The sequence below is a fragment of the Oncorhynchus nerka genome, linkage group LG4 (assembly GCF_034236695.1).
Source record: "Oncorhynchus nerka isolate Pitt River linkage group LG4, Oner_Uvic_2.0, whole genome shotgun sequence".
Taxonomy (NCBI): Eukaryota; Metazoa; Chordata; class Actinopteri; order Salmoniformes; family Salmonidae; genus Oncorhynchus; species Oncorhynchus nerka.
The window spans coordinates 27,583,075-27,727,253 of record NC_088399.1 but is presented as its reverse complement, the minus strand read 5'-3'; the positions used below and the strand labels follow the sequence as shown (position 1 = coordinate 27,727,253).

Below are 144,179 nucleotides of genomic sequence, written 5' to 3'. Positions count from 1 at the left end.
TCTATTTCTTACTTTACTACTAGGAACAGGGCATCATTGAAAGGAGTGATTTCTGGGGTAGTGTGAAGGTGGAGCAATTGAAGTTGAAGATTCCTGGTGTTTGTGATGGCCGCCGTTTGGTGCGATGCTGACCCTGTTGTGAGCATGGTGAAACAGAGCAGGAGGGCATGGGATAGAGGATTGTGTAGTTTCGGTGGATTAAGTTGTGTGTGCGTCAACTGTAGGGGTACACATGTTGCTGGGGATCGGAAGTGTCTGGTGCGAGAGGCAGGTTGAGGTGGCTAAAGTCAGAGTAGTGCAGAAGATGCCGTATGCTGAGGCAGTGAAGAAAGTAGAGGAGGATGGGTCAAGGACGAGGGATTCTGAGAGGATCCCTATGGAAATTAGATCTGTGCCAGCACAAAGGGATAGGCCAATGAGTGATACAGTATATGCTTCAGTAAGGTTGGCTTCTAAGCGTTCATAGCAATTGTTATCACCTGTAATGCAGAAATGGAACGTGAGTCACAGAAAATATATGTTGTGGTGGCAGCTGCAGAGAAGCACTTGGGGGTATGAAATTTGACTTCAGAAGAGTTACAGCATGTGTCGAGTGGTGGTGTCCGGTCCTCTTGGGTAGGATCAGAAAGGGTTAATAATGAAATAAGGTGATGTGTTTTAATTCGTTTTTTAAAACTAGGCAAGTCAGTTAAGAACACGTTTTTATTTACAATGACGGCCTACACCGGACAAACCCGGACGATGTGGGGCCAATTGTGCGTCACCCTATGGCACTCCCAATCACAGCCAGTTGTGATACAGCCTGGATTTGAACCTGTCTGTAGTGACACCTCAAGCACAGTGCCTTGGACTACTGCACCACTCAGGAACCCCATGAGTGTAGGGATAGTGTAGGGATAGTTGGAAGGGTCATAAAAATATTAAAATATGTATACTTTTTTAAAATTGAAAATTATGTTTTTGGTTCCCATTTCCCATTTTGTATCATAAAGTGTAATGGATCTGTATTATAGTACAGTTGGGGGCGGTAATGCAACATATTGGATGCCAACCGCTGTTAAACCTCACCGAAGAAGTGCATGTCAGAGCAGAAACTATACTAAGTCCAAGGAACTGTTCGAAGAACGCCGAGATAGAATTGTGATGAGGCATGTATCTGGGGAAGGATATTAAATCATGCTAGTGTTGAATGTTTCCAAGAACACAGTGGTCTCCATCATTGGGAAATTTTAAAAATATATGAAACTACCCAGACTCTGCCTAGAACTACCCGTCCGATCAAACTGAGCAATCGGGCAAGAAGGACCTTAGTCAGGGAGATGACCAAGAACCCAATGACCACTCTGACAGAACTACAGAGTTCCTTGCCTGAGATGGGAGAACCTGTCAGAAGGACAACAGTCTCTACAGCACTTCACCAATCTGGGTTTTATCAGTGCCCAGAAGGAAGCCACTCCTGAGAAAAAGGCATATGACAGCATGCCTGGAGTTTGCAAATAGGCATGTGAAAGACTGAGCATAAGGCAAAAGATTGTGGTCTGATTAGACAAAAATCTAACTATTTGGCAGGAACGCAAAGTGTTATGTCTGGAGAAAACCAGGCACAGCTCATCATCCGTCTAGCACCATCCCTACGATAAGCATGGGGGTGGCAGCATCAAGCTATGGGGATGCTTTTCAGCGGCAGGGACTGGAAATCTGGTGAGGATAGAGAGAACAATGAATGGAGCTAAATACAGGCAAATCGTTGATGAAAACCATCTTCAGATTGTAGATTCCAGACTGGGGCAAAGATTTACGTTCCAACAGGATAATGACCCCAAACATACAGCAAAAGCAATGCTGGAATGGCTTCAGAACAAGAATATGAAAGTCCTTGAGTGGCCCAGACTTTAATCCTATTGAAAATCTGTAGAAAGACTTGAAGATTGCTGTTCACCGCAGACCCTCATCTAACTTAACAGACCTTGAGAAAATCTGCAAGGAAGCTGCCAAAGGTGCTTCCACAAAATATTGACTAAGGGGTGTGAATACTTATGTAAATTTGAAATTTGCAAAATGTTCTGAAAACATGTTTTCACTTTGTCATTATTGGGTATTGGGGTATTGTGTGTAGCTGGATGAAAGAAAAAAAATTGACTCAATTTTCAGTTTAGGCTGTAACAACAAAAGTGGAATAAGTCAAGGTTATGAATACTTTCTGAAGGCACTGTATGTCAGGATCAAAAAAATATGAAAGGAGCAAAGTCCAGGTAAAAAGTTAGAGGAAAACCCACCTCAGTCTTCTGAAACCCTAACCCTGGGATAGTTATTTTTTTCAGCAGGACAATTACACAAATGTTAATGCAAAAAACACACCGGATTGGTGTTTGCAAACTCGATCTACTCAGGGTTTTCTAAAGATAACCAGCTTCAGTTTCACATTGCAGTTTAGGCTTCATCCATACTACGAAGGTGGATATTGCTCGTCTGCCTGCTGCCAACTCAGCAGGCTTCTAACTACACGTGCATGATGTCCCACATGGCTAGCACTAGTCGAATGCCAAACTTTTCAATGAGACAATGCTGAAACAGTCTATGAGCGAGTCAGTGCCACGTTTGAATTTGTGCAGAAATAAAAATGAAAAAAGTTATTTTACAAATTCAGCAGGCTATGGTGTGAAATATGATTTTAGAAGTGCAATCTATATTTTCCAACTGGGCACAGCTTTCAGTTCAACATCTAGTTTTGATTTAGGCTAAATTTGATCGTCGTCAACTAACGTGAATTCAACATGAAATCAACCCAAAAAAGTCTGTCATTGGAATTAGATTAATAGTTAGGTGAAAAAAAGACTCAAGGTATCTTTGTGCAAACAAAAAGTGGTTAAATGTGTCCAAAAAACAAAAATATATTTTCTAAGCATTCTTATGCAGTACCTCCTAGATATAGGACAGACACTTCAAAATCTCCAAGTCGGAAACTCTGGCATCTTTCTAGAGCACTGACTTTCCGACCTGAAGTAATAGTTTGACCCTGTTATAAGTGTTAATTGCTGTTTAGCTATGATTAGTAGTGTTCGCAGTAGACTGACAATGAAAAGTACTGGTATTAAAAATAAGTTATTGCAAAAAAAGTGTGGTTTAATTATTTTATTTAAAAAGACCTTAAGGCATCTTGATCAAAAAAAGTTTCAAAGTCTTTAGCAACTGACAAAAGAGAGCAGACCATATTACATCAATATAATATAACTAAGTATATAACAGTATATTCACACATTGAAAAACCTGAGAATGGCTTTAAGAGACCATATAGAACTAAATTGATCAGGTTGATTTCAACTGTTACGCAAATCTTAATTGAATTATCAGTTTTAAAAAGGTGACCTTGAATATATTCCATTTAGGTCAAAAAAGTAAACAGAACATGAATCAAATGCATAATGATTTACAAAGTATAACAGTTTCGAAGTCTTTAGCAACTGACAAAAAATTACAGGAGAGGGTACAACGCATTAGTACATAAAGAGACCACAAGTATATTCACATATTTACAATTGGCAAACCTTTCATAAGTACAAGTATCAACACCTGACAATGAGGTTAAGAGAAAGTAGAAAGTGAACATCTTATCTAAAAGAGGAAGCTGTAAAAACGTCTAATGTATCAGAGTGAAATAAGTCTCACAACATCACAGTTTGAGGTTGTCATTTTGTCCCATCCCAACATTAGCAACAGACAACAGAGAGGATAAACTGCACTAAGTACCATTCATTATACGAAACAAGAGTTAACACAAGCCTTTGAACACTAATAACTTAATGCAGTCATAAAAATATATTATTTCTGCACATTCAATTTACCCATTTAAAAAAATGTTTTCACAAAACCCACACATTTCTACAGCCATTGTCTCGGGAAGTATGTGCGAGAACTTCATTTTTAACAGCTTTGTAGTATACTGTGGATTGGCTGATCCCTAGCACATCCATCCAATCACAGTGGAGATCCTTGGGAAGACACTTCAGTGAAGATGCTCAGTATACGGCAACCACAAACCTAATTACAAAGGTTACGTTCTTATATCTACACAAGCATACCACTTAGAATAAATGCTCAATACATTGCTTAATTCTAAGTGATATGCTAGTGTTACTAGAGCAGAGCCAAAGAAATAAGTAGAATCTGACTCAAACCACAAGTGTTACATCTGGCATCAACTCTGAACCGGAAGAAGTATCCTGGCTGACGTCAGGTGACAGGAAGTTCAGGCCCTGCGATCGTAGTCAGCGACCATCCTCTTGATGTGGGACAGTTTGGCCTTCAGGTATTTACACCTGCGCTTCTTCAACTGGTAATCTGCTGACTGTAGACCAGGAAGAATGGGCCAATGAAGGTACATTGTCTTCTGTAGCTGGTCAGTTTTGTTTTATGACTATAATAAGTGTGGTAAGTACAAGTGTATAGAAATCTGGTTCTAAATCAGTTCACAAGGGACATGATAACCACATGTACTTTCTCAAACTTCATGACAATGTGGGAATGGGGTGTAGTACTCAGAGGAGACACAAGAGGGAGTACATAAGGAAGTAGATCAAACAAAGAGGCGTTGCTTAAATGTTGTGGATACCTACCTTCTTTATGTCCTTTAGCCTGTTGTACTTTTCCATAGCATCCTGTAGGGGAAAGAAAGATTATTGAAAATGCAAACAAATATACTTCTCAAACAACTATCCCTCTCATGACCCCTTTCTTCCACACCCTAAAGTTAGCATGTGATTGGGAAACAATGCAACATATCATGGACATGTTCTCAATGTTATAAATTGGGACCAGAATTTTTACTGGCCACATGACCTGACCAGGAAAACCTTTAACTAGCTAGCTAGGGTCCTCTAAAGTGCACGTTTGAGATTGACTACATTCAGACTGCACAGAATCACTGATCAACAAATCACCTTGCTTCCCAAATAACTAGTCATCATGTGATCAAGATTAGCCCATTCCTCACCAAAATGATTCCATTTAACTCACCAGGAATTGGGGGCTTCCCTCCTGCAGCTCATCCAGCTCTCTGTCCACCTCTGACAGGCTCTTGTTGATGATGTCCAGCTCTCCCTGCAGGTCCTTGTACTCCTGGTGATCCCGGTCAAACTCACGCTTGTAGTCCACACGTTCCTGCTCATTGGCAATGGTGGGGAACTCACTGAGGAGAGAGAGAAAGGGGGAGAGAGGGTGTGTCAGAATACACCTGAACATTTTATTGTGGAAACCTAGACGGCAATATGTTTTCAGACTTTGTGGCACAGAACAGCAACTTCAATCTTGTAGTATTAATAGTAACTGTCAACTAAAATACATACAACCATTATCACTACAACTGTAATTCTGTCTCTCTCTGTACCTGTCGAAGTCATTGTCGTCGTCCAGCTCGTCCCCAGAGGAAGCGTAGTCTGTATCCTGTCCATCAGTACGGCGAGGACGACCGGCCCGTCTCTTCTTGGGCTTCCCTGCTGCTGAGCTGGCCATCTCTGAGCCACTGCTGTAGGGGGCGCTACTGTGCACAGGGAAGTCACATACTACTGGAGGACTGGAGACAGACAAGGAAAGATGAGAGTCTTGATTTAGTATTTTACGAAATGGAGTTGCCCCAATACAAACTGATCAAATTACTCAATTTAGTATTATTAACCATTGACGAACCAAAATGACCCGGATCAGTTAATGCGGGAGCTTCACCTCCCCTAAGCAGTGATCAATGCTGAGGTCTACCTGCTAATACTTCAAAGTTAGTGTTGGATTACTGTTGTAGGCCATTACAGCTACTGCCACAAGCAAAAGTTTAAAAAATATAAATAAATAAAAAGTGCCGAACTTGCACTGCCCATTTTTACTTTGCTGACCGGGTGGGGAAAATGTACACTAATGTTGTGTAATGGTGAATTAAAAATAAAAGCAAAACATTTCTGCTTCAAAAAAGCATGACAAGGTGCATTAGTGTATTTCAGTCACCAGTCATACTGGTGGTTGAGTTGCGTAAAGGTTACAAACTTAAGGTGTTGTTTTGCTAGACTTTCTGGGGTGAGATAAGCTGTGAGTTGACCTACAGTACCATCCATGACTGATGATTGCACTACAGGAAACATGAACATTTGGTTCTGACAGAAAGATTTCCTCATGCCAAATAATGATAATAAAAGGTTGATTCTGACATGAGACCATTCTCTCCAGCTATTTGTGTGATCACACACACACACCACATGTCTTGCATTCCAGAGACCAGGGGTGGTATTTCTTTCTAAGTTCCTACATCTAAGATAATCATCCCAGAGACAGACACACGGTCACTATTGTTCCTTAAAAACTACTGTTTGACATCGAGGTTGTGCGATAAACACTTTTTTACAAATCTAGTACAACCACTCTGGACTTTTATTTGGGACTAGCTAATGTACATAACTGATCATGGGATGATAGCCCATTTTTGCAAGGGGTCTGGTGACATCTTTTTTTGAAGAATTTTATTCAAAAACAATTCCAATCTTGGTGAAATGCCAAGCAAGCTTATGTCCGACTTTCAATATGATGCACAAGACAACAGTTACTCCTCTCCAACAATGGAAATACAGACTGTGTGATGATGTCATCGTCAGATGGAGGGGAAAGAAGGAATGTCACACTTCCTTCACTATAGCCCTCACCTACCATTCTCACTGTCCTTTCATAGCAGTGTCTTACAGTAAATGGACTTAAATGGACGGAAGATGTCGCCCATTTCAACATTCTCCGTCTTCTGCACAGAAAATCACATATGCCCACACAACCCCGCATAAACACGCCCAGTCATCTCAGTACTGCAGCAAGCCCAAACATGCGGTCGTCCCCTCCCAGCAGTGTAGAATAACACCATAAGATTCGGATCAACCTCAAACCTGCCATTACCGTGGAAGCACTACACAGGTCTGCACATATGTGGAAAACAGAACAATCTTCTCAAATCAAAGTTTGTCAAGTGCACCGAATACAACCTTATAGTGAAATGCTAACTTACAGGCTTTAACCAATAGTGCAAAAAAGGTGAACAATAGGTAAGTAAAGAAATAAAACAACAGTAAAAAGACAGGCTATATACAGTAGCAAGGCTATAAAAGTATCGAGGCTATATACAGACACCGGTTAGTCAGGTTGATTGAGGTAGTATGTACATGTAGATATGGTTAAAGTTACTATGCATATATGATGAACAGAGAGTAGCAGTAGCGTAAAAGAGGGGTTGGCGGGTGGTGGGTGGAGGGATAATGCAGATAGCTCGATTAGCCAATGTGAGGGAGCACTGGTTGATCAGCCCAATTGAGGTAGTATGTACATGAATGTATAGTTAAAGTGACTATGCATATATGATAAACCGAGAGTAGCAGCAGCGTAAAAAGAGGGGTTGGGGGAGGCACACAATGTAAATAGTCCGGGTAGCCATTTGATTACCTGTTCAGGAGTCTTAAAGCTTGGGGGTAAAAACTGTTGAGAAGCCTTTTTGTCCTAGACTTGGCACTCCGGTACCGCTTGCCATGCGGTAGTAGAGAACAGTCTATGACTGGGGTCTTTGACAATTTTTAGGGCCTTCCTCTGACACCGCCTGGTGTAGAGGTCCTGGATGGCAGGCAGCTTAGCCCAAGTGATGTACTGGGTCGTACTCACTACCCTCTGTAGTGCCTTGCGGTCGGAGGCCGAGCAATTGCCGTACCAGGCAGTGATGCAACCAGTCAGGATGCTCTCGATGTTGCAGCTGTTGAACCTTTTGAGGATCTCAGGACCCATACCAAATCTTTTTAGTTTTCTGAGGGGGAATAGGCTTTGTCCTGCCCTCTTCACGACTGTCTTGCTGTGTTTGGACCATTCTAGTTTGTTGTTGATGGGTTTGGACCATTCTGGTTTGTTTTTGATGTGGACACCAAGGAACTCTACCTGCTACACTACAGCCCCGTCGATGAGAATGGGGTGTGCTCGGTCCTCCTTTTCTTATAGTCCACAATCATCTCCTTAGTCTCGGTTACGTTGAGAGATAGGCTGTTAATTCTGGCACCACCCGGCCAGGTCTCTGACCTGTCTCGTCGTTGATCAGGCCTACCACTGTTGGGTCGTCTGCAAACTTAATAGCCCACCACCATCTTGTTTCATGACCTAATGTTCCATGCACCCATGTAGATAACTACCAAAGGGAAGGAAAGCTAAAATCTCTTTGTTTAATTCCCAGTATAACATTATGAGATAAGACAATATAAGGTAATTGTTCTTTGATCAATTCCACAGATCTAATCTCGTCTGTACTAAAGTGGGCTGTAGTTGTAGTGTAAGCCTGTTTGTAACTGTACTGTATTGTCTGTACTCACGCTGGGCTGTCATTGTAGGGAGGTTTGTCGTAGTTGGTGCTGGTGTCATCCAGGTGACTCCTGGATCCTCCAAACTTCTCTGGGTAGTCGGTCAGCACCACACCTTCATCAGGAAAACCTGACACATTGTTCACCTGCAGAAGGGATACAACATATACTTCAGTGACCTAACTCACAACAGGCGAGAGAGCCACAGCAGCTGAGAGAGCCACAGCAGCTGAGAGAGCCACAGCAGCTGAGAGAGCCACAGCAGCTGAGAGAGCCACAGCAGCTGAGAGAGCCACAGCAGCTGAGAGAGCCACAGCAGCTGAGAGATCCACAGCAGCTGAGAGAGCCACAGCAGCTGAGAGAGCCACAACAGACAAGATAATCATACTATTTGTACTGTGGCAACGGAACCGCCTTGAGATACAAATTGAAAAAGTGTCATCTGAACAGGTAGGCCTATCTGTTCGCTGCCTGCACCCGCACGCCTGACCAGCATCACCACCCTGGATGGTTCCAACCTTGAATATGTGGACATCTATAAGTACCTAGGTGTCTGGCTAGACTGTAAACTCTCCTTCCAGACTCATATCAAACATCTCCAATCGAAAATCAAATCAAGAGTCGGCTTTCTATTCCGCAACAAAGCCTCCTTCACTCACGCCGCCAAACTTACCCTAGTAAAACTGACTATCCTACCGATCCTCGACTTCGGCGATGTCATCTACAAAATTCCTTCCAACACTCTACTCAGCAAACTGGATGCAGTTTATCACAGTGCCATCCGTTTTGTCACTAAAGCACCTTATACTACCCACCACTGCGACTTGTATGCTCTAGTCGGCTGGCCCTCGCTACATATTCGTCTCCAGGTCATCTACAAGTCCATGCTAGGTAAAGCTCCGCCTTATCTCAGTTCACTGGCAACACCCATCCGTAGCACGCGCTCCAGCAGGTGTATCTCACTGATCATCCCTAAAGCCAACACCTCATTTGGCCGCCTTTCGTTCCAGTTCTCTGCTGCCTGTGACTGGAACGAATTGCAAAAATCGCTGAAGTTGGAGACTTTTATCTCCCTCACCAACTTCAAACATCTGCTATCTGAGAAGCTAACCGATCGCTGCAGCTGTACATAGTCTATCGGCAAATAGCCCACCCATTTTTACCTACCTCATCCCCATACTGTTTTTATTTATTTACTTTTCTGCTCTTTTGCACACCAATATCTCTACCTGTACATGACCATCTGATAATTTATCACTCCAGTGTTAATCTGCAAAATTGTAATTATTCGCCTACCTCATGCCTTTTGCACACAATGTATATAGACTCCCCTTTTTTTCCTACTGTGTTATTGACTTGTTAATTGTTTACTCCATGTGTAACTCTGTGTTGTTTGCTCACACTGCTATGCTTTATCTTGGCCAGGTCACAGTTGCAAATGAGAACTTGTTCTCAACTAGCCTACCTGGTTAAATAAAGGTGAAATATATATATTTTTTTTTAAATATGTGTGGAGGGAAATTGAAATGCAGATGTACAGTAATAGAAGTATACTTCTTCTGGGGAGTGAAATGCCACATCATGCTTAGAGTGAATCCTCATCAGAACAATGACATACTGCATTTGATGACGTTGTACCAACTTGATAGTAAGACACATTTACACTGAAAAACATATGCAGAAATACTTCACAGAGCAAAGCCAGCCACTATAGTAATGCTTGGAGCGTCGGTGTTGGGACTTTGTTCAGATCTGAAATTGCTATTTGCATAAGGCTAGCAATTTGGTAGTACCTCTGACAGGCTAAGTGGAATGTTCACAGTATGGTTTACACCTATCCACTCCTCTCAGACCTCCACAAGTGCATAAGGGGTAGGTACTAAGTAGGTGTCATTTGTAGACAGACAGAATTTTCCCATCAGAGTAATCAGTAGACCAGGGAAGACACACTCATCCATGCAATAACACAACCTTTCTGAAATTGCTGAGGCATTCACGAGCCACACAGCACTTCTCCGCCTCTTCAGTTTCTCAGGGTCATGTTGCTGTTCTGTAATGTTGTGCATGTGTCTACTTTGCTTGTATTGGTCAGCATGGGTTTAAATACTAGTTAGACCAGCTCTTCCTCTTTCACATTTTCCTCTAGTGCAAAACTCAAATACCAGTTGTGAGTTTGGTGAAAAAAGCTGCAGTGTGTAAATATTTTTGGGGACCATACTGAAACTTACCTTGACTATGAGCCACTTACTATCTTGACTGAACTCCCACTTCATTATCATTTAGGTATGTGGAAAGCTGGTGTTCTAAGAACAGTTTCAGAAACCATGATTCATCGTTGACTCCTCTTTTTACTTTTGAGCACTGACCATGTTTTTCCTTAACTGCTTTACTGTCCTCATTCAACAGAGAACCTCTTGAAATAATATACCTCCCAACTGCCATTTTTGTTTTTGAAGGTCTTATTCCACACACCATTTTACTGACTGGAAGTGAAACCACCATACACAAACCACACCCAGAAACTGAGTGTGAGAGCTCTCTCCTCAAATCTCCAATGCTGCTGACTCTGGGAGAACAGGTCTTACTACTTTACCTATCAGACTACTGCTGTAGAACAAAACAGTCAACAGGCAGACATATTGGCCTGACTAATCCTTCTCAATGCATGAGAACACAGTACCTGGTTTCACTGAAACCACCAGAGGTCAACAACAACTCTGACCGCAGCAGTTTGTTCAGAGACGGAAAACCCTGAAGGGTTAAGGTGAACGAAGTGCTACAATTCTGTGTAGGCTGTCATTCTTAACAACTGGAACAGTCTTAAAAAAAAATGTCCCCTCCTTTCTTCCTTCTTTCATACAGCCTTCAGGAAGTGAAAGAAACTATAGGGTCAGACAAACTCTGCAGATATCATTTCCTAACTCTAACTATACATGTTTAGAGGAAGTATTACCTTTGAATAGAATCTGAGAGCATTTTAATAGTGTAAAATGTCTTCAATAATTTCTGTCCTATCCTTCATGATCACTTATCTGTTAGCGCCTAACAGGTGATATCAATATGAAACCGTATCGTCTCATTTATTACAAGTGTGTTTCCTTTGATCATGGTTTCCACATTTCCTCTCCTTGCTTCCCTCTGGGGTTTTGTGTGGAATGCAAGTGAAAGACAGGAGAGGACACAAGGAATTAAAAAAATATATTCGACATTCATCCCCCCCATGTGTACCCATCCACTCCCTAACTCACCCATGCCTCCACGTCCTGGGGCGGGGCCTCCTCGTCGATGACCTTCACCTTCCTCCACAGGACGTTGGACTTGCCATAATTCCTGATTTTCTGGCGCGTCTTTAAGGCAAACACCATCATGATGATCAGAGCCGCCATCACCAGGAAGCCAAACACTATCGCTATGGCCTGGATCAGGATGGGGAAGTTGGGTGAGACACACAGACCCAGACACCAGCACAGAGATGAGAGGAAGGATGCGGCGAAAGGAGGCATACATACATCCCCTCTCTCACAAACACAAACAAAGTACACTCACCTCCTGAGGCTCCACCACACAGTAATGGTAGAGATACTGGTTGACCAACATTCCTGAAGCCTGGGGTCCCTGGTACTGGGCACACAGGCCTGCCAGCTGGCTCCCATAGATCGACCCTGTAGATTGAGCCATGGGATTCACCGCCACCAGGTACACTATAGTCGCTATGAGCATCAGCAGGGCCAGGATAGCACAGATGATCACCACAGCTAGGTAGAACCTTCTAGACTCCGACAGGCCATGCCTCGACACCACAATGATGAAAATGACAAGGGCCGTGATGAAGCTGAATGCTGCCATGGCAATGATGAATCCTTTGCCAGTGCGAGGGTCATTGTAGTTCCCTCCGAGTCCACCGTAGCCATAGTTGTTACCGGCACCATAGGCACCACCACCAAAGCTACCGGAGTAACCACCGCCTCCGTACGAGCTGCCCCCATACGAGCTGCCCCCGTAACCACCGAAGCCAGACATGGCCCCCTGGCTGTCCCAGGCCAGCGTAGAGGCCACACAGGCGAATATGGCCACACAGAGGACAATGACGATGATGGCCATCAGCTTGATGATGCCCGGGGGAGACGTCCATTTGTAGAAGTGCTGGAACTCATCGTCGGGGTAGTAGGAGTATGCCGGCTGGGGTGGCTCATGACTGCAGAGGGAGACAGACAACCGATTAAACGTGGATTGTAACAGAGTGGGGGTGTCAAGTGTAGGAACATAAATTGTAGGATGAGCGAGTTAGCAAAGACAATTGTGTGTGAGACACATATAGAGGAGAGATATAAACTGCCTTGGGCCAACAACACAAGCTACAATCTCTATTGAGCAAACACCTCGTATAGTAGGAGTTATCGCACTACTATGGTTTTCGATAAACATAATACAAGATCAAACCTTTAGGTAAAAGTTCATGCCTTTTCCACCCAACAAGTATATCAAATATGTATAGGTCAGGAAGGTCATAAACCTTTTGACAAGGATATAGTAGGGGTAAAGTAAAAGTTAAGACTCACTATCCATCTGACTCATAGGGAGGCGGACTCCCGTTGTGCTTGGAAGACATTCCTGAATCCACAGGTGCCCGAAGGGTCTCTCTCTTTAAAACTGTTTGAGCTCTGTTGGAGAAAAAAACATTAGAATAAAGCAAAGAAACATACAGCTCACTGCCTCAGTGTCTACAGGAGAGTTACAAAACACAGTGAATAATGACAAGGCTTCCTCCCCAAGGGAAACAGTGAGAACAGGTGTGACAAAAAAAAAAACACCGGTCAACAAAGAGGTGTTTTCAGTGGGGTATTCAGCTTTAAATAATGAGGACAATTATCTGCGGTATTCTCTAATCCACATAAGCCATATGGCTTGTCAACCACGTTAAATTTATATCTGCAACATTTTGAACCTGAATAATGACACAGTAACTGACATGCATTACTGATTTCTTAAATGAGGGTTCCCCAACTGGCTGCCACATGACGAATTTGACCTGCGGGTGGATTAATTTGGCCCCCCCCAAGTTTTATTGTTGGACATAAGACTGTAAAAACAAATATAAGCAAGGTTTGAAATGATTATGTTTTAGGCAAACATGTTATAGATTCTTGAAGTCAATTTGCAATCGACAAACTATTTGTAATTATTTTCAGTTCCTCCCCGACCATCCGCTCCGGGGAGTGGGGGGAGTGTGGGGGGGGGGCTCGGACCTTGAATTAATCTAGTTGTTGATCCCGTTGTTAAATCATAGGCTACTCATAACCAATAAAATAATATCAGTAAAGCGTTTGAACTGGGCTGAACAAATGTTGATACAAAAAAAAAACTTTTGTTTCGTTTCCAACACGACATTTTAATTAAGATAACGTTGCGAAAAAAGATCATGTGATCTTACCACAAACACGATTTCACAATTAAACAAATGTTCCACAAAATAAAGCCGAACCACTCACCTGTTGGAAAATAGTCAGCGCGTCTGACACCAGTGCTTTCTGGTGAAATTCCGTCCGATTCTCAATAACAGGCCACACCTTGTTCAGGTGTTGCATCGTCAAAATATGACCCGCCCCTTCACCCCCCCACACACACACACACACACCCCACACCCACACACCCACCCCCACACACACACATTTCCCCGCCCCCGAATGTGAAGGGTGTCTGGTTTCCTCTCATCTCCATCAGGCAGGCTTGTACCACAATGAAGAGTTGTTACAACGAATAATGTATTGAAGCGAAACAAAGTCAACAGAAGTGAAACAAAACGAAAATAATCCAAGTCAAATGCACGTGCACTAATGTTTTATTTTCGTTGCTTGGTAGGCCTTACAAGAGGCTTCCTCTGGGAGTAGCCTAGGCTAGCCTTTTTCTTTTCCCTGTGTCTTCCATTCAGTTCGGTGGTAAGCAAGTGTCAGAAGCCAGAAACTACAAACATATTTATATACATCCCTGCGGTATACATATAATGGAAAACATCTAGTTTGTTACAAGTGTCATTGAATAGCTGCAAATGCAGTAGGCCTATTTCACAAGTTTGCATAAAGCAGACTGTAAATCGATGGATTTTCCATCAGCAAAAATACTTTACTGTAACATCAATGACAAAAGTAAACTGCCAAGTGTATGCAGACCCTGTAATTTGCAGATCCTGTGAGCTATCAAAAACAATTGCTTGTTTTTCAATTTCAGACATTTTACTGTATGTTAAGGAGAGTGGCAAACTGACAGCCCTGCTTGTAGGACCTACTACTAAATAATACAAAAACAGACATGCAATAGCAGAGGTGTAGTCTCAGAGACAGCAAGCACCAACTCATCATGGATGACTTTCGAAATAACCCCCCCCCCCCAAAAAAACCTTTCTAAATATCACATTTGGTCTAATACAGGAAAACAACATTTAAATGTAGTCACAAAATGATAGAAGACAAGACATAAATATAACAGTCATTTATTTACATTAACACACCAAGGCACATGCAAAGGTTATTCACTACTACAAACTGCTAGCCTAACACAAGAGGAGGAAATAAGTAGTGTTGTTTAATGAAATGGTAGAACATGGTACTAAAACTACACAGAAATTAGTGTGGTCATTAAATATATCAGAAGTGGTGTGTGATCTTTCCAAAAAGCATAATCATCACTCAGGAGGGACACCTGTATGTTACCTGATTCTCACAATATGATGATTTGGAAATTCACAAATCCTCCAGATGGTCAGTGTATAACACAGACAGTCTTGAGATACAGCAGTTGAAGAGTTCAGGTAGTAAACCATACCCAAAGTGAGCCATAGTATCACGGTTACCTCATAAGTTAACTTTGGACAGTGGTTGAACAGTGGTTGTAAAGTTTGCACAGTGATTGAGTAAAAACAAAATGGATTGCAACATGACCATCATCACTCTAGTGTTCCAATGAGTCAGTGAGCTAGGAGTCAAGGAATGGAGGGAGTAGAAAAAAGTGATTGATAAAAGCATGTAAAAATGTAATATGTAAACGCATGCAACAATTTCCATGATCCATTTGAAGGATTGTAGCCTAATCCTGTTCTCCCTTTGTGAAACACTTGAGCAGCTGGTGTTGCGTGAGTATGGTGAAATGGATTAGCAGGCCTTAGATACCACTGTATGTCCAGTTACAGTACCATACTGGTCTTTGTTTGCATATCAATGTCATTTTCAGTAAAAAAGTAAAGCATTGCTCCAGATGCCCCTTTGGTCAATTCTCCATCATGCGCACACACACACACACTCCAATTTCTTTTGGGGTTGAATTAAGAAAATGTTCCGGTTCAAAAAGTGCAGTCTCTGAAAGGGACACCATTTTAAACCCCCGTTCTAACCAGCCTGAACCGGTTTCATTCCTAATCAAATTTAAACTAAAAATGGCTCCCATCTGTTTGCACTGGTCCCCATATGTTTTCCATTATTTTAAACTGGTCCCTACTAGTTTTAACTGGTCTCCTAATGGTTCCCAGTGGTCTCCCCAGACAGATAGGCCATGCTGGTTTAGCCGTAGCCATCGTTCCACTCCATGACCTTGTCGTACTCGTGGATCTTCTGTTTAATGTGGGCCAGTTTGTTCTTCAGGTACTCACAGCGCTCCCTCTTCTCCTGGAACGTAGGATCCTAACAGCGAGAGAGAAGAGAAGTTTCACATTTCTTCAATTTTCAAACTAACCAAACCTATCAGTTATCCTGCAATGCTCTGGCAAATCGAAATCCAGTTTAAAGAGTTACTGGCATATGCATCATTGCATGGCAGAAACGTCTTATGGGCTAAGCATAATGCATAGGAATTAGCTCTGTGGCAAATGTCAAAAAGACAATGTAAGGCCAATAACATGCCACATGTAGAACTCAAGTGTGGATAATTGTGATATTAAACAGCATTGTGAGTTAGTAGAGTGTGCCAGGGAGAAGAAGCTTAGCATGGATAATTGTGATATTAAACATCATTGTGAGTTAGTAGAGTGTGCCAGGGAGAAGAAGCTTAGCATGGATAATTGTGATATTAAACATCATTGTGAGTTAGTAGAGTGTGCCAGGGAGAAGAAGCTTAGCATGGATAATTGTGATATTAAACATCATTGTGAGTTAGTAGAGTGTGCCAGGGAGAAGAAGCTTAGCATGGATAATTGTGATATTAAACAGCATTGTGAGTTAGTAGAGTGTGCCAGGGAGAAGAAGCTTAGCATGGATAATTGTGATATTAAACATCATTGTGAGTTAGTAGAGTGTGCCAGGGAGAAGAAGCTTAGCATGGATAATTGTGATATTAAACAGCATTGTGAGTTAGTAGAGTGTGCCAGGGAGAAGAAGTTTAGTACTACTTTTTTTATACAAGTTCAGCTTGTGTGTTTTCCCTGACCCCACTCCTTTTAAATAAAGAAGGATAGAGACCATCAGCACTGTGCTGAATATGAAGTGATGCTGTTTCCTCTACCTCTAGGTTTCGAGAAAACACAATGAGCCCATTCATGTGAGAAGGTTTGCAAGGAAATTCAATACTTCCTCATGCCGGAACAGAAGCACACACGTTATGTTCTTCTATCCTCGAGGGACCTAAAATACATTTCCTTAAATGTCAGAAGATTTTCCCTAACTCTAAACCAAACCTAACCCTAAACCAAACCTAACCCAACCCTAAACCAAACCTAACTCTAAACCAAACCTAACTCTAAACCAAACCTAACCCAAACCTAACTCTAAACCAAACCCAAATCTAAACCAAACCCAACTCTAAACCAAACCTAACCCTAAACCAAACCTAACCCTAAACCAAACCTAACCCTAATTGTAACCCGAACCCCTGAATTTAAAATAACCAATGTCCCCACAAAGGAGAATGTTCCTTGTTTTACTTGTGGGAACTTGGTGATTTTAAGGACCCACAAGGATAGAAGAACACACACACACACACTTCCCCTCTCTGCCCACTCATGCTCGATGAATCTTTCCCACAGTGGCAGTATAGATTAACAACCACTGGCACACAGGTGACTTACTACACCCTGTCTGCTAATGGTGCTTCATTTACAAGGATAGGCTAGGTCTTTTAATCTGAATATAGGGCCAATTGGAGTTGGCAACTGTTACAATATGGGCAGCTGAATGATTGAGAGAAAGGCAGGGGACAAACTCACATTTTTCTTCCTTTGGTACTCCTGAAGGATTTTGTTTACGCGGTCATACTCCTGGTGAAATAAAGATAATGCAAGATTGTAATAAGTTCAAAAATCAGGAAACTTCAGGAATCGAAAGTACAGTTTGATGGCTTTGAGAGGAAGTGGAGGGTGGAGGAGAAGTACAGGGGAGAGGAAATAGAGGGGGAGGATTCAAGGAAGTCTGAGGACGGGGGGGACGGGGGTGAGGCAGAGCACCACAATGAGAGCAGAACAAACAACTATTTAGTGTTGATATTCTCAATATGGCTTCCTCTCATTGTCTCCATCGGCACTGATCTGAAAACATGCTAGGTGAAAGCAATATGGCTGATGTTTATAATGCTATTTCCCGTCACCTATCCAGTTCTTTTAATATCAGTGTTAATTACAGCAGACAAAGAGAGAGGAAGACTCTTAGACCAAATAGATGCGATCAACAAGAAAAGAACAAAAATAATAAACAGGAAGTGAATGTGTGGTTGCGTAACAGCAGGACATGGCCAATCACCATCTGACTGTTGGGGTGCTGGGGTAGGGCACGCATCATGGCGTCCAGCTCATCAAACTTCCTGGTGGTGGCCTGCACGTCGGCGTGGAGCTCCTTGTACTCAGAGTACTGGTCATTGAACACAGCCCGGTACTGGTCCCGCTCATCGACCGTACGGATGGTTGGGTACTTACTGCAGGGGGGAAGAGAGTGGGCAGCGGAGGAACAGAGGATTCATTATTACAACACGAGAGGCAGAAAGCAAAGGGGGCTTCCTCCATGGCAGACAGTGTAACTTTACTTCCAACAACAGGTCTAGAAAGAACACAGGGTAGCCTACTTACTACAGTGAAACAGAGATCAGTCACACTTTACAGAAATTAAATGTATTACTGCAAGGTATTAATGTATTTACTTTACAAAATGTATATTTATTAAGGTATACAGTTATTGTTGTCAATGTAAATACACAGTTACTACACCCTTTACTAATTAAAACACAATTTTCCTGTCTTATTATTATTCAATGTAACCTAATATGTACATACCATGCAGAACTGGGTAATTACATTCTGAGTACTAAAATAGTTGCAAGGCATTAGGGCAACTCAATGTAAAGTGTTAAACTTAAACAGGCTTAATGATTATAAGAGGGATAAGAACAAACATGGTCATTGTTATGGGAGTGATAAAAACAACAAAGGATATTTACATCATGAAGGCCGAAAATTCAACATTGTGCTCACTACGAGTGGCGAAAATGTGTAGAATTAAAAACAACAAAGAAGCTATTTTTCTCCTGAACGCTTAGGATTTGCCCCCAAAATGTCCAGAGAAATAAAATTACAATTCCTGTCTAGACTGGTTAGGCAGAGCTTGAATTTGCATATGGCTCATGGTTTTTGTTTAGTGGGAAGTACAATCAGCCCACATGACATTCTACTTACAATCCCGCCAGAGGACTCAGTAAGCATTGCACATTCTACCTTTGTGTTAGATTGACTGTCCTTTTTTTACACCCGCTTAACATTACAGGGCAGATATTTGTCCTAATAATTTAACATCCTGAGCATAATTCCATGCACCAATGCAATCTCTGTGCATTCCCTGAAAGCTTTCAAATAAACTAAATTCAGATTTGAACATAGTGCTTGAATTCTATCAATAAAACCCCTGTATCAACTACTCTCCCACTGCCCTGTGTGTGAAGATGCCACTCACGCTATATAGTCAGGCATGATGACTGGTTTGGGGATGTGACCAGAAGGGATAGCTCCCTGTAGAACCTTCGGTGGCCCTGCCTTGGGTACCGCAGCCTGGATGGGAACCACAGTAGAACCCTGAATTGGCTCTGGAACCGGCATCTGGGAGAAAGAAGAACAAAGACAAAACCATAGAAATATAGACCATGGATGTAACTGGAGTATGTGTAACACTAAGGAGCTGATCAACACCATAGATTTCTTTGTTGGCATTAAGCCATAAATAAAAACATTAAGCTCAGCAGTAAATGCTTACCAAAGACCGCGCCGCAGGGAAATCTGTCGTATGCATCTGCGTAATAACAAAACAGAAGTTGTGTAAGTCTAAAATGACACTTCTGCAAAAAAAAGAGCTTATATTTATGTAATATAAGACTGCATATACACTGAGTGTACAAATCATTATGAACACATTCCTAATATTGAGTTGCACCCCCCCTTTTGCATTCCACAGAGATGCTGGGCCAGGTTGACTCCAATGCTTCCCACAGTTGTGTCCTTTGGGTGGTGGACTATTCTTGATGTACATGGGAAACTGTTGAGCGTGAAAAACCCAGCAGCGTTGCAGTTCTTGATACAACCAGTGCGCCTGGCAGCTACTACCATACTCTGTTCAAAGGCACTTAAATATTTTGTCTTGCCTATTCACCCTCTGAATGACACACATACACAATCCATGTCTCCATTGTCTCAAAGCTTAAAAATCCTTCTTTAACATGTCTCCTGCCCTTCATCTACACTGACTAAAGTCGATTTAGCAAGTCACATCAATAAGGGATCATAGCTTTCACCTGGATTCACCTAGTCAGTTTGTCGTGGAAAGATCAGGCATTCTTAATATTTTGCGCACTCAATCTATACAGCATACAGAAAGACAAGGTCACACTTGATTTGGAAAGTCTATCTGTAGATGCTGTACAGATTGTCAAATTATCTGTGTATAAGCAAGGTTACGGTTAGTTCTAGAATAAGGGTTAAGGTTAGTTCTAGAATAAGGGTTAAGGTTGGTAGATAGTTTAAATATTACTGAGTCTGTAGAGCATCTACAGATGGACTATCCAAATAAAATGTTACCAAAAACTATTGCTCCAATGTTTTCATAACTAGAACAGATTTTCTTCCTCACATGAGAACTGAATGAAAGCGATAGAACAAGTGGTACCTGAGCCGCCTAGCAATTAACATAGAACATAGCAAGCTACCATGGCAACCCCCATCCACTAATGAACAATGCTCTCTCAATGGACCATCACTCAGTGTGAACACGCACATGCACTCATTCACACCCCTCTCACCCTCTCATTAGTGTAGTGGTTCAAACAGCTTTATTTTCATTGCCAAGCTTGCGTCAACTGTTGGATTTTCTGAATCAGACACCAATGAATGCAAATAATACCTGCAACTTAGACATCCTCACAGAAATGTAACTTTCTTCTCAGTCCTAACTTTTAACCTCGTGCCTCAGGCACACACCCACAATCTCACCTCCAGGCCATACTTTTCCCGGTACATGCGTGCCTGCTCGTGCCGCCACAACTTCAGACACACAATGGCCCCGATCAGGTAGATCACCATGGTGACGAACAGAAAGATGATGGCGGCTGTCTGTCCGGCCTCGGTGCGGCAAAAAGCCCCGTTGATGCCATTGTTGAAGATGGGAAGGGAGCAGAGACCGCCCCGCGTGGTGTCCCTGACGTAGACTACAGCTAATAATGATAGTAGTATGGTCATTTAGTAAATACTTTTATCCAACGAGTCAACACAGTTACTGTATATTATTATAAAATGTATGGCCCCTGCTGGAGTCAACCACAACACTGGTGTTACAAGTATCATGCTATAACCAGCTAAGCAGTTGGAAGAACCACAAATAATAGTAACCATCATCATAGTTTACATTGACATAGCATTGCATTCTCTCTCTAAAGTGTGTAGTTCACTTCCCACCCACCTGCAGCCATGTAGAGCACGGCCATGGCCAGGTTTATAGTAAACTCTGTCAGGGGCCACCAGGAGGAATCCAGTAGGATGGTGCGGTAGTACATAGTCATCCCTATCACCAACAATATCACAGTCACGATCCAGGCCAGCCCCGCCACAACTAACACAAACGGAGTCTGAGGACCCGAGTAGTAGGACCCTCCGGTGCCTGCTCCGTACATCCCACCTCCGTAGCCTCCGTATGCACTTCCAGGCGAGGAGTAGCCAAACATGTTGAACCACTCGTTGTCCTTGTGCACGTACGCGCACACGCAGGCGAACACCGCTGCACCCAGCAGCAGCTCCACGCATCCCAGAATCCTCAGCAGGCCCGCCCAGGACTTCATGTAGCCGTAGCGCTCGTGGTACTCTTCCACCCGCTCGCTGTAGGTGAGCGCCGTGTGGAGTGTGCGTCCCGAAATTGACTCTTGGTGGTCACCCACTCCCAGGAGCTCCTTGCGGGAGTTGTAGCTGCTTCCCCCCGACCCCCCATAGGGGTCCCGGTAGGATCTGGGCAGGGAGGGCGAGTGTGGGGGCGAGCAGCGCACCCCGCCACTGGTGCTGTTGTTGTTGTTAGAGGAGGAGGAGGAGGAGGCAGGCATGGGGCAGGGCTTGCTGCTGCGGAGACTGGTCCCTCGGAAGAAGCTCTTCCACGAGTCAGGGATGAAACGGTGGACCGGTTTTATGTCGAGGGCAGGGTCTAGTTCGAGGTGTGGATCTGGGTCAGGGTCTGGGTTGTCCTCACTGACGCTGGGGTCATACTCGGGCCCCACAGGGGGCTGGTCGGGCAGGGGGGGGGGCGGAAGGGGATCAGAGCTCAGGGCTAGTTCGGTGCTCCGCTGGTACCTCAGGGGTTGAAGGTCAAAGGGGTCGTTTCGGCGTAGGGAGCCTGGCGGGACCTGGTCGTAATGGGGTTCATGACGGACACGCTCAGTGCGGCCGCAGGGACCTCCTCCAGAGGTCATGGGGAAAGAGATGAGCCCTGCACACACATACCCGCACACGAGTACACACACACACAAAAGTTATAGTGCCCTTTTCAAAACAGCTAAATATCGAAACTTTTTATATTTCACAAAAGTATTAAAAATCTTTTAGGATGAATGGCATGATGATGAAATAAGTACAGCAAGAAGAGATTACAAGAGCACAATAAATGAGGAAAGCAGAAGCAGGAAATGTGTCAAAACAATCAGAAATCCCAGATTGCAAACTTAAAAAACAGGCACACCACTGATAACGTCAACCAAACATGCACAATGTAATGGTATACCAAACCATAGATACCAGCCCAAAACTATATGCTGACCCAAGCACCATAGAAGATTAACCCTAAACCATAGGTCATCAAGAATGGTAGAGAGCTGGAGTAGCTGCACTTAGGGTGTTTTCACACTTGGTCCCTTTCAGCCTTTTTTTTTAGGGTTTGCTTAATTTTTTAAGCAGTGTGCAGTGTGAACACGCCAAAGAAACGCAGACCCCTCAAAAGATCCCCTGAAGCGAACCGAACTGAGACCATCAAGAGGTGATCGGAGTCCGGTTCGCTTGAATTCCGTAGTCAGGTTCCCATTTTTAGGACAATGTGAACACAACACTCCCCAGGTTCGTGTGTCATTATTCCCGCACCACACACTAGACTACTGCAACACCTTTTCCCCTGCCCTAAACCCTCACATAGGTGCCACAAAAGAGAGAATATGATGATGTTCAGGTTCCCCCCCCAAAAAGATGGTTTGTCCTGCTCTATGTAAAAAATCCAGAGTGCATGTTGGAGAAATATCTTGGTTCCTTTCTAAACATAGCAATGCCAATGCAAAGAGGACAAAATAGTTGAAGTGAACAGAGTTATTTAGCACTTTAAAGAGGACGGCGATCAGTTCTTTTAAAGACGACAATATGTGAAAACACCCTAAAAGTACCAATGAATGAGTGCAAGTTGAGTCAGGAACACATTTTTGTGCCACAACTAAATAAGGAAGTGGGCAAATAGGCTAGCCTACATTGGACTATTGAGTACTAGAGTAATGTCCCTTACAAAAAAATATTGCAGTCAGAGTGCAGTATAACTGCAGTTTTTTATACACTTCTGCTACTCACTGTTTATTATCTATGCATAGTCCCTTTACAAAGTACCTCAACTAACCTGTACCCCTGCACATTGACTCGGTACCGGTACACCCTGTATATAGCCTCGTTATTGTTATGTCATTTTATTCTGTTACTTTTTGATTTTAAACTTTACATTATTTAGTAAATATTTCCTTAACTCTATTTCTTGAACTGCATTGTTGGTTAAGGGTTTGTATGTAAGCATTTCACGGTAAGGTCTACACCCGTTGTATTTGACACGTGACCAATAACATTCGATTTGAGTTAGAGCGCAGTAGAACTGCTGCAAATACTGTGTCCAAAATACCACAGTCGACTGCAGTTACTACACTTTTACTGCAGTTTCAAAACCGCTATCTTTTTTTGTAAGGGTTGGATAGTCAGCAGTGTGTTGCTTTAATTACTAGCAGTAGTGACACAAAAATATATTATTGATGATCATCAGCCAACATGCCATCTTCAATTGGAGAGGATAAATTATGTTATTAGATTATGATAAATGAACATACTGTGTTGGAATACCTCTTTCACACGCAGTCACTCAGCACGACTTACATTGGCTTGCAGGTCAGAGTGCAAACCTTGTCTGGACATACAGATCATATATACATCCAGGAATCACCTGCAGACACAAAAATTAGTATTTGGGTTTATACACACATTAAATGGATACACATTCTACAATGTAATTGACTAAAAATGCAAGTCTCCAAAATCATATACAGTGGGGCAAAAAAGTATTTAGTCAGCCACCAATTGTGCAAGTTCTCCCACTTAAAAAGATGAGAGAGGCCTGTAATTTTCATCATAGGTACACTTCAAATATGACAGACAAAAATAGAAGAAGAAAAATCCAGAAAATCACATTGTAGGATTTTTTATTAATTAATTTGCAAATTATGGTGGAAAATAAGTTTTTGGTCAATAACAAAAGTTTCTCAATACTTTGTTATATACCCTTTGTTGGCAATGACAGAGGTCAAATGTTTTCTTTAAGTCTTCACAAGGTTTTCACACACTGTTGCTGGTATTTTGGCCCATTCCTCCATGCAGATCTCCTCTAGAGCAGTGATGTTTTGGGGCTGTTGCTGGGCAACACGGACTTTCAACTCCTTCCAAAGATTTGGCTAGGCCACTCCAGGACCTTGAAATGCTTCTTATGAAGCCACTCCTTCATTGCCCGGGCAGTGTGTTTGGGATCATTGTCATGTTGAAAGACCCAGCCATGTTTCATCTTCAATGCCCTTGCTGATGGAAGGAGGTTTTCACTCAAAATCTCACGATACATGGCCCCATTCATTCTTTCCTTTACACGGATCAGTCGTCCTGGTCCCTTTGCAGAAAAACAGCCCCAAAGCATGATGTTTACACCCCCATGCTTCACAGTATGTATGGTGTTCTTTGGATGAAACTCAGCATTCTTTGTCCTCCAAACACGTCGAGTTGAGTTTTTACCAAAAAGTTATATTTTGGTTTCATTTGACCATATGACATTCTCCCAATCTTCTTCTGGATCATCCAAATGCTCTCTAGCAAACTTCAGACGGGCCTGGACATGTACTGGCTTAAGCAGGGGGACACGTCTGGCACTGCAGGATTTGAGTCCCTGGCGGCGTAGTGTGTTACTGATGGTAGGCTTTGTTACTTTGGTCCCAGCTCTCTGCAGGTCATTCACTAGGTCCCCCCGTGTGGTTCTGGGATTTTTGCTCACCGTTCTTGTGATCATTTTGACCCCACGGGGTGAGATCTTGCATGGAGCCCCAGATCGAGGGAGATTATCAGTGGTCTTGTATGTCTTCCATTTCCTAATAATTGCTCCCACAGTTGATTTCTTCAAACCAAGCTGCTTACCTATTGCAGATTCAGTCTTCCCAGCCTGGTGCAGGTCTACAATTTTGTTTCTGGTGTCCTTTGACAGCTCTTTGGTCTTGGCCATAGTGGAGTTTGGAGCGTGACTGTTTGAGGTTGTGGACAGGTGTCTTTTATACTGATATCAAGTTCAAACAGGTGCCATTAATACAGGTAACGAGTGGAGGACAGAGGAGCCTCTTAAAGAAGAAGTTACAGGTCAGTGAGAGCCAGAAATCTTGCTTGTTTGTAGGTGACCAAATACTTATTTTCCACCATAATTTGCAAATTCATTAATTAAAAATCCTACGATGTGATATTCTGGATTTTTTTCTCTCATTTTGTCTGTCATAGTTGAAGTGTACCTATGATGAAAATTACAGGCCTCTCATCTTTTTAAGTGGGAGAACTTGCACAATTGGTGGCTGACTAAATACTTTTTTGCCCCACTGTAGGTGGTAAAAGAAAAGAGTAGCCCGGGGCTAAAGCACTATATCATTATAGCCTACTGATAAAACAAATAAAACAATGCATTTTAATTGTTCAAAATGCATTTTGAATTGCCCTGCAATTTGTGAAAGCAAACCATTCAAATGATCTATAATACTATTAACAAAAACATAAGGGTATTTCACAGGTGAAGTAAAACAACAATTGAAAGACAGGAATAATTAGGCCTACCATACGAATCTTTATATTATTGCTTATTACACTATCACTTGACTTGAAACAAAATATAACTTAATACAGTAACGTTATATTGTATCCAGCACCCCTGACTCGGTTGTTTCAAAGGGCACGTTCGCTGTAATGGCAGTTCAGCCTACCTTTTCAATGTCTGTGAATGTTGGATTTAGTTTGTCGCATTTAATAATAAAGACAGGTTCATAACCTTCTTGGACGTAATAGTGGATTGTTTATCTGGTAAGGCTATCGGAAATAAGCTATTCGAATGCAGTCGTTGCGACGAATTAGAAACTTGGCTCCCTTCTCCGGCAACACTGGAGTGAAAAGTAGCTTCTGAATATGTTATGGTAAAGCAATAGACTTCGGTCTACGTGGTCATTTACAAAAATTGTGATTATTAGAGTGCTTTGTTGAAATAGTTTGGGCTTACCTTTGCCCCTGCTAAATTAGCTTGTTATCTCCAGTAGTTTTTCTCCCAGTTTTTTCCCTTAAAGCTCAGAGGTTGTTTTCCACAAGATAGCGCAGACTTTAACCACGTGACAAGCCCATCCCTGGGAGTGACGTCAGTCGAAAAAGTACGATCTACCTGTAGCTTCTCGGCGATTTAGCTCTCCCGGCACACCGCATGACCCATTTATTAGTCCTAAAGTGCACCCAATGGCCAGGTCAGATCAGCACAATCGAGCGCACCTGCAATTAGACTAGAGGGCTGTGTGGAAATAAGATCACAACAGGGAAGTGATACTGATGACTAATTTATGACTGGGTATCGAAAGTGTAGGCACAGCCTAGAGGTGGTCTATCACTGTTTATCTCTCTCTTTTTTCTTTCCCTTAATTCTCAGTCTCTTTCTCTCTCTCTCTGCAGGGATGTTGTGATTCCCTATGGTCAAATAAACTGACAAAGGACACATTATAATGAATACAGCAGAGTACAACACAACCCAGTAGAAGATCTGTTACTGATTAAACATAATCCCTGATGCGATTGTTTCTAAACTCAACAGTAAAACATCACAGTCTTGCCTTATGTTTAGCAAGTTTGGAAAGACAACAGCAAATTGGCTAAACCAGACCAATGTTGTTATGTGACACTCATAAGGACCAGGTTGCAGCAGCGGCCGTTAAGGCTGTTAAACAGCAACAGGTTGTCTGAAGGGGCCTGTCTGCCTCACAAACACACACACACACACACACACACACACACACACACACACACACACACACACACACACACACACAAATGTTCACTGTACCCTGCAATCACACCTGAAACCCTGTGCACGTGACTATCAAACTCTGAAAAAAACCTTCACCTCACTGATGTTAAAGGACCCCCTGACAGTGGTCACAGGGATCACGACACAGATGCTGTGAAAATACTGTATCACTTACCGATTTAATTGCTATCATCCACACATCAAATACATTAAATCAAGCGCACCTGCAGGTATTCATTGCAGATGGAGTAGCAGAGATTTGACAAGTACAGAACTCGCACAACTGAAAAGTGCAGAACACCCATTAGCTGACCACCAGGGGGCAGACATGCTGCACAAAACAATAAGAGGTTGTATTTTAGACATTATAGAGCATTTTAAATATGTGAATATTGAGAGTAATGAGCATTTTCTCAGGCTAATCTGACACACACGACTAGAACAGTCATGTCATATTAATGTATCTTTTCACCCACAATGAGCCCATACCCAACTACAACATTTTCCGTCAAGATAGAACTGCTAAAGGGGGAGGAGTTGCAATCTACTGCAGAGATAGCCTGCAAAGTTCTGTCATACTTTCCAGGTCTATGCCCATACAGTTCGAACTTCTAATTTTAAAAATGAATCTCTCCAGAAATAAGTCTCTCACTGTTGCCGCCTGTTTATAGTCCCCCCTCAGCTCCCAGCTGGACACCATATGTGAATTGATTGCCCCTCATCTATCTTCAGAGTTTGTTCTATTAGGTGACCTAAACTGGGATATGCTTAACAACCCGGCAGTCCTACAATCTAAGCTAGATGCCCTCAATCTCACACAAATCATCAAGGAACCCACCAGATACAACCCTAAATCCGTAAACATGGGCAACCCTAACCCTAACCCTAACCCTAACCCTCATAGATATTATCCTGACCAACTTGCCCTCCAAATATACCCCTGCTGTTTTCAATAAGGATCTCAGCGATCACTGCCTTATTGCCTGTATCCGCTATGGGTCCGCGGTCAAACAACCTGGGTATCCTGGAAGGATATTGACCTCATCCCGTCAGACGAGGATGCCTGGTCGTTCTTTAAAAGTAATTTCCTCACCATCTTAAAAAAGCATGCCCCTTTCAAAAAATGTAGAACTAAGAACAGATATAGCCCTTGGTTCACTCCAGACCTGACTGCCCTTGACCAGCACAAAAACATCCTGTGGCGGTGTAACGGTTTTCTTCCTCTTCTGACGAGGAGTATGAAGGATCGGACCAAAGGGGCGGACTCCGGCCGCAAAACCTAAACCCATAGGGGAGGGTCTGGGTGGGCGTCTGTCCGTGGTGGCGGCTCTGGCGCGGGACGTGGACCCCACTCCACTATAGTCTTGGCCCACTTAAGTGGCGCCTTTGGAGCGCCGACACTCGCCGCCGACCCCAGACTGGGGGCCCTTACAGCAGGCCCCGAATAGGCGGGAGACTCTGGCAGTGCCGGACAGGCGGGAGACTCTGGCAGCTACTGACTGACGGGCGGCTCTGGCAGCTCCTGACTGACGAGCGGCTCTGGCAGCTCCTGACTGACGGGCGCCTCTGGCAGCTCCTGTCTGACGGGCGGCTCTGGCAGCTCCTGACTGACAGGCGGCTCTGGTAGCTCCTGTCTGACGGGAGGCTCTGGCAGCTCCTGACTGACGGGCGGCTTTGGCAGCTCCGGACAGGAGGGAGGCTCTGGAAGCGCAGGACAGGCGGGAGAACCTGGAGGGAGGAAACTGAGAGACAGCCTGGTGCGTGGGGCTGCCACAGGCTGGAGAGACCTACAGGAGGCCTGGTGTGTGGAGGAGGCGCCGAATGGACCGGGCTGTGGGGGAGCACTGGAGCTCTGGTGCGCAGCCTTGGCACCTCTCCTCCAGGCTGGATGACCACTTTAACCCGGACCCTCCAGAGTGCAGGCGCAGGTTGAACCGGGCTGTGGGTGAGCACTGGAGATCTGGTGCATACCACTCGCACCTCTCCCTTAGGCTCAGTGCCCATATGCCCCCGGCACGGGCGGAGCGCAGGCATAGGGCACACTGCACCCTCCCAGCGCCCCGGAGACACAGCACGCAGAGCCGGCACAGGATACCCTGGGCCGAAACGGCGTACCGGAGACCAAACACGCTGAGCCGGCACAATACACCCTGGCTGGATGCCCACTCTCGCATGGCACTTGTGGGGGGCTGGCCTATAGCCCTGAGCACGTACTGGCAACACCGTGCGCTTGACCGCATAACACGGTGCCTGACCAGTACTACGCTTCTTCCGGTAAGCACGGGGAGTTGGCTCAGGTCTATCGCCTGACTCCGCCAATCTCCCCGTGTGCCCCCCTGCCTCTAGTGCCTGTTGCGCTGCCTTACCTCATATCGCCGCCGCTCAGCTTTCGCTACCTCCAGTTCTTCCTTCCCAGCCTGTGCCCAGGGTTCCTTGCCGTCCAATATCTCCTCCCATGTCCATTTCTCCAGATATCGCTGCCTCTCGTTACCACGCTGCTTGGTCCTTTCTTGGTGGGTAGTTCTGTAACGGTTTTCTTCCTCTTCTGACGAGGAGTATGAAGGATCGGACCAATGCGCAGGGTGGTAAGTGTTCATGTTATTTATTGGAACAGAAACACTAAACAAAATAACACAGAGAGTGAAACAAAAACTAAACAGTCCTGTAAGGTGCAGCAACACAAAACAGAAAACAACTACCCACAACCCATAGTGGGAAAACAGGCTGCCTAAGTATGGTTCTCAATCAGAGACAACGATTGACAGCTGCCTCTGATTGGGAACCATACCAGGCCAAAACCAGAAATACAAAACATAGAACCAAAACATAGAATGCCCAACCCAACTCACGCCCTGACCAAACTAAAATAGAGACATAAAAAAGGAACTACGGTCAGGACGTGACAGGCGGACTGCAATTGCATCGAATAGTCCCTGCGATATGCAGCTGTTCGGGGAAGTCAGGTACCAATACACGCAGTCAGTCAGGAAAGCAAAGGCTTGCTTTTTCAAACAGAAATTTTCACCCTGTACCTCTAACTCCAAAAGGTTTTGGGACACTGTAAAGCCCATGGAGAACAAGAGCACTTCCTCCCAGCTGCCCATTGCTCTGAGGCTAGGTAACACGATCAAAACCAATAAATCCATGATTTTCGAAAATTTCAATAAGCATTTCTCTACGGCTGGCCATGCTTTCCTCCTGGCTACCCCAACCCCAGCCAACAGCTCTGCCCCCCCGCCCCCTGCCCTGCCTCTCTAAAGTCTTCGAAAGCCAAGTTAATAAACAGATCACTGACCATTTCAAAATCCACCGTACCTTCTTCGCTGTGCAAACTGGTTTCCGAGCTCGTCACGGGTGCACCTCAGCCACGTTCAAGGTACTAAACAATATCATAACTGCCATCGATAAAAAGAGTACTGTGCAGCTGTCTTCATCGACCGGGCCAAGGCTTTCGACTCTGTCAATCACCGTATTCTTATCGGCAGACTCAACAGGTCTTGGTTTCTCAAATGACTGCCTCGCCTGATTCACTACTTCTCAGATAGAGTTCAGTGTGTCAATTCAGTGTGCCTGTTGTCCAGACCTCTGGCAGTCGCTATGGGGGTACCACAGGGTTCAATTCTCGGGCTGACTCTTTTCTCTGTATATATCATGTCGCTCTTGCTGCGGGTGATTCCCTGATCCAACTCTACGCAGACGACACCATTCTGTATACATCTGGCCCTTCTTTGGACACCGTGTTTAACTAACTTCCAAACAAGCTTCAATGCCATACAACACTCCTTCCGTGGCCTCCAACTGCTCTTAGTTAAACCAAATGCATGCTTTTCAACCGTTCGCTGCCTGCCCGACTAGCATCACTACCCTGGACGGTTCTGACCTAGAATATGTGGACAACTACAAATACCTAGGTGTCTGGCTAGACTGTAACTCTCCTTCCAGACTCATATTAAACATCTCCAAACAATCCAAAATCAAATCTAGAATCGGCTTCCTATTTCGCAAACAAAGCCTCCTTCACTCACTCTGCCAAACTTACGCTAGTAAAACTGACTATCCTACCGATCCTCGACTTCAGCGTTGTCGTTTACAAAATAGCTTCCAATACTCTACTCAGCAAACTGGATGCAGTCTATCACAGTGCCATCCGTTTTGTTACCAAAGCCCCTTATACCACCCACCACTGCGACCTGTATGCTCTAGTCGGCTGGCCCTCGCTACATATTCTTCGCCAGACCCACTGGCTCCAGGTCATCTATAAGTCTATGCTAGGTAAAGCTCCACCTTATCTCAGCTCACTGGTCACGATAACACCCACCCGTAGCACGCGCTCCAGCAGGTATATCTCACTAGTCATCCCCAAAGCCAACATCTCCTTTGGCCGCCTTTCCTTCCAGTTCTCTGCTGCCAGTGACTGGAACGAATTGCAAAAATCGCTGAAGCTGGAGACTTATATTTCCCTCGCTAACTTTAAACATCAGTTATCTGAGCAGCTAACCGATCGCTGCATCTGTACATAGTCCATCTGTAAATAGCCCACCCAATCTACCTACCTCACCCCCATATTGTTTTTATTTACTTTCTACTCTTTTGTACACCACTATCTCTACTTGCACATCATCATCGGCTCATTTATCACTCCAGTGTTAATCTGCTAAATTGTAATTACTTCGCTACTATGGCCTATTTATTGCCTACCTCTTCATGCCATGCCATTTTTTCTGCTGTGCTTTATCTTGGCCAGGTTGCAGTTGTAAATGAGAACTTGTTCTCAACTAGCTTGCCTGGTTAAATAAAGGTTAAATAAAAAAAAGTGTTGAGCACCATCTACAGCCATCATAGTTATTATTTTATCCTGCTGGTCATCTATAAACAATTACACGTCTTGAAAAACGATCTGGCATTAATGACCTCATATACTCTTAAATCTCCAACTGGTTCAGCCAGAAGAGGACTGACCACCCCTTGGCACCTGGTTCCTCTCTAGGTTTCTTCTTAGCACAGGAGGTTGGTGGCACCTTAATTTGGGAGAATGGGGTCATGGTAATGACTGGAGCGGAATTAGTGGAATGTTATCAATTATATCCAGGGGCACAACATGTCCAAAAATTGAATTTTTGCCCCAGAGGCAATGATGTACTTGAATAAAAAAGTTATGTCTCCCCACTTCTAAAACCAAAGTTGCCCCCTTGTTTGATGCCATTCCATTTGCTCCGTTTCAGCCATTATTATGAGCCATCCTCCCCTCAGCAGCCTCCACTACTTCTTAGGTTTCTTCTAGGGAGTTTTTCTTAGCCACTGTGCTTCTGCTTCTGCATTGCTTGCTCTTTGGGGTTTAAGGCTAGGTATCTGTAAAGAACTGCTATATAAAATACATTTGATTTGACTGATAACGTTTGTGTTTACCATTTCACAAACAAATGATTACAGTGGTGGAAACCAAAGTAAAAGGAGTGTACCTTTAATGACATAGATTCATACCCAACATTAGACCAAGAAAGGGCGATGGGGTGAGACATGAAGACCGTACTTTAACTTTAATATACATAACATAGGACATCTTGAATCACATGAGAAAATGTATGAAGAATTCCAAAATGATAAGAGGGGCAAAGCAGAGCATGTTTTTTTAGTATTGTACTATAAAATAAATACTACAAGGGTTTCCATTACATCCCAACCCTGATTAAATATTACAGCCTTTATAGTAGCATACTATAACTTAACAAACTCTAACAATAACTTAAAATAAATAACCCTCCTAATATCTGCCTAGGGGCTGCTTGTCCTATAAAGAATATCTTTCATTTTAGTTTTTTGTTTTTGTTTATCAAACTTAGAAAATATACTGAACAAAAATATAAACGCAACATTTAAAGTGTTGGTTCATGTTTCATGAGCTGAAATAAAAGATCCCCAAAATTTTACAGACACACAAAAAGCTTATTTCTCTCAAATCTTGTGTCAAAATTGGTTTAAATCCCTTAGTGAGCATTTCTCCTTGGCCAATATAATACATCCACATGACAAGTGTGGCATATGAAGAAGCTGATTAAACAGCATGATCATTACACAGGTGCACCTTATGCTGGAGACAATAAAAGGCCACTCAAAAATGTGCAGTTTTGTCACACAACACAATGCCACAGATGTCTCTTACATGCTGAAAGTCCACCAGAGCTGTTGCCAGAGAATTAAATGTTCATTTCTCTACCATAAGCCGCCTCAACATCATTTTAGAGAATTTGGCAGTACGTCCAACTGGCCTCACAACCGCAGACCAAGTGTAACCTCGCCAGCCCAGGACTTCCATATCTGGCTTCTTCACCTGCAGGATCGTCTGAGACCAGCCAACAGGACAGCTGATGAAACTGTGTCTGTAATAAAGCCCTTTTGTGGGGAAAAACTCATTCTGATTCCCCAGTGGGTGAGCCTGGCTCCAAAGTGGGTGGGCCTATGCTCTCCCAAGCTCACCCATGGCCCATCAAATCAAATCAAAGTTTATTTGTCACGTGCGCCGAATACAACAGGTGTACAGGCCCAGACCTTACAACAGGTGTACAGGTATAGACCTTACAACAGGTGTACAGGCCCAGACCTTACAACATGTGTACAGGCCCAGACCTTACAACAGGTGTACAGGCCCAGACCTTACAACATGTGTACAGGCCCAGACCTTACAACAGGTGTACAGGCCCAGACCTTACAACAGGTGTACAGGCCCAGACCTTACAACAGGTGTACAGGCCCAGACCTTACAACAGGTGTACAGGCCCAGACCTTACAACAGGTGTACAGGCCCAGACCTTACAACAGGTGTACAGGCCCAGACCTTACAACAGGTGTACAGGCCCAGACCTTACAACAGGTGTACAGGCCCAGACCTTACAACAGGTGTACAGGCCCAGACCTTACAACAGGTGTACAGGCCCAGACCTTACAACAGGTGTACAGGTATAGACCTTACAACAGGTGTACAGGCCCAGACCTTACAACAGGTGTACAGGCCCAGACCTTACAACAGGTGTACAGGCCCAGACCTTACAACAGGTGTACAGGCCCAGACCTTACAACAGGTGTACAGGCCCAGACCTTACAACAGGTGTACAGGCCCAGACCTTACAACAGGTGTACAGGTATAGACCTTACAACAGGTGTACAGGCCCAGACCTTACAACATGTGTACAGGCCCAGACCTTACAACAGGTGTACAGGCCCAGACCTTACAACAGGTGTACAGGCCCAGACCTTACAACAGGTGTACAGGCCCAGACCTTACAACAGGTGTACAGGCCCAGACCTTACAACAGGTGTACAGGCCCAGACCTTACAACAGGTGTACAGGCCCAGACCTTACAACAGGTGTACAGGCCCAGACCTTACAACAGGTGTACAGGCCCAGACCTTACAACAGGTGTACAGGTATAGACCTTACAACAGGTGTACAGGCCCAGACCTTACAACAGGTGTACAGGCCCAGACCTTACAACAGGTGTACAGGCCCAGACCTTACAACAGGTGTACAGGTATAGACCTTACAACAGGTGTACAGGCCCAGACCTTACAACAGGTGTACAGGCCCAGACCTTACAACAGGTGTACAGGCCCAGACCTTACAACAGGTGTACAGGCCCAGACCTTACAACAGGTGTACAGGCCCAGACCTTACAACAGGTGTACAGGCCCAGACCTTACAACAGGTGTACAGGCCCAGACCTTACAACAGGTGTACAGGCCCAGACCTTACAACAGGTGTACAGGTATAGACCTTACAACAGGTGTACAGGCCCAGACCTTACAACAGGTGTACAGGCCCAGACCTTACAACAGGTGTACAGGTGTAGACCTTACAACAGGTGTACAGGCCCAGACCTTACAACAGGTGTACAGGCCCAGACCTTACAACAGGTGTACAGGCCCAGACCTTACAACAGGTGTACAGGTGTAGACCTTACAGTGAAATGCTAACTTACAGGCTCTAACCAAAAGTGCAAAAAAGGTATTAGGTGAACAATAGGTAAGTAAAGAAATAAAACAACAGCAAAACATCCATAGATTAGGGCCTAATGAATTTATTTCAATTGACTAATTTCCTTATATGAACTGTAACTCAGTAAAATCTTAGAAATTGTTGTATGTTGCTTTTATATTTTGGTTCAGAATAGAATTGTTAAGTTGTCTTCTCATGTTCATTTAGTCCTAAGGCAAGGAACAATAGGGAGAAGTGTGAAGGATCAAAAAAGGTACGTGTGGCATCCAATTTCTTCCTTCTGTTACATTACAGAACAATCATTTAAGAAAGGCAAGAAGGCATACAAATAAAAACACACATGAAATTGGAAAGAATGCATCAATCTACAGTGTACATAATATGCTGTACTTGATATTGAGCTGGTTATCCATCAGATGTGAAAATAATTCAAAAGGGTTTTGCAAACTCTTTTACATGAGGCTTTTAGTGTACAGTACCATGCTTTGATACTCATATTGTTGTAGTTCTTTTTATCAAGGATTTTGTCTGGCAGTGACATTTGTTATTTCCTCACCGAGGAATATTTGGGATGAATGTCAAATCAGTGTCTGATATCTATTATTATAGTCCAAAGAGTTACAGTTAATCATTATTATAAAAACGTAAACAGATAGATGCACGTCTGGCTGGATACTGTTATCGGTAGCTATTGTTGAAGACATTTGATGGACATCAACAAGTTATATTAGCACCATATCAGGGATCAAGGTAAGACCCAGGGTCAGGGACAGGCGGACTCAGGGTCAGGGACAGGCAGAGTTCAGTAATCCAGAGGTGGAGCAAAGGTACAGGACGGCAGGCGGACTCAGGGTCAGGGACAGGCAGAGTTCAGTAATCCAGAGGTGGAGCAAAGGTACAGGACGGCAGGCAGACTCAGGGTCAGGGACAGGCAGAGTTCAGTAATCCAGAGGTGGAGCAAAGGTACAGGACGGCAGGCGGACTCGGGGTCAGGGACAGGCAGAGTTCAGTAATCCAGAGGTGGAGCAAAGGTACAGGACGGCAGGCGGACTCGGGGTCAGGGACAGGCAGAGATCAGTAATCCAGAGGTGGAGCAAAGGTACGGGCAGGCAGGCAGGCTCAGGGTCAGGCAGAGTTCAGTAATCCAGAGGTGGAGCAAAGGTACAGGACGGCAGGCAGGCTCAGGGTCAGGCAGAGTTCAGTAATCCAGAGGTGGAGCAAAGGTACAGGACGGCAGGCGGACTCGGGGTCAGGGACAGGCAGAGTTCAGTAATCCAGAGGTGGAGCAAAGGTACAGGACGGCAGGCGGACTCGGGGTCAGGGACAGGCAGAGATCAGTAATCCAGAGGTGGAGCAAAGGTACGGGCAGGCAGGCTCAGGCAGAGTTCAGTAATCCAGAGGTGGAGCAAAGGTACAGGACGGCAGGCAGGCTCAGGGTCAGGCAGAGTTCAGTAATCCAGAGGTGGAGCAAAGGTACAGGACGGCAGGCAGGCTCAGGCAGAGAGGTCAGACAGGCGGGTAAAGGGTCAAGACAGGCAACGGTCAAAAACCAGGATGACGAGGAAAGAGAGGCTGGGAAACGATAGGCGCTGCCAGGAAAACCGCTGATAAACTTGAACTAACAAGACCAACTGGCAACAAACAGACAGAGAACACAGGTATAAATACACAGGGATAATAGCGAAGATGGGTGACACCTGGAGGGGGGTGGAGACAAGCACAAGGACAGGTGAAACAGATCAGGGCGTGACACACCAGTCAAATTCCAATGTGTAATCCTGCAAACACTTTCACATGTAACTTCAACTAAAAGCAACATTGGATTGATTGTATTGGCTGTCTGTCTACCTATATATTTTTTTTTATCTATCTACCCCCAACGATTTAATTTGTTGGGTATGTTCGATGTTTGTCCGAAATCAGCAAAAAATATCAACAAAAAAGGCAAACATCGACTTTGATCAAGTGCTTCAGTATTTGTGTACTACCTTAATCTCGTAGCAATTTTCAGTATTATATAATGATTTAAAGGGCAGACAAATAACACGTCACAACTCCAAAGTCCAGTGAGCAGCAGACCAGGTCAGACCATGTCCTTTAACTCCTACCCTGTTTCAACCTAAACTGGATCCTGCCCTGAGTTGGTGTGAATTGGAGTTGGATCTCTATAGCCCTCTATGAGGGTGGAGTATAGACTGACTGATCAATCGACTGGTGTATTGAAAAAGGAGTGCTGTTAGGATGTACTGGTTTAGCCTAGTCGCCAGATTTGAACGTGTTTTAGCCAACCCCTCTTACTTCCCTTGCCATCCCATACATTCAGTATAACAACAAATACGACAGAGTTGGCTAAAGCATAAACCAATCTGGCAACCGGGCTAGTACTGGTTAGGCCTTCTTCAGAGCCCTGCGCAGGTCACTGTAGAAGTTGATGAGGGTGCTGGCCATGGCTGTGTCCACGACAGACTGGGGGATCATACCCCGGAGGTCTGTCTGAATGTACCCTGTCAGGAGGCTCTGGGCTGGGGTGGTGGTGCTATCTGGGGTGGGCACACAGAACCAGCCACATGGGTGGTTGAAGCCCCGGACATAACTCTGGTGCTGCTCCTCATGCTCCACACTGATACCTGGTGGATAGTGGAGACAGACAAAATCTGTGGTCAGACAACTTCCTGGAGTGGCCTTCCGGGTCTCCCTAAAATAAGTTGACCCTGTATATAGACCTTGTGGAAAGGAAAGATTTAAAAAATGTACTCCCTAAAGTTTAGAACAATTTCAATGTTTCAGTTAAACACCACTTTTGGAAATTGAACAGAAAAGGAAACACCTACACAGACACAGAGCTATTACACACAGACACAGAGCTATTACACACAGACACAGAGCTATTACACACCTACACAGAGCTATTACACACAGACACAGAGCTATTACACACAGACACAGAGCTATTACACACAGACACAGAGCTATTACACACAGACACAGAGCTATTACACACCTACACAGAGCTATTACACACAGACACAGAGCTATTACACACATACACAGAGCTATTACACACAGACACAGAGCTATTACACACAGACACATAGCTATTACACACAGACACAGAGCTATTACACACCTACACAGAGCTATTACACACATACACAGAGCTATTACACACAGACACAGAGCTATTACACACAGACACAGAGCTATTACACACAGACACAGAGCTATTACACACCTACAGAGAACTATTACACACCTACACAGAGCTATTACACACAGACACAGAGCTATTACACCCCCACAGAGAACTATTACACACCTACAGAGAACTATTACACACCTACACAGAACTATTACACACATAGACAGAGTCACAGACACAGAACTATTACACACCTACACAGAACTATTACACACCTACACAGAACTATTACACACATAGACAGAGTCACAGACATAGAGCTATTACACACCTAAACAGAACTATTACACACCTACACAGAACTATTACACACATAGACAGAGTCGCAGACACAGAGCTATTACACACCTACACAGAGCTATTACATACATACACAGAACTATTACACACATAGACAGAGTCGCAGACACAGAGCTATTACACACCTACACAGAACTATTACACACCTACACAGAACTATTACACACATAGACAGAGTCGCAGACACAGGGCTATTACACACCTACACAGAGCTATTACACACCTACACAGAGCTATTACACAGACACAGAGTTATTACACACCTACACAGAGCTATTACACACCTACACAGAGCTATTATACACCTACACAGAACTATTACACACATAGACAGAGTCGCAGACACAGGGCTATTACACACCTACACAGAACTATTACACACATAGACAGAGTCGCAGACACAGGGCTATTACACACCTACACAGAACTATTACACACCTACACAGAACTATTACACACATAGACAGAGTCGCAGACACAGGGCTATTACACACCTACACAAAGCTATTACACACCTACACAGAACTATTACACACCTACACAGAACTATTACACACATAGACAGAGTCGCAGACACAGGGCTATTACACACCTACACAGAACTATTACACACCTACACAGAACTATTACACACCTACACAGAACTATTACACACCTACACAGAACTATTACACACATAGACAGAGTCGCAGACACAGAGCTATTACACACCTACACAGAACTATTACACACATAGCCAGAGTCGCAGACACAGAGCTATTACACACCTACACAGAGCTATTACACACCTACACAGAACTATTACACACATAGACAGAGTCGCAGACACAGGGCTATTACACACCTACACAGAGCTATTACACACCTACACAGAGCTATTACACAGACACAGAGTTATTACACACCTACACAGAGCTATTACACACCTACACAGAGCTATTATACACCTACACAGAACTATTACACACATAGACAGAGTCGCAGACACAGGGCTATTACACACCTACACAGAACTATTGCACACATAGACAGAGTCGCAGACACAGAGCTATTACACACCTACACAGAACTATTACACACAGACACAGAGTTATTACACAGAAAACATTTCCTGGATCACAATCTTTAAAAATCAAACCTGTGAGGGTGTTTGGGATTCAGCATTTTAGTTAGATACTAATACTGTAGTTAGAAGAAAGCAGTGAACTCCAGACTCCTTACACACAACACATTTGTATTCATTATGCTGCCTTCCCTTGTGGTTCCATCACTGCACATTGCTACTCACCGCAGGACAATAGTCCATCCTGGTAGTCTGTGGTGTAGGAGAAATCAATAAACTCTCTGGGAGCTATGATGTTCCACAGCTGGCCTGCAGTAGTGTACCTCATCACACAACAGCCCTGCAGACATACAGAGATAAACTTAGCCATTGATTCATTTGGGATAACATGCTAACTATGACAAAGCTCTTTTATATAACCTAATAAGAGGATGGAATATCATTATTCTGACAAATTGAGTAATATTTAGGGCAGTGGGTCTACTTAAGTGTGGTAAAATAAGAATTACACAAAAAATCTCTGTGCAGTCTACATGTATCTTCAAGAGAGAAATAAGATACTGTACTTTTGCCATTTGATCACGTTATCAAAGAAATCTTAAGGAATGATGGTTTACCTGATCAAGGGTTTCTATTATGTCCATTGCTGTCATCAAACTATCCCAGTCTAATCGATAAGGCCCAGGGCGTATGTAATCCACTATTCTATTGGGGTTATCGTCGACCATACCCTGGGCTTTATACCTGCAAGATAAAACCATCACACATCAGATCAGACAAATAAACCTTCCCACTGGGTACACACTGGTTGAATCAACATTGTTTCCACGTCATTTCAATTAAATTATGTTGAACCAACGTGGAATAGACGTTTAATTTATGTATGTGGCCAGTGGGTTCCTTTTTCATCAATAAAAGGGAATGCATTGACTGCAATATGGCTAAAACACAAAATATATGCATGATATTTGTGATGTCATGCCCAGAGTCATGACTGAAAGAAGGCCCATACTTACAGATAGCCACGAAACTCCTCTGATGACTTTCTCCATACCGTGACATCTTTCTACAATGTAAGATTACAAAAAACATCAAGATAGTGGAAACCCCATAGAAGCAGAAGAAACAGTCTGGTGCCAGCGCAGTTTTGCACAAACAAAATGAGCTTAGGAGGAATTTAAAGTGTAAGTGGTTGAAGATAGCATATGGTGTGTGGTATACATCGGTGAGGTGATTAAATAGACTGTGAAAATACTGTATCACCCACCAATTTCTTGGCTACACTCCACTCATTCTCATCCAGGCTATGGTAAGACATGAGAGTGTTCTGCAGTCTGGCTGTCAAAGCACTGGGTTCTTGCAAGGTTCCCATTTTGATCCTATTCAAAACAACTTCAAACATCAATCCGCATTGTATATTATGAAACATAGGCCTATAGCAATTATGAGCAAATCTATATTCATGGCTTATTTAGCACAGCTCAATTACCAGAATATTGTACGTTTTTTAACTGATATACTCATTTCAAAAGAGAAAACATCCGCACAGTTTGCCCGACCCTTTAGAAGCCGGTTCATTTTGTTGAAATCTGACACCCCAATACCGCACAGTTAAATCAGACAATTATCGTTCAGCTCACATAAGGTATTTCACCGAATAGTCCTTACCTTTGAATGGTGTTGCAATTTACGATAGTGGTTCAGTTTTCATGTATTTATAGTAAACACATCTGCAAACGTTGAGCGAAAATTCTGTCCCTGTATGCGAGGGCTCCTCTATCACCCAATCAGAAGTGTAGTCGTTTCCTGTGTTTGAAATGTTCCGTGTTCCTATTGGTCAGATGCTTTACTGTATATCGGACCATCGAGTGGGAGCAGTAGGAGAGGGTGGAGAGTTTATATGAACCTGCATGAATAGGTGCGCTCCTTTTGAAAGCTAATGTGTTAAACGACACAGGTGGAACCAGTGATGTGTATAAACCCTGGATTGCTGATGCTATGTATTGGTCAATGGTATATGCTATCTACGGGACATCCCTACCCAATGAAGTTGAAATTGAAAATGGTTAAGGTAAGGGTTAAGGTTAGGATTAAGTTCAGGGTTAGGTAAGGTTTATGGTCATGGTTAGGGTAAGGGTTAAGGTTTAGGGTTTAGTCGCAAGGATTCTGGATTGCACCAAGGAGAGGCTTTGCCAAAAAAAAATTGTTTTATTTATTTTATTTTTTATTATTAACCCATGCACCACCACCCCTCTTCGGAGGACACATATCTTGTTTTTTTTACAGTTTTTCTGCTACATATATTTTAAATATACATATACATTTTACATATACATTTTACATATACATTTTACATATACATTTTACATACACATTTTACATTCATGGTACTTTTATATAAAACAATCATATAACAATAATACATTACATAAACTCTTTAATCCCACCCCTTAGCCACTCTCAGCCCATTCCACCTATCACCATAGACCCCAGCTCTTTAATCCCACCCCTTAGCCACTCTCAGCCCATTCCACCTATCACCATAGACCCCAGCTCTTTAATCCCACCCCTTAGCCACTCTCAGCCCATTCCACCTATCACCATAGACCCCAGCTCTTTAATCCCACCCCTTAGCCACTCTCAGCCCATTCCACCTATCACCATAGACCCCAGCTCTTTAATCCCACCCCTTAGCCACTCTCAGCCCATTCCACCTATCACCATAGACCCCAGCTCTTTAATCCCACCCCTTAGCCACTCTCAGCCCATTCCACCTATCACCATAGACCCCAGCTCTTTAATCCCACCCCTCAGCCACTCTCAGCCCATTCCACCTATCACCATAGACCCCAGCTCTTTAATCCCACCCCTTAGCCACTCTCAGCCCATTCCACCTATCACCATAGACCACCCTCGTTTGGTTTCCATGTGCCATATTTTTTCAATTGTGCTGTGATGTTTTACATACATTTTTAACCTTTCTAATCGTATAGTATCCACAGATTGAGAGCTAAAGATGAAAAACTTTCCTACGAGTATAATTATATTATTTATTGACTGACTATGGCTTTCCAAATCACCCAACACTGCAATTTTTAAGGTACATTTTAAATTAATGTTGTGATTTGAATCAAGTGTTGTTTTTTGGACCAGTTCATAAACCATATGCCATGGAATGGGTACATCGAAAATCTCTTCTCATTTATTTTGCAACCTGTATGGCACAGCTGTCAACATTTCTGTCCTCAAATAAAACTGGTATATGTATTTCTATTTACGCCAATTCCTTTCAGCCAATTTGTATCGTTAATATATGGCAGGCAAATAAATGCCCTACCTTCTCCTTTTTTCACTTGCCTCCTCCATTATTGTGTTAATGCTGCAATCAGTTGGTTATAAATTTGGATTGAGCAAACGTTCCCATATATTTTCGATAGCTGCACATTTGACATAACTTCACCGATTGTATTCATAATATCATTAATAAATATAATACAATAAAAATAAATCCATAAAGAATGTTTTTTTATTAATCAATATATTTGAGTTTAACCATAACATTTGTTGTAATGTTTGTTCTATTATTTCTGGAGGATAAAACTGAAATTGTAACCAGCTTTATATGGCTTGTTTAAAAAAGGAAGGAACAAGGAACAAAATTTCATTTTCAATTAGTTGGAAATTAGAAGTTGTAATCTGTATAAAGGCAAAAAGGCAATTTTTGAACAATGGATGACCCTTTCTTAATATTCTACTGGAGAACCATTTTGGGTTTAAATATAATGTATGTATGAGTGATGCTTTTAGTGAGAGGTTTAAAGCTTTAATATTTAATAATTGTATCCCCACAAACTCATATTCACAATATAAATAGGCACATTTAATTTTGTCTGGCATAGCATTCCAAATAAAACAAATGATTTTTTGCTCATATGATTTTAAAAAACGAGTCCTCTGGAGTAGGCGGTGCCATTAGTAAGTAAGTAAACTGTGATACGATCAAAGAGTTAATCAATGTGATTTCTCCATAAATAGACATGTATTGACCTCTCCATGGTTGCAGAATCTTATCTATTTTTGCAAACTTTCTATTGAAATTGATTGTGGTAACTTCATTTATATGATTTGAGATCTGAATACCAAGTTGTCTATTTCACAATCGGCCCATTTTATTAGTAAACTACAAGGTAGTGTAAACACTGTGTCGTTTAACAATCCAATACGTAATATGTCATAATTAATATGTCAGAATTAGGTTTTAGTCCAGAGAGGCTAGAAAAGTGATCAAGATCTTCAATGAGACTGTGCAGGGATCCAGAGTCATCGTCATACATTGACACTTTTGTTTTTATCCCCTGGATTTCTAACCCCTTGATGTTCCCGTTGGATCTCATTTTAATAGCTAGCATTTCAATGGCCATAATAAATAGATATGGAGACAATGGACAGCCTTGTTTTACTCCTCTTAAAAGCTCAATACTTTCTGAAAAGTAACCATTATTTACAATATTACATCTGAGGTTGCTGTACATAACTCTAAGCCATTGTATAAGAGATTCACCGAAATTAAAGTAATCCAAGCATTTAAATAATAATTCTAGTCATACTTTATCAAACACCTTCTCAAAATCTGCTATGAAGACCAGGCCTGGTATCTTTGATGCTTCACAAAGTTCAATTGTTTCAAGTAATTGTCATATATTATCTCCAATATATCATCCATGTAAAAAACCTGTCTGATCAGGATGAACAATATCTGGTAAAACCTTTTTTATACTACGTGCTATGCATTTTGCCAGGATTTTCAAATCACAACATTGAAGTGTAAGAGGCCTCCAGTTTTTTAAATGGACTGGATCTTTATACTTGGGTAGTAACTTTAGTAGTAATGAAATCAGACCTTATTGTTGTGGACCTGAAAGTCTACCATTTTTAAAGGAGTAATTAAAACATGCTAATAATGGATCTTTGAGTACATCAAAAAAAGGTATGATATAACTCTACTGGTATACCATCAAGTCCTAGTGTTTTTAAAGACTGAAAATATTCAATTGCCTCATAAAGTTCCTCTTCTGTAAGTTGGCCTTCACACTGGTCTTTCTGTACATTTGTTAAATTTCCCTTATTATTATTATTACTAGGAAAGAAATCCTGAATTACATTCAGTAGAAATAAAGGAGACTGAAAAGAAATAGAGGAGAAATAGAGGAGACTGAAAAGAAAACATATGCTTAAAATATTTTGCTCCCTCTTTCAAAATATAATTTGGTAAATGCACTGTAGATATTACATTAATAGTCATTTACAACATTAAAAATGCATACACTGTACTTCTGATAAATTTGATGTTATTTTAATGGACAAAAAATGTGGTTTTCTTTCAAAAACAAGGACATTTCTAAGTGACCCCAAACTTTTGAACGGTAGTGTATAAAATTTTATTAAAAAAACAGAAATACCTAATTTACTAAGTATTCAGACATTTTTGCTTATGAGACTCGAAATTGAGCTCAGGTGCATCCTGTTTCCATCATCCTTGACATGTTTCTACAACTTGGTGTCCACCTGTGGTAAATTCAATTCAGTTGACAGTGCATGTCAGGGCCAAAACGAAGCCATTAGGTCATATGAATTTTCGGTAGAGCTCCAAGACAGGATTGTGTCGAGGCACAGATCTGGGGAAGGTATCAAAACATTTTGTGCAGCATTGAAGGTCCCCAAGAACACAGTGGCCTCCATCATTCTGAAATGGAAGAAGTTTGGAACAAGGGTTTTTCTTTATTGTTTACTATTTTCTACATAGAATATTATTCCTCTCTTTTTGTAGAGAAAAACGAATTTTGATTGGCTGGGCCTGTGCCCAGTCATGTAAAATCCATAGATTAGGGCTAATGAATTCATTTCAATTGATTGATTTCCTTATATGAACTGTAACTCAGAACCGTTAATTGTTGCATGTTGCGTTTATTATAAAATAATTCCAATCCCGAAGGCAAATGCAGTTTAGCGATACAAAAGGACTGACTTCAGGACCATGTAGATGCCTGGGAGCGGGGGGGAAGGCTGTTTGTATGCCGGCGGGCGGACTGGTTTTATGGATATCTCATCGAAACAGCATGACTTTTTCTCCAAGCAGTGCAGAGGTAAAATGGCTGTAGTAGATGGCTTTGAGTAGGTAGGGTAACTGCTAGTTTAGTCAAATCAAACCGTTTTAATCGCGGTGCTGAGCTAGTTAATTATTTAATGACATGAGTTTGTGGAATATTAAGTCACCTATTAGCCTATTTTAGAACCCAGAGAGTGAAATACTTACTCACCTCTCCAACATATAGCGCTGCATTGTCGAACAGTCAGAATGTTTAATTAATTTCAATTTACTTTACATGTTGTCAGCTGATTTGTCCCCATTTCGGAGGTAATCAGAGACAAAATATCCACAGGGAAATGTTATCAACCCGACCTTCAGTACGCTGGTCTGTTTATTGGTTTGCAATTCGCACTGTGACAAACACTTGCACAATATGGCTGAGCCTACCGAACCACAGACTGAAAGTTGGCCCATGCAATCAGCAGGTAGATTTCAAACACTTCTAGCTGATTACATTCCTTTACATTATGCTACTGTTAACATATTGTGCATCACCTGCAATGCCTTGGGAGATTGAAAATACAAGAGACAGAATGTACTAAAAAGTCGGGGAAACACTTTCCTGTGGATACCCTATTTCCACCTCCTACGGTCAAAAGGACCAGAGGTACAGACAACCAGTACTTGTAAATATCATTTTATTCGACATTCTGGCTTGTAGAGACTCTTTCTTCTATTTCAGGCATACTTATTTCAGACGGAATATTATATGGTAACAGTCTGATTGTCACGACTTCCGCCGAAGTCGGTACCTCTCCTTGTTCAGGCGGTGTTCGGCTGTCGACGTCACCGACCTTCTGCCATCACTGATCCATTGGTTTTGTTTTGTCTTCCTTCACACCTGGTTCCAATCCCATCAATTACATGTGTATTTAACCCTCTGTTCCCCCTCATGTCCTTGTCGGAGATTTATTGTATGTTATGTGCAAGTCATGTGTCGATGTGTGACGGGTTTTGTACCCACGTTTATACCAAGTTTGTTTTCCTGCGCCTCTGACTTCACTGCCACGGACATGCACCCATTACACTGATGCTTAGGCAAGTCCCCTATTGATGTGAATAAAACTACAGAAACAAGGTGATAATGTCTTTGTTTTAGTTTTTAAATTGTGTAGAAATGCAGTAAATGAGCTTAATTGTTTTGCTGAAATGACGCCCCTGGGTGCGCAGTTTCTTCAAACGAGCACCCCGTTCAGTCATTTACGGTTAATACATCTCATTGGGTGGAACAGTTGTCTTTCGATGTCACTCCTGGAGATGCAGGTTTTTGAATCAAGTGCAAAATCCCTTCACCGGGGTAAACTGGCATGCCATGTGCCCTAGGCTGAATTCCATTTAAAAACGTTATATTTAGTTTGTCCTTGACTTTTTCCAAATGATTGGATAGGTTGAAAGGGGAGAGTCAAAGTATGTATTAGGGGAATTTAAACATTCTAAACCATCTGGCAGAGTTCTGATGAGGGAAAGGAGATTATTTCCCCTTTGGAATGCAGTAAGGTTGATACATTCAAATCACTTAAGACAAAATAGCCTATTGGTAATTGCCAGCCAATCTGTCACGCCTTGGTCATTGTATTTTGTGTTTTTGTTATATGTTTGGGTAGGCCAGGGTGTGACATGGGTTTATATGTTGTTTTTCGTATTGGGGTTTGTAGTATTTTATGTATCGTTCCATTTTCCGTCATTAAAGTAACATGAGTAACCACCACGCTGCATTTCGGTCCGACTCTCTTTCTACAACAGACGAACGCCGTTACACAATCGTGTTGAAATAATGAGCAATCAGGGTTAATGTACTTTTTTTTTTTTTTTTAACCAACTTTAATTTACTGTATAAAATAAATCAATAATGCAATTGCAAGATAACAAAACATTTTTGACTCCATGTCCATTCAACTGGTCAATGAACTAGACACAGCTGGCTATTGGGGAGTTCCTGTTGACTGTTTATAAAAGGGTTGAACAGGTGTCATTGTCAACAACATAATCCCATTGTGTTTACACTACAAACGTCAGTTATTTAGCAAGCAAGGGCATTTTTGCTATTGCCTATTTAATCTGACTATCAATCAGTTGTTCAGCATTGAGGGACGTTACACTCATTTCTAAAAATTGTGTTGCATGTTGAAATACATCTCTCAGACCAATTTTAAAGGGAATTATATTGTCAGTTAAATCCTGATCTTGACAATGGAATGCCTTGTTTTGTCAACACGTGATGTCTATCAACTAGTCCTTCAAGAATGACAGAGTAAATGGTGGTGTGTACCTTCAGTAAAATATAAACACATTTTTGTCTGGATATATCTTTGGGAAATGAATGGTGTCATTGAAAATGTGAGGTTATTCGGGTTCAGATCTGGGACAACTTTAGTTTTAACTATGCTTTGTGGAAGGTAACCATTTAAGGGGGAACAAATAGTTACTTTGGAGGTGACAAAGTATTTGAATACAGATCCCAAAAAAATGACTATTTTCTAAAACCATTTCAATACGCAACTGATAAAGCAAGTACCTTGTTTTTACATTTCAATACGCAACTGATAAAGCAAGTACCTTGTTTTTACATTTCAATACCGATCTCAGGAAGTGGCTACTTTTTAAGAAACTATTGGATTGTCTGCCTTCAGCTAACAAACTTTATCTGCAACTGCATGTTGAAGATATAAATAATGAATAGCGCTCGCACACAATCTCCTATACTATACCAATCTGTTTGACAGTCATATTTGATATACACAACACATTTATATCTGAACATTCTGTAAATGTCCATTGCCATAGGAGTACATAATCAAGTCAAACCAATGATATTTTGTAAAGATAAGTATAAATCAGTTGACGTTCGACTGACTCAACATGCCACTGAAAAGGTAGAAAGTTGCAATTAATTTTATGACACCTGAAATTACTGCAGAGAAATTCAAAGCCATCTGCAAACAGCAAGTTGGATGCTTAGCAAAAACAACTTAACTCTTTGTCCATCTGTGGGTAAGTGTTGTTTCAAACACACTATAACATATTTAAAGACCGTTTACTCAGAATACAAACTAACATGATTTTACACCTACCTTGGCTATAGTTAAGTTTTGAGATATTTAGTTTCCTTTTGACACTTAATAGCCATATTTTGTAACCATTAGCATTCCACTTAACAACTGTTCTTGTGCCTGTGTAATAAAACTTCATTTTATTAGCATGTTACATAAGTGGTAATTGCATTTTAATTGCATAGCAAAGAGCTGAATTTTTAACTCATGTACACGAGGAATAATGACTGTCCTTATTCCACTTGTGTAATAACTCCATTGTGCAATTATAAAGCAATTTCCAAAGTCCTATGTAACAACAATGTCGCTATTGTCACAAAATTACTACACATGTATAAGAACTTGATGTCAAGTGTTACTGTATTACCTTGTCTCAATCATTATGAAAATACTATATTTGTTGGTCATTTTTAAGCTGCAAAAGTGGTCTACTCTAATGTTGAGGGGATTCTATGTCCTTCATGTATTTAATTCTAGGCTATATTAAGATTCATATCTAGGAACCCTCCAAACCATGTGCTTATGGTCATGATATTTCAACGCAACTGTTGTAGTTTTTGGTTTTTCATCAAATATTTGGCAACCATAAAATATTTTTCTTAAAAAAATAGCTATTTCTCTGCAGTATTTTCTGAAAGACATATTCAAAATACAGATTTTTTTCTGAGACCTGTATTTGAATATCAAAGGTAATTATTGCCACGAGTATTTGAAAAGATGGTATTTTCAAATAAACTACAAAATACAACTTTATGTTCAGGTTAACCTTAGTTATGTATCCCAAGATGTACAGTAATGCATTATAAATGCTGTTGAAAGGAAATAGATCAAATCTATCTCATCACCCCTAATGTCTTACCTTTTCTGATTTCAATATTATCAGATGTAATAGTTTACAGATAATTGGTAATCCCAACAAGATTCGGAATAATGCAATTCTTTAACAAGTTTTGCACCTAATAAGTTATTTCTCTTCTCTGATGGATCTGTAGTAGTCTCCAATGGGTGTACAAGGACAAGTAAAGTATCAACAACAGAAGCTAGAAAATACTTTTGACCGATATTAGTATCCTTCAAGTAGTGCCCACTATTTGTTTCCTCTTCAGCCCTATTGATTCTAGGCTATAGCCTACTTCCCAGGCCCAATGGTTGTTGGTGTAATGCCTCCTTCGTTCATTAGGATACTGCCTATATCATGTGTGTTTTCAGGGCTTGATCTGTTGACCAACATAAAGGTAGCTACTAGAATGACAATTATGGCCGAGGCTGCAACAACAGCAATGAGCTTCCATTTGGCCTTGATGTTGTCACATTTCTTCTGCTCCTTCACCTTCATTGAGGTCTTGTGGAAGGACTTGCTCTATAAACAAACAAACAAACCAATCAGGGACTAAAGTCAATTCACCGTTCTGATAAAACACCACTGTCTATCTTGAACACCAAAAAGGACCTCTGGTTGTGGAAGGCTTGGCCAGAGTGAGGTCTGAACAGCTTTTATATTAAAAAGTGATGCATCTGAAGGAGATATCTGAATTGGATCAGGTCAGAATAAAAATGGTGTGTGTGTGTGTGTAAATAATAATAATTAAAAAGCAATCCCAGTCTCACTTTTAACTTCAGTTCCTCAGCCCTTTCGTCAAGGTCCTGCAGTTTCGCCTTGCGTTCCTCGGTCTTCTCCATGTTGTCCATCATGATGACCTTCACCTCCTCCGCCTCTTCCTGAGCCTGACGCAGCCGACTGTTCTTGTCAGGCTGAGAGAGATGGCACGTGAATTAAATAGAAATATTTTCCTACAGTTCTGTCAAAGCGCTGGTGTTGATAAACTCATATGAACTGGGTTGAAAAACACATGAACTGGATACTGCATATTATAGAACACCACACCATGTTTATTGAAAATATAATGAGCCTCCTGCTTGTAACTGTCACCCCTTTTCAGGAAGATCTCATAATTGAATCAAGATATTGATATCATCCTCAGAAATGTTGAAGATGTCACTCAACCTGTAACCACCTGGAACAGAATATCTAACAAATATAATATAGAATATGAAACAAAATCCCTTTAAGATTTAAGAGATTCTCTTTTTTAGCCAGAGGAAGAGGTAGAATGTGTTTCACTACAGGTTGAAGTTTCCCCTAGCTACACATCTAGGATCAGTTCCCCCTCCCCCAATCCTAACCTTAACCATTAAACTGGCCCCAGATCAGCATTTATAGGGGCAACTTCACCCTGAGGTCAAGGCTGAAATGTAGCACTCTAAAAAGGAAGAACTGTAAACCAAGCACCTGTCAAGGAATGTATTTTTTGTAATTGTTGGCTACATCAAAATAATGCATGGGGTGGTATTCATGGATGTTTTTATCCAACAAAATATGAAGATAAATGATACCCTTTCAAATATAATGTATTTGTCAAATCAATTCCACATTTGATTGAACCATGTTGTTCTGAAAACTCAAATGAATATCTATTTTACAATATGTTGTCTTTTGATTTAAGTAAATCTTATGATACACCTCTGAAATATGAATAGGCCTATGTTAAATTGTTATCCTGTAGGTGCAGTAAAATGTGTCAACGACCTCCAGCTAGGCAAGGATATGCTGGGGTATGTCTCAAAGTATACTGTCTTCCTTTCTCCGTCTCATCTGCGCAATATCTGAAAACTAAACTGTAAAATAAATCCCGACAGCATGTGGAATTTAATCTTACCTGTTTGTCATGTTCTTTGAAATCACTAGACTACAGGCGAATGGAGAGGGACGAGCAGAGGAACCCACTTTTAGCTATTGAGATGCACCCAATGTCAATGCTCAAACAAAGCAGCGTTTCAAATACGCATTTAATTAACCACTTGTCAATGACGTTTACAAAGTATTCTGTATTATCATAAAATATAGACTAGGCTCTATATGAATCCTCCCTAGTCTCAAAAGTAATGTCATACACCATTATCCCGTCAACATAGGCAAAAGGAAAGTGGAAGTAGCCCGTGCATCTGAAGTTAAATTCCAAATGATAATACATCGTTTTTGAATGTCACACAAAACAATTCCCTTTTCTTGATTTACTTTGGATTAATAGCTTACCATGTTTCTGCACGATCGTATTGTTATCCCGAGAATAAATAATTTATCCGAGTCGGTGCAAAATCCAGGGAAACTATTTTAGTTGGGAGAGAGCGTGAAGACTTTCTGAATTTATGCCGCGTTCAAGTGCTAGTTGGAAATCGGACGTGTACGACTTACTAACTGGTTGACGGCACGTGTACTTCAACCATCTAGTCATTTGGACATTTCCGAGTTACCTAGTAAGGACTAGCATGTGAATGTGGAATTACTCACTCCACCTCGTTCGTGATAGTGAACTACTCTGCACATTATGTTTACAACATTCTTTTTGCAGTCTGTCGTATCGTAGAAGGAGGAGGAGGGTAACCTTCCTCCCTGGTTGACTTTGCATAAATGTTCTATTGCAGCTTGAAATAATCTCAGGGAACAGTTAATATATTCTAATCTATTATACAGTTATTATACTCACGTTAACGTTTACACGTTATAGTGTAAATGGCAAGGTTTATTGATAAATTACGTTTTCCATGGCTACCCATGATATATTCTCATGATCGTTTTATATTTCTTTGTTCAAATGTTATCCGTGTACTGTTCGTTCAATCAATTTCCGAATTTATACAACCAAGACGGATAATCATTTCGACTGCAGTAATTCATTCGTTCACAAGATTGAACAGAGATGGCGTGGGCATAGAGAGGGGCTGCAACATGATTACGTCGCTAGTTGTTTTCAAAGTAAAGGCTGTGTTACTGATATTACCTGAACATATCCAGCTAGCTATCTTTCACAGGTTAGTTATAAATTAAAGTCACCAATAATTGACGTTAGTTAGTTAGCTGCCTTCAATTATTGGTGGCTTTACAGACCAGACGGGGAGATGATATTAAAAGCCAACAAGCATTGAGCTAAAACTAGCTAGCTATCATACCAAACAGGTGAGTGTGCTTGTGTATGTATGTATGCATGTCTGTCTATGGTAGGTTACAAAGATCGTTCAAGACTATCCAGCCCCAACTAACACGGCTTGACATGCCAAGTTTTGACCATGACCCTTTCTCTACCATCAGGAGAGTATGAATTAATGATCAACAATTGTCTACTCTGTATGGTATATGTAGGTGGTAATTCCCTCCACCTAATAATGGCAGAGTTTTAAGGAAGTACAATGGATCGTTCAATCATTCTCAATGGTAGTTCCTGAGTATATCTGTAGAGCAATAGGTGGGCATACTGCATATGGCCACTACTACACCTGCACCACTGCATGAGATTGAAGCAGGTTTGGTTGACGGTGACACTACACATGTACAGGCAGGCACTGCCATTCCTTGCCTTGCATGGTATGGCTTCGTATATACTAGAGCAGGTATTCCCAAACAGGGGTACCCAAATAAAAAATAAACTTTTTCATTATTATTTATTTTTTTACTTTTTTGCTTCACATTTTCAAACAGTCCATTTATATTTTCCAACAGGGCTATACATTTGGGTGAGGTTTTTTTCTCGCCTGAGTAGCTTCGTTTCACTGCCCATAATAAAATTAAACCATCTTTTTTAAATGTATTTTTAAATTTCACCTTTATTTAACCAGGTAGGGTAGTTGAGAACAAGTTCTCATTTACAACTGGAACCTGGCCAAGATAAAGCAAAGCAGTGCGACACAATCAACAACACAGTTACACATGGAATAAACAAGCGTACAGTCAATAACACAATAGAAAAAGTCTATATACAGTGTGTGCAAATGGCGTGAGGGAAGGCAATAAATAGGCCATAGTAGCGAAGTAATTACAATTTAGCAAATTAACACTGGAGTGATAGATGTGCAGATGATGTGCAAGTAGAAATACTGGTGTGCAAAAGAGCAGAGAAGTAAATAAAAACAGTATGGGGACGAGGTAGGTAGATTACTATTTACAGATGGCCTATGTACAGCTGCAGCGATCGGTTAGCTGCTCAGATAGCTGATGTTTAAAGTTAGTGCGGGAAATATAAGTGTCCAGCTTCAGCATTTTTTGAAATTCGTTCCAGTCATTGGCAGCAGAGAACTGAAAGGAAAGGCAGCCAAAGGAGGTTTTGGCTTTGGGGATGACCAGTGAGATATATCTGCTGGTGTTCAGTGAAATAACCACACAATGTCAAATACAGGTAGCCTAGTCAAATAATTAACATCCAATCACATTAACCATTACTCTCTCGCAGGAATTCCACTAACGGTTCAAATGTAGCCAAACGCAGCTGCTGCTCATGTTGGTATCTGTACTAATGGCTCAAAAGCCTTTACAGGGAGACGTAGTGGAGTGGTAACGCATGTGCAAGCAGTTGCTCACGATGCCACTTGGGTACATTGCATCATCCACCGAGAGGCTCTTGCTGCCAAGGGAATGTCTGACAGCTTGAAAGATGTTTTGGACGCCTCAGTGAAAATGGTTCACTTTGCTAAAGCAAGGCCCCTGTCACAATCGTCGCATGGAGTAGACCAAAGCGCAGCGTGGTTAGAATACATTCTTCTTTATTGCAGGAAGAACACGAAGAAAACTTCAACAAAACAATAAGACGAACGTGACTGCTAATGAAACAATGTGCAACATAACAGACAATAACCCACCAAATACCCAAAGAAGATGGCTGCCTAAATATGGTTCTCAATCAGAGACAACGATAAACACCTGCCTCTAATTGAGAACCAATCTAGGCAACCATAGACCTACATAAACACCTAGACAGTACAAAAACCCTAGGTGAGACAAAACACATATCACCCTCGTCACACCCTGACCTAACCAAAATGTATAAAGAAAACAGAATACTCAGGTCAGAGCGTGACAGTACCCCCCCCCCCCCCCACAAAGGAGCGGACTCTGGCCGCAAAAACCTAATCTAAAGGGGAGGGTCCGGGTAGGCCTCTTTCACGGTGGCGGCTCGGGTGCGGGACGTAGACCCAACTCTACCATAGTCATTGCCCTCTTCAAGGGCCTCTGCAGAGGGACGACCCTTGCCTCCGACCTAGGGTCTAAGACCCTAATTAAAGGCCCCATTGGACTGAGGGGCAGCTCCGGACTGAGGGACAGCTCTGGCGGCTCCTGGCTGGCTGACAGTTCTGGCGGCTCCTGGCTGGCTGGCGGCTCCTGACTGGTACAACGCCCTCTCTCTCCACGGTAAGCACGGGGAGCTGGTGCAGGTCTCCTTCCGGACTTCGCCACACTCCCTGTGTGCCTTCCCCCAATACATTTTTGGGGCTGCCACTCGGGCTTCCAGCCGCGCTGCCGTGCTGCCTCATACCGGCGCCTCTCTGCTTTCGCTGCCTCCAGTTCTGTTTTGGGATGGTGATATTCCCCTGGCTATGCCCAGGGTCCTTTGCCGTCCAGAATCTCCTCCCAAGTCCAGAAGTCCTGTGATTGCTGCTGCTGTCCGTTACCACGCTGCTTGGTCCATTGTTGGTGGGTGATTCTGTCACGGTCGTCGTATGGAGTAGACCAAAGCGCAGCGTGGTTAGAATACATTCTTCTTTATTGCAGGAAGAACACTTAAACAAAACGATAAGGCGAACGTGACTGCTAATGAAACAATGTGCTAACGTGCAACATAACATAGACAATAACCCAAAGAAGATGGCTGCCTAAATATGGTTCCCAATCAGAGACAACGATAAACACCTGCCTCTAATTGAGAACCAATCTAGGCAACCATAGACCTACATAAACACCTAGATGGTAAACAACCCTAGATGAGACAAAACACACATATTACCCTCGTCACACCCTGACCTAACCAAGATATATAAAGAAAATAAAGAATACTCAGGTCAGGGCGTGACAGCCCCTGAACTCTTGTGTATTTTCTGCACTATGCAATGATATGGGCAGCGACCATATAATGCTTTTACAATGTACAATGTGTGCTGGTTATCAAGGGGCAACTTATTGACACTTTTTTTTTTTTTTTAGAGATGAGCTTAAAGTTTTCTTTACTGACCATAATTTTCACTTGTCTGACTGCTTGTGAGAAACTCGTCATCACGCACGACTGGCCTATCTGGGTGATTTATTTTTTTCTCACCTCAATGATCTGAATCTAGGATTACAGGGACTGTCCGCAACTATTTTCAATGTAGGGACAAAATTGTGGCTATGATTAAGAAGTTGGAGCTCTTCTCAGTCTGCATTAACAAGGACCAACACAGGTCTTTTTTTTTTGTGCAAATGAACTCAAGCTTACGGATAATGTCAAATGTCATATAGCGAAGCACCTGAGGTGGATGCACAATTATGCAGGGACTTTTCCGAAACGGATGACACAAACAACTGGATTCGTTATCCCTTTCATGCTCTGCCTCCAGTCCACTTACTGATATCTGAACAAGAGAGCCTCATCGAAATTGCAACAAGCTGTTCTGTGAAAATTGAATTTAATCAGAAGCAACTGCCAGATTTTTGGATTGGGCTGCGCTCAGAGTATCCTGCCTTGGCAAATCGTGCTGTTAAGACACTGATGCCCTTTGCAACCAGGTACCTATGTAAGAGGGGATTTTCGGCCCTCACTAGCATGAAAACTAAATACAGGCACAGACTGTGTGGAAAATGATTGAAGACTGAGACTCTCTCCAATACAACCCCAACATTGCAGAGTTATCTGCATCCTTTCAAACACCCCCTTCTCATTAATCTATAGTGAGTTTTTCACAATTTTTGATGAACAAATAAGGTTTTATATGTAAGATGCCTAAATAAAGAGCGTAATGATTGATTATTATTTGTGCCCTGGTCTTATAAGAGCTCTTTGTCACTTCCCACGAGCCAGGTTGTGACAAACTCACACTAATTCATATGTTTAATAAATGTATTGTATAGTGTGTGTGGCAGGCTTACAATGATGGCAAAAAAATTCATTTGAGAGTGTGCTGACCCTGGTGCTAGAGGGGGTACGCAGCTGGAGGTTGAATGTTTGAAGGGGTACGGACCTATAAAAAGTTTGGGAACCAATGTACTAGAGCACTCAAACTTAACTCTGGACCTCAAATCCAGTCCCACTACCCTTTTTCATTATTTTCCTCTAATCAGGGACTGATTTAGACCTGGGACACCAGGTGGGTGCAATTTATTCTGGTAGAACAGAAATCCAACCGGCTCTGGACCTCAGGGCAGAGTTACCCAAACTCAGGGCACATTTTGTTTTTGCCCTAACATTACACAGCTGATAAAAAAACTAACCATCAAGCTTTGATCATTTGAATCAGTTGTGTGCTGTTGGCATGGTGCAGGGTCAATAGGATCAAAGTAGTGGACTGGGGTAGTGGGTTTTTAGAGTGTAGGTGGCAGCTGCAGAGAAGTTCCTGGATGTACAATAGTTTACTGCAGAAGACTTATAAGATGTACAGACAAATAACATGCACAGACAAAATGTGTGAACGCCATGATACCGCAGAAGAATCCTCAGCTGTGTAGTTTTAGTGCAAAAACAAAACGTCTCTCCCTTGGTGTCCCGAGGACAGAGTTTGGAAAACGCTGTTGGAGGGTAAGAGTTGAATACCCCTATACTAGAGTACAATGACATATTTTGCTAGAGGGACAGGGACTGTGTGTAATGTGCGATTTAACTAAATTCACTTTATTTAACTGTAGAATCTTTGTTCTCGATAGAGACGTTGGATGCAGAATTATACTCCAATCCCTCACATCCTACACATGTTCAGCAGAGAAGAACATCCATAGACATGGAGCTGCTGCAGCAGCTAGACCACTTCCTACAGGTAACACGCAAACACAGGAATGGATGAGCACACACATGGTAATCATTTTCACATGGAAAGGTTTAAAGTCTGCACTGAGAATCATAGGAGGTTTCTTTGTGTGTGCATGTGTTTGTGTGGTGAGTTAAGGTGACAGTGTTTCCTGATGTTCTCTGTTAGAGGGTATGTATCTGAGGGCTCTAACCTGTATGTGTGTGTTGGAACTGAGGAGGCAGACTGTCGTACCCTCTGTTCTCTCTGAAGGGGTTAGTGTGTAAAAGCTCTAGCCTGCTGCTTCTGATGCTGCTCCCTCTGCAGAAGAGCATCCTGAAAAACATGACCTTCCTATCACCAGGACACACTCATCTCAACCTCCATGTGTCAGTTGTTTTAGTCACTCTGCCCTACTTGTTTTTTTTGTGCGAGGTAAGTGTGTTCACTGTTCTATGTGCTCTCAGTTGTTTTGATTTAATTTCCAGACACTTCCACCCAACTGTGTGATTAGTCTGGTGGGCCAATGCGTCAAACTGTGGTCATAGGGAGCTGGGGTGCAGATGGTGGAGTTGTTTGGGGTAGAGAGGACAGTGGACTCAGTGGAGGATATCCCAGCCACTTGGCAGTGTTGGCACTGCTACTTCCCACATGACGGGTAAGTGGACATCTACTTATACAATCAGTCAATCAAAGGTCTATATTTGGCCTTTTTCTTTTTACATCAGCAGTTGTCACAGTGCTTTTACAGTAACAGCCTACACAAGGGGAACCTGTGACACACTGCTCCTGCCATCTTTCTCCCTGTGTGATTACATATTCTGTTTAGGCACCTGGCAAAGTGCATGTGAGCTCTCGTGTCCCAAATACATACATACATACATACACACACACTTAGGAATGTTCCCCTTTTTTACCTGGTGGTGTGTCAGAGATGAGTGATGATAAGCCAGTGTTTGAGAAGAGGTGTCTGGTGTGGGAGGACTACCATTACCTCCTACTCTCACCTAGCCCCTTACACTTAAACCACTAACCCCTAAGTTTCCAACATGACCTGTGTGTTTACAGGAGGAGTTGAAGGTGGAGCATTCCTCGAACCTGCGACGCACCCGGTGATCTATGGTATGATGGCTGACTTTGCAGTTCCTGTTACTTCAAAAACGGAGCGACGCCTTCATGTTCACCCACGAAGACATATCTCCCTTCGCCTCCCGCCGACCCCCGAGGGGCACCTTCAACACCTCCTCACCTTGACGACACACACTGTGGCTGAATCTCAATAGTCTAGATAATAGCTTCCTCTGTCACTTTAGTGAGGACAATACTGTTCTGGTTACACTAGTATGTACAGAGGCCCTTGATCTTTAAATATGAACGCTTTTATGGAGGTTTTGTCTTTTATTTTGTGACACTGTTTTTACGGTCTTTTTGTTTGTATTGGCTGCACTAAAATTTCAATCAACTCTGTTGATATGGCGATTGCAACAGTTGTCAGTTGGTGTGACTAAAATACAATTTCATGTCTTGTATATTTTCCATGCATTTTCTTTTAAGAACTTTATCCTCGAGTGTTATAATTTCAGTAACAGCTACTTTGCTTTGGCTCTTATCACTCCATAAATTCACTCCATAAATTTGTATGTTAAGGCAGAACCGTGCTTTATGGACAGACCTCTCCTCATTTTAGCTACTATTGTATCATTATGTTTTGACCAGTACAGTTTACAATCCAGGGTTACTCCAAGCAGTTGTCTCCTCAACTTGCTCAATTTCCACCTTAATTATTACAATATTTTGTTCAGGTTTAGCGTTTAGTGGATGATTTGTCCCTACCAAATTAGACAGGACAACATGTTTTTGATGTAATTTTTTAACCTTAACCCCTAGTTCTGATTCAATCACAAAGGAATGAAGACCAAGAGCCTGTCTGGGGGGAAGCTGAAAATGTTGCCAAGGATCATTAGGCATGGCAAGTGCTTGTTGCTGCCTTATGCTCCCCAGAGGGCAAAGTACTGTACTTTCTATTGTCCTTGTCTCTAATGCTGAAAAACCTGTGTGTAACACGTCCTGTTGGATGAGCAAGGACTATCAACTAAATTAAACGCAAATTCCAAAAGACTATAGTATGACCTACACACTGCTTTCATTATGGCAGTCATTGAGAAGGTCAGAGATCACTCACCTCTGCATACAGCGCAGGAAAACGTGTCCTTCAGAACCTGCTGCTGAAAGATTTGCTGGTGGAGGCTGGACATAGGCCACCACTGCAGGAAGCTAGTCAGCTGCAAAAAACACTTCCTCTATCTTGCTATAAACCCTCTTGAGGGAAAAGGTGTATTCCTCCCTGTGGAAGGATCAGACCCTTTTTTTAAATTTCTGCCCAAAATGACATACCCAAATCTAACCTGGAGAATATAACACATTAGATCTGGTAAAAGACAAAGAAAAAAACATTTATTTTTTATTTTTTTTGGACCATCTTTGAAATTCAAGAGAAAGGCCATAATGTATTATTCCAGCCCAGGTGCAATTTAGATTTTGGCCACTAGATGGCAGCAGGGTATCTGCAACGATTTAGACTGATCCAATGAACCATTGCATTTCTGTTCAAAATGTTGTATCAAGACTGCCCAAATGTGCCTAATTTGTTTATTAATAACTTTTCAAGTTCAAAACTGTGCACTCTCCTCAAACAATAGCATGGTATTATTTCACTGTAATAGCTACTGTAAATTGGACAGTGCAGTTAGATATCAGATATGTCTATGTCCTGGGAAATGTTCTTGTTACTTACGTACAACCTCATTCTAATCGCATTAGCCAACATTCGCTCAACTGTCCATGGGGGACCCACCAATCCTGAAGAAGTAATGGCTTAAAAGAGATTAAAACAAAAATTGAGATGCAGGGTAACATCTTCTGAATATCATGTCCTTGTAAATTAACAAAACAGCAATTTACTGCCACACATCAGCTTGGCAGCAAACTTGCACCTAAACCCAATTTCTTGCCTAACGCATGCTTCTTACATCTAAGTTCCATTGCCTTATCCACACCCCAACATATTAGTATTGATACAATCAAGTCTAGACCTTTGATGACATTGTATTTGTTGACCATAGTTTTAATAATTTCCTTATACAGCATGTGTACTTTACAATAACCCTACTCTTTAATGAGTCTGGACTAATTACCTACATGACTCTATGAATAACTGATCGAAACCAGACATATCAATGGATATAAGAACACAAATAAAGAATCAAATGTATATTTTCTACAATTGGAAAACTATAAGGCAACAGTTGCCATCCACCCTTTGATGCTTGGAGCTCTTTAACTGGCTATTAACCCATAGTTGGGGCAGTGGTTGGGTGTATCCACATTCCAGTGGGCATGCACATTACTCCTCTAAGACCCACTGCTACTGCAAGATCACAAGTAGTTTCGCCTAATTCGTAAGTAAGCTAGTAACCATATATTTTGCCATGAGGAGGCACTGCAAGGGTCTTGGTGGTGGAGAGGCTACTGTCAGGGGAAGTCTTCCTACATCTAGTTTCAAGCTGTGGCCCTTGGAAACTGCACTTGACGCACTACTTACCCTGTGGTAGAACCACCAACACAACTCAAGTAGGGATACAAAACCTTTGTACAGTGGAGTACATTTATTTAGGAAATTATACTCACTTTTGCAGCACAATACATTATATGTATAGGATTGACTAGGGATAGCAGAAGGAGGATAAAAAACTATTTATGCATGATCTGAAAATGGGGTCCGGAGGCTCCATACTGAGGGTGTGAGACTATTGCGGAGCCTCTGGAGGCTTGCAGATGCCAAATCGAGCTCTGTAAGGCGATACCATGTGCCTCAAAGACTCTTCATGGTCAATCCACATCTGCAGTGGCTGTAAAGCATTTACTGCAATGCCTCTCTGCAGAAGTCAGCATTTCTCATACTTCTTGTGCTTTGAGGAGCTGTCATACTGCATCCAATAAATTGGACTGTACTGCACCACTCGTAGTGATTCAGGGTTAATCGCTATAGCCATCCAGGTAATTACAAGCAACTGGCTAAACGAAAGACAAGACCTTACCTCTTCTAAAATGTTGGAGTCCGTTTCCGGGTGCTTGACTCAGTAGCTCAGCCAAGATAACATAAATTAAAAAGGCTACACTATTTTCCAACCTCAATCTCTATCCCGAATCTCCCCTTTGCCCCCCAGCAAAACTTTGCCCACATTTAGGCTATTGTTTATATGTGTATTTTACACTCTGTTGAGCTAAAATTCAGAGTATAATGCTTGTATGGATGTCAACCAAATACATATTAATGTCATCGTTATCAATCAACTGCATTAAAATGGAAAACTACTTTGACTACCACCACCGATTTCTGTATGCTAGCTATGCTACCAGCTTATACGAACAGGAGTTAGCATTTAGCAGTCACTTTTTCTAAACCTGAAAAGGGACAACTTCTAAAAGTTATGCAGCGAAAACAGCCAAATATCAAAATCTGATTTTAGTAACCCCATTGTGGGCCTGTTACAATACATCAATCATGACAGATTTGACAAATATCCACTTTATTGTATCAGATTTGTTGAATGTGCACCAATCCAGCATCCAGCATCAAACACATGGAAACCATGTGTTTTATGTGTTCAATACCATTCCATTTATTCCATTCCAGCCATTACTATGAGCCCGTCCTCCCAATCAAGATGCCACCGGCCTCCTGCGCCAAATACCTCCCCAAATTCTTTCCAGGAGTTCCAACTCATAACGATGTTTTTATTTGTGAACTTATTCTGATAGCCTTTTGTCAAAGTTGTCCATGTTTGTTGTCAAGGAAGTGAGTTTGTACCTAAAGTTTCTTATTAGGAATTTTCAAATCTGATTTCTCTATATGTGGCCATGTTTGGAAATCAGTGGCAGTCGGTACCATTTAAGATTAGGAAGGACATTTTTTTTTTAATGAGCATCGCCTTATTTCTATTACAGCATATTGTAACATTGATGTACATAATATATGTAATATATGTAATATAACATCGATAGGTTTAGGCTACTATATGATACTCACATTTTCCCTATACACATCATGAGGTTGCTACAACCTTAGCCAAGTTTACAACATTTGTGTACAGGTCGAGATACATTTGAGTAATCAGGTAACAGACAGCACACATTCAATACCGCCTTCCACACTCTGGCTTACATCTAGCTCTCACATTTTCCCTTTGTTTGTAGACTTCAGCACACAACACATCAACTGTCTGTGACCAGGTGAAAAAACCTTTCCAAGCCAAACCATCATATCATAACCGCTAACCTCTACACATAGCCTACATCGTTGTCACCATATTAGCTAACATCATAGTAAACATAGCTAATAGAACTAACGCATTAGTAAACCCGCCACAATCATGCAGTACAGTGTACAGTCAGCAAGCAGTTTTAGCAGTTACACCGGCGGGACCCGGTGGAAATAAATGAATACCTTGACTTGGAAGAGTTCCAGTGTTGGATAGCCACAGTCAGCTAGCTAACATACTATCCCTCTCTGTTTGAGCCGAGTGTTTGAGTAGGCTAAACTAACGTTGGCTAGTTGCATTTGCTAGCAATGTAAGTGAAAGTGAAAAAAACACAAGGAAATATAGCTAGCTTTCTCTCTCTCTTGCTTTGCCATAATATTTGAAGAAATGTATTTGTTCAAAACTTTTCAACTATTTTCTTTCTCTCTCTTTGAGTCAACTACTCACCACATTTTATGCACTGCAGAGTTAGCTAGCTGTAGTTAATGCTTTCTGTACAAGAATAATTATCTGATCCTTTGATTGAGTGGACAACATGCCAGTTCATGCTGCAAGAGTTCTGATAGGTTGGAGGACGTCCTCCGGGAAGTTGATATAATTACCGTGTACATCTATGGAAGGGGTGAGAACCATGAGCCTCCTAGATTTTGGATTTAAGTCAATGTACCCAGAGTGCTGTTGAGGCTACTGTAGACCTACATTGCAAAACAATGTGTTTTAATCAGTTATTTGGTGACATTCATATATTTAGTATAGTTTTATCTAAAAATTATAACTTTTTCAATATTTTACCATTTTTATTTCATTCCTCCTCTGAGGAGCCTCCATTACCATTGGAAATTGTATTTCAGGGCCGGCCGTCAGTTAAAGTGCAGTACCGAAGCAAAACTGTAGGAGTATTCGAAACCGTGCATCAAGACCGGAACCCTGTCCCTTTGCCAGTTCTACATTTTTGTTGTTGTTGTTGTTGGGGACCAAATAAAAATATTTTATAATCTTATTGATATGGACCCCAATATGACAGCACTACTGAGGAAATTCAAAAAAAGACTGGTTTTGTGTATGTGATTTGTCTAAAACGAATATATTGTAAATATTACGTCACGCAAACAAGGCCTATACTGTACATTATTTTGGTAACCCATAATGCAGTTTCTCATCGATGCACCAATGGGAGGAGAAGAGTGCTCGACCCGGCTGGTCTGCGCCAATGGCTGAGTCCTTCAAAGGAAGTAGGCTACGATCCAATCCGGGCAATTGTCTCGCTCTTGAGAGCGAGATTCATTTATTTATTTGTTCGTAAACAAATCTGTATTTCTTGAAAAAGAAAACATTGGCAGTTAGCGTATAACTATTTTGCAAATATACGGTTAGCTAGATTTTAAAGAGACATCTTGCCATCTCTGTATACTGGTTTACAAAGTGTCTAGGTTCTGAAATGTAATGCTAAACTGCCTTTTCGCCTTCCCATCAAGAGCCGCTTTCCACCGGAAGCGCAGTTGAGATAGAAATCATTAGCACGGGACGTCTGGATGGAACAGCAAATTGGAATTTTATCTAGGAGTTTGCAGGGCACGTCTTGGGGCAAGTTTGGTAAAGCCACATATCCACATTGGGCGCAGAGCTCTGTTCGAGGTATGTTATCACAATTGTCTAAACCTACCGTCTAAAATGCTTCAACAAAGCGCGACTCGTGTAACACGGGCCCTTCGACGTTTTGATCGCAGTGACTAGCTACATTATGCTATAGTATAAAAGATGTAGACAGTCGTGTTATTGTAGAGAGTATTGGGAATCCAGGCAGGCAGGCAGTGAGTGAGTGAGTGAGTGATTGATTTACGCTTGATCAGTGTTTTTTCTTCAATAGACTCGCTATTATGTTTGGTGTCTGTTTTGGTCATGCTAGTAGTAGATTCGATCTGTCAAACCACAAAGCTAGCTTGTGCGTGTAGCGAGACAGTTTACTTGTTGTAACAGTCGGGGATTATGCGTGGGGTTAGGTAATGATGGCTAGATTAACTAAATGTATCACACTGCTGGGTAATAATAGAGAAATGATTTGGTATTCGCCTCAAGGTTGCATGCAATAATTAGATTGAAATATGTTTATTTTAGACATTTTTAAAATGTAGATTTGTTTATTAGATGTAGTTGATTTATCCAGCTATCATAAGGTGTTATATTCAATCACTGGGCATCTCTTGGTTAATCCACCATGTTGTATTGGCAATAAAATGATCTGAACCGGAATCTGACCCAGGAACCCCTCTTGTCCCCTCTCTGCTCCGCAGGCCCTTCAGCCCATGTGTGATGATGTTGTCATCTGTTTCGGCTGATCCAAGAGGTGCTCAGCAGCTCCCCGGCTCCACGTCGGTGGGTCCATGCCCTTCTCTCTCCCAGCTGTACCATGAACAACTGGCCACGGGGTGCAGAGAGACTAGCAAGGACCAGAGGAATGCTGTCGAGGATGGAGGACCTCTGGTGACCGTGACTATGTCTCACAGACCAGCAGAGAGCAGAGATAGAGATGGTAGTCTTGGGATGGACTCTGGTGTGAGAGAGAGACAGACTCAGGCAGAGCACAGGCAGAGGGCTTTGGGTTCAGTCTCCAGTTTGAGAGGTCCTGTCTATGGGACTGCAGGCTCTTCCGATTTCAGAAGAACAGAGACACAAGTGTCAGACCAGGTGGGGAATGTGTGTGGTGTTCTTAGTGCAGCGATCATCAACTAGATTCAGCCGTAGGACTATGTTATTATTATTTTTTGTGAGTGGCGGCCGGCCGTAAAATAATTACAAATCATTTTTAGACTGCAAATTAACCGCAATCTGTTGGACCTAACATATATGTTTGACTAAAACATAATCATTTCAAACCTGGTTTACGTTTGTGTATGATCACGTGTGTATATTATGCGTGGGAATACTTGGAAACATATTTATTAAATTGAAGCCACTTGGAGCTGATTTTCTGGTGTTTTTACAGTCTTATGTCCAACAATAAAAATACCCCCCAAAAAACGTGAAGGGCCAAATAAAACTTGGGCCGCCTTTTGGGGAACCCTGTCTTAGAGTATGCTTATGTTTCTGCATGTGTATCCAATGTCTGTGTATTGGATTGTGTGTAAATTTGTGCGTGGTCATTTTCAGGTCCAAGGCACCCAAAGACCCGGCAACAAAGGCAATGTCTGGGTTCATCCAAAACAACTAGGTAATGTACAATTGTTGTTATCAGTTTCTTGTGCATAGAAACTAAGGGGGTGCCAACCTGGCCATACTCTTGATCATATCTGTAAATTGACAGTTGATAGCTGAATTGGATCGGAAGATACTCATGTTCAGAAAACACGGAAGTGTTGTAATATGCCTAGTTATTTTGTCAACATGTACTTATCAGTCTACAAGTTTAAAGACCAAAAAAGCTTCATATTAGGCGTAGCGCTCGAAGGTGTGTGTCTGTCTGTCCTTAACTTGCAGCGGGCAGACAAATTTGCAGTCACTCAGTAAGAATGCGCTTCGGGGCCTCCCGAGTGGTGCAGTGGTCTGAGGCCCAGCATCGCAGTTCTAGCTTTGCCAGTCGAGATTTTTTGTTCAGGTCCAGGCTCTGTTGCAGCCGGCTGTGACCGGGAGACCCATGAGGCGGCGCACAATTGGCACAGCGTCGTCCGGGTTAGAGGAAGGTTTGTCCGTCAGGGATGTCCTTGTCCCATGTCTCACTAGCGGCGACTTCTGTGGCGGGCCGGGCGCAGTGCATGCTGTTTCCTCCAACACGTTGGTGCGGCTGGCTTCCGGGTTAAATGGGCATTGTGTCAATAAGCAGTGCGGTTCTGTTTCGGAGGACGCAGGCTCTCGACCTTCGCCTCTCCCAACTCCATACGGGAGTTGCAGCGATGACACAAGACCGTAACTACCAATTGGATACCGCAAAATTTGGGAGAAAAAGTGGTAAAAAATATATAAAGATAATGCGCTTTGGCATTTTATATTTACCTACCCATTCACCGCTTGTTAGATTGGCTATTTTTTTTATATATTTTTTATTTCACCTTTATTTAACCAGGTAGGCAAGTTGAGAACAAGTTCTCATTTACAATTGCGACCTGGCCAAGATAAAGCAAAGCAGTTCGACACATACAATGACACAGAGTTACACATGGAGTAAAACAAACATACAGTCAATAATACAGTAGAAACAAGCCTATATACGATGTGAGCAAATGAGGTGTGATCAGGGAGGTAAAGGCAAAAAAAGGCCATGGTGGCAAAGTAAATACAATATAGCAAGTAAAACACTGGAATGGTAGATTTGCAGTGGAAGAATGTGCTAGGTAGAAATAAAAATAATGGGGTGCAAAGGAGCTAAATAAATAAAATAAATACAGTAGGGAAAGAGGTAGTTGTTTGGGCTAAATTATAGGTGGGCTATGTACAGGTGCAGTAATATGTGAGCTGCTCTGACAGCTGGTGCTTAAAGCTAGTGAGGGAGATAAGTGTTTCCAGTTTCAGAGATTTTTGTAGTTCGTTCCAGTCATTGGCAGCAGAGAACTGGAAGGAGAGGCGGCCAAAGAAAGAATTGGTTTTAGGGGTGACTAGAGAGATATACCTGCTGGAGCGTGTGCTACAGGTGGGTGTTGTTATCGTGACCAGTGAGCTGAGATAAGGTGGAGCTTTACCTAGCATAGACTTATAGATGACCTGGAGCCAGTGGGTCTGGCGACGAATATGTAGCGAGGGCCAGCCGACTAGAGGGTACAGGTCGCAATGGTGGGTAGTATATGGGGCTTTGGTGACAAAACGGATGGCACTGTGATAGACTGCATCCAATTTGTTGAGTAGGGTATTGGAGGCTATTTTGTAAATGACATCGCCGAAGTCGAGGATTGGTAGGATGGTCAGTTTTACAAGGGTATGTTTGGCAGCATGAGTGAAGGATGCTTTGTTGTGAAATAGGAAGCCAATTCTAGATTTAACTTTGGATTGGAGATGTTTGATGTGGGTCTGGAAGGAGAGTTTATAGTCTAACCAGACACCTAGGTATTTGTAGTTGTCCACGTATTCTAAGTCGGAGCCGTCCGGAGTAGTGATGTTGGACAGGCGGGCAGGTGCAGGCAGCGATCGGTTGAAGAGCATGCATTTAGTTTTACTTGTATTTAAGAGCAATTGGATGCCACGGAAGGATTGTTGTATGGCATTGAAGCTTGTCTGGAGGGTTGTTGACACAGTGTCCAAAGAAGGGCCAGAAGTATACAGAATGGTGTCGTCTGCGTAGAGGTGGATCAGAGACTCGCCAGCAGCAAGAGCGACATCATTGAAGTATACAGAGAAGAGAGTCAGTCCAAGAATTGAACCCTGTGGCACCCCTATAGGGACTGCCAGAGGTCCGGACAGCAGACCCTCCGATTTGACACACTGAACTCTATCAGAGAAGTAGTTGGTGAACCAGGCGAGGCAATCATTTGAGAAACCAAGGCTGTCGACTCTGCCGATGTGGTGATTGACAAAGTCGAAAGCCTTGGCCAGATCAATGAATACGGCTGCACAGTAATGTTTCTTATCGATGGCGGTTAAGATATCGTTTAGGACCTTGAGCATGGCTGAGGTGCACCCATGACCAGCTCTGAAACCAGATTGCATAGCAGAGAGGGTATGGTGAGATTCGAAATGGTCGGTAATCTGTTGACTTGGCTTTCGAAGACCTTAGAAAGGCAGGGTAGGATAGATATAGGTCTGTAGCAGTTTGGGTCAAGTGTCCCCCCCCCCCCCCCTTTGAAGAGGGGGATGACCGTAGCTGCTTTCCAATCTTTGGGAATCTCAGATGACACGAAAGAGAGGTTGAACAGGCTAGTAATAGGGGTGGCAACAATTTTGGCAGATCATTTTAGAAAGAAAGGGTCCAGATTGTCTAGCCCGGCTGATTTGTAGGGGTCCAGATTTTGCAGCTCTTTCAGAACACCAGCTGACTGGATTTGGGAGAAGGAGAAATGGGGAAGGCTTGGGCAAGTTGCTGTGGCCACCCGTAGAAAAATCCTTATTGAAATTCTCAATTATAGTGGATTTATCAGTGGTGACAGTGTTTCCTATCTTCAGTGCAGTGGGCAGCTGGGAGGAGGTGTTCTTATTCTCCATGGACTTTACAGTGTCCCAGAACTTTTTTGAGTCTGCTTAAAAAAGCTAGCCTTGGCTTTTCTAACTGCCTGTATATAATGGTTTCTAGCTTCCCTGAAAAGCTGCATATCACGGGGGCTGTTCGATGCTAATGCAGAACGCCATAGGATGTTTTTGTGTTGGTTAAGGGCAGTCAGGTCTGGGGAGAACCAAGGGCTATATCTGTTCCTCACCATTTGATTTATCATAGTAGTAGGCTAACAGGAGGCAGCAGCAATCTAAATGATCAGACTGAAACGCGAGGAGAAGTGATCGGGTGAAATTATGAAAAGGTCTCCTTTAGCTGCCCAAACCTGACAATCAACCTCCCTAGTTCCAACTCACCCTCTCTGTGACTGTATTCTGTGCACAGAGCCTACCTCCCCTCCTCAGGTGTGCCCCTCTGATCCTACTACCCCGGCTGGCCCCACGGGAGAGCAGCTGGGGACCCTGAAGTGCTGCCTGGAAGCCCACCAGGCAGAGATGAAGCGGCTGCTGACGGGCTCCCTCGGCTCCCTGTGCCAGCGTCTGGAGGTGGTGGAGAGGAGGATGGAGCAGCTCTGTGAGCAGGGCACCACACATGGCAACAGCCTGGCTCTGCTCAGGATCCAGGTGGGCCAGCTGGCAAGAGGGATGACTGCTGCTGTCGCCAAACAGGACCTGTCACCTCTCCATGGTCTGGGTGAGTTCAAGTTGACGCACTAAAGATTAGAAGGCCCCACGCTGAAATGTGTGTGCATGCCTCCCTGCTACATTTTATTAAGTCATTTAAAAAAGGAGAAAAGTCATGTTTTTAAGACTGAGTGTGGATTATATACCATTGAAGTCAGAAGTTTACATACACTTAGGTTGGAGTTCTTGAAACTCGTTTTTCAACCACTCCACAAATTTCTTGTTAACAAACTATAGTTTTGGCAAGTCTGTTAGGACTCCTACTTTGTCCATGACACAAGTACATTTTCCAACATCTGTTTACAGACAGATTAATTCACTGTATCACAATTCCATTGGGTCATAAGTTTATATACACTAAGTTGACTGTGCCTTTAAACAGCTTGGAAAATTCCATAAAATGATGTCATGGCTTTAGAAGCTTCTGATAGGCTAATTGACATAATTTGAGTCAATTGGAGGTGTACCTGTGGATGTATTTCAAGGCCAACCTTCAAACTCAGTGCCTCTTTGCTTGACATGGGAAAATCAACAGAAATCAGCCAGGACCTCAGAAAAAAAATTATAGACCTCCACAAGTCTGGTTTATCCTTGGGAGCAATTTCCAAACACCTGAAGGTACCACATTCATCTGTACAAGCAATCGTACGCAAGTATAAACACCATTGGACCACGCAGCCTTCATACCGCTCAGGAAGGAGACAGGTTCTGTCTCCTAGAGATGAACGTACTTTGGTGCGAAAAGTGCAAATCAATCCTAGAACAGCAGCAGGGGACCTTGTGAAGATGCTGGAGGAAACGGGTTCAAAAGTATTTATATCCACAGTAAAACGAGTCCTATATCGACATGACCTGAAAGGCCGCTCAGCAACGAAGAAGCCACAGCTCCAAAACTGCTATAAAAAAAGCCAGACTACAGTTTGCAACTGCACATTGGGACAAAGATTGTACTTTTTGGAGAAATGTCCTCTGGTCTGATGAAACAAAATGATAACTTGTTGGCCATAATGACCATTATGTTTGGAGGAAAAAGAGGGGGTCTTGCAAGCCGAAGAACACCATCCCAACCATGAAGCATGGGGGTGGCAGAATCATGTTGTGGGGGTGTTTTGCTGCAGGAGGGACTGGTGCACTTCACAAAATAGATGGCATCATGAGTGAGGAAAATTGGGGTTATATTGAAGCAACATCTCCGGACATCAGTCAGGAAGTTAAAGTTTGGTTGCAAATTGGTCTTCTAAATGGACAATGACCCCAAGCATACTTCCAAAGTTGTGGCAAAATGGCTTAAGGACAACAAAGTCAAGGTATTGGAGTGGCCATCACAAAGCACTGACCTCAATCATATAGAAAATTTGTGGGCAGAATTGAAAAAGCATGTGCGAGCAAGGAGGCCTACAAACCTGACTCAGTTACACCATCTCTGTCAGAAGGAATGGGCCAAAATTCACCCAACTTATTGTGGGAAGCTTGTGGAAGGCTACCCAAAATGTTTGACCCAAGTTAAACAATTTAAAGGCAATGCTACCAAATACTAATTGATTGTATGTAAACTTCTGACCCACTGGGAATGTGATGGGAAAAAATAAAAGCTGAAATAAATAATTCACTCTACTATTATTCTGACAATTCACATTCTTATAATAAAGTGGTGATCCTAACTGACCTAAGACAGGGAATTTTTACTAGGATTAAATGTCAGGAGTTGTGAAACTGAGTTTAAATATATTTGGCTAAGGTGTATGTAAACCTCCGACTTCAACTGTATACACACGCATACATACATATGTGTGTGTATACAGTTGAAGTCGGAGGTTTACATACACAAAATATATTTGGCTAAGGTGTATGTGTGTACACATACACTTAATGTCCAACATTTTGGGGTCACTTAGAAATGTCCTTGTTTTGGAAAGAAAAGCACTTTTTTTTGTCCATTTTAAAATAACAGCATTTTGATCAGAAATGCAGTGTAGATTTTGTTAATGACTATTGGAGCTGGAAACGGCTGATTTTTAATGGAATATCTACATAGGCGTACAGAGGCCCGTTATCAGCCACCATCACTCCTGTGTTGCAATGGCACGTTGTGTTAGGTAATCCAAGTTTATAATTTTAAAAGGCTAAATGATCATCAGAAAACCCTTTTGAGATTGTTAGCACAGCTTAAAACTGTTGTGCAGATTTAAAAAAGCACTAAAACTGGCCTCCTTTAGACTAGTTGAGTATCTGAAGCATCAGCATTTGTGGGTTCGATTACAGGCTCGAAATGTCCAGAAAAAAATAACTTTCTTCTGAAACTCGTCAGTCTGTTCTTGTTCTGAGAAATGAAGGCTATTCCATGCGAGAAATTGCCAAGAAACTGAAGATCTTGTACAACGCTGTGTACTACTCCCTTCACAGAACAGCGCAAACAGGCTCTAACCAGAATAGAAAGATTAATGGGAGGTCCTGGTGCACAACTGAGCAAGATGACCAGTACATTAGGTGTCTAGTTTGAGAAACCGACGCCTCACAAGTCCTCAACTGGAACCTTCATTAAGTAGTACCCGCAAAACACCCGTCTCAATGTCAACAGTGAAGAGGCGACTCTGGGATGCTGGCCTTCTAGGCAGAGTTCCTCTGTCCAGTGTCTGTGTTATTTTGCCCGTCTTAATCTTTTATTTTTATTGGCCAGTTTGAGATATGGCTTTTTCTTTGCATCTCTGCTTAGAAGGCCAACATCCCAGAGTAAACATTTCACTGTTGATGTTGAGATGTGTGTTTATGCTGATGCTCTAGACACTCAACTAGTCTAAAGAAGGACAGTTTTATTGCTTCTTTAATCTGTTTTCAGCTGTACTAACATAATTGCAAATGGGGTTTCTAATGATCAATTGGCCTTTTAAAATGATAAACTTGGATTAGCTAACACAACATGCCATTGAAAAACAGGAGTGATGGTTGCTGATAATGGGCCTCTGTAGGTATTCCATAAAAATCACTGTTTCCAGCTACAATTGTTTGTTGTAAATGACTGTCTGCACTGTATTTTTAATGGACAAAAAATGTGCTTTTCTTTAAAAAACAAGGACATTTCTGAGTGACGCCAAACATGGGGGCCACGGGCTGCCAGTGTTTAACTACTTGATTGAAGATTATTTTGTTGGTAAGTAATGTTTCTTGTGTTGTACAGGAAAGGAACCAAGAGTGCTGAAAGAAGAGGACTTCACCAAGTTGTTACCACACAGTCCTAACCCTTTGTGCAATATGGGCTCCTCAGGAGCAGACTTAGACGAGGGGAGTGTCACTGGATGTCAATGGATGATGACAACAACATTTTCACCCAGCCACAGTCCGGCCCCGAGCAGTGACCACAAAGAGGGGTTAGGTGGGAAAATGAAAAGAACAGAGTCAGGCCAGTCCGTATCCTCCATGGGAAAAGCTCCCTCTAAGTCGGTCACTGAGGGGTGCAAACAAGGGAACTACTCCCCTGTGTCGGACTTTGAAGATCTGGACGTAGAGCTGGCGGCCGAGAAGGGGCGGGACACTCTTAACTGGTTGGTCAATTCTGCCCTGGCAGACACAGAGTCTAGTGACAGCCAGGAAGTGCCCCTTCCATCCCCTTCTCAGAAGGCACAATCTGGGAACAGGAGAGAGAGTATAGAGACCCATCCACACTCTCCTCATGTACACTTCCCCACTGAATCCCAAGGCCTGTCCAAAAGCACTGAGGTCCATAAGTGTCCACTTACGGGTAAGGGTAGGACTATGGCTGCATTTCCTGAGGGGGTACAGTTGAGCCCTATAGGAGCTTTCTCTCTGTCGCCACATTCCGTTGAAGTTGTAAGGTCATCTAGGCCTGAGCACACGGGAAGAATAGCTCCTGCTTCAACTAACATCCAACTTAGGATCACCAGCCCGCCTCGCACTGACCACACGGCCTACACTCAGTCCTCCAAAGAGGCAGAGAAAGACCAGAAGCCTGAGAGGAAGAGGCGGAACAAGAGGGAAGCGAAGGCACACTCGGTCGATGAGTTTAACTCTACCGCCACTAAGTCCGTCAAGAGTAGCTTCTCCGCTCAGATACAGGACCAACCACAGGTTGGTGTGGGCAGGGAGGCAGCCGAGGAGAGGCAGCAGAGTCAACAACACAAGCAGACAATACATTTTACAATACCTCATCAGCAACACAATCCATTGTCCCACGCCCAGCTGAAGTCTCCAGATGGAGCATCATCACTATCAAGTTCAGTCTTTGCACCCTCTTCCCGGTCCCCTCTGTCCTCCCCACCCATGTCTGGCTACGTGGACCCTCAGAAGGGCAAACAAGCCACGGATCGATCCTTCCTGCACTTCCACTCTTCCAGCCCCTCTCTAGACTCCTCCGTAGCCTCCAAGCTCTCCTCTCCCCGAAATGGCTCTTCTAAATCTCTCATGGTTGGTGTTAGATCCATTCACCCCCAAGGCCAGGCCCTCCTACTCCAGCTGTCGGACACAGCCAGCCAGCTTGTACCTTCCAGCCCATCCACGGAGCTCCCCTCACCCCCGGATGGTGGTCAAAGTAGATGGGGGAACATCCCGTGCGTCTTCAACTCCAAGCTCAAGAACCACTGGAATAAGGACCGGTCCTCCTGTAAGAAGCGGCCCCTGAAAGGCGTTCGCAGCACTAGTGGTGCTCTAGCCATGTCTCTCCCGGAGCTGGAGGAGGAGACGTCGCAGCACCACTGGCAGCCCCTGGTGATTCTGGGCAGCCCAGTCTTGCCTCTGTCCCCCCTGCAGCTAGGGCCCCTAGCCCAGACCTTCTCCTCCTTATGCTGTAGCAGCAAGGCCCTGGACAGAGACTCTTCTACCCTGCAGCATGGCCTTTTCCATGCCACAGGCCAGTTCCCCATGTCCCTCTTCAGCCAGATGGGCTTCTCCAAGTTCTCCAAGGCGGGTCTGAGCACCGTGCTGGCTGCATCCTCCCCCGCCTCCTTCCGCCACTGGTTCAGACACAAGTGCCCCATGCCCCTCATGAGGTTGTCGGCCACAGCGGTGGAGACGGTGATGTGTCAGATTATAGAGTCACAGAAGAAGTACATGTATCCTCCCCTCAAGGACTACACAGGCCCTCCTGGCCTGGACAATGACCACAGGTCAGTATTGATAGGCATTTTCATGTGCTACGAGCCGTTTTCATAAGCAATATGTTAATAGAGAGAATAAATATTTACTTATTATAGTAAACATTTGAAGATATTCTGCTGATTTCTTGTTTGCTTGCTTGTTGGTTTGTAATTGCAGTTATGCTCAATCGTGCAGTCAAGAAGCTACCTCTGTCAGAATGTCTAGCACAGCAAGGTGAGCAGATGTCTAGACATGGCACTATTGAATGTCCATGAAATGCAATGTAATAATTTATTGGCAAACTAATATGGGCTGGCTACATTACATCTGTTACTGCTGTTGTCAGTGGCATCTCAAAGGATAAACAGCATGTATAAGTGATGCACAACCTATGCCTATTATTGAATATCATCACGAACTATGTGTCTCCATTCTGTTTTCCGCCCAGCAGTACGTCTCTCACCTTCTCACCGACAAGGCGACGTTGGGTCAGACTCCCCCCAGAGCGGGCCCTTTCCAGCCCCAAGACCAGTCATAGCCACAGCCCCAAGACCATGCGTCTGGATAACCAGCCCGAGCCTGTGCCCAGCTTTGCCATCGCCAGTGCCAACGTCAAATACCCTGGTCTGCATGGCCGCAGCCCAACCAGAGAGGTGAGCCTGGAATGTACAGTAACTTTGTCTTAGAATGGACTTTGATTGACTAGACAGGGATGGGAAACTTTGATGGGTGTGGGGGCCACACTCACGAGGGGCTGCTCGCGGGTGTCTCTCACACTGCATGGCATGCACATGCTGGCCAATCACAAGCATCCCTGGTTAGAGTGTACATTTAGATGTTGGTGAGGAGAGAAAGGGCTTCACCAAAGACGGTACAGTATGAGGTTTAGCAACTGTGGCTTTACCTCAGTGTGTCCGGTGCTGCTAGTGCTAACAAGAATGTCAATTTGGTGCCAAGAAGGGCGCATATTCAGTGCTATGGCAGTATTTCGGTACAGGCAAACCTCAAAAACTGTCTGAGTTGTCTCGACAATTGATTTAATAATTTGAAGAATAACCATCCACTACTTCATGATGATTGAATAGTAAAAAAAAAAGCGCCCGACAGCAGCAAAGCCCCTCAGCCACAACCAGCCGCCTAAGTGAAACACGAATTGGTTGATGATGCGTTTTCAAGTGTAACACCCTACAAAAAAACATCCCGCATAGAAGTCCGAGGCTATCAGAGCCAAAGACATGGTTCCTATTTACACAGTCAGCGAAGATGGCTTCAAGAAGATGATAAACAAGCTGGATAAGAAGTATACATATTTCTCCCAAATCACCATCCCAACACTGTATAACAAAATTAAGGGAGGTGTTGAAACATGTCACATTGAATGACTGGACCAGACGCCAATGTTTTGGACACAGACTGCACCTTGCAATCAGTAGGCTACGTGTTACAATTTTTTAAAGGCACTTTGACTTATAATAATGTTTCAGCCTATTTATACATAATTACACAATTATAATAATCATATTCCATCTGCAGCCCATGGCTGCTTGAATAAATAATGAACTTAATTAAGAACTCGTATTGGGAAATAGGAACTCATAATGTTATTCATGAATTAATCAATAATATATTTTGGCTTGTTAATATGTAGGTATTATAATCCCATCTTTTATCATATGTAGCCTATAACAATGTTGGGAAAGATTAGTTTCATTTGGTTTTGTGTTCAGTTAGCACAGTGTGTTAATCCACATCTCATGTTGGAAGTGATGTTCTCTACCCAGACAGTTGTTTTAACCATGTCTGATGGAATTACCAAGTTTTCACCCACGTGTTGCAATTCATAATAGAAATTGCAATATCTGGCCCAAAAATCGCAATTATATATTTTGTCCAAATTTGTGCAGCCCTAGAAAAAAAACATTTACGTTTTAAGTTTTAAAGCAAGTTTGCTGTAATTCTACTCATTTTGCCATGGGGCGGATAGGAAAATTAGCTGTTTTACAGCCAATTTCCTGCAGTTCTACACATTTTGTCATAAGGTGGGGAGAAATGTTTGCAGTTTTTAATGATATCTGTAGCTGTATAAGGCACTGTGTCTCAGTGCTAGAGGCGTCACTACAGATACCCTGGTTCAAATCCAGGCTGTATCACAACCGACTGTGATTGGAAGCCCCATAGGGCGGCGCACAATTGGCCCAGCGTCATTCAGGTTTGGCCGGTGTAGGCCATCATTGTAAATAAGAATTTGTTCTTAACTGACTTGCCTAGTTACAGAGGGGCAAAAAAGTATTTAGTCAGCCACCAATTGTGCAAGTTCTCCCACTTAAAAAGATGAGGCCTGTAATTTTCATCATAGGTACACTTCAACTATGACAGACAAAATGAGAGAGAAAAAATCCAGAAAAACACATTGTAGGATTTTTAATGAATTTATTTGCAAATTATGGTGGAAAATAAGTATTTGGTCAATAACAAAAGTTTATCTCAATACTTTGTTATATACCCTTTGTTGGCAATGACAGAGGTCAAACGTTTTCTGTAAGTCTTCACAAGGTTTTCACACACTGTTGCTGGTATTTTGGCCCATTCCTCCGTGCAGATCTCCTCTAGAGCAGTGATGTTTTGGGGCTGTTGCTGGACAACACGGACTTTCAACTCCCTCCAAAGATTTTCTATGGGGTTGAGATCTGGAGACTGGCTAGGACACTCCAGGACCTTGAAATGCTTCTTACGAAGCCACTCCTTCGTTGCCCGGGCGGTGTGTTTGGGATCATTGTCATGCTGAAAGACCCAGCCACGTTTCATCTTCAATGCCCTTGCTGATGGAAGGAGGTGTTCACTCAATCTCACGATACATGGCCCTTCTTCTTCGGGATCATCCAAATGCTCTCTAGCAAACTTCAGACGGGCCTGGAGATGTACTGGCTTAAGCAGGGGGACACGTCTGGCACTGCAGGATTTGAGTCCCTGGCGGCGTAGTGTTTTACTGATGGTAGGCTTTGTTACTTTGGTCCCAGCTCTCTGCAGGTCATTCACTAGGTCCCCCTGTGTGGTTCTGGGATTTTTGCTCACCGTTCTTGTGATCATTTTGACCCCACGGGGTGAGATCTTGCGTGGAGCCTAAGATCGAGGGAGATTATCTGTGGTCTTGTATGTCTTCCATTTCCTAATAATTGCTCCCACTGTTGATTTCTTCAAACCAAGCTGCTTACCTATTGCAGATTCAGTCTTCCCAGCCTGGTGCAGGTCTACAATTTTGTTTCTGGTGTCCTTTGACAGCTCTTTGGTCTTGGCCATAGTGGAGTTTGGAGCGTGACTGTTTGAGGTTGTGGACAGGTGTCTTTTATACTGATAACAAGTTCAAACCGGTGCCATTAATACAGGTAACGAGTGGAGGACAGAGGAGCCTCTTAAAGAAGAAGTTCCAGGTCTGTGAGAGCCAGAAATCTTGCTTGTTTGTAGGTGACCAAATACTTATTTTCCACCATAATTTGCAAATAAATTCATTAAAAATCCTACAATGTGATTTTCTGGAATTTTTTTCTCTCATTTTGTCTGTCATAGTTGAAGTGTACCTATGATGAAAATTACAGGCCTCTCATCTTTTTAAGTGGGAGAACTTGCACAATTGGTGGCTGACTAAATACTTTTTTGCCCCACTGTATATAGAACAATTAATGTAATTGTCTCAACTAAATGTTACCAATTGTGTTTTACCGGGGTTGTGTAGCCTACCGGAGTGGATGCAACTCTCATCCAACAGCTGATTGGAGTTTTCAATCATTCAGATTTTATTTAGTTGTTTAGGTTCCCTATAATAAATATTTTTGGTAGTTTTTGCTTTAAACGGTCATTGTTACATGAACAGGGTAATTTCATAAATGACAGCAATACTTTTTTGGAGCTGTGCATGGTCACATTAATTGGTTGGAGTGAAAGAAACTCTCCTTAAAATTCCAATCGGTCTAAACCATTTTCTATTGAGACTGGTTCAAATCCAAAGCTGCAGTATACTAATTGGCTAAATGCCATTCTAATTTACTAAGATTAGTATTGTCATTGTGTCAACTCAACATTTTATCTGCAAAAATGACAAATTGGTGGTTTTCAGATTTTTAAAAAGTAGGGGGACAAAAAGCATAGGTACCTGAGCTGCCCTATGGTTCAGCTCAGGTACCTACATACACACACCATTGACATTGAGGAACACACACACACTGAGGGCCACTCAGCTTAGAGAAGAAATCCAAAGCTCAGACAGATCCAGCTCAGAGGCCCAGCTCCTGAGCTCCCATCAACAGCAGATATAAATGGAAAATGAATGTGTTTATGCAAAAAAATTCATGTAATTGTATCAAATTGATCCAAATCACATAAATTCATTCCCCTAATCAAACCAAATCACACAATTGTTCCAAATGAAAATGTTTGCTATTGGAGCCCATGTATCTAGATGCATATGAAAGAAGAGATGCACATCCCTAGACACCATTCTTCCACAAGAATTTCCAGAATTTGGTGTTTTGTTGATGGTGGCGTAAAACAGTCTCAGGCGCCACTCCAGAATCTCCCTTAAGTGTTAATTTGGGTTGAAATCTGCTGACTGAGACAGCCATGGCATATGGTTATCATCGTTTTCATTCTCATCAAACCATTCAATGACCACTCGTGCCCTGTGGATGGGGGCATTGTCAACCTATGGGGGCCAAAATAATGGCCCGCACAGAATTTGTTGTTGATTACTTAACTCAGGAACCACACTTGTGTGGAAGCACCTGCTTTCAATATACTTTGTATCCATTTACTCAAGTGTTTCCTTTATTTTGGCAGTTACCAAAACTGTGGCTCTGATTCTGTACAATCCTTACAATTAATAGGGATCATGCACAACAAACGTTCCACCCAGATTTGAGCAATTTATCTAATTCTTAGTTGCAGTCTCTGCAGTCTAGTCCTGGACCTAAGGGGGCTGATGAATGTTGTGACAGTGGGAACACCATTTTGGTGTTGACTGAGGTTGCTCATTTGATCCACAGAGTGACTTTTGTATTTTATTCCCTGTGAGCATCATTGATTTTTCAAGGAAGCACCTCTTCCATTGTCTGAACACAAACTCTTGCAATCCAGCTAGTTGTACCTCTTCTTTGCTATATTATTAAAATACAATTATTTTCTGGTTCTGTGATCTTGCTCACTTTTTCTTTATTTTGTTCTGTAGGGTGGTCTGTATGATGCGAGTGTGGGAACCCAGCCATGCCAGCGCTCCAAGAGGGTATCCCAGATCCGCATTCGGAAGACTGTTCCCAAACCAGACAACAACCTCACTCCCATGGGCCTGCCCAAACCAAAGAGGTAAGTTTAAAAACTCAGTAACTAACAAAACAATTGGATTATTGAAATACCACGGCTCATGTGATCACACAGAGTGCCAACTGTGTTTTACATGTTTTTTTGCGTACATCCCATCAGGCTGAAGAAGAAGGAGTTCAGCTTGGAGGAGATTTATACCAACAAGAATTACAAATCACCCACTCCCAACAGGTCAGCCATCATTTTTATTATTCAAACTGTACCTCAAGTTGGAGAACATGACAATTGACAGTATATTGAAACCGCTTGTTGTTAGTCAATAGGCTATTAAAATAGGCATAGGCAATTCCAAGTTAACAGAATTACGCTGAGGCTCAGATGTTTCACTTTAAAATGTATGCCAAACAAAAACCATTGATTTCAAAGTTTAACAAACCATACACCTCTATGCACAATGACTACTTTGAAAAATGTATACAGTAAATAAAAAAACATTAACTGTAAAAACTGTGCAGATACAAAGTTTGGTAACAGTTACTGTAACATTTCCCTGAGTTTTATTCTGTTAAACAAACTTTGTATCTGCACAGTTCTTCCTGTACATGTGTTTTCGTTAACATTTTCTGGGGAAATTGTTAAAAGTAGTCCTTGTACATAGTTGTATGGTTTATTAAACTTTGATTTCAATGGTTTTTGTTTGGTATACATTTTAACGTGAAAAATCTTAATCTCAGTCATTTCCGCTTTAATATTGTTCATCATATGGTTTATCATTTTGTTTAGTGTATGGTATTGCTCAGCAGTTAACTGACATTTCTGTTATTGACATTTTTTAAACAACTTATTGACTAATGTTGGTTGTTATTTGAATTCCATTTCGGTCTTTTTTTTTTGTGAGCTTGTAGTTTAGCGCAGAAAACATGGTATTTAACTACAATGACCATAATCCATTATGCGCCTACTTGTTCGGTCTGTGTAGCTTTTACGCATGTTATGTAAAAGAGACAGAAAAATTTGTCATCATGAGGGAGGAGTTGCGAGGTATCTCTACCTGAAAATACATGATCTTAGTGATTGATAGTTGGTATTCAGCAGTCATACCAGAATGCCTTATTTACTTTGAAGAACTTCTAAAATAGTGATTTTGTCAGACAGCATAGACAGCAGCTCTATAGAGATGACTTATAATGAAATAATAACTCAAACAAACTGAAATATTTTTTTAAAGTAATGTCAATATATTCTGATTTAAGTGATGAGTAGTAATGGGCAGTCACTACCATCATGGGACTTTTATTAATTGTTTTATTCTGTGTTAAAGCATTCGACACACATGCATAGTGCATTTAATGTTTTTATTTTATTTTAAATAACAGGAATCGAAAACAGTAATTTATTTTTTAATAATCGAAACTGAACCGACCTCAAAAAAGCACTATTCACTCAGCACTAGTATATGGTTGATCATATTGTTTAGTATATGGTTGATCATATGGTTTAGTATATGGTTGATCATATTGTTTAGTATATGGTTGATCATATGGTTTAGTATATGGTTGATCATATTGTTTAGTATATGGTTGATCATATTGTTTAGTATATGGTTGATCATATTGTTTAGTATATGGTTGATCATATTGTTTAGTATATGGTTGATCATATTGTTTAGTATATGGTTGATCATATGGTTTAGTATATGGTTGATCATATTGTTTAGTATATGGTTGATCATATGGTTTAGTATATGGTTGATCATATTGTTTAGTATATGGTTGATCATATTGTTTAGTATATGGTTGATCATATGGTTTAGTATATGGTTGATCATATGGTTTAGTATATGGTTGATCATATGGTTTAGTATATGGTTGATCATATTGTTTAGTATATGGTTGATCATATGGTTTAGTATATGGTTGATCATATTGTTTAGTATATGGTTGATCATATTGTTTAGTATATGGTTGATCATATTGTTTAGTATATGGTTGATCATATGGTTTAGTATATGGTTGATCATATTGTTTAGTATATGGTTGATCATATGGTTTAGTATATGGTTGATCATATGGTTTAGTATATGGTTGATCATATGGTTTAGTATATGGTTGATCATATGGTTTAGTATATGGTTGATCATATGGTTTAGTATATGGTTGATCATATGGTTTAGTATATGGTTGATCATATGGTTTAGTATATGGTTGATCATATGGTTTAGTATATGGTTGATCATATGGTTTAGTATATGGTTGATCATATGGTTTAGTATATGGTTGATCATATGGTTTAGTATATGGTTGATCATATTGTTTTCCCATACCAGGAGCCTGGAGACCATCTTCGAGGAGCCCAAGGAGAAGAACGGATCTCTGGTCTGCATTGGCCACCAGAAGAGGAAGCGTGTACTGGACTTCCCCGACTTCACATTGCCGCGCAAACGCAAAGTCCGGGCCAACATGGCTCCCCTGCGCGTAAAGGGCTCCAGGGGGCGTGGTCGGCGGGGGAGGCCTGACGATGCCGACCTGGATGTCATGCTCATCGAGAGGCTGAGCGAGCTGGAAGACTTCTTCACCCGCCAAGGCCTGGAGGACTGAGCAGTCCCACAATACCCCCTATTTCACATCCACATACAAACTCTCACAAATGGTACCCTATTCATCATAGTGCTCTACTTTTGACACAAGCCCATCGGGTCAAAGTAGCATATTATAGAGTGAACAAGTTATCATTTGTGACATGCTACACACATGCATTGCATATGGTTCATCATTCTCAGTTTTTGGACAGCTTGTTTTGTAAATTGATTGGGCTTATGAAACTGGATTTTAATAATTAGATCATGTTAAGAGATTTCTATGATCGTGTTAGGTTTTTCTACTTCGGGGCCCCTGAAATGCCCATTCAGATGATTTGTTTCAGAACTGGCAGACTTTGAAGTGCTAGAAAAAATTGACTTAATGTGTGCCTTTTATGGAAATTTAAACTCAATCCAGCAAAGAGAGGTATGATATATAATGAATAGTGGTTGAACAATTACTACTTTGTTCTTAGGAACTATAATTGAACCTGTGATAACAGAATTGTGGGTGCTCATACTTGGATGTGTGCGTTCGTACACACACATGGAACTTTCGCATGTGAACACATGGAAGACAAGTTTGACAACCCATACCTGAGCACTTTCCCTCTTACCTCATTCAGATTTCTCATCAACTCATTCATTAAATTGTTGTTTTGAACGGGACCTTGTGAGGACACAACCGTTTCTGACAGAGTCAACGGTATATGTGCAGCTTTACTCCCCTGATGACAGCCTCACTGCTAGCCTGGCCTTCGGAATGGAGGTAACTGACCAACTGGATTGGTGCCCCATGTCTCTCTATCTCCTCATGCATTGTTGGGAAAGATGCTACATGTGGGGGCATCAGTTCAGTACATCTCCCTGATAACCCGACTGGGATCTAGATGATGAGGAGTTCCCATCCTGAATCATAGTGAAACCATACATATATTTTGCAGTATTTGTAAAGAAAAGGAAAAGTCCATGATTAACAGTCTTTTTCACTTGATGTACATCATCCGGTCCATCATCTGATGTGCGAACAAAATTTGATACATATGTGAAAATGTCATTTTCCCATAGATGGTATATTATCTCTACTTCAGTGTTGAGGACCTAGATCAGGACAGGACAAACTATGAGCCCATACAATCTGGCCCACGGGATGTTTGAGAAATACAAGTTTAAAGTAAAAATTATTATTTTGGGTTAGATAAAATACTCAAGGCCACTCTTGGTCATTTAAATCTAGATGGTATGTAGAAATTATAATGGGCCTATATATTTTTTCTGGGCCGCAAATTGATTTTAACAAACCCGTCCGTCCCCAAAAAATCTGTGCAGCCCTCCATTGAATTTCGAAATCCTGATGTGGCCCTGACCTAGCTACACAGTCGTACTACGAGGCCATTTTGGGTTGAAAGGCCTCAAGGTTTAAGTCCCTTGGCTTACTGTAAAGGACTCAGTACCTATGGAAATGGTCATTTGGTAGAAATGGACCTAATCTTTGATCACAAACTGGATTTTTTTTTTTTTGCGGTTTCTTTCTGTGGATTGATTTCCCTTTTTGGTGCATCATTTTTCTTTGGACATATGAAATATGTAACATCTTTGTGTTTAGATTTTTTTGTAGGCAGCCCCTTTTTTGTTTAAACTGTCAGACTTCAAACTCCTCCGCATAGGGACTCTTGACACCATTGACCATGTCTGTCTCCCAGTATTCTAATGCTGGATGGTCACAGGTTAGGGTTATTCAATTGTCTGGCTGTGATATGGCCTCATCTTCTAATAGCTGCTGAACATTTCTAGGGACAGGATTTTTCCTGAACATGTGTCCTGGAAAAACTCTGGGCCCTAGTTATCTCAATTGCATACTCCTTGTGTCCTCTCTCCTTTTCAAAACCCATTGGATGAGAGAGCCAGAGGTCCCTTCCCTCTGACCTCCAATGGGTTTTAAGAAGTAGACAATGTGAGGCGTTTTCAATTGAGATCTTCCCACAGAATCTTTCAGGTGGTCACATGGTCAGGAAAAACTCCTGGCTCTAACCATTTTCCAATGGATAAGAATGTGTTTAAGGATTACAAGTAATGTGCACTGAGTGGTCCTGTGCTTGGATAAGTGAGTGTGGGCTGCGTGCCTGTAGATATTGTCCTAATTCCTAATGCTGCTAAACCGCCTACCTAGTATATTATATTGCAAAATGTATATTATAGATGTTAAAGTTCAGAATGGATTTTTTTGTTTTGTTATTTAAAAACTTTTTAATTTTTTTTTTTTTACATGTGATCCATAAAATCCACATCAGTCCATGCCACATGATATGGAGCAAAATATGGATCCACTAACTGGTCTGTCTTACAACAGCATTTACCCATCTTCTCTTTGTGAGTGTGCAGCAATCTTTCATGTAAAAGTTAAATCAGGCCTGTAAATAGGTCCATTAAGAACTCTGATGCCTTAGATTGGAAGACCTAGCTTGGTTGCCCGATCTGTTTCTAAACTTCTAGCATTGTCATACCAAACAGCCTGTCCTTATTGCAATCTCATTTTTACATTGAATAATGACTGTGGAGATAAGTTTCTGCTTTAACAAAATCCTTATCTAGGAACCAGCAATGAAATAGTTGTAGTGTTCAATTCATTACCATAATTCTCATCATGCATTATTTTTAAATCATGACCATTTATTGTGGAACACTCATTTGAAGTGAATACTTTGTCTATCTGGGGTCAATCATCATTACATATCAGGTCTTTGTTCGGAATCAAGTGGAAACATTCAGCTCAGCATCAGCACACATTGACATAATCCTTTCATGAATTGTTCAGAACAATTTTTCTAGTGTCATTACCTGACTGATTTAATGGAGTTTGCATTTAACACCCAAGTATTCCACTGTTCAAACTTGTCCATAACTACATACAGTAGTTACAGTGTTCTGCCATTATGAAAAAAAATTCTGGAGGTGTTTTTTTTTTTTTTTTTTGTCATTTTCTCTTGTATTTTTTTGTATGTGTATAGTTACTTTCTAAGAGAGCCTTCATGCGGATTGCAATCTTTGTTTATATACTCCTCCACTGCCCTGGACCTATTTGCTAGTGTGGCAAAAGTCTGCACATATTTACTCCCAAAGAGCCAGACCCTGTGAAGTGTTCTAGTGCCCCTTCTCTTCCTCACTCTGACCTCTGCTCTTGAGGCCAGAGATGGAATGGTAGAAAAATGTGACGTGAGTGATGTGAAATCTTTTTTCTTTTAATTTGACAACAGGATTATTTAGTATACACTGGTGTGTAGTGGAAAACGTGACACATTTTGGGAACCCCCATGTCTGAAAATAAAACTTTATATTGCTTTTTATTTATTTTTTAATTCCTTTATTTCATCCTATGTTAAGTGATGGGCACTTACCGTAGACATGCATCTCACAGACCAACACTAAAGATTCGTATTGTCAATCATTTTAATTGTAATATTTTACGAATAAAATAGTGTATTTGTGTAATTTATTAATTAGTTGGATATGTAAACTGATCTATTTGTTTGGCTGAAATAACCATCTTTCCTTTTGAGAAATCTGGAAGTGAAACAGACCATGTAGGTGTAACAGTATAGCTTCCGTCCCTCTCCTCTCCCCTACCAGGGCTCGAACCAGGGACCCTCTGTACACATCGACAACAGCCACACTCGAAGCATTGTTACCTATGGCTCCACAAAAGCTGCGCACCCCGATCTTTTATTTCAGCTCATGAAACATGGGACCAACACTTTACGTTTATTTTTATGTTCAGTATATATTTGCGTGTTCGCGCTTCTTGACCAAATCGGAATATTCACCAATGCTGGAAGTGGGGCCGAGAATAAAGGTTTGGTAATCACAGATCTAAATAACTTATTGTTTCTATACTACGTGAAATAAAATCATGGCAGAGAAAACATTGGCCAAACTGTGAATACATCTGCCATGTTGACGCACTTAAAGTTGGTAAGCACCTCCGTACAAGTACAACACCAACGCTATGGTGCTTCCCGAGGACAGTGATGTTAGCTAATTGGCATTCCACGGCGACATCCTTTTATTTCTTTTTATTTAACTAGGCAAGTCCATTAACTAATTCTTATTAACAATGACGGCCTATCAGAAGGCAAAATGCCTCCTACAGGGGCTGGGATTAAAAATAAAATATAGGGCAAAACACACATCACGACAAGAGAGACACCACAATACTACACGAAGAGACACCTAAGAACATAGCATGGCAGCAACACATGAAAACACAACATAGTACAAACATGATTGGGCACAAACAGCTCAAAGGTGCAAGAAGGAAGAGATAACAATACATCACGCGAAGCAGCCACAACTGTCAGTAAGAGTGTCCATGATTGAGTCTTTGAATGAAGAGATGGAGACAACAGTTTGAGTGTTTTCTTTTTTGCAGCCGCTAGCTGCATCGAACTGAAAAGACGAGCGACCCAGGGATGTGTGTGCTTTGGGGACCTTTAACAGAATGTGACTCAGTTCGAACGGGTGTTGTTTGTGGAGAATGAGGGCTGCAGCAGGTATCTCAGATAAGGGGGAGTGAGGCCTAAGAGGGTTTTATAAATAAGCATAAATTTAACCTTAGCTTGCATCGTTATGACGTATCCTTATGAATACTAACTGTCATCACAGATGAATGAGCAAACCAATATACAGTTTATAAATAAAAGCATATTTTCTACCATCGCCAAAGGTCCTAACTTTTGGAAGCTATCGTCATAGCAACATAATACTCCGGGAAGTCCAAACTCTCGCGGTATTTCAATTGTAAATCTCGCCACAACCCACACTCAAATTTAGAACAATGAGACAAGATATTTATCCGGATGTGACCGGATGTTAATCGGATGTGTAGTGAGATAGAGCAAGATGGATTTTGCCCCTCATTCTGCAAATTTTCCCCATCGATTAAACATTTGATCTAAATACAGTTTTCTGTTTCGAAAACTAAAATACGTTATGAGTAGAGTGGACTAAGTTTTGTAGACTTTACCCTTTGTCAAAGTTTGAAAAAAAATTCGTTGTTCAGAAGGAATGCAAGGGCGAATTAAGAAATGGCACACGCGCACCTCACAGAGTATGCGTTCCCTAACGGAAATATGCCAATACATGCTAGCTCGTGCTTGGCTCTGCCCACCTTCTTGCTCGTTCTGCCCGCTATGATTAATTAGTTTCCATAGGAAACAACAGTCTGTGGTCTATCTTGGGTTAGTTATACAAATCTTTGCCATACTCTTTGGCACAATCAGACACAGTGTTATAGTATCACAATCCTTTAGGTGGCGACAAAGACCTCCAGCTAGGATTAATATTCGTCTTGCGAAGACGAAGAAGCTTTCCTCAATATCGAGTTCTGATTGGTTGTTTAAACGATCGTTCTACACACTCACAAGATGGCAGCGTCCTTCGGAAAGTTGTGCTGTAATCAGCTGCCACTGACAGCGAGGAAAATTAGCAGGTAATGTTGTAATTTGCTTGTGAACGTTTATTTGTCAGAATTATGTTGCTATTCCAATGCATGGTGGCTACACACCATTGGAAGAGTAATAATATAATTGTGTTGATGGGAGAAAATGAACACCGGTTTGCTAAAGTTCTTGCGGCTAGCATTAGCTACTTAGCTCTTATGATGCCAATGTCTTGTCACTCGTGTCAATAACATTTTATATTTAACGTTACTACTAGTCAGTAATATTTGTGTTGTTTACAACCCCACCTACTATGTCATGATTCTGCATTGTGACAGTGCCACTAACAGTTTAGTAGTTTGGCGAACATGCTGGCAGGAAAAATATGAAAGTACTTTTGGCGCAAAAATTTGAACTGGTGGGAGAGTATGGTGTTTGTAACGCCAGGGTATTCGATTTGATTCCCGGGACCACCCATACTTAGACATCCTGCTTCGATGTAGACCGTCATTGTTCTAAATGGGATCCGCCCCCTTTTTTAAATGTTCACCTAAAATGACATACCCAACTCTAACTGCCTGTAGCTCAGGACCTGATGCAAGGATATGCATATTCTTGATACCATTTGAAAGGAAACACTTTGAAGCAACTCAGTTAAGAACACATTCTTATTTTCAATGAACGAACGGTGGGTTAACCTGTTTCTCCTACCCCCTACTTTTTGAACATTCTGTTAAAAATCGCGCAACATTTCAGCACCCTGCTACTCATGCCAGGAATATAGTATATGCATATGATTAGTATGTGTGGATAGAAAACGCTCAGACGTTTAAAAAACTGGTTAAATCACGGCTGTGACTATAACAGAACGTGCGTTTCATCGAAAAGTGCAAGAAAATCTGATCACTGAAAGTGGAAAAATATATCCATGCGCCACTTCAACCGATTGAATACCTAAAGTTGCATTGCAAAAGTATTTCGAAGTGTTTTGTGAAAGTTTATCGTCGACTTTTTTAATTTAAAAAAATGACGTTACGTTATAAAACGCTATTTTTTTCGTTGATCACACAGTCTTCATAGATCGATATCTCGGCTATATATGGACCGATTTAATCGAAAAAAAGACCCAATAGTGTTTATGGGACATCTAGGAGTGCCAACAAAGCAGATGGTCAAAGGTAATGAATGTTTTATATTTTATTTGTGCGTTTTGTGTAGCGCCGACTATGCTAATTTTTTTGTTTACGTCCCCTGCGGGTCTTTTGGGGTGTTACATGCTATCAGATAATAGCTTCTCATGCTTTCGCCGAAAAGCATTTTAAAAATCTGACTTGTTGCCTCGATTCACAACGAGTGTAGCTTTAATTCAATACCCTGCATGTGTATTTTAATTAACGTTTGAGTTTTAACGAGTGCCATTAGCATTTAGCGTAGTGCATTTGCATTTCCAGATGTCTAGATGGGACGCCTGCGTGTCAGGTAGGAGCAAGAGGTTAACTGCCTTGTTCAGGGGCAGAACGACAGATTTTTACCTTGTCAGCTCGGGGATTCAATCTTGCAACCTTACGGTTAACTAGTCCAATGCACTAACCACCTACCTCATGAGGAGCCTGCCTGTTACGCGAATGCAGTAAGAAGCCAAGTTAGATTGCTAGCTAGCATTAAACTTATCTTATAAAAACAATGAATCAATCATAATCATTAGTTATAACTACACATGGTTGATGATATTACTAGTTTATCTAGCGTGTCCTGCGTTGCATATAATCGATGCGGTGCGCATTTGCAGAAAAGGACTGTCGTTGCTCCAACGTGTACCTAACCATAAACATCAATGCCTTTCTTAAAATCAATACACAGGAGTATATATTTTTAAACCTGCATATTTAGCTAAAAGAAATCCAGGTTAGCAGGCAATATTAACCAGGTGAAATTGTGTCACTTCTCTTACATTCATTGCACGCAGAGTCAGGGTATATGCAACAGTTTGGGCTGCCTGGCTCATTGCAAACTAATTTGCCCGAATTTTATGTAATTATAACATAATATTGAAGGTTGTACAATGTAACAGCAATATTTAGACTTAGGGATGCCATACATTAGATAAAATACAGAACGGTTCCGTATTTCACTGAAAGAGTAAACGTTTTGTTTTCGAAATGATAGTTTCCGGACTGGACCATATTAATGACCTAAGGCTCGTATTTCTGTGTGTTATTATGTTATAATTAAGTCTATGATTTGATAGAGCAGTCTGACTGAGCGATGGTAGGCACCAGCAGGCTCGTAAGCATTCATTCAAACAGCAGGGGTGCGCGCTAATAGCGTTTCAAACGTCACTCGCTCTGAGACTTGGAGTAGTTGTTCCCCTTGCTCTGCATGGGTAACGCTGCTTCGAGGGTGGCTGTTATCGATGTTCCTGGTTCGAGCCCAGGGAGGAGTGAGGAGAGGGACGGAAGCTATACTGTTACACTGGCAATACTAAAGTGTCTATAAGAACATCTAATAGTCAAAGGTTAATAAAATACAAATGGTATAGAGGGAAATAATCCTATAATTCCTATAATAACTACAACCTAAAACTTCTTACCTGGGAATATTGAAGACTCATGTTAAAAGGAACCACCAGCTTTCATATGTTCTCATGTTCTGAGCAAGGCACTGAAACGTTAGCTTTCTTACATAGCACATATTGTGCTTTTACTTTCTTCTCCAACACTTTGTTTTTGCATTATTTAAATGAAATTGAACATGTTTCATTATTTACTTGAGGCTAAATTGATTTTATTGATATATTATATTAAGTTAAAATAAGTGTTCATTCAGTATTGTTGTAATTGTCATTATTACAAATTTTAAAAAATGGCCCGATTTAATAGGTATCGGCTTTTTTGGTCCTCCAATAATCGGTATCGGTATCAGCGCTGAAAAATCATAATCGGTCGACCTCTAGTACCTATGATAAAAATTACAGACCTCTACATGCTTTGTAAGTACGAAAACCTGCAAAATTGGCAGTATATCAAATACTTGTTCTCCCCACTGTATATAATGTAGGTACGTCAGCTTTGACATCGGTTTTGCACATTGCCGTTAAACTAGACATCGGGCCGATGTTGTCATTTTTAGCAAATATCGTCTGATTCCAATATATTCTCCGATATATTGTGCAGCTCCAATCTCAACATCAACTGTTCCAAGGAGACTGCGTGAAATCATGCCTTCATGGTCAAATTGCTGCAAAGAAACCACTACTAAAGGACACCAATAAGAAGAGACTTGCTTGGGCCAAGAAACATGAGCAATGGACATTCAACCAGTGGAAATTGTCCTTTGGTCTGATGAGTCCAAATTTGAGATTTTTGTTTCCAACCACTGTGTCTTTGTGAGACGCAGAGCATGTGAACGGATAATCTCTGCATGTGTGGTTCCCACCGTGAAGCATGGAGGAGGAGGTGTGGTGGTGCTTTGCTGGTGACACTGTGTGATTTAGTTAGAATTCATTGCACACTTATAACCAGCATGGCTACCACAGCATTCTGTAGTGATACGCCATCCCATCTGGTTTGCGCTTAGTGAGACTATCGTTTGTTTTTCAACAGGACAATGACTCAACACTCCTCCAGACTGTGTAAGGGTTATTTGACCAAGGAGAGTGATGGAGTGCTGCATCAGATGACCTGGCCTCCACAATCATCTGACCTCAACCCAATTGAGATGGTTTGGGTTGTGTTGGACTGCAGAATGAACAAAAAGCTGCCAACACGTGCTCAGCATGTGGGAACTCCTTCAAGACTGTTGGAAAAGAATTCCTCGTGAAGCTGGTTGAGGGAATGCCAAAGAGTGCAAAGCTGTCAAGGCTTTGAATAATCTAAAATATTTTCATTTGTTGAACACTTTTTTTTCTCTTTTTTTCGTTACTACATGATTCCATATGTGTTATTCCGTAGTTTTGATGTCTTCACTATTATTCTACAATGTAGAAAATAGTAAAAATAAAGAAAAACCTTTGAGTAGGTGTCTAAACTTTTGACCGGTACTGTATATTGTAGCTCCGATCTCTTAATGTGGTATTGGGATAGTTATTGAAATGTATAACTAGAGTATGTGCTTCTTCTGTCTGCCTGCAGTGGCTGGCTCCGCTTCAGAGCACAAGGAGCTGGACAGTTTCATCCAGGGCCATGGCGTTCATTATCCAGTGGTGAGTTTCACACTGACATCCTCACACAACAGTCCCAGACAAGACCCAATCTTTTACAACCAACATGGTTGTAACTGGGGCTGTCAAACACTCTTTGACTACATTCCCAGTGGTCTCTGTGCTAATAAGATGAACATGCTCAGTGGTAGTAAGTAGTGTGTTAACCAAAAGTAAGGTGACATTACTGCTATCCTGTATCACTTAAACTCTCTTTAAAACACCTTAAAGACCCTTACAAGTGCATTACTCCAATGGCGTCACAGGGGCGCCATCTCTCCTCTGACACCAGTGTAGCAAATTCAGAAACTGAGGTGAAAATTGTAGTACCAACTTACTGAACATTCCAATGGCCTTAGTAGGTGTATCAATCAGTTGCTATAGTATTATTTTGACAAAGCCATATAGTTTTTGTATTTTACAAGACATTTGAGTCTTAAGTTGTGCGCTAAAGGATTACACGCAGTAATGTAGTGGGTAACAAATGTGTGTAAATGCTTGTGCAAAATAAAAAAAGGTTGGTAAACATTTACCCTCTGCTACACCTCTGATTACACCACAATGGTTTCAGTGTGCATTGATGCAAAAAAAATCGAGACATAACTTGTTAGGCCTAGATATTATTCTACATTTGGCGCAACCACCCTGGGCTGTGGGATTGCCAAACACTGGTTTATTCATTGTTCATATTAGAGCTTCTCTCATTCTGGCCAGTACATTATCAGTAAAAACTTTCAGACACAAATAATTGCATAATTTGTGAGTCAACTCTATCACACTATCCAGCGAGTAGCCTAGGCCATTGTCTCAACTCAGTAATTAGTCTACCCGGTTCTATGGTTTATTTACAATAACATGACGTGCACATTTAGCTACAATAGGAATTATGATAAAAAAAATATATATACAGTACCAGTCAAAAGTTTGACTACTCATTCAAGGGATTTTCTTTATTTGTACTGTTTTCTGCATTGTAGAATAATAGTGAAGACATAAAAAATATGAAATAACACATGGAATCATGTGGTAACCAAAAAAAGTGTTAAACAAATCAAAATATTTTAGATTTTTCATAGTAGCCACCCTTTGCCTTGATGACAACTTTGCACACTCTTGGCATTCTCTATGCTTTTCCAACAGTCTTGAAGGCGTTCCCACATATGCTGAGCACATGTTGGCTGCTTTTCCCATGGCCCTTTGAAATCAGTTTTAGTCTTTCCAAATTCTGTTTTTTTTTTGTTTAAAAAATGTCTGAATTCTGTGTTTTACGATTTACACTAATTTTATCATCAGAAAGAATGTCTATTAACATGAATGAATTAAACGTCAACAATTGAATAAGATGATGCAACCTAACAGTGCACTATTTTTTAAATCAAGTCAAGTGCTTTAATACAGCGTTCTACTAAGTGTTTCATTATACATTTTTTTAAAGTCATGCAAGAATCTAGGTAAAAATGCAGCAACCTTCTCCTCTGTTTCCAGCTGGCTGAGGATGTTTGTGCCTGCCTAGGATGATAACTTTTCTGCCAACAAAAACTCTCTGTACAGATGAACATGCTCTGCATGGTACTTCACTGCCTCAAACCAGCTATTCCATCTGGAGCTCACTGCTTCAGGAGGAGCCTTGGCCTGCACAAACTCCTTCATAATGAGGAAGCTCACCCATCTTCTCTTTCCATGTCACAACTTTCCATGTCACAACTTCAGAGAAGTATTTGTAGTGTTGCCAGGTCTCACCCACCAGATTGATGACATGGCAGAGACCGGTTACATGGGTACTGTTGGGCATCACTCCTTACAAGGAGGTTCTGAATGCCTTGAGGCAGTAGGAGGCATCATCTATGACCAAAGCCCAGGCATCATTCAGGTTCAGATCGTTGCTGTGGAGGGAGGCTAGTATAGCTTGGGAAAAGTTGAGTAGTTGCATCGGTCCATGAAAATGACATCCACCGGAAAGTACTGTTTTTCTACACCGGCAATGAAAGATAAGGAATAACTTTAATTATGTTTTAACCTAAAATAATATTGTGAATAAGTTATTTACATTTCAAGTGTAAACACTATACAGCGATAATTGGCTAGATGGAGAGGCAGATAGCTGCTGACATTATGCATCGCTATATTTCACCACGATATCTCGTTTTGCATGCGGACAGTTCACATTGCAGAATGTAAATGTAGGCTATTGCAACGATGTATAAATAGGCTGGTAACTCACCAATGACGATTTTTTTAGAATCACTTGCCTCTGTTGTCTCGTCAACAACCACCGCAAACTTCTTCTGTAGAACGGCAGTCATGTTGGTCAAACACACGGGGCAGGTGAGTTTGATGGAGGCTGCTCTCATTTTCGGGCAACGCTCCTCCCTGTTTGCAATGCTTCACTAGAAACTGCTGTAGCTTTCTTAGCTTTTCTAAGGGGATGTCAGACTTGGCGCACACAGCCACAAAGTCCTGAATAAATTATTGTCTTGAATCTGCTGATGCACTTGCACTAGTAATGGTCATTTGAAGAGGCATGCTCTGGCTAACTGTGCTTTTCCTTGTTCTTCACATGGGCTTTAGACTTTAAGTGGTCATGACACATTTTTACTGGTCAAATCAATAGTATGTTTACAGAATTTGCAGAACAGCTTATCGCCTGACTCATAGTCCTTTGGGTATTGCTCTGCTCTGAATTTAGGGTTTAAGGTCGAATTTACATTTTTAAAAATAAAATAATAAAGTCTTATATATATATATATATATATATATATATAATGAATGAGACAACTTGGCTGTCTCAAATGGCCTCTTTGACATGTTTCTCAAAGTGACCACTAAGTTGTAATGTGAAGTAATGGTCCCATGCATTCACAACCCAATCAAAAACAGCTTTAGGTATACTCGTCTAATTTTACAATTTTGAAATCATTTAGGTTACTACATTAATATTCCGTCCGCATTTTCCGCATCACGGAAATCATAGGGCCCTATTTTCCTTCACTCTACGGTCGAATTCATCCCAAACCATCTCAATTGGGTTGGGTGATTGTGGAGGTCAGGTCATCTGACGCAGTACTCATCACTCTTCTTCTTGGTCAAATACCCCTCACACAGCCTGGATGTGTGTTGGGTCACTGACCTGTTTAAAAACAAATGATAGTCCCACTCAGGGCCCATTCAGATGGGATGGCATATCGCTGCAGAATGCTGTGGTAGCCATGCTGGTTAAGTGTGCCTTGAATTCTAAATAAAGCACACAGTTTCACCAGCAAAGCACAATCACACCACCTCCATTCTTCACGTGGGAACCACAAATGCGGAGATCATCTGTTCACCTACTCTGCATCTCACAAAGACACGGCGGTTGGAACCAAAAATGTCACATTTGGCCTCATCAGACCAAAGGACAGATTTCCACTGGTCTAATGTCCATTGCTCATTTTTCTTGGCCCAAGCAAGTCTCTTCTTATTATTGGTGTCCTTTTAGTAGTGGTTTCTTTGCAGCAATTTGACCATGAAGGCCTGATTTCATGCAGTCTCCACTGAACAGTTGAGATGTGTCTGTTACTCGAACTCTGAAACATTTATTTGGGCTGTAATTTCTGAGGCTGGTAATTCTAATGAACGTATCCTCTGCAGCAGAGGTAATTCTGGGTCTTCCTGTCCTGTGGCGGCCCTCATGAGAGCCAGTTTTATCATAGCGCCTGATGGTTTTTGCGACTGCAGTTCTTGAAATGTTCCGGATTGACTGACCATATCTTAAAGGAATGATGGACTGTTGTTTCTCTTTGCTTATTTGAGCTGTACTTGCCATAATATGGACTTTGTCTTTTACCAAATAGGGATATCTTCTGTATACCCACCCCTACCATGTCACAACAACACTGATTGGATCAAAACACATTAAGGAAAGAAATTCCACAAATTAACTTTTAAGAAGGCACACCTGTTAATTGAAATACATTCCAGGTGACTACCTCATGATGCTGGTTGAGAGAATGCCATGAGTGTGCAAAGCTGTCAAGGCAAAGGGTGACTACTTCTGAAGAATAAAAAATATGAATTCTATTTTGATTTAACACTTTTTGGGGGGGGGGGGGTACTACATGATTCCATATGTGTTCATAGTTTTGATGTCTTCACTATTATTCTACAATGTAGAAAATAGTTTTAAAAAATAAAGAAAAACCCTTGAATGAGTAGGTGTGACCAAACTTCTGACTGGTACTGACTGGGGCGGCAGGGTGGTTAGAGCGTTGGGCTAGTAACCGGAAGGTTGCAAGTTCAAACCCGAGCTGGCAAGGTACAAATCTGTCGTTCTGCCCCTGAACAGGCACTTAACCCACTGTTCCTAGGCCGTCATTGAAAATAAGAATTTGTTCTTAACTGACTTGTCTAGTTAAAGGTAAAATAAATCAAATAAAATACTGAATATGCAAGACCTGTTATGGAAAGAACTGTAACTGTTCGTAATATTACCCTTGTGTTATATGCCTGGTGCAGGGCGACAGCGGTTCAATGCAGCCTCTCTCGGCCTTCAGGCTCGCATCAGGCCCTTTCCTTTCCTCATCGCCACAGGTGGAGGCTACATGGGATACGACCAGTACGGCCACTACAAGGACCGGGAGCTAACAAAGATTGGTATCGAGGTGCCTCCACGCATCGCCAATGAAACCCAGGTAGGGAGAACTTCTGGTGTCAATTTACTGTATCTTTGGATCTAGTCATGGTCCCAGGTAGCAGGATGGGTATTATGGAGAACAATATCACAGGTGTTCTTATGCTTGCCGTCAACACTAGTTCAGCCCACTGTTTACTGATTGAATTTAAAAAGCCTAATCGAAGGAAAATCCACACCCGGTATGATTTGTGCACCGTGCTTTTTCAGTCCCTACATATAATATAATTGTATTGGTCACACACACATATTTAGCAGATGTTAGTATACGGGTGTAGTGAAATGCTGGTGTTCCTAGCTCCAACACTGCAGTAATATCTAACAATTCATAACAATACACACACATCTAAAAGTAAAATAATGGAATTGTTTTCTATACAAATCTAATAATAATAATCTAATAATATGCATATCTTATCTTCTGGGGATGAGTAGCAGGCAGTTGAATTTGGGCATGCATTTCATCCGGATGTGAAAATACTGCCCCTTGTCACCAAGAAGTTAACGATAGATTGACAGCAATGTCGTAGTGCATCAGAGGCAGTAAGACTACAAAGATCTAAGACTTTGTTTAGAGCACATCTGTCGTGATATTTTTTATTTATTAACTTGTTATGCCTGCAATCCCGGTAACGGGATCGATATGACAACTACCAGTGAAAATAGAGGGCGCCAAATTCAAACCACAGAAATCTCATAATTACAATTCCTAAAACATACATGTGTTTTATATCATTTTAAAGCTATTCTCGTTGTTAATCCCACCAAAGTGTCCGATTTCAAATAGGCTTTTCAGGGAAAGCACTACAAACGATTATGTTAGGTCTCCACCAAACCACAATAAGCATAGCCAATTTCCAGTGAAATATAGCATTCACAAAAACCAGAAATAAAGATAATTCAAGGTTAGTGATTCATTTTATCTTCATCAGATGACACTCATAGGACTTCCTGTTACACAATACATGCATGTTTTGTTTAATAAAGTTAATATTTATATCAAACAATCTGAGTTTACATTGGCTATTTAGATTCACTAGTTCCAAAAACAACAGTGATTTTGCATAGCCACATCGTTTCAACAGAAATACTCATCATAGATAATACAAGTTATACACATGGAATTATAGATATACCTCTCCTTAATGCAACCGCTGTGTCAGATTTCAAAAAAAGTTTACGGAAAAAGCAAACCATGCAATAATCTGAGACTGCGCTCAAAACAGAAGCCAAATTAGCCGCCATGTTGGAGTCGACAGAAACCAGAAAATACATGATAAATGTTTCCTTACCTTTGATGAACTTCATCAAAATGCAGTCCTAGGAATGCCAGGTCCACAATAAATGCTGGATTTGTTCGAAAATGTCCTTTGTTTATGTCCAAGTAGCTACTTTGGTTAGCGCGTTTGGTAAACAATTCCAAAGTCACAAAGCTTGTCCACTATAACGTGACAATGTCCAAAAGTTCCGTGACAGTCAGTAGAAACATGTCAAACGATGTACTGAATCAATCTTTAGAATGTTGTTTACATATATCTTGAATAACGTTCCAACCGGAGAATTAGAATGACTTCAAATGAGCGGTGGAACGCAGGTGCTTCCCCTGTGAACGCGCATAGTGAATGCATGGTCAACTCGTGGCAGTGGTGACCATTTCCTGTCATTCGACAAAGTTCTATTGACTTTTGACATCTAGTGGAAGGCGTAGGAAGTGAAAACTCATCCATATCTCGCTGTAATTTCATTGAGAGCTTGGTTGAAGATCTGCCACCCCCAGAAGGAAAAAAAACAGGAAGTGGAATTTCTCAGGTTTTTGCCTGCCATATGAGTTCTGTTATACTCACAGACATAATTCAAACAGTTTTAGAAACTTCAGTGTTTTCTATCCAATACTAATAATATTATGCATATATTAGCAACTGCGAGTGAGGAGCTGGCCGTTTACAATGGGCACCTTTTCATCCAAACTACTCAATACTGCCCCTGCAGCCATAAAAAGTTAATCTGTCCTCTCTGGACTTCTGTAAATCATATCTTGAAATTATGCCCGATATGTTGTCTTCGTCAGTTTTAGTGCTACATTTTCATTCTGTCGATTTTTTTTGAGTGCAGAACTAGGCTTATTTGGTCTATCCCTTTGTCTCTAATGCCTTACAAGTTGTTGACCTAATCAAACTCGTTTGGAACAGCTGGATTAGCAAACCTATTCCAGAAGTGATACGGAGGCTCATTCCGTGGGATTTTGTTGGAATAGTGATCTTTTAAGTGTACGTAGTGTTAGTGTCATAGGAGTAATCCCGACAGGCCCAATGTCGGTGTGTCATGGTAGTAAGCACAACAAGCTCCACGTAGCCTATTGTTTGTTTATGCTATTTAACATGGGAGATGGCCAAGTGTCAAAATAGGTGATGTCATTGCAGATAACCAACAACCATAAGATCAGACCGATCAGAAGGACCAAGTGTACGCCTGTTTTTCATGCCATTTCTGTGACTTTTCCCCTCTCTTTCTGTAGTGTAATCATCTTACCATACATGTGTTAGTCTTTGACTTGATCTTACAGTATCTATCAAATCACTGGGAGTCTTTTAGGCGCACATGCGAGTAAAATGGTCGCACTGTAGAGCCCTGTGTAGCCTATATATGAAGCAATATAGAGCTCTATGCTAGCACTAATTATCATGGGGAAAGCCCTGCATTTGCAGGTGTTGGCACTGTGTACGTTTTGAGGTCAGGTGGTAGCCTGTAAGGTCCATGTTGAATGCCTAAGGGAAAAGGTTTAAGTGATATAGGCTAAATCATGACTTTGTAGAGTCTAAAACAGGGTTTCCGAAGTTGGCCTGCTGGTGATTTTAATTTGGGGCCCCCCAAGTTTTCTGAGCAAAAAATAAGTTAAATAAAGTAATACTTACAAAATTAGCATTTTTGTTCTTGGACATGATTGTAATATCACCAGGAAATGAGCTCAGTGCTTTTTCTTTATTTAGGAAATCTGTTCACAAGTATTCCCACGCATAAATAGGCATATGCAGTGCTTGACATGGGCAGGAGCTCACCGGAGCAAAGTACCGACACCTCACATTTTCTAGTGCTTGAGCTCCTGCTCATCTTATAGAATATCATCTCAAAAGTATTGTGGAGCTCCTGCACCTAAATATAAACTGGGGCTCAAGTCTGGGGCTCCCGAGTGGCACAGCGGTCTAAGGCACTGCATCTCAGTGCTAGATGGCGTCACCACAGACACCCTGTTTCGAATCCAGCCGGTATCACAACCGGACGGGATTGGGAGTCCCATAAGGCGGCACACAATTGTCCCAGCGTCGTCCAGGTTTGGACGGTGTAGGCCGTCATTGTATTTAAGAATTTGTTCTTAACTGACTTGCCTAGTTCAATTTAAAAAATATATATATATATATATATATATATTTTTTTTTTTAAGTCAAGCTCTGGGCGTATGTGATCATATACCAAAGTATTCATGGTTTGAAAGTATTCTGTTTTTCTCATACTATATCTGTTTCGGTTTCTTGCAGTCGATTTGCAGTGTACAAATGATTTATACCTATGTTCCGACCATCTGCTTAAGGAAAAATCATCCCACAGCTGAATGTGATTTGGACCCCTGGTTGAGGACTTGTGCCACTGGCACATAATTATGTAATTTTATAGATGCCATGGGACCGTATGAGAATTGAAAAAAGCACAGAAGGCATCACTTCAAATTGTCTTCTCTTCATTTTATGTACATTCATTAACCAAATAACATACAGAAAATAAATGGAATCTTCCCCAACCCTGTAAAAATGTATCATATGCCATTTCTATCCTCTCCCTCTGTAGAATCAGTGCTGCTGTTTATACACCATAGTCTCTTTTATACTGTTATACTACTGTGACCCACAGAGAATTTCTTTTGACATAATTGTACTTGACAAAATACCCCTGTAAACTGTTTCACTTCTGTATGTAAAGGAACTAATCTTATGTAAATGAACAGATTGGTGGGCTTATTTGCTTTAGCTACAAAAGGGTGAATATTTATACGGCAGTACTGTAATAAATACTTGCCTATTTTGATGTGTACCCTTTGGGGGCCTGGTATGCAGACTTTCTCAATAGGGCTTTGCAATTAATTGAGTGTGGGGTGAGGTTCTGTCACAGTGCAAATGGAAGCTCATTGGCTAGTTTGGGGATTGGGTTAGGGAATTTCCCAGACTTAAGTTGAAGTTTTTGTCTCGCTATATTGTAAATAAGCATGGAACCGTCAACGTGGTGGACTTTTGGTCGCACCCCCTTTTGAACTGTCCAATAAAACATGCGACTATCAGAAAGTGACTTGGCAAGGTCCCCTGGTCACTGTCAAGGTCAGCATTGTCATCATGGCATCTCAACTTCCCACCGTGACTATGAAGATACACACACACACTCACCTTATATTAGTGCTGAGCAATTAACCAAAATGTTGGTTTATTTTATTTTTTAAATAACTGACTGAAGTCCAAGTATTTGAATTCCATGTTTTTTTGTGCGCTCAATGCACCATTTGTGCTGTTTCTTTATAGAGATTTGTCTCTGGGATATGTTGTCCCAACTCATCATAGTTAAGCGCCGAAAGATGGTAATTAACTACAATGACCAGGATCCATTGTGCCTGTTCTCATTGGTTCTTTCTGGGCAAGCCTGTGGGGCAGAGGAAGAGTGATAGAGCGACACAAGGGGAATAAAGAGCGGTTGTTTAGGTCTCTACACGACAGTACATGTAATTGATTGATAGTTGTTATTTAGCCGTGTTAAAAGTATGCCTGATCTATTTTTGAAGAACTACTGAAATGGTGATTTTTGTCAGACAAAAGGCAGCAAGTCCGCTATGGTTAGCCTGAAGGATGACTCTGGAGAGCTACAGCCTGAGCAGAGATTATATGAGGACTTGAATAAAATATTAAGTCATCAAGTAAAAAAAAATTATATACAGAACTGAAATATTTTATTAAAGTAATGTGAATAAAGGATGGTTTATTATATATGCTGTAATGGCCAATCACTACCATTTGTTTTTTGTTACAGCATTGAAAACTGCGATTTATATGAACCGACCTCAAAAAGCACTTATTGCTCAGCACTACTGTGGACACACACACACACTTGTCAGAGAGTTAGGCTCACACTTCACAAGTTTCATTTGGCTTCTCAAAGACCCACATGCATATGACCTCCTAACAATGGCCTGAGTTCTTCTCAGGGTGAATCTGGGCTGAGACACAAATGGAATGGTAATGAGCAGACTAGACAGGGGCTCTCAATTTCCCTTCCGACAAGCCAAAGACAGCATTCTGAGCCAGCTACAGGGAAATTGGGGATAGGAGCAGTTCCTGTCTCACACTCTCTACAGACAGATTTATCAGTTCCTCTTTGGGTAAAGACAGAGGTATTGTAGTATGGATAAATGCAGATATACAATACTGTTCAAGTTTGGGGTCACTTGTTTTTGAAATGTCATCAAATTGATCAGAAATACGGTGTAGACATTACTAATGTTGTAAATGACTATTGTAGCTGGAAATGGCTGATTTAAAATACAAATATGAAATTGAATATATACATAGGCTCATTATCAGCAGCGTTGTTAGCTAATCCAAGTGTATCATTTTAAAAGGCTCATTGATCAATAGAAAACCCTTCTGCAATTATGTTAGCATAGCTGAAAACTGTCCTGATTTTAAAAAGCAATAATTGGCCTTCTTTAGACTAGTTGAGTATCTGGAGCATCAGCATTTGTAGGTTTGATTACAGGCTCAAAATGGCCAGAAACAAATAACTTTCATCTGAAACTCTTCAGTCTATTCTTGTTCTGAGAAATGAAGACTCGGACCGATATTGCCGATAGTCCCTTTACACCAGTCGCCACTCTCCGCCTGAGCCACGAGCACTGCACCATGCCAAGGAATGTCAATCTGTTGAAATCACACCAGCTCATTCTCCAACAGAAAGGTGCAGTTTTGAGAAGTGGTTGACTGACACAGTGACCAAAATCAAACTCCTGTTGCAAATATTAGTTTTAGTTAATTCACTAATATTAAGGCTCGTGTCGACTTTCCCGGATATGCATGCAATAAGCAAGCTAGCTAACCAGATTGCTATGTGACCTGTTAGCAAAGATTACAATAACTAACCCTTTCATCTGTGCTGTTAGCTATATTAGCTACTATGCTAGTTGGCTAGATTTTAGATGGTCCTAAGATATTAGATGGGAGGTAATAGAAAACGTAGCTAGCTTTAGCTGGTTATCATTTTGAACATGCACCATTTTCGGCAATGAGCCATCAGACTTGCGGTGTAATGTTAGCAATTTACTGGTGTGCTGATCTGACCAGCCGCAATTGTGTGCATAAATTGTAAGGCTAACCAGATTTAGACGACTGTTTGGTTGATAGGCTGTTGGTTGATGAACATTTCTTAAGTTAACAGTAGCAAAACAACAAATCATGGTAAACAAGATACCTTTCTGATTCTGTCTGAGTGGACTGATCCATTTGGATGGCACAGTTCATCAGTCTAAGAGATATGCAACTGAAATTGTATATGGTCATATTATGTAAGAACAATGGTGCAATACAAATAATATTATTTTATAAGCTAATGCACTTTCTCTCGCGTTGCATAGTGGTTGATGTCCACGGTTCTGAAACACATCAGTGCGCTGTTAAATTGGCGCCTTTTCCTTGACTGTGTTGCTATGTGCATATTAGCGAAGTTAACCACCATATTGGTGTTAAGAGCAATGCGGCGGAGGCAGCAGCAGAGTTAGGAGACGAGAAAACAGCCCTTGCCTTAATTGTCTAAGAAAAGAGAGGATAGAGAGAACCCCAACTTAATTAGTTCTATAATCAATAGCCTAACTGTTAAATGTGCCTGGCTTTAGAAATCATCCATATATATCTACAGAAATAAGACCAATCCTGATTTATGTTGACTGTTTGAGTGTTTGGTTGAAAGCCTACTGATTCCGTGAGCACCAAGTCTCACACAACAATTTCACCAATTCGGCAGTTTTTAATCTTTACTATGCTGTGATTAACGCTTTGCACTTTTTTTTTCATTAGTCCAGCCTCCCTGGTATTATTTCTAATTTATTTACTGTTTACACTTACAAATTGTCAAAAATAGATTTATAATAATAATAACCCTCTTTTTCCCTGATCTTGTTGTTATTATAATAATGTCATTGTCATTAGTAAGCTTAGTATAGCAGCCAAAGTTTGGACACACCTACTCATTCCAGGGTTTTATTTGTACTATTTTCTGCATTGTAGAATAATAGTGAAGACATCAAAACTATTACATAACACACATGGAATCATGTAGTAACCAAAAGTGTTATCCCTAAAGTGTGTTTATCTTCTGTATACCAACCTTACCTTGTCACAACATAACTGATTGGCACAAATGCATTACAGACAAAAAAACTTCACAGTTTACATACATTTTAAAAACATTAACATGAATAGATACTTTTATTTGAATGGAAATATAATACACCCATTTTATAAAGAGATTTACCATTCAAATAAATGGTGGCCCAATGCCCTATTAAGACATTTTTATGTTGGTGTTTCCTTTATTTTGGCAGTTACATGTACATGGCTGCTTGTAGGCTTAGTTGATTACACAGTGCTATCTGTACTGTACACATTTGAATATTTGTGAAGTCTAGTTCATCACCCCAAACTTATCGTTAAGATTTGATGAATGATGAGATGATTATCGTATTACTGCTGTAGATTCTACAGTAGATTTGTGCAGTTGGACCATTAGGCTACTTTGGCATGTGGTGAGTCAGATGACATCACCCAGCAATTATAGTCCCTTGAATGTGATATCTGCCCGCCCACCCTCTAGTCTCTTAAAGGGCTTGTCCAGCCTGTACGCAGGACATTATTGTGAGAGAATAGAGGGTACTGACTAGCCTTCACCTTTAACTAGCACGCAGTGAGAGACTTAACTTCCCCTTTGTCTATTTGATTCACTCTTCAGACAACAGAAGGTAATGTTCGGAGTTTCTTTTTCGAAAATGGAAAAACACAATTTTAGATTAAAGTTGTATAATGCATTATCTGAAATATGTAACTATGTTTATGGAAGTGTTCAATGTAATCTAATTCAACAGAATAGTGTTTAATAGGGAACTGTTACAGGAAGTGGTAACAAAATCCAAAGTGAATTTTGGGATAAACAGAATCTGTACTTAAGTATTACTTTGACAGTTCCTATGTCTTTACAGTAACTGTTATTATGAGTAGATTACTCATAACAGTAGTCCGTAGCATCAGTGTGTCAGTTAAGGAAGGAAGTGGGTGTTGTCCTGCTTTTAGGGACCCGCTCCCTGTTTGGTATAGACATTCGTTGCTTGAGAGACTAATAGTGTTACCTGAAGAATCTCACCTCCAAAATGGATAAACAATATTGAGAAAATAGTTGGACGCTCTGGGAGTGCTATTTTTCTAAAGAGGTCTTCTAGGTCGTGTTTTCATACTTTTTGGGACCGGCGGGGACATCGTTTGTGATAGCAAATTCATTATGGTGCCCCTCATCAGCACACAACTCGCGTTAGATACAAATAGCATATGAGTTTTACTATAACTTCGGCAGTGCATGGCCAGATCAACCAATAATAAAGGCCCGCCTCTTGGCATCGGAGAGAGAACTTTGCCGTTTTCAAGAGAATTTCCTGCAATTCTACACATTTATCATAGTTCAGACATATTTTTGTTGTCGCTTTAAAGCTAATATCCTGCAATTCTACACATTTTGCTATGCGGCAGAGAACTTTGCAGTTTTAAATCTTAAATGACAGTACATTTAGGTAAAACAATGAAATGGGGGGGTGGATACAAGATGTTATCGTGTTGAAAACTGTATAATTTGTGGAGTACTGTGGATACCAGGCCCATGTTGCTCAGTGTTAAAGGAAAATTCCACCCCAAAACTATCTTTTGGTATTTGTTTCATTAGTACATTGTTGATATAGTGCCATTTATTTTTGTTGCATATCAGCAATCAAGTTTTCAAGATGTATAATATAGAAATACAGCCGGTATGATGCATTATTTCACTTCACAAATATTTACTATTTATTAAAACGATGAATAATGTTTTGTAAACGAGTTCATGCCAACAAATCCAATACAAAAACTATGTTTAATAAGCACAACTTTTTTTTATTTTGAAACAATCAGACCAGGGGTCCTGTTTCTTTTACGCTTTCTACGTTAGGTTAGGCGTGAAAAAACACTGCAGCAACCTGAATGGCTGAACATGATATGCAACATCCGCAATTAGCTTTTAGCCTCTCTAGCACGGTGGGGAAAAATGGTGTTTTCATAAAGTCCACTTTTTTTTTCTTCTTCACCTTCTCACCATTACAGTTGAAGTCGGAAGTTTACATACACTTAGGTTGGAGTCATTAAAACTTGTTTTTCAACCACTCCGCAAATGTCTTGTTAACAAACTATAGTTTTGGCAAGTCCGTTAGGACATCTGCTTTGTGCATGACACGATCTTAGAAGCTTCTGATAGGCTAATTGACATAATTTGAGTCAATTGGAGTTGTGGATGTATTTCAAGGCCTACCTTCAAACTCAGTGCCTCTTTGCTTGACATCATGGGAAACTCAAAAGAAATTAGCCAAGACCTCAGAAAATGAATTGTAGACCTCCACAAGTCTTGTTTATCCTTGGGAGCAATTTCCAAATGCCTGAAGGTACCACGTTCATCTGTACAAACAATAGTATGCAAGTATAAACACCATGGGACCACGCAGCTGTCATACCGCTCAGGAAAGAAGACGCGTTCTGCCTCCTGGAGATTAACATACTTTGGTGCGAAAAGTGCAAATGAACAACAGCAAAGAACCTTGTGAAGATGCTGGAGGAAACAGGTACAAAAGTATCTAGATCCACAGTAAAAACGAGTCCTATAACGACATAACCTGAAACGCCGCTCAGCGAGGAATAAACCACTGCTCCAAAACCGCCATAAAAAGCCAGACTACTTTTTTTGCAACTGCACATGAGGACAAAGATCGTACTTTTTGGAGAAATGTCCTCTGGTCTGATGAACCAAAAATAGAACTGTTTGGCCATAATGATCATCGTTATGTTTGGAGGAAAAAGGAAGAGGCTTGCAAGCCGAAAAACACCATCACAACCGTGAAGCACAAGGATGGCATCATCATGTTGTGCGGGTGCTTTGCTGCAAGATGGATTGGTGCATTTCACAAAATAGATGGCATCATGAGGTAGGAAAATTATGTGGATATATTGAAGCAACATCTCAAGACATTAGTCAGGAAGTTAAAGCTTGGTCACAAATGTCTTCCAAATGGACAATGACCCCAAGCATACTTCCAAAGTTGTGGCAAAATGCCTTAAGGACAACAAAGTCACGGTATTGGAGTGGCCATCACAAAGCCCTGAACTCAATCCTATAGAAAAGTTGTGGGCAGAACTGAAAAAGCATGTGCGAGCAAGGAGGCCTACAAACCTGACTCAGTTACACCAGCTTTGTCTGGAGGAATGGGCCAAAATTCACCCAACTTATTGTGGGATGCTTGTGGAAGGCTACCTGAAATATTTGACCCAATTTAAACCATTTAAAGGCAATGCTATCAAACACGAATTTAGCGTTTGTAAACCTCTGACCTCCTGGGAATGTGATGAAATAAATAAAAGCTGAAAGAAATCATTCTCTCTCCTATTATTCTGACATTTCACATTCTTAAAATAAAGTGGTGATCCTAACTGACCTAAGACAGGGAATTTTTACTAAGATTAAATGTCAGGAATTGTGTTAAACTGAGTTTAAATGTATTTGGCTAAGGTGTATGTAAACTTCCGACTTCAACTGTAATAAAGTTGAGGATTCGAAGCCTTTGCAGCCTGAATGGAGAAAGTACGAACCGGTAGCCAGGACACTCGAGTGGATTACCGGCTGGCCACATCAAGCCCTTTATGAATTTCCCATAGTGGAGCTTGACTGCCATTTGACAAATAACAATATTTGAGCTCTTATCCATAATAATCTCATGTAGACTAGCCAACCAACACAGCCTACCCACACCGTCTGTGAGCTGTTGGCTGGAGTGCAGGTGCCAGGACCAGAGCAGGCACATTTGATATTTAACCCAACAGTTTTTGTGACAAAAATATCGGTGCAGTTGAAAATGTGATGGAAACACATTGAACTTTTAGATTTTTATTCAGTGGATGACTTTTTTTAAGCGAAAAAGTACATTTTGTGCACACTACGTCATCATGCACAGATTTGTATCCGCAACAACTCTGTTTGGTGTAAACACCACTGGTGAGGAAATGCACTTTTTTTTAATGCACATTTTTGAACATTCAAATGAAAATCTGTCGCCAATTGGATCTGTCGCCAATCTCTTCACTCCCTGCTGTTTTGTAAATAGTGAATCATTTCAGAATGTTAAGTGTCATTGTTAGACATCTGTTGTCTGACTGGTATTTTTAGGGATGGTTTTAAAAGGCTACTGAAGATTCATTTCAGCCCTTTGAACCGTAATTAATGTAACTGACACCAAACAAAAGGGATTATTTGCAAGTGCGTGAAAGCAATTTTTGTGTTAAACAAGACATGAGATTTTGTTGAGAGGCTATTTAGGAAAAGTCAGACAAGTAAGAAAGCCGATGGGCTTTAATAATAGACATTCATTTAACCACGTTATCTTCATGGTAACCAATGCTTAACATTCTGAAATGATTCACTCTTAACAAAACAACAGGGAAAGAATAGATCGACTAATTGTCATAATCTGCTAATTTCTGTTATTCCTGTGGTTAGGAGAGAGGGTCCAGATGCCCCCCCCCCCCCCATCAGCTGAATGTAGGATAGGTTAAGGTAGGATGCAGTGGAGTCTAGCCAGGCTTTCAAAACAGGCCAAAACCTACATTAAATAAACAAGGTAAGGCAAGCATCCTTACGGCAAGAATGCCGAATTATACTGTTACACAACACTTATTAGCAGTATAGGGGAGTGGCCAGGAATCTTTAACAGGGTCCATGAACACTATAGCTGATGGGATTTTTTTTCTCTCTCTCATCAAGCTGCCCCTCCCCCAGGCAGACCAGTCCTCCTCCAGTCTCTCACTGTCACCAGTCTGCTGGAGCTCCTCTCAGATCAGCTGTGAAACAGTCACCCCACCTTCTGGCACCCAGGCTCTGCCCTCTGGTACAAAATAACTTTGAGGCCCCTGGAACCCTGAGAGAGCGAGAGAGAAATGACAGAGAGCGAAGAGAGGGAGCGAACGGATTACCTCCCTTCACCACGTCACATCCGTCCTACCAGAGAAGGGGGCCGGGCTTGAGAATAGCAGAGCGAGAGAACAAGATCCAGCGAGAGAACAGACGTGTCCACACTGAGCGAGAGAGAGGCAGCCCCAGTGAGAGAAGTGTCTGTAATCCCCCCCACACCTTCAGTGATAATGTGTCAGAGCAGGAACCTGCAGCGGGCAGCAGCGCGGAGCTCAGGGAAATGGTGAGATGCTGCAAGTCTTTGCACAGCCCTCCGTCTTGCTACAATCTCCACAGAGTTAGGGTTGATGTGCGCCGGCTCCGTCCGATCAGCTCCTCTGGGGAGCAGGGGGGAGTCAGCGGCAGTAACAGCTCAGGCCAGGGGGCCCAAGCACTCAGCCACAGGAACCGATTCAGGTATGCTGAGAGAGAGAGAGAGGGAACGAGATGAATGACTACAGGATGACTTGACGTGTGTGTATAACATGCCTTCTGTACATGAGAGAGAGGACTGACATGGAGAGGGAATGAATGGTACTTAGCCTATAGAGGGACTGTTTACAGTACATGAATGGTAGAGATGGATTGAAAGAGCCTGAAAGGGATGACTTGAGCGAGCATAGAGGGAACTATTCATGTAATGTTCTGTAGTGAGATTGAAGGTGTGGTTTGTGAGTGGGTGGTTGTGTTGTGTACTTTGTGTTGAGCTGTGCCCTGGCTGCTTCATGAGCATGGGGACAAGTGTGAGCCAAGGGGGTGACTATTGAGTGGGTACAGTTGGTCTGCACTCCCAAAGCCCCCTCAATGTTTTTTTTGTCTCTCTCTCTCTCTGTGTCCCAGGCAGCACAAAGCCTCTGTTTGGCCTAATTGCAACGTAATGTCCTTAAGCCCCGAACAGGCAAGCCAGTCAAAGGGTTGAACAAAGCATCTGGTCCAGCCTTACCCTGCCAGCCTCAGAAGTGGTCCTGAAAGAAGTAATGGAGAGATGGAGTTTTCAATAGCTGCGTGAAGGCTAAGACTCAGCTTGTGTGGATAGAGGCAGGAGAGAGAGAATGCTATGCAGTCAGTGATTGGCTAATATGTGCCTGCATTGAGGAAGAGAGGGGGGTGCTGCTGGAGCGTGCGTTTTGTGTGGTAGAGAGAGAGCGAGCTAGAGACGGGATAGCCAGGAAATAAAAAAGGGTAGAAGTGTATTCTTTACATGTTGACTTTGTTACTTTTGTGGCATTTATCCGGGTGGCTGGGATGTTTAAGCTGTACGATGGCTGAAACCAAGGCATATGACAGGTTATGGTAAAGATTTTAAGTATTTAAAATGTTCTGCACTGGTAGACTTCTATGAGAGTTGAGATTCAATTACATTTAAATTATTCCTTTGCCTTTTTTATATCCTGTTATAAAGGAGTTAAACATTATGCAAATAACTTTGTTTAGGCAAAATTAGCTATATTAGCTCTACTCTTATATGCTGCTGTGAGTAGTAAATATTGCTCTCCTGTTTAGAGTTTAGAAAAGATGCGTGGCCCAGTGTCACACTCTGCAGTCCAAACCAGGCCAGCCAACCAGCGGTGACTATGAGGAGAGCAGTCGCCAGCTCCAATACACTACCTACTGAACGGCACCATGCAGCCACATCAGCAGCATGCCTCAGTGGAAGTCATCCCCTACTCAGCCATCCGTGTAGCCAAAGTAATCAGAGATGTGATTTTCCAGGTTTCTAGAATCAGGCGTATCTTAGATCTTTGCTGTGGATCATTAGATTTGTTGATGACCTTTTTCCCCCTCTGATTGTTATGTTGTGGTGATCAAACCCTTGACAAATTAGACCGTAAAAGATGGCGATAGGACTGTCTGTGTAGACCCACTGAACCGCACAGCTCCACACACTGCTCCGGATCTAAAAAGCATCCTCAGATCTGTGTGTGTGTGTGGAACAATATGGCCAGTGTTCTGTCTTTGCTGGGGACAATCGTTAAGCACTGTCTGTAGTTTCACAAAGGGCGCATCAACACCAACCTGTAAAGCACCATTCAATTGATCTGATTCAGCTGAGGCAAAACAGGTCAATAATGACACATGGATTAAAGACACAACAGGGCCATTGACCGACCTGTGAGTGTATGTCATCAAATCAAATGTTTGTTTGTCACGTGCCAAATAAAACAGGTATTGACCTTACTGTGAAATACTTACTTACAAGCCCTTAACCAACAGTGCAGTTCAAGAAATAGAGTTTAATAAAATATTTAGTCAATCAAATAAAAGGTAACAGTAGAATTGCATAACAATAATGCGGCTATATACAGGGGGCCCGGTACTGAGTTAATGTGCGGGGTATAGGTTAGTCAGGCTATATACAGGGGGCCCGGTACTGAGTTAATGTGCGGGGTATAGGTTAGTCAGCCTATATACAGGGGGCCCGGTACTGAGTTAATGTGCGGGTATAGGTTAGTCAGGCTATATACAGGGGGCCCGGTACTGAGTTAATGTGCGGGTATAGGTTAGTCAGGCTATATACAGGGGGCCCGGTACTGAGTTAATGTGCGGGTATAGGTTAGTCAGGCTATATACAGGGGGCCCGGTACTGAGTTAATGTGCGGGGTATAGGTTAGTCAGGCTATATACAGGGGGCCCGGTACTGAGTTAATGTGCGGGGTATAGGTTAGTCAGGCTATATACAGGGGGCCCGGTACTGAGTTAATGTGCGGGGTATAGGTTAGTCAGGCTATATACAGGGGCCCGGTACTGAGTTAATGTGCGGGGTATAGGTTAGTCAGGCTATATACAGGGGGCCCGGTACTGAGTTAATGTGCGGGGTATAGGTTAGTCAGGCTATATACAGGGGGCCCGGTACTGAGTTAATGTGCGGGTATAGGTTAGTCAGGCTATATACAGGGGGCCCGGTACTGAGTTAATGTGCGGGTATAGGTTAGTCAGGCTATATACAGGGGGCCCGGTACTGAGTTAATGTGCGGGTATAGGTTAGTCAGGCTATATACAGGGGGCCCGGTACTGAGTTAATGTGCGGGTATAGGTTAGTCAGGCTATATACAGGGGGCCGGTACTGAGTTAATGTGCGGGGTATAGGTTAGTCAGGCTATATACAGGGGGCCGGTACTGAGTTAATGTGCGGGGTATAGGTTAGTCAGGCTATATACAGGGGCCCGGTACTGAGTTAATGTGCGGGGTATAGGTTAGTCAGGCTATATACAGGGGGCCCGGTACTGAGTTAATGTGCGGGGTATAGGTTAGTCAGGCTATATACAGGGGGCCCGGTACTGAGTTAATGTGCGGGGTATAGGTTAGTCAGGCTATATACAGGGGGCCCGGTACTGAGTTAATGTGCGGGGTATAGGTTAGTCAGCCTATATACAGGGGGCCCGGTACTGAGTTAATGTGCGGTATAGGTTAGTCAGGCTATATACAGGGGGCCCGGTACTGAGTTAATGTGCGGGGTATAGGTTAGTCAGGCTATATACAGGGGGCCCGGTACTGAGTTAATGTGCGGGGTATAGGTTAGTCAGGCTATATACAGGGGGCCCGGTACTGAGTTAATGTGCGGGTATAGGTTAGTCAGCCTATATACAGGGGCCCGGTACTGAGTTAATGTGCGGGGTATAGGTTAGTCAGCCTATATACAGGGGCCCGGTACTGAGTTAATGTGCGGGGTATAGGTTAGTCAGGCTATATACAGGGGGCCCGGTACTGAGTTAATGTGCGGGGTATAGGTTAGTCAGGCTATATACAGGGGGCCCGGTACTGAGTTAATGTGCGGGGTATAGGTTAGTCAGGCTATATACAGGGGGCCCGGTATTGAGTTAATGTGCGGGGTATAGGTTAGTCAGCCTATATACAGGGGCCCGGTACTGAGTTAATGTGCGGGTATAGGTTAGTCAGGCTATATACAGGGGGCCGGTACTGAGTTAATGTGCGGGTATAGGTTAGTCAGGCTATATACAGGGGGCCCGGTACTGAGTTAATGTGCGGGGTATAGGTTAGTCAGGCTATATACAGGGGGCCCGGTACTGAGTTAATGTGCGGGGTATAGGTTAGTCAGGCTATATACAGGGGGCCCGGTACTGAGTTAATGTGCGGGGTATAGGTTAGTCAGGCTATATACAGGGGCCCGGTACTGAGTTAATGTGCGGGGTATAGGTTAGTCAGCCTATATACAGGGGGCCCGGTACTGAGTTAATGTGCGGGTATAGGTTAGTCAGGCTATATACAGGGGGCCCGGTACTGAGTTAATGTGCGGGGTATAGGTTAGTCAGGCTATATACAGGGGGCCCGGTACTGAGTTAATGTGCGGGGTATAGGTTAGTCAGCCTATATACAGGGGGCCCGGTACTGAGTTAATGTGCGGGTATAGGTTAGTCAGGCTATATACAGGGGGCCCGGTACTGAGTTAATGTGCGGGGTATAGGTTAGTCAGGCTATATACAGGGGGCCCGGTACTGAGTTAATGTGCGGGGTATAGGTTAGTCAGCCTATATACAGGGGCCCGGTACTGAGTTAATGTGCGGGTATAGGTTAGTCAGGCTATATACAGGGGCCCGGTACTGAGTTAATGTGCGGGGTATAGGTTAGTCAGCCTATATACAGGGGGCCCGGTACTGAGTTAATGTGCGGGGTATAGGTTAGTCAGGCTATATACAGGGGGCCCGGTACTGAGTTAATGTGCGGGGTATAGGTTAGTCAGCCTATATACAGGGGGCCCGGTACTGAGTTAATGTGCGGGGTATAGGTTAGTCAGGCTATATACAGGGGGCCCTGAGTTAATGTGCTGGTTAGTTAATGTGGGGGCCCGGGAGTTAATAGGTTAGTCAGGCTATATACAGGGGGCCCGGTACTGAGTTCATGTGCGGGGTATAGGTTAGTCAGGCTATATACAGGGGGCCCGGTACTGAGTTAATGTGCGGGTATAGGTTAGTCAGGCTATATACAGGGGGCCCGGTACTGAGTTAATGTGCGGGTATAGGTTAGTCAGGCTATATACAGGGGCCCGGTACTGAGTTAATGTGCGGGGTATAGGTTAGTCAGGCTATATACAGGGGCCCGGTACTGAGTTAATGTGCGGGTATAGGTTAGTCAGCCTATATACAGGGGGCCCGGTACTGAGTTAATGTGCGGGGTATAGGTTAGTCAGGCTATATACAGGGGCCCGGTACTGAGTTAATGTGCGGGGTATAGGTTAGTCAGCCTATATACAGGGGGCCCGGTACTGAGTTAATGTGCGGGGTATAGGTTAGTCAGGCTATATACAGGGGGCCCGGTACTGAGTTAATGTGCGGGGTATAGGTTAGTCAGGCTATATACAGGGGCCGGTACTGAGTTAATGTGCGGGGTATAGGTTAGTCAGCCTATATACAGGGGGCCCGGTACTGAGTTAATGTGCGGGGTATAGGTTAGTCAGGCTATATACAGGGGGCCCGGTACTGAGTTAATGTGCGGGGTATAGGTTAGTCAGGCTATATACAGGGGGCCCGGTACTGAGTTAATGTGCGGGGTATAGGTTAGTCAGCCTATATACAGGGGGCCCGGTACTGAGTTAATGTGCGGGGTATAGGTTAGTCAGGCTATATACAGGGGGCCGGTACTGAGTTAATGTGCGGGTATAGGTTAGTCAGCCTATATACAGGGGGGCCCGGTACTGAGTTAATGTGCGGGGTATAGGTTAGTCAGGCTATATACAGGGGGCCCGGTACTGAGTTAATGTGCGGGGTATAGGTTAGTCAGGCTATATACAGGGGGCCCGGTACTGAGTTAATGTGCGGGGTATAGGTTAGTCAGGCTATATACAGGGGGCCCGGTACTGAGTTAATGTGCGGGGTATAGGTTAGTCAGGCTATATACAGGGGGCCCGGTACTGAGTTAATGTGCGGGTATAGGTTAGTCAGGCTATATACAGGGGGCCCGGTACTGAGTTAATGTGCGGGGTATAGGTTAGTCAGCCTATATACAGGGGGCCCGGTACTGAGTTAATGTGGGGTATAGGTTAGTCAGCCTATATACAGGGGGGGTCCCGGTACTGAGTTAATGTGCGGGGTATAGGTTAGTCAGGCTATATACAGGGGGCCCGGTACTGAGTTAATGTGCGGGGTATAGGTTAGTCAGGCTATATACAGGGGGCCCGGTACTGAGTTAATGTGCGGGGTATAGGTTAGTCAGGCTATATACAGGGGGCCCGGTACTGAGTTAATGTGCGGGGTATAGGTTAGTCAGGCTATATACAGGGGGCCCGGTACTGAGTTAATGTGCGGGGTATAGGTTAGTCAGGCTATATACAGGGGGCCCGGTACTGAGTTAATGTGCGGGGTATAGGTTAGTCAGGCTATATACAGGGGGCCCGGTACTGAGTTAATGTGCGGGTATAGGTTAGTCAGCCTATATACAGGGGGCCCGGTACTGAGTTAATGTGCGGGGTATAGGTTAGTCAGGCTATATACAGGGGGCCCGGTACTGAGTTAATGTGCGGGGTATAGGTTAGTCAGGCTATATACAGGGGGCCCGGTACTGAGTTAATGTGCGGGGTATACTGCCTAGTATATGGGGCGGCAGGGTAGCCTAGTGGTTAGAGCGTTGAACTAGTAACCGGAAGGTTGCAAGTTCAAACCCCCGAGCTGACAAGGTACAAATCTGTCGTTCTGCCCCTGAACAGGCAGTTAACCCACTTCCTAGGCCGTCATTGAAAATAAGAATTTGTACTTAACTGACTTGCCTCGTTAAATAAAGGTAAAATGGAAAAAAATAAAATATAGGTCCTGGATGGCAAGAAGCGTGGCTCCAGTGATGTATTGGGCCGTACACATTACCCTCTGTAGCGCCTTATGGTCAGATGCCGAGCAGTTGCCATACCAGGCGGTGATGCAATCGGTCAGGATGCTCTCGATGGTGCAGCTGTAGAACTTTGTGAGGATCTGGGGGACCCATGCCAAATAGTTTGTCTCCTGAGGGGGGAAAGGTGTTGTCGTGCCCTCTTCATGACTGTCTTGGTGTGTTTGAACCATGATAGTTTGTTGGTGATGTGGACACCAAGGAACTTGAAACTCTCGACCCGCTCCACTTCAGCCCCGTCGATGTGAATGGGGGGCCTGTTCGGTACTCCCTTTCCTGTAGTCCACGATCATCTCCTTTGTCTTGCTCACATTGAGGGAGAGATTGTTGGCATGGCACCACGCTGACAGGCCTTTGACCTCCTCCCTAATGGTTGTCATTGTCGGTGATCAGTCGGTGATCAGGCCTACCTACCACTGTTGTCATCGGCAAACTTAATGTTGGAGTCGTGCTTAGCCACACAGTCGTGGGTGAACAGGGAGTACAGGAGGGTACTAAGCACGCACCCCTGAGGGGAACCGGTGTTGAGGATCAGCGTGGCAGATGTGTTGTTGCCTACCCTCACTACCTGGGGGTGGCCCGTCTGGAAGTCCAGGATCCAGTTGCAGAGGGATGTGTTTAGTCCCAGGGTCCTTAGCTTAGTTATGTTAGTGTTTCAGGATCAACTGTTGTAATTGAACGTGTCGAGTCCTACTCTATTGTTGTCATTAGACTTGCCTCCTCGGTTTGGCCTACAGGTCACCTCTAGTCGGCAGTGTCTGTGTGTATGGCAGTGGCAGGTGTTAAGGTGCTGCTGACTGTCTATTAGGGTGTCGGTGTTTGTCTCTTATCCTGATTAGAGTGGACTGGCATTCTTTAGGCCTATAGATAGCTGTACAGCAGAATGTATGATACCCCCTCTCTCCCCCTTCCCTCCCTTTTCAGGCCTGTTAGCTCTGGCTCATCACTCTCAGGGCCAAGTATGATCCACATCCCCTGACATGCTGAAGCTAATGTGGACATAGCAGAGCCATTCGTTCATTATTATTTGAAAATGTATATACTATAAAATAAATAATTTGGGTATGCAAAAAATATAAATATATGTATGAATGTACAAATTATTATTATTATTTTTTGCATACCCAAATACCTACTATTTAGAATGCAAGTGCGGGTATTCATACACGGCCTGTGGTTTTGGACAAAGACGGTGATTTTGCACATTGCGTGCGTTGGATGTCCCTTGTTGCGGTAACATTGGCCTCCTCCTTTAGAGTCCACTGCTGCATCACTGCTGCCCTAGTTGGTCCTATTGTACAGAACCAGGGCAATACATCACAGCCACTTAAGCCTATTTTAATAGACTGTTTTACAGTGCAGCCAGGCATATTCATGCGCAGATGATTTGATTTGGCTGTTGGGTGGATATGCTGTTTCTATGCATTTTATGCGGTGTGTTGACCATCCACACTTTGACAAGCACAAGGTTTGTCATCAAAATCCTGCTCCGCATTTATAGGCTAATTGAAGGCTAAGGCTAATTTATTTTTTTGCCATTTTAACAAGGCATATTGAGAGATCTGGATGAATGGTAGTTAGGCATTAGGATATTTTAAAGACACAGTTGGCCTGACTAAAAGCAGTCTGAAGAGTAGGGTGGATTCTGTGTGAAATATTAATATATGAGGAGTTTCTTAGGAAACTAACCATGTGGTGGTTTGGATGAGATACTGTAGAAGAGTACCATCTGCATTGTTGAAGAGAGTTTGGGGATACAGTGGGGAGGATGTGTGCAGTCAGGACATGTGAACGTACAGTAGCCTATTTCCTGATAGGAATGTGTTGTGTGATTGTGTTTGACCAGTATAAAGTAAGAGGGCATCATTGTGTCATTTTGTTTTTCCCATTATGCCGGTATTTAACATGTCTTTGTGTAGGACCATTGTGTCATGTCCCTTCTGTGGACATAGGTATGCGCATTATTCACGTGCTTTGCCTGTGTGGGTGTTTGTAGGGTAGAGAGTCTGTGGTGAATGTGTGAGCCTCTGTCCTGCCTGCTGGGCTGTCTGCCTGCCGGGTGGACTGCTGTCGGTGTCCCTGCCTGTCCGCCTGCCTGCCTGTCGTCTGTCTGTCGTCTTTCAGTGTTTCTGTACTGAGACTGTTTTGTGTGTACTATGTATACACGGCCATACCTGTGCCAACCCAGCATTTTGTATGGTTGCCTAGGTTGCAGTTCCCTCAGTTGGCCTTGCGGCGTCGTCTTGGCCAGTTGAACTGCATGTCCCGGCCCGCCTTGCGGCTGCGCTCATGGCCGCTCAGCTTCCTCTACTACTTCCTGACCTTCGGTGCACTCAAGCCCCTGGCAAAGGTTGGCTGGAGACCAACAAGCAGGGTGAGTATTTACCTGCTAACAGATGCTGCATCATTTATTTGTGTATATCTGGGGGTTTGTGTGTGAATGTCAATCTCAGCATCCAGGGGTACCAACTCTTAGAATACTTGTGGAGTAGATTGAGAGTTCCTCTCTTACAAGGTAAAGTACAACGTGAACACTTAAAAAGCAATATCATCACTCTAATAATATCATCACTCTAATGGTCGTTAGTTTCCCCTGCGTCGTGACGCTAGGTTTTCTCGGCTAGAGGTGGTGTGTTAGAGGCACTGATGTGGGTGTGTAGGGATGGGCACAGTTATTTAAATATCCGAACAGACGTTAGCATTCCATTACTTTTATTTATTTATTGAACCTTTATTTAACTAGGCAAGTCAGTTAAGAACAAAATCTTATTTTCAATGACGGCCTAGGAACAGGGGGTGACCTTGATAATTTATTGTTAAAACGAGAGGCTGCCTGGATCTTTAACTTAAAGACCCTTGCGCCCTTCGGTCTCAACATAGACTTTGATTTAAAGCCATTCTTGTGATTATTGTGATTATGCCATTGTAATTGTTTGTAAGCTTGTGCAGTCAAATAATCTATGATTGTATGCTATCCATTTGTTTGTATGCTATTTTAATATTTGATAATTAACCAATGATATTAGGCCACGATTACAGACACCTGTGTCTTTTGACACTACGTAATCGAGTCATCCCGCAGTGTTTGTGATTATACCCTGATGAAGACAGCTTGGCTGTCGAAACGTTGGTAATTACATTTTTGCATCTTAGCTCCTAGAGTGTGGGGCTCTCTTTTATTTTCAAGGCCTAGGAACAGTGCCTGTTCAGGGGCAGAACGACAGATTTGTACCTTGTCAGCTCGGGGATTTGAACTTGCAACCTTTAAGTTTACTAGTCCAATGCTCTAACCACTAGGCTATCCTGCCGCCCCATGTTATGGCAAGAACAGCTGAAATAAGCATAGAGAAACAAAGAGCATAAGAGAAACGACAGTCCATCATTACTTTAAGACATGAAGGTCAGTCAGTCCAGACAGAAAATTTCAAGACCTTTTGAAAGTTTCTTCAAGTGCAGTTGCAAAAACCATCAAGCACTATAATGAAACTGGCTCTCACGAGGACCGCCACAGGAAAGGAAGACCCAGAGTTGCCTCTGCTGCAGAGGATAAGTTAATTAGTTACCAGACTCAAAAAATTGCAGCCCTAATAAATGCTTCCCAGAGTTCAAGTAAAAAACATAATCTCAACATCAACTGTTCAGAGGAGACTGCGTGATATCAGGCCTTCAAGGACAAATTGCAGCAAAGAAATTGCTACTAAAGCACACCAATAATAAGAAGAGACTTGCTTGGGCAAAGAAACATGAGCAATGGACATTCAACCAGTAGAAATTTGTCCTTTTGGTCTGAGATTAAAGACTTTTGGTTCCAACCGCTGTGTCTTTGTGACGCAGAGTAGGTGAATGGATGATCTCTGCATGTGTTGTTCCTACCATGAAGCATGGAGGAGGAGGTGTGGAGGTGCTTTGTTGGTGACCGTCTGTGATTTTATTTAGAATTCAATGCACACTTAATCAGCATGACTTGCCCAGCGTTCTGCAGTGATACGCCATCCCATCTGGTTTTTCGCTTAGTGGAACTATCATATGTTTTTCAACAGGACAATGACCCAAAACACACCTCCAGGCTGTGTGAGGGCTATTTGAACAAGAAAGAGAGTGATGGAGTGCTGCGTCAGAACCTGGCCTCCATAATTACCTAAACTCAACCCAATTTGAGATGGTATGAGTTGGACTGCAGTGTGAAGGAAAAGCAGCCAACAAGTGCTCAGCATATGTGGGAACTCCTTCAAGACTGTTGGAAAAGCATTCCTTCAAGCTCTGAGAGAATGCCAAGAGTGCAAAGCTGTTATCAAAGTGTGGCTACTTTGAAGAATCTCAAATATAAAATCTATTTTGATTTGCTTCACACTTTTTTGGTTACTACATGATTTCATCATTTTGTCTTCACTATTAGTCTACAATGTAGAAAATAGTATAAAAAATGTAAAAACCTTTGAATGAGTAGGTGTCGTAACTTTTGACCTGTACTGTATCTGTCTGCCTTTTTTTAATGTAAAGACTTTGTATTAAATGTAATAAAATGATTAGACTATGCCATTATACATTTTAATAAAACAATAGTTTCATGAGTGCACCCCATTTAATAATAATAAAATGTACCGGTAGCCTACACACTTTTCACTCTTGTCAATCAAAGCATTACCGTCAGAGGCTCCATGTGTAGCAAGTGAAGTGAGAGATTTTTAATCAATGTAAAATGGATTTACAATTATGGAATTAAGTTGGCTTAATTAGGAGTAGGCTTCAATGATCAACCAACTGGTAGGCTGTTTAATATGAAAGAGTTGTTGTCATCAAGGACGCACAACAAAATGGCCTCAATTAGCCCAGCTAGCTAGCTGGCTTACTAACTTAGCTGACGTAAAGGAGCTAGCTAGCTACGTTAATCAAGACACACTACCAGATGAGAGGATAGAGAACCTATCGCAGCAACAAGTTTGTCTATCTCCCTCCATGTCAGACACACCCGCCCCTGGTCCTCTCGCTCCCCTCCCCCACCCGTCTGTGCTGAGGGCACAGTCCCCACCCCCACCCGTCTGTGCTGAGGGCACAGTCCCCACCCCCACCCGTCTGTACATAGTGCACTGCCTCTCCTGAGACGAATAGTGAAATCATTTAAAATACCCATCCTTGTGTGAGGTGTACCCCCCCCCCCCGACACAGATGGCTGGACCCATATGGACCTGCAGAGCTTCCCTGTACAGGCCCTACCGTACAGCCTATCAAAGGCCCTTTGTGTGGGCCACACAATAACAGAGAAATGCTTTGTTTTGTTCTTCTGCTTTGCTCGCTCTTGCTGTCATAGTCACAGGGCGACTGAGTGCACTTAGTTTCAATGGACGCTGTTTTTCCCTTACCATCAGCCAATAAGCATTTAATGTTAATGAAATGTTGATCTATTCCACCTCCCCTGGACCATTTTTCAAAGGGGGAACTCAGTCGTGGAGATGGAACTTGTCTGCCATACATAGCGTCTACTGATCTCATTTTCTGCTTTTTGGACATTATCTGTGATTTATCTTTAGCTACAGGAGCTAACTTCCTGTGAGTTATGTGGGCGGATCTAGACTCAGCAGGCAGCACCGGTGGCTTAAATTCAGGACGGTGTGTTACGTTCCAGAGCATTCGGATAGTAATGTTGTAGAACAGACGTACTCTATATACAAAAGTATGGATACTCTTTCAAATGAGTGGATTCTGCTTTTTCAGCAACACCTGTTGCTGACGGGTGTATATAAAACTGAGCACAAAGCCATGCAATCTCCATAGACAAACATTGACAGTAGAATGGCCTTATTGAAGAGCTCTGACTTTCAACGTGGCACCGTCATAGGATGCCATCTTTCCAACAAGTCAGTTCGTCAAATTTCTGCAATGCTTTAGCTGCCCCGGTCGACTGTAAGTGTTGTTATTGTGAAGTGGAAATGTCTAGGAGCAACAACAGCTCAGCTGTGAAGTGGTAGGCCACACAAGCTCACAGAACAGGACCGCCGTGTGCTGCAGCGCGTAAAAATCGTCTGTCCTTGGTTGCAACACTCACTATAGAGTTCCAAACTGCCTCTGGAAGCAAAGTCGGGAGCTTCATGAAATGGGTTTCCTTTGCAGAGCAGCCGCACACAAGCCTAAGATCACCATTTGCATCGCCAAGCGTTGTCTGGAGTGGTGTAAAGCTCGCCGCCATTGAACTCTGGAGCAGTGGAAACGCGTTCTCTGGAGTGATGAATCACGCTTCACAATCTGGCAGTCTGATGGACAAATCTGGGTCTGGCGGATGCCAGAAGAATGCTACCTGCCCCAATGCATAGTGCCACCTGTAATGTTTGGTGGAGGAGGAATAATGGTCTGGGGCTGTTTTTCGTGGTTCGGGCCAGGCCCCTTAGTTCCAGTGAAGGGAAATCTTAACACTACAGCATACAATGACATTCTCGACGATTCTGTACTTCCAACTTTGGCAACAGTTTGGGGAAGGCTGTTTCAGCATGACAATGCCCCCGTGAACAAAGCGAGGGCCATACAGAAATGGTTTGTCGATCGGTGTGGAAGAACTTGACTGGCCTGCACAGAGCCCTGACCTCAACCCTATCGAACACCTATGGGATGAATTGGTACGCCGACTGCGAGCCAGGCCTCATTGCCCAACATCAGTGCCTGACCTCACTAATGCTCTTGTGCCTGATTGGAAGCATGTCCCCGCAGCAGTGTTTCAACATCTAGCGGAAAGCCTTCCCAGAAGAGTGGAGGCTGTTATAGCATCAAAGGGGGGACCAAATCCATATTAATGCCCATGATTTTGTAATGAGATGTTTGATAAGCAGGTGTTCACATACTTTTGGTCATGTAGGGTACTTCTCTATCAATCATATTGAATAATTTTGTCAGCTCATTTCATCAGTTTGATCTGTACGTTATAGTTCATCTGCAAAGTTCCGTATGTTGCAACCAGGAAAACTGGAAAATGCATTATTTGAGGAACCGAACCGGAAGTGAACTATACTGTTCCGAAACAGAACCGTTATTTTAAAAGCTTGGGAATAATGTTATTTTACTTTCCGGGAACTTTATTTCTCATCAACTAAGTGCCTATGCAAAGCCCTCACTCTCACTCAAACTTGTTCCAATGTCTGCCTGCCAGCTTAAAATCTTTGCCAGTGAGTGTATAGACTACCTGCGCTTCCCCCTCCAAAGCATAGGCTACTGTAGCCTACTGACGTTACAAGCGTGGTACAGAAATTAGGGACAGATTTTTTTATTAGATTTAGAATGGATTAACTTTTTCAATGTTCGTTAAAGATACTATAGTTACTATAGTAACGTTTCACATTGGATTTATTAACTACTAAAATGTAAGACGTGTTTTTATTTAAATTCTGGTGCCTCTACATCCACAAGCTTATTAGCTAGCTAGCTGTGGTCCAACGTTAAGTCAACTCTGAAGGTCGAAGACATTCAAAGTTCCTTCATAAAAGCCGCTCCTCCGTAGGTATAATTCTTTGGGCCTAATTCAGATAGTGCATGTCATAAGATGCCGAACACTTCAAACCAAGCCTCCTTCTCCAACCTTTCTTGCTCCCTCCCCATCTGCAAAATTTGTCGCATCTCGCACCCAAATTTGTCTCTCCAATGCATGTGAACAACTATGACTTGCTTCCTCCATAGCAAGCTGCTCTATGCGCACTGATTGGTGAAGTAATTTGATGTCGAGCTAAATGTTTAAAAAAAGGATCAGAAAGGAACGATATAAACATTCACTTTTTGGGGGTTTGAGTCAGTTCAGATCTTAATTTTGCTGGCTGGAAGGGGGGAAAAAAATAATGGTTCTGTTCAGAACGAAATGATTGGAAAATAATTTGGGTTGTAACCCACATTAATTAAGCCCCAGTATTTCTCCCTACGTTTATATTTCTGTTCAGTCTGAACTCTGATCACCTTCATGGTTTTTAATTGAGCCCTGAACTCCATGTGGATTGAGCCACACTATGGATCAAATGGATTTTCTAGATCTCCTACCTACCTACCTACCTACCTGTTTAACTCCTATTCTATTTTAAGTCTATTTTAAATCTGCCATTGTGTTTATGAATTATTCTGTCCTCGCATCGGAGGCCATGTAAAAAAGAAAATATATATATTGTGCCGCGGTCTGTTCGTAGCCGTGTTGGACTTAGACGGATTTGATCCTGTAGTCTGCAGATCCCTAAAGTGCAAAGTCAAGTAATTATAATTAACAAGGCTTGCTTCCACACATCATGATTAGCCCGGTATTAAATTAATCATGTTTTGCGTATTTAACCCCATCTATATCATCAGATATCTTGCAACATCCGATTCGCAACATTTTCGAAGGGGAGGATAGGTAAGCTTTATTAGAGCCCTTTTCTCCTCCTTCCTCATGTCAGCTGGTCCAGAACCTGACTAATCCACTTAGCTAGGCAGAAGCTATTGATGATGCCAGCCTGGCCCAGCGAACAGCTAGAAGCAGCAGCAGCAAGTCAAGCAGCAAATCATATGGATCGCTCAGGCGATAGAGGAGTCTAAACAGTCCTGACTGCTTGCAGGTGCTAGGAGGGTCAGATCATCAGATCGCTTTGTCACTCTTCACTTCAACGCACACTGAATTTCGTGCTTCACATTGTGTCTCTGCGTGAGTCGCAGATGGATGTTCTACACCTGTGCAGAGAAGTCAAGTGACAGGCGGCTCCTTCAACTTGACTGGTCACATCTCATGGATACGGAGATAAATAGAGTAGAAGGGGATGTAGGAATCAATGAACTTTCGATTCGTTTTTTTTTTATGCTGCTGCTCAGATGTGGTTGTGTTTTGGTGAGTGCAGCTTAGGGCTAGGTTTATGTTTAGATATCCTTAAAGCAGTGAATTGATGGCTTTGTATGCGACTGAAACTTTGCAGTTATCTGGAAAAGTTGAATTTACTACCTGTGAACTACCTGTTCACTTTAGGCTTTTACAATGCACCTGTAAACTAAGACAGAACTTCAGGTGTGCAAAAGTTTGATCTATTCAGGCACCTTAAAACGCTGTCAACACCTCAACCTTACTACCTGTCCCGCACATGGCCTTGATGCAATTGACCTAGTGGGAGGCTAATACTTTTATTCAAGATGTCACCTTGCCTTCAATAGCCTTGTCTGCTAGGGTTCTAGCTTCTCCTTCTAGAGTTCTCCCAGTAGAGAAGAAGTTGCCCGGTGCCAGATCTGTTTGTGCACTGTTGCCAACTCCTATGGTCGTTTGGTGTAACAATGACCATAGGAGTTGGCCAGACCACAAAAACAAGGAGCCAGGATGTAGCCAATGTGAGAACATGGAGTTTAGCTATGTGTAGTGTAACCCAACATTCTCCTCCTCCTTCGTTCAGGTTGCTCTGTACAAGACCATCCCGACACGGCTGCTGTCTCGGGCCTGGGGTCGGCTGAACCAGGTGGAGCTGCCGACCTGGCTGAGGAAGCCAGTCTACAGTCTGTATATCTGGACGTTTGGTGTCAACATGCAGGAGGCTGCTGTGGAAGACCTAATTCAGTACAGGAACCTGGGAGAGTTCTTTAGACGGAAACTCAAACCGGCTATCCGGCCCGTGTGCGACTCACACTGTGTGGTAAGTGTGTGTTTGTGCGTGCATGCATGTTCACAGGTATATGTGAACTGTCTGTCTATGTGTGTGAACGGTGTGTATGAATTTGAACTACTCTTCCTGCTCTGTGTCTGATCAGAGTTGTCTCTACTGGCTTTTATACACACAGAGGAGTAGATCCCTGGCTAAAGCCATAATGTCTGTGTGCTTTTCAGATCAGCCCAGCAGATGGGAAGATCCTGCACTTTGGGCGGGTGCGGAACTGTGAGGTGGAGCAAGTCAAAGGAGTCACATACTCTCTGGAGACCTTCCTGGGACCACACACCTGGGCTGAGGCCATCAACAGTACCATCAAGCCATCAAGTGAATACCTCTACCCTTTCCCCCTCCTGGTCTAATGCCCAATCCCAATTTGACCCGTAATCCCCCCTACCTCCTTTAGACTTGTTGATCTCTAAGGATTGTATGGAAATATTACGCGTATGTTATAGACCTAATAGACTCAGAGATTAGGGCTCATTTAGGATTGGTTTGTATGACACACCTTGCCTGCTGACCAGAACGGTGGATGTATGTGTGTTTTCCCAGATGAAGAGGACCCCAGCTCGTTTCAGGACCTGCTGGTGACTAAAGAGGGGAATGAGCTGTTCCACTGTGTGGTGTACCTGGCTCCAGGAGATTACCACTGCTTCCACTCCCCCACAGACTGGAGGGTGGCCCATAGAAGACACTTCCCTGGTCAGTACCCTGTTAGGACTGTCCTACTCCTACTATACGCATCATATATAAACACCAGAATTACTCTGCTATGGTAGGATGATGCTAGGACAATCTCAGGATGTCCAGGACACACACCATAATCATTCTACATACTCAGACTTGCCATGCTGCACCTTGCACCCTCACTCCTATCTGATCTAAAATGGCACAGTCCTAAAAATCCTATTTGGTGTTTAAATATGGTGCTGCTTGCAGTGTTTGTATTATACCTCATGTTTTGTGTCATGTCTGTATAGCTGTGTATTTACCTCCTGCTCCCTGTCTGTGTCCCTCCCAGGCTCTCTGATGTCAGTGAACCCTGGCGTGGCCCGCTGGATCAAAGAACTGTTCTGCCATAACGAGAGGGTGGTGTTGAGCGGAGAGTGGACGCACGGCTTCTTCTCTCTCACCGCTGTAGGGGCCACCAACGTGGGCTCCATACGTATCTACTTTGACAAGGTTAGTTAGCGCTACAGCCCACTTAGGGTGAATGTTTACTAGTCTGACCCATAGACATTAAAACCAGTAGCTAGTGATAGCGCAGACTAGAAGTCATCCACGCGGCATCGTGAGATTTCCATAGAAGTATTTGAAGCCCGCCATATTGCTGACTGGCACAAAAATATCGCTAAGGATCATGGTGAAAGTGGGCATAACTAGCAAAGGATCATGGTCATCCTGCCCAAGAGACGCGCAAAGCGTGCATGAGGGCGAGAGCCTCCTCGTAACCTGCCAGCCCGTGATTGGTCTGTGTCAGCACGTGGTCCTGTGTGACGACAAATGTACTAGTCAGAATGGATCACTATTTAACTAATATCTCAATTTGTAGCGAACTTTAAAATAATTCACGTTTGGGATCGAACTTGATCATAATAAACACATTTTAGAGCCCAAAACAGACGTAAAAATAAAGAATAGTTTGGCTGTTCTGACGATCGTAATTTACATAGGCTTTCTAGGGCAGACCAGGACTTTTGACACCACTAGGTAGTTACACAGTAGCCGACCAGCAGAGCTGGTCCAGACCAGACACTGGGGGCCTGGTCTGAGCCTATTCTGGTACCGTGCCATAGTATTTACTCAAATATGAAGTATTAGGACATAACAGTACATACAGTAGAAATAATGCTGACTTAAGAGAGGTTCTGACCCATTGTCACTCTGACCCCTATTACACTTCTTCTCGCAGTATGAGCTTTCACTCCCTTCAGCTCCCTCTGCTTCCTGTCCCACTTACCTGTACGTCAGGCCATTTCCCTAAGCTGCCAACACACACACCGGATAGGCCTATTTAATCTCTCCACTCTGTGTTTAAACTGACTGATTTCCCATAGGAGCCATATACTTCCATTGATTAGACCTGAGGCTTAGGATGACGTGGTCGCTTTAATATGTAGGTGAGGCGGTTAACTGTAAGCCATCACCATCACCTGCTCTGGGTTTGGCTGTCATTAAGAAGAGCCTGATCAGGAAGGGGGAAGCGAAGGAAGGCTGAGGAGAGGGGGGAGGTGGAATGGGAAGGAAGACAACTAGGAGGGGGAGGGAGACGAGAAATATAAAGTGAGGGGGGCCAGTGGCACAAGCTGTTCCCAACCAGACCGTCAACATCATAACAGGAGGATATGACTTCTTTCAGCAGCTATCATGCTGCTCATCGTCTAATGGGGCTTAGTCCAATTGAACTATTCTCCTCAAATTTTTACACATCACATGATGGGCACTGGATAAATGGGGCAGTTATGAGATATCCTTTCAGTGTTAAGGGTTGGTTGGAGCAGGGTGCATTTAACATCAGGGCTATGGGTTTGATTCCCCCATGTGTCACGTGTACTTAATATATGCGTGACTAAGTCTCTTTAGATCAAATCCTTTCCACCAGATGCTCAAAACACTTGACATTGTATGCATTGGATCATTATTATGTATTTACTAAACTGTATCCTTTCTCTGTCTCTCTCTCTCTGTCTGTATCTAGGAGCTGCGCACTAACAGCCCACGCTACAGCAAAGGCTCGTACAACGACTTCAGCTACTTGTCCAACAACAACCAGGAGGGAGTGAGCATGAGGAAAGGGGAACACCTGGGAGAGTTCAACCTGGGCTCCACTATAGTCCTTCTCTTCGAGGCTCCGCACGACTTCAGCTTCAACCTGAAGGCCGACCAGAAGATCCGCTACGGAGAACCCCTGGGGACTGTGAGCCGAGATGGACAACCAGAGAGACACTCTCTGGGGGAAAACGGACTCAAATAAACTGATGGGGACACTAACATGTGTGTACAGATTTGAGCAGAGGTGCACAGGCTGACTTAGACACACACTCATTCACACACTGATGGACTTACAGAAAAAAACTCAGTCACCACTGTTGCATTACTACCAAGGGGGTCTCCCCGTTTTCATCGACTAGAGTTTCTATTAATAATTTACTTATTTTGTCAGTTGGACAGTTGATTACAACTAGTGTACATACCTGACCAGCAAAAGCAAGATAGTTTATAGCAATTAGTTACATTTACTTTCCATAAGAATAACGACATAGCTTTAAAAAAAAAAATTTAAAAAAATGTTACTAAATTGTACCCATATTGCCTTTTGTCAGGGGTATCCTCTTCAACTAGGAGTTCCTCCTGAGATTTCAGACACAAGCAGCAAGACACCAGCCTGATTACAGATCTGGCTAGTGCTGTGTAGCCCAGCTCATATGGCCTTTGGCAATACATCACAAACAGATCTGGGACCAGGCTAGCAAGACACATCTCCACACATACAGATAACCCCTGTCACACACAGCCTCTATCATGTGGACAGGCTTCCCTATACAATGTACAGTATACACACACCTACAGTACACATACCACGAAGAAGGAATGTACCAGAGGCCACACGTCTACCCTCTTCCTTCTCTAATTTCCTGATACTGAATGCCTTCCTGTTCTCCTTTGGTCTCTCCCTCTTCTGCCATCCCCAGAGAAGGTGCTTGTGTTGGGGGTGATTATGTGGACTCTTCCCTCCCTGTCATGGAGGTACAGACTGACACCACTCCTCCCAGTCAGACAAGTCTGGGTCTTATTCATTAGGCACCTGCCAGAAGAAAACAGGCTGAACACCTTGACTTTCCGTTGTAAAATGTTTTGCCTCAGTCTGCCCTAATAAATACAACCCTGTTGTTGTAAGCCCATGATGTACGATCTCTGCCATCCCAGCTATGCGTTATTAATCACCATTAGTGGTAGCTAGTAGCGTTGCCTGCCTGATGCCAATTATCGCTGTTGTTTTACTGTAAGTGATGCCTAACAGGCAGTGCTTGACTTGGGACTGAGCTACCCGGAGGCCTTACCGACACTTCAAATGTTTAATGAATTGCGTACCGGCTCCTATATAAAACAAAGTAGCCTGTCACTGGTCTAGATTCATACACAGAGACAAAGTTTGATCAGTGGAATGAAGGCAGGATCTGCGTTGACTAGCAATGGCCAATGGGTATTCATTTTCTGATTCCGCTTTGTTCACGTTTATTTGCCAGTAGGATGTCAGTTCAAGATTGTGCCTATTGAAAATGAGCCAGCCTGAATGCGCTTGAAGGGCTTTTGCCAAAAGAGGGTTTATCAGGTCATGAAAAGGCATTTCATGATTTTTGCTAATGTAATTCATGAAGGCACACTTAAAAATGGACATATCAGCCATTATCGGAATGACTCTTCAGTGTGTGTCTGTGCTCATTTCTGCTGCAGGTAACGTAAAAAAAATTATAACAATTGACAAATAACTTGCTGTGCATAGATCTCCCCTGAAGCATGAATATTTGAGCCTTATATATAAACATGTATAGTAGCCTACCTTATCCATTTGATCTCTGATTCATTTAATGAGGGAATCATTTGATTAAAAACAAAGATATTTGGTTGTAGTGTTGCAATATTTTATATGAAGTGTGGCAACCATCCTCCACGATAGCTACTAGGTGTGCAGGCCTTTCTTCAAGTCCTGGTCTAACCACATTGTAGCATAAACATCAGCTGCTCAACAGAACCTTGATAGGAAGTGTTTCAGGCCTGGAGCAAAAGCGAAGCCTGCACACCCAAGAGCTCTCCAGATGGAGGGTTGACCACATGTTGACAAGTTTGTGGGGGGTTAAGTGCCTTGATTAAGGGCACACTGGCAGGAGATTGAAGGACTACATGGGATCAGACACAGCAGTCTTCCAGTGTCAATAATGCTTACTATTTCATGTAGGCTATAATAATAGTCATGAACATTTGGTTAAACGTCCGAAGTAATGGAAAATGTCTATGAACTCTTAAAATAATCTCTGTAGCATACCAGTTGTGAATTTCGGTGAACATGATATAATGGATAGACTTGGAACAAGACAGCTCCTGCACTACTTTCATTCCAAGTCAAGCACTGCTAACAGGTGTCTACATGGAGGGGGTTCAAACCAGGTGGATCTCTACTAATGGAGTTCTATTGTAGCGTTACAGTTTAGCATGGCAGCATAACTCACATGGCACTTTCATTCCTAAATGGCTGCTAAAAGGTATGTCACATTGTTTAACATGAGTTGTGTTAATCTAACCCATTCCATTAATGGACTAAATCCTGACGTATTCCTCTGAATGGAGCCATACCTTTTTATGCTAATATACAGTGCAGCCCTCTGACCGTCATTCCAAAAACAAACCTATGACAATGTGCAGCACTGGTGGTAGGATCATGGGAGAGAATGTGCAAACTGGTACTGGCAACTGATACTTTTGTCTTCTACTGTTCGGTTGAATTGGAATAAGTTGTTACTGGAAGTTATCTGCCTATGACAGTGTTAACAAAAGTTTATTTAAGATTGTAAAGCTTAAATTATGCTGATATCAATACTAACTATGTATCATGCACTTAATGTATAATGATTGTGATACCCAGGGCTGAGCTGGTTTAAAGCACATTTTTAATGTAGTTCTGTTTGTTTTATAGTAGTGCCAAAAATTTATTTTTGGGGTTTTAGTTTTTCAGTGTATTTTTTTATGTTTTGCTTTGAACAAATGTGGACATTTGTGCTTTTTGTGTTGCTGCTGCTGGATGAATTCTCTGCATGGGGGGGTAGAGACCTCACCTGACTCTGACCCGTGGGTAAAGGACCTTTTAACTTTAGCCTCACAGATGTGACAGACCGGGGCGATGCCGGTGACACAAACTCCCCTTGGCTACATCGTGTTGCATACAGAAACCAAACACCAGGGTCTGGCCTGGCTACTGCCTGTTGCACACTTGTTTTTATATGTACATTGTAATATACTTGAATCATTCAACACTGCATAGATTTTAACCTGAATTGTTTGAAAAGCAAGAAAACATGTCTAATAAATTCTGTATTCTTAAAAATGTGTTTTTGTATATGTGTGCGTGATGAGAAAGTATGTACTTCACATATTTATAGGATTAGAGATGACCTCCAGAGCTAAGCTACTCCATGCTGATAATGTTGGGGCGATTTGATTGGAACACAAGGACAAATGTCACATTGGGTAATGGGAGCAATCCCCTGCTATGTAAATTAGCTTAAGGTAGAGGTTACCCTAAATCACAGATCTAGGATCAGATTCCCCTACCCCCATTCCTAATCAAATCAAATCAAATTTATTTATATAGCCCTTCGTACATCAGCTGATATCTCAAAGTGCTGTACAGAAACCCAGCCTAAAACCCCAAACAGCAAACAATGCAGGTGTAAAAGCACGGTGGCTAGGAAAAACTCCCTAGAAAGGCCAAAACCTAGGAAGAAACCTAGAGAGGAACCAGGCTATGTGGGGTGGCCAGTCCTCTTCTGGCTGTGCCGGGTAGAGATTATAACAGAACATGACCAAGATGTTCAAATGTTCATAAATGACCAGCATGGTCGATTAATAATAAGGCAGAACAGTTGAAACTGGAGCAGCAGCACAGTCAGGTGGACTGGGGACAGCAAGGAGTCATCATGTCAGGTAGTCCTGGGGCACGGTCCTAGGGCTCAGGTCCTCCGAGAGAGAGAGAAAGAAAGAGAGAATTAGAGAGAGCATATGTGGGGTGGCCAGTCCTCTTCTGGCTGTGCCGGTGGAGATTATAACAGAACGTGGCCAAGATGTTCAAATGTTCATAAATGACCAGCATGGTTGAATAATAGTAAGGCAGAACAGTTGAAACTGGAGCAGCAGCATGGCCAGGTGGACTGGGGACAGCAAGGAGTCATCATGTCAGGTAGTCCTGGGACATGGTCCTAGGGCCCAGGCCAGTTGAAACTGGAGCAGCAGCATGGCCAGGTGGACTGGGGACAGCAAGGAGTCATCATGTCAGGTAGTCCTGGGGCATGGTCCTAGGGCTCAGGTCCTCCGAGAGAGAGAAAGAAAGAGAGAAGGAGAGAATTAGAGAACGCACACTTAGATTCACACAGGACACCGAATAGGACAGGAGAAGTACTCCAGATATAACAAACTGACCCTAGCCCCCGACACATAAACTAATGCAGCATAAATACTGGAGGCTGAGACAGGAGGGGTCAGGAGACACTGTGGCCCCATCCGAGGACACCCCGGACAGGGCCAAACAGGAAGGATATAACCCCACCCACTTTGCCAAAGCACAGCCCCCACACCACTAGAGGGATATCTTCAACCACCAACTTACCATCCTGAGACAAGGCCGAGTATAGCCCACAAAGATCTCCGCCACGGCACAACCCAAGGGGGCGCCAACCCAGACAGGCCGACCACAACAGTGAATCAACCCACCCAGGTGACGCACCCCCCAGGGACGGCATGAGAGAGCCCCAGTAAGCCAGTGACTCAGCCCCGTAACAGGGTAGAGGCAGAGAATCCCAGTGGAAAGAGGGGAATCGGCCAGGCAGAGACAGCAAGGGCGGTTCGTTGCTCCAGAGCCTTTCCGTTCACCTTCCCACTCCTGGGCCAGACTACACTCAATCATATGACCCACTGAAGAGATGAGTCTTCAGTAAAGACTTAAAGGTTGAGACCGAGTTTGCGTCTCTGACATGGGTAGGCAGACCGTTCCATAAAAATGGAGCTCTATAGGAGAAAGCCCTGCCTCCAGCTGTTTGCTTTGAAATTCTAGGGACAATTAGGAGGCCTGCGTCTTGTGACCGTAGCGTACGTGTAGGTATGTACGGCAGGACCAAATCAGAGAGATAGGTAGGAGCAAGCCCATGTAATGCTTTGTAGGTTAGCAGTAAAACCTTGAAATCAGCCCTTGCTTTGACAGGAAGCCAGTGTAGAGAGGCTAGCACTGGAGTAATATGATCAAATTTTTTGGTTCTAGTCAGGATTCTAGCAGCCGTATTCAGCACTAACTGAAGTTTATTTAGTGCTTTATCCGGGTAGCCGGAAAATAGAGCATTGCAGTAGTCTAACCTAGAAGTGACAAAAGCATGGATTAATTTTTCTGCATCATTTTTGGACAGAAAGTTTCTGATTTTTGCAATGTTACGTAGATGGAAAAAAGCTGTCCTCGAAATGGTCTTGATATGTTCTTCAAAAGAGAGATCAGGGTCCAGAGTAACGCCGAGGTCCTTCACAGTTTTATTTGAGACGACTGTACAACCATTAAGATTAATTGTCAGATTCAACAGAAGATCTCTTTGTTTCTTGGGACCTAGAACAAGCATCTCTGTTTTGTCCGAGTTTAATAGTAGAAAGTTTGCAGCCATCCACTTCCTTATGTCTGAAACACATGCTTCTAGCGAGGGCAATTTTGGGGCTTCACCATGTTTCATTGAAATGTTGATAGTAAGGATGAAGAAATATGACACTGGTGAAGCAATTTAAACTAAGCTCTCGCTCCTTGTGCTACTTTCTCTCACTGATGAAATGAGGGTACTGCACCGACCTATGGGGGAAAAGTGCAATGTATGTCTACATGGTTGTGAGGCCAATTCTGAAAGTGAAAAACGACTCAAATATATGCAGGCTAAGAACAAATGCACAAAAAAGGTACCACGTCTTATTAACTAAAGTGAAAAGGGTTGACGAGGAAAACAAAAGGCCATAGAATTATCTTACAAAAGCATGACTTTGAGCGTATTTTTGTTGTAGTGGGGACAGTAACATTTAATCTGTAAAACATGTACTTAAAGGCGAATACAAATGTAGAAATTAATACATGCATTTCTAAAGCTTCCAAAATATTTTGTACAATGTTGGGGGAGTGCCAAGATGGAGGCACTGTGCCTCCTATTAGTCATCGAGTGTGTATATATAAATCATTGCGGTTTACGTGTGTGTGAATGCCTGCCTGCATATGTGTGGGGTGTGTTTGTCTGTAAGCAAACTCTTGTTCACTTTGATCCATTTAACAAACATTGGTATGAGGAATTTTTGCTGAGTGCAGACACGTGCAAATGTAAAGGTTCTGGATCAAAGCCGAGGAAATGGCTGCAGGAATGTGTTTCATATGGACCAGGTTAATGTTTAACACTGGAACTAAGCCTAAACACCCATTTAGGCAGCTATGTCGGCAGTCCTGTTCAGATTGACTGAAATATCCTGATTTAAACATAGAATGCTCTCTATTTTTATTTAGTATAAACCACTCCCTGCAGCTAAAAAACTCTTAAATACAACAAACGCAGACTAAAAATATACAAACACAAATCTTTGTCATAGGGTTTTTGTTGCTGTCCTTATCATGACCAACCTGTGTGATTATAGCTTTGAGTGTTTACACTGTCATTTACCAGTTACATTATATTAGGGCTTTTACGTGAATATTTGCAATGGGTGGTGTTAGCAGCAGGCGACAGACAGATTGAGATATTGTGAGAGAAAAAGAGAGAGGAGTGGCATGGGGAGAAAGAGAGACTAGGGCCGTTTCCACAAAGCGTCTCAGAGTAGATGTGCTGATTTAGCATCAGTTTTGACTTTTAGATCCTAATGAATAAGCTTATATGGACATCCTAGGTCAGCACTCATACTCCGTGACGCTTTGTGGATAAACCAGGGCTGAGGCAGCCAGTCATCACCACGCCCTCTTTGGGTTTCAGGTAGCTGCTCTGCTCACGTAGGGATTGCATCAGGTGACTCCCAGGTACACCAACAACACTCCTCCTCACTTGACAGCCTGGCCTCAAAGTCTAAATGTAACTTAGCAAACATAAATCTTTGACACTCAAATTAGTATGATATGTTACGTTTGGTATGGTTGCATAAGACAGCATGTTACTAAAGTTTTAAAAAAGGGGGGGAAAGGAAGGTTGGTAAAGGGAGGATGGGTGGGCGTATAACGCAAACGTCTAGCAACCCAATTGTTGTGTGTTTGAATCACATCAAGGACAACTTTAGCATGTTAGCTAATTAGCAACTTTGCAACTACTTTTAGCTACTTTGCAACTATTTAGCATGTTAGCTAACCTTAACCTTAACCCGTACCCTTAACCACAACAAAGTGGAATTCGTAACATATCATATGAAATGGATGATAGACATCCACAAACTGATACATACCATACGAAAAGTAACATACAGTATCATACTAAATGGAGGGAGACCGATTTACGTTTACTATGTTGCGTCTATCCTTGAGTCAAGGTTGCACCTGTGTGTGTGTGGCCACCACCAACCACCTCAGTCCTCACTCTGACACACATCGCTACAGGTGTGGCTCCCTTTTCCAATGAAGACACAGTGGGAGTACACTAATAAAGATCTGCAAGAGACAACCATTCAACCTTCAAGTGCTCACTGGATTATATGAAACGTCAGAAGACCAGGGGACTTTACATGGGATATCATATAACACTTGACTGCTGAGGAATTCCACAAGTTAAAAGGGTAAGCATAAACAATCAGTGCTTTTATTGGTGAAGTTTTGCCTTTACTGTTGGTGTTAGGATGTGTTTTTTAAAGATGTAGTCATCCATATAAAGGTGTCAACATGACATATGATCATTAATTTTATTTGGAAAGAGAATGGGATTGAATTTTAGCAATATGAGGAGTTTATCGATAAACCGTGAATTGAGAACGATTAGGAATACGCAGGAAAATAATGAAGCAGTCGAGATGAAAATGAAAAAGAGATACATCCAAGTGTCATTTCACTGCATTGTGATAATACTTTTTTCTACGAATTTCGTGAAGGTCAAGCAGAACAGAACCAGAGCTTTTGTAGTTTCAGGATTCTCTTTATAACTATACAGTTGTATTAAAATGATTAAATCTGTCTTTTACAGGAGTATTCTTGGAGCCAGTTCAAGTCACCAGAGGAAACTAGAACAAACGTTGACAGCAAAGCTTCAGATCTGAGCCTCAATACCCTGTCTGAGATCCAACACATCAAACCAAAAGCCTGTCAAGAGATTGACAGCCACAGACTCTATCTGCCTGTGTTTTGTATTCTCAGCCTTCCATAATCAGTCAGTCATAATGAATTCGTCTCTGGAAAACCCTTATGGAGACGTGACCATCCCTCGGGCCAAGCTACATTCTGCAGAGGACAGCACGATCATCATCAACCCCATCGCTCTGGACAGTACCTACAGCAACCGCAATTACTCCCTTAACCCCTACGGTGCCTTTAAACCCGGGGGGCAGTCGCCATTCCCCTCAGAAGGTACCAACAATGGAGATGGTGGCGCCTCAAACACCCCTTGTTATGACGGCCAGACCTCCTACACAGTGAAGGAGGACACGGAAGAGGAGTTTGGACGCTGTCGTACCTGCTGCTTTCGCTGCCGACGGAAGTAAACCGGCAACATAGGCCCAGATCAGGAAATAGTCCTACAACTCCCCGGCCACATAGGATTCTGGGTATATGAACTAAGACAATCAAGGGACACTGTCTGAAGACACTGTCCAATCTAGTGTTACCAGCTGGTTTAAAAGCCAAAAGCCGTTACTGGCTAAACATGTATAGTTTTTTAAGGATTCATCAGTGGTATCATTTAAATTGTATGCAATTCCAAAATGGATTCTTCTTGCAAAATGCCCTCACAGCCAGCATGGCAGAATCTACCTTTGAAACAGAGGTCTTTCACATAATCTTTTCACTTATGACTTTGTACGCTTACTTTTTTTCTTCTTGTCGAACACGACTGCCCTATATTTAGCTATGGAAATATTTTTTGCTTTATTTATACCCTAATGCCTTTGTGCCTGATTTTGTTTTTGTCTGTCAGTGTTTGAATGATGTGAAACGGACTTCACTTAGCCAGTTTTCAGGGAGTGTTAGAGAGTATGACAAGTGCTACAGTAGACCGATGTCAAGGAATTAGAATGTGAATAGCACTTTACATCTTCTCTTAAACTGACCCGTCACAAAAGATGACATTCAGGCCTTTGGCTTGGCACTGACAGACTTGGCCAAACCAGTGAGGTGAAACTAGAGGGGCAGCTAGCTTAGAAGCTGGTTCAGTTTTCATGGGCCTTACTGATCAGTCCAGTTTCCCCACCCCAACCCATTCCACACCATAACACACCACTCCATCCTGCTTATCCATCTGCTGGGCTGGTCCCTCTGCTGCTGAGGGTTTACAATGCTGCCTTTGTGCAACTAGGTCCCAGGAAACCAGGCCACAGGTCCTGCAGCCCAACCCCAGTCATTCTTCTCTGTGTATGTGGTAGACAGCACCTTACTGTCCCTCCTGGACAAAAATAGTTGAAACAAGAGGAATCAATTCATCTGACTGGATGAGAATTTAAATGTAATGTGATCACACACATGCTGTCTTATTTGTTTGAGACAAAACCATCCATAGTTTAGCCTTGTGAAACCATTACTAAAATTCTACTCTGCATCGTTAGCTTATAGAAATTATCTTTCATTTTTAGCAAGCTACTACAGCATATCAGGGTCACCTCATCATGAACTGGTTCCATGTGTGAAAGCCTCTCTTTGTTTTTTTTACCTTTTTTTAACTAGGCAAGTCAGTTAAGAACAAATTCTTATTTTCAATGACGGCCTAGGAACAGTGAGTTAACTGCCTTGTTCAGGGGCAGAACGACATATTTTTACCATGTCAGCTCGGGGATTTGATCTTGCAACCTTTTGGTTACTAGTCCAACGCTCCAACCACTAGACCCTAAGCCCCCAACAGAATTACATGGCAACACATGCATGAGTATGAATTGCTACTTTCTCTCCAGTCAGCAGTGGACTACAACTACTCAGGTGACTAGGACCCAAAGTTAAAGATCCAGTCAAATTCATAACATATTGTACGAATCAGAACATAATTTTCTTGTATTCTTATTTTTTTTGCAATTCGTAACATATCACACAAAATTAATGACATAGTACAAAATTGTGTAAAATAAAATTGGGGACCCGTTTTGGCTCGTGAGCACTACTTTTAGAACTACTGGCTGAAATTCTTCAAAACCTCTGGAGCAACACTTTAAAGGCCACTGTCAAACAGCAAGGAATAATAACAAAGACCTACGAATGATATACTGTTGTAATAACAAAGTGCAATAAGAAAGAAGAATGGATGAATTATAGTGAATTGATTGAGTTGTGTGGCTGTGTTATTAACTGTGTTAACTACATTGAATAACTATTATTGTTAGAGTTTTACAAGATAATGTGACTTAAGCAAGAAAAACTGCAGGCCCCAAAGATTTTCCTGGCCAGGTTACCTCTTAGGTGAGGAAAAACTCTTAGGTAATTATTGTTCAGTCCAAATACAGTATGGGCCTTTTTCATGATGGTGTGTACTGCAATGTCTTATGGGGTTACTCCTGCAATCTTCTTTCTACCCATGACTAGTTTGTGGTGTAACAGCCACACAACAGTGACGACAGAACTGGTGTAGGTTGAACCTGCTGTATTTCTCAGAGTGGGAGTAGTGCTACACTTCCTAGAAATCAGCTAGTGTTCAATTCAATCAAACCTGTATTGTGGTATTTATTCAGTAGCTCGTTTTCCCAGTCAAATAAAATATTGGTTACTGTAAAAATGTGGCACTACTGCAAGATACAAGACTCCCTTCACAGGTAAATGCTTAATGTTTTCCAAATAATCATTGTGCAGGTAGACATGCATAAAGACAGTGGGTAAACACTCAATTCCAGCCTTAAGCTCCTCTTGCTCTCACCAGCCACCTTATCAGACCGGTTTGAAAGGAAGAAAGACAAGGACATGAGACTAAGCTCTGGGGAATATTTGAGTCAGGAACCAAACATGGTGTCTTGTTTTCCTGACTGATAAAAATTTGTGACCTAGTCAAAATTGGGTGAAACTATTGATTTCAGATGGAGTTTCAGATTCAAGTCATGAATAAGAACTTCATCACGGGGTCAAATTTAATCAGGCACTTCTACAGTCAATTATTCACATTATTGGTGATGATGTGTTACGGATTATAATTCATATTATATGTTAGGAATTTGCAAAACCTATTATATTTTATGAGTTCTAGCTAGGTGACCAACGTTAGCTAGCTGGCTAAGGTTCTTTTAAAGGGTTAAGGTTAGGGGAAGGGTTAGCTGAAAGTGTTAAGGTTAAGATTAGGGGAAGAGTTAGCTAACATGCTAAGTAGTTGCAAAGTAGCTAAAAAGTAGTAAGTAGTTGAAAAGTTGCTAATTAGCTAAAATGCTAAAGTTGTCTGTGATGAGATTCAAACTCACCTTTGGGTTGCTAGACGTTCGCGTTATACGCCCACCCATCAACCCCGTTCGAGTTATACGCCCACCCATCAACCCCGTTCGAGTTATACGCCCACCCATCAACCCCGTTCGAGTTATACGCCCACCCATCAACCCCGTTCGAGTTATACGCCCACCCATCCACCCCGTTCGAGTTATACGCCCACCCATCCACCCCGTTCGAGTTATACACCCACCCATCAACCCCGTTCGAGTTATACACCCACCCATCAACCCCGTTCGAGTTATACACCCACCCATCCACCCCGTTCGAGTTATACGCCCACCCATCAACCCCGTTCGAGTTATACGCCCACCCATCAACCCCGTTCGAGTTATACGCCCACCCATCAACCCCGTTCGAGTTATACGCCACCCATCAACCCCGTTCGAGTTATACGCCCACCCATCAACCCCGTTCGAGTTATACGCCCACCCATCCACCCCGTTCGAGTTATACGCCCACCCATCAACCCCGTTCGAGTTATAGGCCCACCCATCAACCCCGTTCGAGTTATAGGCCCACCCATCAACCCCGTTCGAGTTATACACCCACCCATCCACCCCGTTCGAGTTATACGCCCACCCATCAACCCCGTTCGAGTTATAGGCCCACCCATCAACCCCGTTCGAGTTATACGCCCACCCATCAACCCTGTTCGAGTTATACACCCACCCATCCACCCCGTTCGAGTTATACACCCACCCATCCACCCCGTTCGAGTTATAGGCCCACCCATCAACCCCGTTCGAGTTATACGCCCACCCATCAACCCTGTTCGAGTTATACACCCACCCATCCACCCCGTTCGAGTTATAGGCCCACCCATCAACCCCGTTCGAGTTATACGCCCACCCATCAACCCTGTTCGAGTTATACACCCACCCATCCACCCCGTTCGAGTTATAGGCCCACCCATCCACCCTGTTCGAGTTATACACCCACCCATCCACCCACCCCGTTCGAGTTATACGCCCACCCATCCACCCCGTTCGAGTTATACACCCACCCATCCACCCCGTTCGAGTTATAGGCCCACCCATCCACCCTGTTTGAGTTATACACCCACCCATCCACCCACCCCGTTCGAGTTATACGCCCACCCATCCACCCCGTTCGAGTTATACACCCACCCATCAACCCCGTTCGAGTTATACGCCCACCCATCCACCCCGTTCGAGTTATACACCCACCCATCCACCCCGTTCGAGTTATAGGCCCACCCATCCACCCTGAGTAACAACCAAGATTTGCGTTATATGCCCATCAACCCCTACCAACCACCCTACACCAAATGTAACATATCATAATAATTTGAGTGTGCCGAATTTACATTTACTATGTTATGTCTAGTCTATGAGACCAGGCTGAGTAAATATATCACTTGTTAACAATATACCATCATACTACTGTGTCTGCGGGTTTAAAGGAATGTATTCAAGTCACTTTACAGATTTCTGTCCTCATTGGTCCTCAATAAGAATGAGCTGTCAGAGTACCAATAACAGTTCTGAGTGTATTGCTCAGTGTCACTGGTGTCATAGAACAATTCATGCACCTGTTCCAGCTCACACATTCCATTAGAGGTTGTGATTCTTCAGGCATATGTAAGTGTTCTATGACACTGCTGGAAGGGAACTGGTGTGACAGGAGGGCAGGCCTTACAAGGTACTGACTGGAATAACTGGCACTCCCAGCCTCAGGTGCTCTCTGCCCATAGGATCTTAATTTAATCACCCTGTTGCAGGATAATTTTTTAAAAGTTGAAGTGTATTTGAAGTTTAAAAAGGCTTCTGAAGTTTGTAATTTACACTTTGAATTTTCCCTTTTGAAAAATGTCCATTAATTATAATCCAAACAATTATTTTCCTGCTGTAGCTAACTGGCTCAAATTAAGATCCTACATCTGTAGGTCCCCACCCCTCGGTCAACAGTAGAAAGGTTATTTTGTGTGTGTGTGTGTGTGTGTGTGTGTGTGTGTGTGTGTGTGTGTGATACTGAGAAGAAACATGAGACGGTAAGTGTATTTGTTTTACTTCCTATGGATAGTTGACAGTGTAAATAGAGTTAGGTCATAGCTAAAAATAATCACAAAAATATCATGCAATGTACTTCTCGTGACATGCAAAACCTCATACACTAAAGATCTCTACATTTCACAGAAATCTAAGTACAATACAACACAACATAGTTGGTTTTGCTTGTGCACATACAACCCAGAAAGATAACATTTACCAACATTTAGTGGAGAAGTATGGAAGATAAGTCCATCAGTGTAACTACAACCTCTAGAATATGTTATGCATTTCTGTGATGTCAAAGCCAGTAGGCAGGGCCTTGATTGTATTGTCAAATTATGTGGCAGGAGTCGGAATCAAGATGAGGTCAGGTTTGACATTTGAATACAAAACAACATAGGTCACCATAATCATCAGTGATGAGAGTTGCCTAGTTCAATCTCTCTCTGCATCTGAAATCACACCCTAATCCCCATAAAGTGCACTACTTAATGAAGGGCTACTCAGGGGACTGCTGGTCAAGCAGCGCACAATATGGAAAATGGGGTCTCATTTGAAATTTGGCCAATGTCATCAAGGGGGATATGTAAAAGTTGTTCACTGGTCTTGAATCAGATATTGACACCTTCCTGATGGAATGATGATTGGGGAGGTAGGTTCATCTCATCCTAGATCAGTGGTTGGTTGCGGACAACTTCTCTCGGGCCACATCAAACCTTACTGTCTCCTGTACTGCACAACTGAGTGGATGAACAGCATTCCTGAATGAGCCTCACAAACTTTATTACGAAAGAACTGATCACAGGTACTTCCAGTGCAGAATTCTTGCTAGTTTCATGAGTGAGCAGTATTTCAGTTTCAGTGTATTTCAGTAGCTGGTAAAAGGCAGATTGAAACTTGTGTAGATACCAAAATTCCAAGTATCGCTTAAACAGGCTTTACATGTTTACTGCAGGGGCGCAACTTTGGTTTTAGAAGTGTGTGGGAGGGGCATAATTTATTAAATTTTTTATCCAGTAGGATAAACACTCCAAACAGCCTACCCGATCGCTCAGAGGCGTCCACATGGTCCTAAAGCACACTGTTTTAAAAAAATCACATTGCAATGATAAAACTGGGGGGGACAAAAATGTAATTTCAGAATGCGGGGAAAACATGTACCCCCCCATGTTGTTTATTCCATTGTCCCCACTGTTGATCAGGCTCTGTCTGAACTACAGTTTGCTTTCATTGTTTTAGAGAAACGTTTTACTTTAAATTGGGCACACAAAAATTATTCTAATGATTTAAACATAGGGACCTTGGATGGTGCCCAAATTGATCTACTAACAAATATCTGGGCATTTGGATAGACGATAAGCTCTTTTAAAAAGCATATATTTTAAAAAGCATAGCATAACTAAATAGCAGAATGCAGATCATTCAGTCAACATTACCTTTTGTCCTAGACTATGGCTAGATCATCTACATCAGGTATTCCCAAACTGGGGTACCCCCAGGGGTACTAAACTGGGGTATAGGGTATATATACACTGCTCAAAAAAATAAAGGGAACACTTAAACAACACAATGTAACTCCAAGTCAATCACACTTCTGTGAAATCAAACTGTCCACTTAGGAAGCAACACTGATTGACAATAAATGTCACATGCTGTTGTGCAAATGGAATAGACAACAGGTGGAAATTATAGGCAATTAGCAAGACACCCCCAATAAAGGAGTGGTTCTGCAGGTGGTGACCACAGACCACATCTCAGTTCCTATGCTTCCTGGCTGACGTTTTGGTCACTTTTGAATGCTGGCGGTGCTTTCACTCTAGTGGTAGCATGAGACGGAGTCTACAACCCACACAAGTGGCTTAGGTAGTGCAGCTCATCCAGGATGGCACATCAATGTGAGCTGTGGCAAGAAGGTTTGCTGTGTCTGTCAGCGTAG

General features: G+C 42.4%; 5 protein-coding genes and 2 long non-coding RNA genes across 15 annotated transcripts; 5 read left to right on the top strand and 2 right to left on the bottom strand.

Moving 5' to 3' along the window:
- Positions 1-3,117: 3,117 nt before the first annotated feature.
- LOC115121316 (uncharacterized) lies at positions 3,118-26,649 on the bottom strand. The gene is made up of 18 exons (XM_029650378.2): positions 26,366-26,649; positions 23,910-24,022; positions 21,263-22,273; positions 20,797-21,017; positions 19,568-19,603; positions 19,271-19,413; positions 18,071-18,242; positions 17,542-17,592; positions 15,910-16,024; positions 14,023-14,080; positions 12,914-13,015; positions 11,901-12,549; positions 11,603-11,770; positions 8,367-8,500; positions 5,384-5,569; positions 5,014-5,185; positions 4,614-4,655; positions 3,118-4,345 (listed from the first exon to the last, which is right to left on the bottom strand). Exons 3-18 carry the CDS (start codon positions 22,254-22,256, stop codon positions 4,247-4,249), a joined length of 3,342 nt encoding a protein of 1,113 aa, XP_029506238.2. The 5' UTR covers positions 22,257-22,273; positions 23,910-24,022; positions 26,366-26,649; the 3' UTR covers positions 3,118-4,246.
- An 8,557-nt stretch (positions 26,650-35,206) lies between these two features.
- On the bottom strand, positions 35,207-41,507 carry stard4 (StAR related lipid transfer domain containing 4). Of its 3 annotated transcripts, XM_029650352.2 has the most exons (7): positions 41,375-41,507; positions 40,974-41,085; positions 40,723-40,772; positions 40,324-40,450; positions 39,932-40,046; positions 37,648-37,771; positions 35,207-36,775 (listed from the first exon to the last, which is right to left on the bottom strand). In XM_029650352.2, the coding sequence occupies exons 2-7, from the start codon at positions 41,076-41,078 to the stop codon at positions 36,763-36,765; spliced, it is 534 nt and encodes a 177-aa protein (XP_029506212.1). In that variant the 5' UTR covers positions 41,079-41,085; positions 41,375-41,507; the 3' UTR covers positions 35,207-36,762. The 3 variants fall into 3 exon arrangements, with proteins under 3 accessions (XP_029506212.1, XP_029506205.1, XP_029506198.1); XM_029650345.2 differs by having other exon boundaries at positions 35,207-37,771; positions 40,974-41,098; XM_029650338.2 differs by having other exon boundaries at positions 35,207-37,771; positions 41,375-41,506.
- A 16,482-nt stretch (positions 41,508-57,989) lies between these two features.
- LOC115121309 (uncharacterized) lies at positions 57,990-59,361 on the top strand. The gene is made up of 2 exons (XR_003862302.1): positions 57,990-58,361; positions 58,772-59,361. It is a non-coding gene; the product is annotated as an uncharacterized LOC115121309 (long non-coding RNA).
- A 4,911-nt stretch (positions 59,362-64,272) lies between these two features.
- Positions 64,273-86,157, top strand: LOC115121262 (uncharacterized). 2 transcript variants are annotated; one of them, XM_029650331.2, is made up of 10 exons: positions 64,273-64,659; positions 65,316-65,709; positions 66,172-66,232; positions 69,539-69,847; positions 73,013-74,954; positions 75,103-75,159; positions 75,377-75,578; positions 80,144-80,277; positions 80,395-80,466; positions 82,562-86,157. In XM_029650331.2, the coding sequence occupies exons 2-10, from the start codon at positions 65,335-65,337 to the stop codon at positions 82,830-82,832; spliced, it is 3,423 nt and encodes a 1,140-aa protein (XP_029506191.1). In that variant the 5' UTR covers positions 64,273-64,659; positions 65,316-65,334; the 3' UTR covers positions 82,833-86,157. The 2 variants fall into 2 exon arrangements, with proteins under 2 accessions (XP_029506191.1, XP_029506185.1); XM_029650325.2 differs by having other exon boundaries at positions 75,374-75,578.
- Positions 86,158-88,199: 2,042 nt separating this feature from the next.
- On the top strand, positions 88,200-129,790 carry LOC115121214 (phosphatidylserine decarboxylase proenzyme, mitochondrial-like). 6 transcript variants are annotated; one of them, XM_029650289.2, is made up of 8 exons: positions 88,200-88,298; positions 92,379-92,449; positions 96,938-97,113; positions 125,630-125,866; positions 126,058-126,205; positions 126,431-126,580; positions 126,900-127,060; positions 128,577-129,790. In XM_029650289.2, the coding sequence occupies exons 1-8, from the start codon at positions 88,234-88,236 to the stop codon at positions 128,850-128,852; spliced, it is 1,284 nt and encodes a 427-aa protein (XP_029506149.1). In that variant the 5' UTR covers positions 88,200-88,233; the 3' UTR covers positions 128,853-129,790. The 6 variants fall into 6 exon arrangements, with proteins under 6 accessions (XP_029506149.1, XP_029506141.1, XP_029506161.1 ...); XM_029650281.2 differs by lacking the exons at positions 88,200-88,298; positions 92,379-92,449 and adding exons at positions 109,236-109,838; positions 118,464-118,629 and having other exon boundaries at positions 97,021-97,113; XM_029650275.2 differs by lacking the exons at positions 88,200-88,298; positions 92,379-92,449; positions 96,938-97,113 and adding exons at positions 105,040-105,153; positions 108,972-109,838; positions 118,464-118,629.
- Positions 129,791-136,191: 6,401 nt separating this feature from the next.
- LOC135571386 (uncharacterized) lies at positions 136,192-138,927 on the top strand. Its single transcript, XR_010463758.1, has 2 exons — positions 136,192-136,411; positions 136,813-138,927. It is a non-coding gene; the product is annotated as an uncharacterized LOC135571386 (long non-coding RNA).
- A 1,244-nt stretch (positions 138,928-140,171) lies between these two features.
- On the top strand, positions 140,172-140,714 carry LOC135571505 (uncharacterized). Its single transcript, XM_065018096.1, has one exon. The coding sequence runs from the start codon at positions 140,172-140,174 to the stop codon at positions 140,712-140,714; it is 543 nt and encodes a 180-aa protein (XP_064874168.1).
- Positions 140,715-144,179: the final 3,465 nt, after the last annotated feature.

What these genes read in the sequence shown, in the direction of transcription:
- LOC115121316 (XM_029650378.2), bottom strand. Translation starts at nt 22,256, where the DNA reads ATGACCTCTGGAGGAGGTCCCTGCGGCCGCACTGAGCGTGTCCGTCAT. An exon ending in AGCACCCCAACAGTCAGATG is followed by an intron (nt 17,593 to 18,070) that starts GTGATTGGCCAT and finishes TTATTTCACCAG; the next exon opens with GAGTATGACCGCGTAAACAA. An exon ending in GTGTGGTGGAGCCTCAGGAG is followed by an intron (nt 11,771 to 11,900) that starts GTGAGTGTACTT and finishes ATCCTGATCCAG; the next exon opens with GCCATAGCGATAGTGTTTGG.
- stard4 (XM_029650345.2), bottom strand. Translation starts at nt 41,078, where the DNA reads ATGGGAACCTTGCAAGAACCCAGTGCTTTGACAGCCAGACTGCAGAAC. An exon ending in GGAGTGTAGCCAAGAAATTG is followed by an intron (nt 40,773 to 40,973) that starts GTGGGTGATACA and finishes CTTACATTGTAG; the next exon opens with AAAGATGTCACGGTATGGAG. An exon ending in TAATAGAAACCCTTGATCAG is followed by an intron (nt 40,047 to 40,323) that starts GTAAACCATCAT and finishes GTATGTCTGCAG; the next exon opens with GGCTGTTGTGTGATGAGGTA.
- LOC115121262 (XM_029650325.2), top strand. Translation starts at nt 65,335, where the DNA reads ATGATGTTGTCATCTGTTTCGGCTGATCCAAGAGGTGCTCAGCAGCTC. An exon ending in AGAATGTCTAGCACAGCAAG is followed by an intron (nt 75,160 to 75,373) that starts GTGAGCAGATGT and finishes TTTTCCGCCCAG; the next exon opens with CAGTACGTCTCTCACCTTCT. An exon ending in GCCGCAGCCCAACCAGAGAG is followed by an intron (nt 75,579 to 80,143) that starts GTGAGCCTGGAA and finishes TTTGTTCTGTAG; the next exon opens with GGTGGTCTGTATGATGCGAG.
- LOC115121214 (XM_029650275.2), top strand. Translation starts at nt 109,207, where the DNA reads ATGGGATTTTTTTTCTCTCTCTCATCAAGCTGCCCCTCCCCCAGGCAG. An exon ending in AGCCACAGGAACCGATTCAG is followed by an intron (nt 109,839 to 118,463) that starts GTATGCTGAGAG and finishes ATGGTTGCCTAG; the next exon opens with GTTGCAGTTCCCTCAGTTGG. An exon ending in TGTGCGACTCACACTGTGTG is followed by an intron (nt 125,867 to 126,057) that starts GTAAGTGTGTGT and finishes TGTGCTTTTCAG; the next exon opens with ATCAGCCCAGCAGATGGGAA.
- LOC135571505 (XM_065018096.1), top strand. Translation starts at nt 140,172, where the DNA reads ATGCTAAAGTTGTCTGTGATGAGATTCAAACTCACCTTTGGGTTGCTA.